General features: G+C 48.7%; 8 protein-coding genes across 11 annotated transcripts in view; 1 reads left to right on the plus strand and 7 right to left on the minus strand.

Annotated features, from left to right (window-relative positions):
- Positions 1–12,318: 12,318 nt before the first annotated feature.
- Positions 12,319–52,677, minus strand: TRIM33 (tripartite motif containing 33). 3 transcript variants are annotated; one of them, XM_066204115.1, is made up of 20 exons: positions 52,235–52,677; positions 41,430–41,548; positions 40,204–40,351; positions 37,922–38,054; positions 34,940–35,056; positions 32,585–32,699; positions 31,580–31,726; positions 30,386–30,503; positions 28,867–29,111; positions 28,455–28,619; positions 27,402–27,602; positions 24,351–24,483; positions 23,324–23,387; positions 22,854–23,013; positions 21,790–22,136; positions 21,202–21,325; positions 20,143–20,217; positions 19,116–19,268; positions 17,372–17,422; positions 12,319–17,289 (listed from the first exon to the last, which is right to left on the minus strand). In XM_066204115.1, the coding sequence occupies exons 1-20, from the start codon at positions 52,665–52,667 to the stop codon at positions 17,077–17,079; spliced, it is 3,261 nt and encodes a 1,086-aa protein (XP_066060212.1). In that variant the 5' UTR covers positions 52,668–52,677; the 3' UTR covers positions 12,319–17,076. The 3 variants fall into 3 exon arrangements, with proteins under 3 accessions (XP_066060212.1, XP_066060214.1, XP_066060213.1); XM_066204117.1 differs by lacking the exons at positions 28,455–28,619; positions 52,235–52,677 and having other exon boundaries at positions 41,430–41,843; XM_066204116.1 differs by lacking the exons at positions 17,372–17,422; positions 52,235–52,677 and having other exon boundaries at positions 41,430–41,842.
- A 1,278-nt stretch (positions 52,678–53,955) lies between these two features.
- On the minus strand, positions 53,956–57,178 carry BCAS2 (BCAS2 pre-mRNA processing factor). Its single transcript, XM_066204045.1, has 7 exons — positions 57,035–57,178; positions 56,863–56,955; positions 56,478–56,548; positions 56,230–56,391; positions 55,550–55,600; positions 54,947–55,027; positions 53,956–54,413 (listed from the first exon to the last, which is right to left on the minus strand). The coding sequence occupies exons 1-7, from the start codon at positions 57,125–57,127 to the stop codon at positions 54,284–54,286; spliced, it is 681 nt and encodes a 226-aa protein (XP_066060142.1). The 5' UTR covers positions 57,128–57,178; the 3' UTR covers positions 53,956–54,283.
- Positions 57,179–57,397: 219 nt separating this feature from the next.
- Positions 57,398–82,154, minus strand: DENND2C (DENN domain containing 2C). The gene is given in 20 exon segments (XM_066203963.1): positions 57,398–57,704; positions 58,269–58,355; positions 59,167–59,406; positions 60,151–60,256; positions 61,187–61,228; positions 61,555–61,732; positions 62,114–62,262; positions 62,900–63,040; positions 63,780–63,857; positions 64,186–64,255; positions 64,729–64,838; positions 66,829–67,010; positions 68,616–68,660; positions 69,332–69,428; positions 72,067–72,234; positions 72,586–72,698; positions 73,231–73,379; positions 74,874–75,748; positions 75,750–75,797; positions 82,058–82,154. Coding segments are annotated over 20 exon segments (2,979 nt in total). The 5' UTR covers positions 82,127–82,154; the 3' UTR covers positions 57,398–57,672.
- Positions 82,155–82,452: 298 nt separating this feature from the next.
- Positions 82,453–92,803, minus strand: AMPD1 (adenosine monophosphate deaminase 1). Its single transcript, XM_066203747.1, has 15 exons — positions 92,674–92,803; positions 89,675–89,849; positions 88,961–89,126; positions 87,467–87,629; positions 87,047–87,266; positions 86,618–86,747; positions 86,137–86,331; positions 85,796–85,927; positions 85,551–85,714; positions 85,303–85,429; positions 84,715–84,878; positions 84,246–84,366; positions 83,633–83,806; positions 83,125–83,235; positions 82,453–82,692 (listed from the first exon to the last, which is right to left on the minus strand). The coding sequence occupies exons 1-15, from the start codon at positions 92,693–92,695 to the stop codon at positions 82,537–82,539; spliced, it is 2,220 nt and encodes a 739-aa protein (XP_066059844.1). The 5' UTR covers positions 92,696–92,803; the 3' UTR covers positions 82,453–82,536.
- Positions 92,804–95,892: 3,089 nt separating this feature from the next.
- On the minus strand, positions 95,893–104,104 carry NRAS (NRAS proto-oncogene, GTPase). Its single transcript, XM_066204014.1, has 5 exons — positions 103,938–104,104; positions 103,022–103,200; positions 101,721–101,880; positions 100,318–100,441; positions 95,893–99,629 (listed from the first exon to the last, which is right to left on the minus strand). The coding sequence occupies exons 1-4, from the start codon at positions 104,046–104,048 to the stop codon at positions 100,322–100,324; spliced, it is 570 nt and encodes a 189-aa protein (XP_066060111.1). The 5' UTR covers positions 104,049–104,104; the 3' UTR covers positions 95,893–99,629; positions 100,318–100,321.
- A 2,770-nt stretch (positions 104,105–106,874) lies between these two features.
- On the minus strand, positions 106,875–126,497 carry CSDE1 (cold shock domain containing E1). 2 transcript variants are annotated; one of them, XM_066204011.1, is made up of 20 exons: positions 126,415–126,496; positions 122,594–123,032; positions 118,753–118,951; positions 117,997–118,106; positions 117,573–117,665; positions 116,957–117,054; positions 116,716–116,797; positions 116,256–116,384; positions 115,961–116,086; positions 115,046–115,258; positions 113,250–113,390; positions 113,004–113,162; positions 112,358–112,465; positions 111,412–111,587; positions 110,899–111,011; positions 110,136–110,255; positions 109,752–109,930; positions 108,653–108,816; positions 107,484–107,616; positions 106,875–106,924 (listed from the first exon to the last, which is right to left on the minus strand). In XM_066204011.1, the coding sequence occupies exons 3-20, from the start codon at positions 118,949–118,951 to the stop codon at positions 106,877–106,879; spliced, it is 2,391 nt and encodes a 796-aa protein (XP_066060108.1). In that variant the 5' UTR covers positions 122,594–123,032; positions 126,415–126,496; the 3' UTR covers positions 106,875–106,876. The 2 variants fall into 2 exon arrangements, with proteins under 2 accessions (XP_066060108.1, XP_066060109.1); XM_066204012.1 differs by lacking the exon at positions 117,573–117,665 and having other exon boundaries at positions 126,415–126,497.
- Positions 126,498–127,783: 1,286 nt separating this feature from the next.
- On the minus strand, positions 127,784–132,595 carry SIKE1 (suppressor of IKBKE 1). Its single transcript, XM_066203958.1, has 5 exons — positions 132,295–132,595; positions 132,071–132,176; positions 131,587–131,729; positions 129,620–129,733; positions 127,784–129,108 (listed from the first exon to the last, which is right to left on the minus strand). The coding sequence occupies exons 1-5, from the start codon at positions 132,451–132,453 to the stop codon at positions 129,028–129,030; spliced, it is 603 nt and encodes a 200-aa protein (XP_066060055.1). The 5' UTR covers positions 132,454–132,595; the 3' UTR covers positions 127,784–129,027.
- LOC136301159 (bile acid receptor-like) overlaps positions 132,488–139,933 on the plus strand; it is a 17,068-nt gene continuing 9,622 nt past the window's right edge. The window contains exon 1 of the mRNA XM_066204028.1: positions 132,488–132,722. Coding sequence (XP_066060125.1) covers positions 132,488–132,722 — 235 coding nt within the window. The remainder of the gene's footprint in view (positions 132,723–139,933) is intronic.

Raw genomic sequence — 139,933 nt, forward strand, 5'->3', positions numbered from 1 at the left:
GCAGGATGAGTTCTTGCAGCTTGTACGAACCTAATGAGCGTTGTGGAGAGGCAGGGCTGAGGCTGCACGGGTCCCTCAGCCCCACAGCACACCGCAGGGTGCGCTCAGATCGTGTTTGTGCTCCCTGTTAATGACCTGCTGCAGCACTGGGAGCTGTCACAGCACGAGGATCCCAGGGGTGACAGCAGCACCCAGCACAGCACAGGCTGCCCAGGGCACAGAACCTGCTCCACACCCATTCCCAGGCTGGATAATTCCTCCAGCTCTTGGGCTGATGTGACGTAAAAAGGGTCTGGGGGGCACCCGAGGAGCACAAAGGCGTTGCCCAACACCCTGGAAAGCTGCCCCGGGGCCCTTTTGGCCACCCTGGTCCCTCCTTGGCCGGACCAAAGCTTTTCGTTCACATCACCACCACATCTCTCCTGTCCCCACGTGGCACCTGTGTCTGGCACAGCGACTTACCCGCCAAGCTCTGCTCCTCCCAAAAACTTCTGTTGCCAGGACAACGCGAGTGAAACCTTTTATTAACCCAGGAAGTGGTCACCAAGAGAGACTTTTGATTAGACAATCCCCCGGCCTGGGCTGTGCTCCCTGAGCTGCTGCTGCTGCAAAGGGGCTGAGGCAGAGCTGCGCACTGAGAGCTCCTCCTGAAGGGGTTTGTCACCTGTCACCTGCGAGCCAACACCAGCAAAGGGCTGCGTTTAATCTCTGGGGGCAGATTCACACCCTGGGAGCCAACCCAGTAACTTACCAGGCAGAGTTTGCATCACATTCAGATGACAAACTCCCTAAACCCACCCACCCAGTTATTTTTTAAAGAAACTTGAGGTTCAAATTATGCCTCAAACCTGAGATTTGGGTCCATACAACACCTACTTGGCTGGGGAGGGAACGGCTCCTCTTCTCTGCTCCTCCTTTCACTGCCTGCCCTGGGGTATTTGAGTCCCAAAACCAAAGGATTTGTACCCAAGGGAATGCAGTGAGCCCAGGGCATCACATCATGTCTCCAGCACAGCAACAGTTTCTGCCCGAGCCACCGAAACTGGCACCAAGGGAGGAGTTCCTGGAACAGATCAGTCAAGTCTTGCGTTTGAGATTTGAATTTAACTTAAAGAGATTTCAACAGATAAAAAAACCACGCCAGCTAAACTCTTTGAAAAAGGTTAATGCCCAATTGGGAGCTTGTAACACAGAAATCAATAATAAAATTCAATTATTTGGGGGAAAAAAGGCTAATTTTATTACAAGGGTAATACCAAGAACTTTTACTTTTAAATTTAAAGTCACCTTGGGTCAGATATTCACCTTGATTTACATATCAGAGGATTCCAGGCTTGCTGGATACCAATAACAGAAGATGCTGCATCCATACTCTCAACAAATATTCCTTCAGAACAAAACCCAGACCTTTTTTACTCCTTGTACCTTTGAATTTGTGTCATACACACCCTTTATGGTCCAGCACAGAAGGCTGGGAGAGAGCCAGGTGGCAACAGAAAGCCCAAACGCTGCTTTTCCCCAGCAGGAACTCTGGTTCCCAATTCTCCTCTCTCACATGCACACGCACACAGAAGTTGGGATACAGATTTCCCCCTGTCATGTCCTGATGAGAAACTCCCACTCTGCCCCATGGAGCAGCCCTGGAGAAGTCAGATCCCATCCCCACACCCTGCAGGGGATGTGCGGACCCTCAGGGCAGCCCAGCACAACTCCTGGGCTGGCCAGAGCCTCCTTTTTCCAGCTGCCTCAGACTGAGCTGGTACTTGGAGGCCAAACTGCTCCATGAGCTGTTTTTCCACCTCCCAGCATGAGAAGGAGAGACAATTCCCCAAATCCCAGGGAGCTGGCAGAGCTGATGATCTCTGCAGGGGCTCAGTGCTGTTGTCTCATCCACATCCATCCACCCTGGCATTCTGGGCTTCCTGTGTCTGGCAGAGCTTTCCCTTGCAGCTGCATTCCCTTGGCATTTAGGGCAGGATTTATCTCCCCCCTGCTCCTGTCCGTGGGCTGGTGTCACACTTGGAGAGGCTGAGCCATCCCACAAGGGCTGGGAGAGGAGCAAACTTCGGGGGAAAGTGGCTCAGCAGACTCAACAAAGGGATGAGTTACAGGCAACACAGCAGCTCTTGAATTACCTCCGAAATCACCCCTGCGGACAAGAGGGACACAAAATGAATGAAAACTGCAAGGAAAGAAGGAAAACTGCAACTTGTGGCAGTTCGAGGCTGTTCACTGAGCAAGGCAGGGAGTGGGAAAATTCCCAGAGTCTGAGAGGGACAGGAGAGGATCATTTTCCCTGCAGTAGAGCAGAAGCCAAGCACCAGAGACAGCATTGCACAAACATTTGAGGAACTGGGAGGTTTCATAGCACGCTGCAATTGGATTAACGAGGGTGGTGTGCTCCAGACATATCCTTTGGAGGGGATTTATTTTGGGGCTGGAGCAACCTGGAAGGTGTCCCTGCCCATGGCAGGGGGTGAGCTCTAAGATCCCATCCAACCCAAACCATTCCGTAATTCCATGAATGTGTGCTACTAAGTTGAAATCACAGATATATTTGTCCAGCTGAGACAGAACATGCTGTTCATTTAATCCGCATTAAGACCTATTTGAAGCTGATATTTTTATTTCTTAATAATAATCGAGTCTGGAGAGGGAGCAGCAGCATTTATTCATGCCAGCTCTATCTAATAGCATGGCATTGTTTACTTTCCCAGTTAATATAATAATTGGAAACAGCTCACAAAGGATCCAGAGCTTCTTGCCAGGAAAAATGACGCGGATCTGGATCCTTTGGCAACGGCGCCGAGTCATCTGTGGATAAACACAACGAGCACTGCAGCCCCTCCACACGCTGCTCCAGGCTGCCTGAAGGTGTGTGAACAGTGAGAAATCCAAAATCTCCACCTCATTCCTGCCTGCACAGAGGAGGGATGTGCCCCTCACCTGCACAGAGGAGGAGAGCACCTTGTCCTATGGAGACAGGGAGGTAGAATGAGTGGAAGTCCAATACGATTCGTTTAAAACCCAATTACTTTGTGCTAAGTATCAAATCTGCTGCGCAGAGCAACGGCAGAAATATAAAGGAGATGCTGGTTCCCTCCTTGTGTGTTCTGAGTCTGTCTTGGCTCTTCACTTCCCTGTGGAAACTTGGGGTTTGGGAGGAGTTGTTTGATTATAGACACTCCACTCCCTGAAAGTGCAGGAAGGAAGGGAGGAAAGGAAGGGAGAAAAGGGAGGAAAAAAAGGGAAGGAGAGAGGAAAGGGAGGAAAGGGAGGAAAGGGAGGAAAGGGAGGAAAGGAAGGGAGAAAAGGGAGGAAAAAAAGGGAAGGAGAGAAGAAAGGGAGGAAAGGGAGGAAAGGGAGGGAGGAAAGGGAGGGAGGGAGGGAGGGAGGGAGGGAGGGAGGGAGGGAGGGAGGGAGGAAGGAAGGAAGGAAGGAAGGAAGGAAGGAAGGAAGGAAGGAAGGAAGGAAGGAAGGAAGGAAGGAAGGAAGGAAGGAAGGAAGGAAGGAAGGAAGGAAGGAAGGAAGGAAGGAAGGAAGGAAGGAAGGAAGGAAGGAAGGAAGGAAGGAAGGAAGGAAGGAAGGAAGGAAGGAAGGAAGGAAGGAAGGAAGGAAGGAAGGAAGGAAGGAAGGAAGGAAGGAAGGAAGGAAGGAAGGAAGGAAGGAAGGAAGGAAGGAAGGAAGGAAGGAAGGAAGGAAGGAAGGATCATGCTGGATTTGTAGCCTAAAATGAGAAGTCCTGGACTGCACCACGAGCACACTCTGAGATGAGGAGTTTAAAGATAAATAACACATTTCCCTCCTGGGCACAGCCTGGGAGGAAACTGCTCAGCCCAAAGGCCACGGTGGTGGGGGGTGGCAGTCCCTGCTGCCAGCTCCTGTCCTGCGGTGCCAGCGAGGCATTCTGGGCAGGGCTGCCTTCGTTGGATTCAGGGCAAGGAAATGTGGCTCTGTGTCCTGAAAAGCTCCGATTCCAAGAGGCATCTTGGAATATGCTGTGTTGCACACTAAGCTGGAGCCAGGTGGCTTTGGAGCTGTGTGCATCCAGGCAGGAAGAGTTCCAGAGGCAGGACTGCCACCAAAAGCTCTTTCCTGGTGGCGAGACTTCTGAAATACATTTTATTGACCTGGGATCTTTGCATATCCTCAAGGTGAAGAGTCAGAGCCTGACTTGGCAGGGCTGGAAGCTCTAAAAAGCCGTTTCTGCTCCAGCAGCATCAGATGGCTGATGGTATCAGCTGAGCTGGGCTCGGGGACGTGGAGGATGAGCTGTGCTCAAAGCCATGGTCCAGAGAGCTCAGGGAGCTCTGACCTTCCACAGCTGCCCTTAACACGAGCCACAGCCTCAATAAAATGAATGCAGTGAGAGCCTGGCCTGGTTCAGGTACCTGCCCAAGGGCCCAGGGAAGGGCTGGGCTGTGCCAGGGGTGGGTATCAGGGAAAGGTTCTTCCCCCAGAGAGTGCTGGGCACTGCCCAGGCTCCCCAGGGAATGGGCACGACCCCGAGGCTGCCAGTGCTCCAGGAGAGTTTGGACAGCGCTGCCAGGGATGCCCAGGGTGGGATTGTTGGGGTGTCTGTGCAGGGCCACGAGCTGGGCTGGATGGTCCTGGTGGATCCTTTCAGCTCAGGGTGTTCCATGATTCCATGACTTGGCATCCTGGTGCCACCCAGGACTGCCAGCCTCTGTCAGCCTGGCAAGCTGGGCTTATTTAGGACATAAATTGCAGGAAGATTATGGCAACAAATCCCTGGAATGAGCATTAGGCTGGGATTAGACCCATTTCAATTCCTGACTCAAACAGTTAATCGCACCTCCCCCAGGTCGGAGTGGCTGCTGTTGGTGCAGGGCTGTCAGAAGGCTCTTGGCCTAAATGTTAATGATCAGTATGAACACATCCTTTCTCTGAGAGCAGATGAAAAGCTGCTGCTTTTAGGGCCTCGTTTCAGCCTTCTGTGCCGTGGACACCTCTACCTGTATCACTGCATGATTTATTTTTAAAAGACTGCGCATTCTCTGAAGGCCAATAAAGTGTCAGAACCCAGAAGAGAGATTAAAATTTGCCCTTGGTAATGAAGTGCTAAAGATTCCTGGGAAGCCTTTGCTCTCACCTCCTCCTCAGCCACTGCAGCTCAGGGAAGCAGGAGGAGCCCTTTGACATTTAATCCCGGCAGGCTCCAGGTGGCATTCAGGGTTTCCAGAGCAGGACAAGGATTTGGCCACTCATCCCCAGCTCCAGCAGCCATGAAATGAGGGATCTTTAGATTTGAAACATCCCCAGGCCACACAGCATATGGCTTTATCTCAGCAGCGTTTCCATCAGGGAAGAAGAGGGGGTTTGATAAAAGGGCCTGGATAAATTCCATGTGTCTGCACAGTCAGAGATTGAACACATCCATCTGCAGCCACCTTCCAGTAACACCTGGCAGAGGGGGCAGGAGGCCCCAAACCCCAACATTCCTTGGAATTAACCCAGCCTTTAAACCACGAGTGTTTTCATGGAAACAAAGAAGCGAAGCAGGATATCCTTAATCTCAACCCTCTGGAAGAACCACTCTGAATTGCTGTCTGTAATAGGAAATAAGGAGTGATAAGCTGGATTTTTTCCCCCACTCCCAGTGTACTAACAAAGTGTTTGCTGTATTCTGGTTATTTTCATCTCTCCCAGTGGAAATAAAAGTAATAAAAATAGCAGCATTTTATAACAGGGAAAACAAAACCTATGGTGCACAATTGTGCCTCGGAGAGAAAATGCTGTAATGTTTTTATTTCAGGAGAATATTAACATGTGAAAAGAAACCGGAGAGCTCTTTGATTAACCTGCTCCAGCAGCCTCTAGAGAGGAGCATGGACGTACAGGAGCTGCTTTTCCTGGGCTGGTGCTTCCCACCCAACACCCTCAAGGAGCCAAGTCTTTGACCAAGTCTCCCTCTCCAGTGTCTGCTCTCTCCTGTCCTCCCAGGCACCTTCCAGCCCTCGGGAATGTGGTGTGGCTCACAGCCATTCCCAGCTCATCCCGTTCACCATCCCAAACCTCTTTCACAGCCAACAATCCAGGTGTTTTTTCCTGGTAAGAGAAGTGTGGAGGAGTTGTTTACACATCCAGCTCACCCTCAGTGCATCCTCCGCAGGGAGCTCCCCTGGGAGCCCACAGCAGCACTTGCAATACTCCTATTAATAAAAAGAAAAGAGAGAAAGTCCTTGTCAATCACTTCGCTACTTAATAATCTCCTTCCACAGGTGACAACAGACAGAATCCTAAACGACAGATGTGCTGGCAATGGTGTCCCCGAGGACCCTCGTGGAGAAATAACCGGGCTCAGCTGAGCCGAGCAGCACGTGGGCCTTTCCCAGCTTTGCTTTCTGCTGCATCTTCTTTCCCAGAGCTCCACATCCCCCAAAAGAGGGGCATCAGTCTGCAATGAGGGGCTCCTCGCAGAGGGCAGATCAGGAGAGCCCACAACAGTGGGAAGTTTTGGGAGGGAAGGGCCCTTAAAGCTCACCCAGGTGCCACCCCTGCCATGGGCAGGAACACCTTCCACCAGCCCAGGTCGCTCCAAGTCCCATCCAGCCTGGCCTTGGGCACTCCCAGAAGAAAATTCACAGGTTGCTTTACCAAACACAAAGGTTCCAGCCCAGGAGGACTCGCCCTGGAGAAAAGGCTGAGGGCAGAGGGATGGTGTCGGGGGACTCTTGGTGGGGCCTTGGCTGCTCCTGCCGGCATCAGATCCCAGGGCCAAAACAGCTCACTGGGACTTGTTTGTTTGTTTTTGGTTTTATTCTTAAGTATCTTTACTTACTGATAACCTTATTTCCCAAGGCTCTAAATGACAAGAGGCAAGGACACCCTGCTGTTAGCCTTGGCAGAAAGTTGTTTGCTGAGTTCATCTGCTGAGGTGACGGTCAGAGATCCTCCCAGCACTGCCCTCTGAACCCAGCACCCAGGGCAGGGCTGCACTGGGATGGACTTTAAGGTCCCTTCACAGCCCAGACCACCCTGTGACTCTGAGGACTCAGGAGCAAACAGGAAAGAACATCTTTTAGTCAAAAGGAAGAAGGAACTCCTCGGGTAACTGAGGGTACAGGTCTTGATTTGGACGAAGCTCTGTCATCTTACAAATGTGCCCCCCATAAATCACCTCTCAGCCATGATTCTGCAGCCAGAAATCCTTCCTGTGAAGCCACTTGCTGTGCCCATCACCCAGGAAAGGCAAGGAGAGAGATCCTTGGAACCACAGTGCAGGACAGAGCCTCCAGACCCACCAGCATAACTGAATTACTTCCCACAGAATTTAGTTTCCAACAGCCAGCAGCAAATGAGATGGCCTGGCACACTGACGTCCTGCTCAGCCACCAGAAGGAACCTGGGTCTGTATCTGCAGGACAATTAGGCTGATATAATTGGGCAGGAGATTAAACTGCTTTGACATGTCCAGAGTCACCCCCTGAGCCAGCAGCACACCGAGCTGCAGATCTCCTGCTGGGAAAGGGACCCGGGAGGTGGAGGAGTTAACAAAGACCGGGCTGAGCTCTGGACACCTCACTGGGAAAGAGAATCCCCGTTCAGCACAGCAGAGGACTGAATGCTGACTGCACACTCCGACTAATCGGGTGTTCCAGAGGGCAGGAGAGCATGGCACAAGGCTGGTAAAACCAGGAGCACGCTGCAGCTCCATCAGGAGACCCAGACCACACACAGGTACCCACAGCCCCATCAGCTCTTCCAGAGAGTAAGGAAAGAAGAGCCAAAATGTCTCAGTATTTCCAATTTTGGCTCTGCCTGTTCCTTAACTCATTCCGGGTGGTTGTGTCCTTCCTTTCTACTCAGTGCAGGGCAGCAGGACAAGAGGTGGACACAGGGAAAGTCCAGCCCACCCCAGAGCTGGTATTAACACCCGGTGTCCTGAGCTCCAAGAAGGATCAACACACCCAACATCCATTGCAGGGCCGGATTTGACCCAAAAATGCAGGGCTGAGACCCCTGGCAGGCGGAGATCTCCCCTTCCCTCAGCTCTGCTCAGCACCAAGGACACATGAGCATCAGATCCAGGCTCTTGGTGGGCTCAGACCTCGCAACAAATCTGTGCAGCAGCAGCAGTGACTGCCCAGGGCACCTGCCCTGCTCATGGAAAGGATCCCAGACCAAAACTTTTAAGAGGCAGAAAGTGGCTGAGGAGCATCTCCTTCCTGGGCAGCTGTCAGCAGTGCAGAGAGCACCCGGGGCTGAACTGCAGGCCTGGCTCAAGTGAGAAGTCCAGGAGATTTCAAATGAGAAGTTCCTTGGTGGTGCTCAGCCTGGAGGAGACTGAGGGGAGACCTCGCTGCAGTTACAGCCTCCTCGTGGGGGAAAAGGACAGGGACAGGACCCGGGGAAGGGCTGGGGCTGTGCCAGGGGAGTTTAGGGTGGAGATCAGGGAAAGGTTCTTCCCCCAGAGGCTGCCGGGCACTGCCCAGGCTGCCCAGGGAATGGGCACTGCCCCGAGGCTGCCAGAGCTCCAGGAGACTTTGGACAGAGCTCCAGGGATGCCCAGGGTGGGATTTTGGGGTGTCGGTGCAGGGTAGGAGTTGGACTGGATGATCTCTGTGGGTCCCTCCCAGCTCAGGATATTCTGTGGTTCTGTAATTCTGTGATTTCGCTCTTTGGCACTAGCTGGTGACATCCCCACACGAGAGGTTTTTCAGAATGGTTCATTTACACCCATCAGAGGCAAGGGGACAAAGCTGTCACCTCCAGAGTGTCACCTCCCCGTGGCCACAGCGACCAGGAGGGGACAGAGGGGCCGTTCCCACATCCCATCCTCTCCCGTCTCAGCATTCCCGGCCCATGGAGCTGCCCGGGGCAGGAGGAGGGAGGGGAGGGATCATTGCTGTGCCCAGCGCCACCACTCCCAGCTCTGCCCGTGCGGGGCTCAGCTCTGCTCACACACCCGGAGCTCTCTGAGGCTGAGACAGGCAGAGAAAGCGATGAGACTGAACCCCCCAGGCTGATCCCATCCCACCCCAGCAGGGCCCTGTGAGGGCTGGCAGAGGCTGCAGGGCAGAGCTCTTCACTCTGAGCAAATCCCTCTTTCCCAAGCTCCTTCGCAGGCGTTCCACGGGGGATGTCCGAGTTGCCACCGCGAGTGTCCCCAGCAGAGCGCAGAGCCGAGAGCTCCTTCGCCAGGAGAAGCCGCTGCTGCCCCCGAGCGCCGTGCCCGCAGCACCACCTGGTGACGCCACCCGCGCAGGAGACCCGGGCCAGTGAGCTAATGAGCGAGTTAATTCGCCGATTCCTGGCTGGACGGTGCGTGGACTCCGCGCCGCGGTCCCTGCCCTCGCGCAGGGGGTGTGAGGGGTTATCCGGAGCTCCCCTCGCTTCCCAGCCCATCCCTGAACTGCCTTCGGCACCTTCCCTGTGCTCTTTGAGCTGGTTAAACCCCGGGCTGGCAGATGTGTCTTCATTTGGGGAGCAGAATTCACCCGGAGCCCGGGCCCTGCTGCCAGCACTGGCTGCTGCAACACCTCCTTCCTCTGGGAACACTCCGTGCAGATAGGGAAGATAAAGGACTTACACTGGGATTGCCTGGAGACACAAACTCCCAGAGGAAACCAGACCTCCGTTTGGGATTTTGCACCTCGTTCTGCAGTCAACAGCAAACTGCCCTGTCAGATCCAGGGCACAGACCTCGCTGTGCCTGCTGGCTGCTGCAGAGCCACACCAAACTCAAGAAAATTCCAGGTGAATGGCGGCTCCAGAAGAAAATTCCAGACGAATGGGGGTTCCAGGCACTTTCAGAGCTCACTCTTTCCTGTCAGGAAGGTGGTCTGAGACAGATCCACGCTGCAATGCAGATCCCATTGTCCACAGCACGGCCCGAAGGTGTACCCCAGCCCCATAGTCCAGTGGTGGAAATCCTCAAAAGATGTGATTTCCAGACACTTCTGAGCAATTCTTCCACCACCACAAAAGGCTTTTGGTTTTGTGTCTGATATACAAAACAAAAAAGTAAGGAGACTGTCACCCAGGTGTGGTTGGGGTGGCTCATCCTGCCCAGCCCCGGAGGTTGTGTCTGGGGCCCCGAGGGAGGGCAGGGGCTGAGCTGCACCAACAGCAGCTACTTCTGCCCCTGGGCAGGGCTGGGGGTGTGAAAAGGGCCGGCCAGCAGATCACAGAATCCACAAATAGTTTGGTTTTTAAGGAACCTTAAAACTCGTCCAAACCCACCCCTTGCCATGAGCAGGGACTCCTTCCACCATCCCAGGCTGCTCCAGCCTGGCCTTGGACACCCGCAGGGCTGGAAGAGGAACATCAGGGCCAGGATGTTCAGCAGATACAGCCCTGCACACTCAGCCTCTGTGCCCTCTGCTCACTGTTCTGTGCTAAACGTGCTCATCTCTGATGTGTTAATGAGAGGAGCAGGAATTTATACCCCTGCTTTTAAACCCTGCTAATTTAGCAAACATTAGCTCGGTCCCTAAGCATTAACCCAGGTGGAGATCAGCCAGCACCGTGCTGCAGCCCATGGGAAGCAGCGGAAGGTGATTTGGCAAAGAGCAGTTTGCTCATCCTTAAGTGCTTTGTTCTGCTCAATCTGCTCCACCCAACACTGAGCAAAGGACACGGGGACAGCCAGGAATGCAGCTGAGCCCCTGTGAGCCTGTTCAGGCACTGCAGTCACCCAGAGCTCACACGGGGAGGGCGATTGGTAAGGGGAAGGGAGGCCAGAGCTCTGGAGAAGATCCAGACTCATCATCTCAACCCTCAGACAGCAGTAACTCCAAAATCATCTGTGTCTCCAGAGACATCCACACCCCTGGAAGTGCCCAAGGCCAGGCTGGACAGGGCTTGAAGCACCCTGGGACAGTGGAAAGTGTCCCTGCCTGGCAGGGGTGGAACTGGATGAGTTTCAAGCCTCTTCCAACCCAAACCATTCTGAGATTCTGTAACAGATGTGAATTCTACTATGGCACCAAGGGGTTGTTTAGCAGCCGTTTCTAATCCTTGGTAGGATTTTGGGATGGGATTTTTCACCCTGGGCTGAAATGAAAATTGGCAACTGAAGTGCAGCACCGAGTGATGGGGTGAACAGCTCGGTGTCACTGGAGCAAGCCAGGAGAATTAATTAAAGCCAGGAGAATTAGACCCAGGGCATTAAAGAGAAAGCAAATCCAAGCAAGCCTGAGCGGAGTCAAACAGAGGAGCTGCAAACACCAGATGCCAGCCCAGGCACAAAGGCCAACACCAAACACCCAAAGAGCTGCAGCAGATGGGCAGGGGGAGCTGGGAGTGCTCACACAGCCAGGCAGCACCTGGCAAAGAGGAACAAAACCCCCTCTGAGACCTCCCCGCTCCTCTGCCAGCTGCAGGGAGGCTGAGCAGGGCACTGAGCCCCACTGGTGCCCAGCAGTGCAGAGCCAGCTCCACGCCGTGCTGCCAGGGTTTGGGCTGAAAGTGCAAAGGTTCAGCTGCAAACCACCTGTAGCTCTGGGCAGGGAGCAGAGCCCAGCAGGTGCAGCAGTGAATGCAGGTGCTCTTTGTTTCAGCGAGAACAGAAGCTTCAGTGAAGCTCACTGAACCTTTTCCTAGCACACAGCTCTCCTCGAGGAGCCTCTGTGATGCTCAGCCACCACAGAATAAACAAAAAGTGAGAGAAAAATTCGGGTTTGTTACGAGCCACAGCCTGAAGGGAGCTACTGGTACGTAACAGACCTGCCTGGACCAGAGCCCTCACCTGGGTTTTGTAGTTCAGACACACGCCCAGGCTGGGAGGCATTCCAGGCTACCAGAGCTCTGCCTCACTGCCTGCAGAGAAATCATTCCAAGGGAATCTTAGCTCAGGTGCAAACTCACTCCCCTCCCTTCTCACAGCTCAGCTGGGGCACTGCAGGAGCTGCAATCATTGCAGGACTCCTGTCCGAACCAGCCAGACACGTCCCTGAGCTGGGCCACAGCCCCAGCTCTGCCAAGCTCACTTCTGCCTTTGGTCCCGAGCAGGAGAGTCAGGACCGTGCTCCAGCAGCAACATCCACACCAAAAATGGGATTTACCAGCGGTGGGCAGCAGCTCAAAGCACATCCACCAAACTGCAGCCCCAGGGGAGGGACACAGCAGAATTCCAGGTGTGCAGCTTTTTCACTGTGTGCAAAAGGTCTAGAGACCTCCAGACCCTTGTGTTTCATGCCCAGGTGCAGATAAATGTGACAAATCGCTTTCTGCAGCCTCACCTGGGCTCCTGCAGCCCAAATTTCCCCCTATTTCCACACCGCAGGTGTTGTCAGGAAAGTATTTTGCCAGGTGTGAATCCGTGTCTGATGATGTGCAAGAAAGAAACTCAAATTGAAAGAATGATTTTTCTAATTTAATAGAAATAAGCAACCAAAATGGGTTCCAAACAATGCTTCAAACTGAGCTAATACAACTTCTACAGCACATTCCAGAGCACTTAACAAGAAATATTTACAGGCAGCTAAAATATTAAATAACCAGGGAAAGAAAATTTCTTGTTTTTTAATTACACACCAGCAAAAGAACACAGGAACAGAACAATTAGAAAATGATAACTTTTAAAAAAAAGTTAAATAGGATGATTCAGATAATACAATATCACAGAAACAGCACTTGTTGTTTTTTTTTTTTGAAGAATCATATTAAAAGATGAGGCAAGTTTATTATGTGCAAAATGAGCCAGCCCCAGTACTGGAAGCAGGAAATAATTGAAGAACCAAAGAATGCCATGATTTAACCCTTCCAGGAGAATGTTTACATGTAAAACAAGCTTTGCACTGCACAAATCTGTATAGGAGTATTTACATGTGTCCTGGTGTTCTGAGCCTTGCAGGTGAGCACAGACGTGCCAGGGGAGCTCACTCCAGACTGAATCCTGCCAAAGTCCAGCTTACAAAATATTCCAGTACCTGTCTTGGTAGAAATCCCATAAATTCTAAAGACAGCAGCCTCGAGCTGTGATTTCACTCCACAGAAAAGGCCCCAACTGCATTTCATACATTTCACAGTCCACTTGTAATAAAGATTCCCAAATTAACTGCGATTTCGGAAAGCTGATTCAATCCTGATACACTAAAAAGCAGAGAAAAAAAGGATCCCCATAAGCCAAGTGGAAGTAGGTGGAAGAGTTACTGCACACACACTTTGAGAAGACAAAATAAATCGCCATACCCAAAGATACAATCCATATGTGCCATCTGTGTAAACTGCGGCATTTACATTTTTATTTTTAAAAAGTGCCTCCATTATTTGCTCAAACAGCTACTTCTTAAAAAAATATGGAACTTTCCCCAATTTTTTTTTTTTAAATAAAATGCCATACTCTATATTGTCAGGAACTGCTGCACACTTTATTTTTAAAAGCTAGGCTTGGTGATTTGCATACAAACTTCCCTATAAAATCGTTATCCAAAGGAAAGGATTCCTGTCATGCTGACAGGCAGCTGACAAAGCAGTTTTATTGCTTTTTTTTCCGAGGAAGAGAGTGAGAAAAACAAGGAAAAGCCAACTGGGAAAAGCCAATTCCCAGCACACTACACACATGGCTTCAAAAATACTGTTGCAACAACCTAAACTTTTCCAGCTCAGCCACAAGCAGGTGATAAAACAGAAATTTGGGCTCATTTTAAGGACTTTTCCATTAGCTTGAAATGTTTGCTCCAGCATAAAGAGTGTCACAGTGAAGTGTCACAGTGACATCCCACACAGAGCAGCAACATCTCTACTCCTAACCAAGCATTTCTGTTTATTGGGGAAAGCCCCTTTTTTTGGATAATAGCTCTGCCTCATTGTGCTCTAGGCCACTTAATTCCAGGGCACAACTAAATAAAACCCCTGAGCCCATTTAACTGTTGAATTCCCACCGGACACCAGGAATTGCAGGGCAGGACAGCTGCTGAGGTCACTGAGCAGCTCACACTGGGCACTTTGCACTCTCATTTCAAAAGCAAATTGACTCTTCCTTCTTTGGATTAACTTAAAACTACAGGGGCATCAAAAATTCTCGGCCAAAATGGATTTTTTTGGGAGTATTTTAAATGAGAGCAGAGTTGCACCAAGTGCCCGATTCCTCCTGCCACGCCGTGGGATCACAGTTTTACAGGATTTCCTGATGGAAACTGTGCTCTGATTCCCCAGGTAAAAGCACTCACACACCGCACACCCAGCAGCTGGCAGGGAGAAGATGCCCAGAGAATTGGCGGCTCATTAATCCCTAACCCACTAATTTGCTGCTGAATGAGTTACAAACGGAGAGGCACCAAAAATCGTTTCCACTGAGCAAAGCCTCCCCAGTTCTGTGATGAACACCCAGACTACAGGATCAGGGAAGGGATTAGCAGATTTTACCTACCCTTCCAAATAATTTCAAATAGAACTTTGCTGCTTTGAAAACAATCACTGAATTGCTGGTTTGGGAGTTCAAAAACGAAGGGGAAGAAGAACAAGAGAACGATTTGTTTCCTTGTATGAAAGAAACACTTGAGATTTCTTGCACACATTCAAAATCCCACATAATCCTACAGAGCACTGGGGAGTGGATGGGAGGAGCAGCTCTGGAGGGTCAGTGGGGTCTGGGCAAGGGCAGAACTCAGGCTCAGCAAGGTCCAGTTCAGCAAGGTCCAGCTCAGCTGCACTCCTGCCGTGCAGAAGATGCTGAGCATGAGCTGGACAAGTTCTCCACCTGAAGAGCTGGAGAGGCCACCTCAAAGGAAAGGCTGTCCCAAAACACTGGGAACTGCTCTGCGGGCTGGGTGGGGAGCAGAGGGTCCTGTTCCTGCAGCAGCCAGGGGACACCAGCCTCCCTGGAGGGTGTGGGGCGAGTCCTTCCCCCTGAGCTCCATCTGGGATTCCCCCACGCCCATCCCGTGCTCTGGCTCATCCCCAGGGTCTCTGCAGGATCCAATCCCCACCTGCTGCCCGGGGAAGAGCTCAAAAGGTACCAGAAGTGCCATCAAAACAGGAGCCCCGAGTGAAGAGAGTTCACAGAATCTTATTTTCATGATAATTTTAATGATATTCCTTTTGCAAAATGAAGCTGAGAAACTAGAAATGCATAAATAGGCAATACACAGAGCCATGAAATGATCCCTTGTCACTACCAGCGTCCTATTCACACGTCAGCCTTTCCACAGGCAAAGTTGTTGCTCTTTGTCAATTTAATAATGTTGAAGTGGAATTCCTTTTCCTTTCACATACAAACTGGTAAAAAATAAATTTAAAACAGCACTGGTAAAGTCTGAGAAATTAAAAAAAACAAAGCCAACCAGTTTGAGTTTGAAGTGTAACACTTGAGTAAAGAAGTGAGCTGGAAGTTAAAAACATCTTCAGTCCCCTCATTTATTGCAAGAGGGAGAATCCCAAGGTACACAGACCTGGTTCTTATAAAAGAAACCAAATCTGCAGTGATTTGCATAAAGACTGCTTAGAGCATCTCTCAATTTGATATTGTGCTAAAATATTTCTCTTTACCATGCTGGTAAAGCGTGTACAATGTCACAGGAATTGCTGAGCACACCAAACCCCCAGGGAACTCCCACAGAGTTGCTGGATCCACACAAATGATGGCAAATGGAGAATCTGCCATCTCGAGCTCACTGGTTACATGAATTCTTCAACTTCCTTGAACAAGATCAATATGAAGGCCAGAAATTGTATTTATTTCTAGTACTGACTGGCGTCAGTAAAGAAAACAACTTCTCGAGCTGTAACTCCTTGTGATTCCATGATTTCTAAGCAGGAATGCTGGGATGGAGGCAGTGCAAGGGAAGGCACTGCAGAGGTGCCTCTGGGGTCACTGAGGGAATTGGGAAATTGTTCTGTTCTCACTCTTTGACCAGAAACCACTCAAGGCCAAACCCTGTGCAAGTGCTTTGTTCAGTGGATGGACAGGCAACCCAAACTCAGACTGATTCCAATCTTCCTGCACTTTTCCCTCACAAGCTGCTTCTGAAGAAAGTTCTGAGAAGTACTCTAAGAAAAATAAGACAGAACCTCAAAATGAATGCAATGTTAGAAATAGCATATATTACAAATCTTTTCTTGATAGGAACAATCAATAAGAATACATATTAGCTTAAAAACAGCTCAGCAAATGTTGCTGACCTGCAAGAAATCTCAATTCACTATTTACAAATAAGACAAAGTGAATACAGGAAATTTTACACATTTGGTAGTTAATAGGTTATTGTTTGCCAAGTGGTCTATTAGAAACTGATATTTAGGAAGACTGGAAAAACACCCCAACCAGTTATTACCTCTTCAGTCTACATTTTAAGTACAGAAAACTAGAGAATGAATACTGGAGAGAACATTCTGCCTCGTCAGGGGGTCAGGGACAGATGACAACACTGAGACTTCTGCCATGGATGCCATTAAAATGTTCTGGGTACAGGACTTTTAATAAATACACCTTGTCCTACTGGAAGGGATTGGAGCCAGCAGCTTAGCCTTTCACCTGCCAAAAACTCACATTCCTGCACTCGTCCATTCAGAACAGTTTAATGATTTTTCTTTCTTGTTCCTTTTGCTATACATGAAATGGAGTAAAGAAAGCAAAATGTCAACGGTTGGATCGACACAGAAGATCAGTTATTCACAATCCTGCTTCAATGAGATGATCAAAGCAATGACCAACACACACTTGAGTGGACACAGAGGGGATTTCAGGAGCTCTGCTCACAGTTTGCACTGCAGTGTAATGCAAGGTACAGTCACTGAGTGGGTCCAGTCCTGCTGATCGTGTCACTACAGTCTGATCTGTACATGGAACTTTTCCTATCAAATCTGCTTCTCTTCAACCTTCCTCCACCTCTGTCTGTGAGACCAGGATGAGTGTGTCCCCTCCATCAGGAAAAGAAAGAATATAGCAAGTAATCAAGGAAAAAAAAAAAAATACAAACCACCAAAAATTTACAATACAGGTTTTTTTCCCCTTTTGATGCGAATGTTTTTCTGTACAAGTGTTTTTTGTTATCTAATACTGTTTAAAAAGCTATCAGCTTCTTCAAGATGGCCACTGTAGGCATGATAATATTCCAGGAACACTTAAATAACAGTTTTTACAATAAATTTTAGGTCCATCTCATTAGATTACTTTATATGCACTGGTCTCTCATCTGATTTTAGGCGTTTTCTACGTGGTTGTATAAAATCTTCATCGGAGTCCTCAGTTATTTCACCATCATCCTCTTCCTGCTCAAATTCAGGCAAAGGCTGGAAGGTCCTGTCTGAGTAGATCTCTGTAAGTTTATCTTCAAAGTACAATGCAACTGCCTTCCCTGCCTGTGCTACTTCTGAATCAGCCTGTGGATGAAAGAAGACAGGAATATTCACCTGTTGGAAATGCACATCCCTTCACCAAGTGTGCATGGTCTGAAACGCTTACCTTCAAATTAATCTCTTGTGTTTCTGCATAAACTTGAACAACTTTCATCATCTAAAAAGGATACCAGAGTCAAAAAAAATGAAATTATAATCCTTTCTAAAGTTACGAGATCGCACAGGATTGGATGACTAAAGTCAGCCATAACAACGACACAGTTTGTTATGGTTTGTTAGCTTTAGTTCCCAAACTTAGGCAGCAGGTTTAAAACAGTCTTAGGTGGTAAATAAACCCTCAACAGAACACACAACTTTTGTACAAGTGGCTCCCAGCCATTTTCTACTCATGACTGCTTTCTTCTGGATAAACTGGAGTTGCCTGGACATGATTGTGGGAAAGTCTCCTTTGGAGGGGAGATTCTTTCCTGGGGATTACCCCACTTGGATTTCTGCTTTGGAAAAGCTTTTGGCTTAGAGGCACTCGACATGATGCTGCTGTGAGAGGTCAGAGTGACTCAACTTTTGCCATGAGCCAGGCAAGCTGAAACACATTTTTTTTTCTTTTTTTAAAAAAGTAAGAAGAAAAAATCACCACATCCCTCAGTCCTTCCTCCCTTGTTGTACTCTGGTCTCTAAGAGCTGCAGCATGTTTTCCTCTACACTGGATGCTTCATTAATTCCCTTGATTGAGAAGTTCACATCATTAATTACCTCATGAACCTCCCCTAATGCAGAGACATAAAGAAATTGGGGCTGTCAAAGTCCCAAATGCTTGTGAGCAGTTCCAGCATCACATCATTGAGCCTGATTTTTCCTAGGCAGGTTTTAATTGTAGCTTTGTGCAGTTCCTTCAGTTTCCTTCTGCATGGGGCCAGAAATGCAGCCCAAACACTGCAAGCTCAGGTTATATTTTACAGACAAATAAGAAATACTGGCTTCTTTCTAAGGTCAGAAGAAAGCCATTCCCTGTGATGCCTTTTGTCATCCTTACTTTAAAGCATCTCAGAGATCAGGAACCCTCTTAGCTCCTACTCTGTTTCAGCACAATATCACCTTTTTTTTTTTTCTTTTTTTTTTTTTTTGATATCCAGATTATTTTTTCCATTGCTCCACTAGCAGTAACACTCAGGCCATTTATCTCCCCAAGCCACATTTCACATATAAGGGGTATTTCATTATCTGATGGGATCATTGCAAAATTAGTAAAAAATACGACCCCATACCCAAGTTATCCACTGAGAACTGGTTTTTGTGAGAGCCCAACTACCAAGGAGTCCAAGCAGGAAGGTTAATAAAAGCCATAATGGCCACAAAGCTTTGCTGGATTCAGCCTGTGTGAGGTACTAAAACCAGAATATCTTCAGAAAGGCAGATTTGTCCTCAGTAGAGGAAGTTTCTCAACAGATTCTACCATGTTTCATGAGTGTAAAACAATTACCTGGGCAGCTTGAGACACTTTCAAGGACTCTTTGGTTGTCTTTACAGCAGTTCCTGAGCATTTCTACAATCAATCTGATGCACAGTAACCAGGTCACCCTGCTCCTCACTCACAGATATCACTGAATGCATTTTAGAAGTTCCCTCAGCTCTCCCAGTTTAGCTAAAAACGAGAAGTTACTCTGCAATTGCCTTGAGTTTTGTTTGGTTTCTAAGTGTCCGATTCAGCATCTGCTCCAAAAGCAGAAGTTACAGCTGGGAGCAGAGCCTTTCACAGGACAAGCTGCACAACCAAGTTGAAAAATTCATCTAAGATTCATCTAAAATTCATCTAAAATCACAAATGGTGCTCAGATTGGAAGTTAACATACTTCATTAAACCTTTCACAGTTCTTGAAGATCAACCGCACATCGGCCACGAAGTCCTCGGGGGTCTGGTAGTGTTGGGAATGTTTCTTCTGCAGTTTCTTCTTCACCGTGGATAAATCCATGGGTTTCTTGATGATTTTGTAGTAGTTTGGTATCTGTAAAAAACCAACAGTGATCTATCACTGAATGGCTCCAGAGCTCACAGCTGAGTTTCTACACTGAAGGTATCAATCCCTTCATCTCATCGCACATTTCAGGCGTGTTCAGCAAAGCAGAACAATCTCCTTTTGTCAAAATGTTTAAAAAGTTCTTTATAAGAGTATGGAGTGACAGGACAAGGGGGAGTGGTTTTAAATTGAAGGAGGGCAGATTGAGATTGGACACTGGGGAGAAATCCCACCCTGTGAGGGTGGTGAGGCCCTGGCACAGGGTGCCCAGAGAAGCTGTGGCTGCCCCTGGATCCCTGGAAGTGTCCAAGGCCAGGATGGACAGGGCTTGGAGCAGCCTGGGATAGTGAAAGGTGTCAGGGTTGAAACTGGATGAGCTTTAAGGTCCCTTCCAACTCAAACCACCCTGGGATTCTCTCTAACCTTCAGTGTCTCTCACAGCACAGCAAAGCTTTCCATTACAGCTACTTCTTTTACGGCTGAAAACACAAGAGTCAAAGCAGCTTCTTCCCTCCTCTCATTCAAAAGTTTGTCCAAAAAGAAACAAAAAGCTCTCTCCTAAAGCATTTTGAGTTTCATGGGTATCCTGAGACATCTTGTTGCAATTCAATAACTGCTAATTGGAAGTATTTTTAAATATCTGTTTTTGAGACTGGGAGTGAAGCATCTGTCTGGAGAAGCTCCAGAATCAGCTGCTCTCCCTCTCAGACCCAGGAAATGCTGGATGACTTCCAGAACTTTTAGACTGATCAAGGGAGACATGCTCCTGGTGGAAGCAGTCAGTTCCTTCCCAAATTCAGCTCCAGACTCTCAGGGCTGTTACACCAAATATAAATCACAGGCTGTTTTTCAGGAGACTCACCGAGGCTGGGACTGGCTCCTGGAACTCAATGCTCAGTTCGTGGCAGTACAGGTAAAGCAGGAGGCGTTCACATTTCTTCCAAAGAAATAAACAGGCTCAGATTAATATTCTTCATTTATCCCTAGTCCAGAGATTCATATCTCCCTACTTTAAACAGGCCTGTACTTTAGCAGCTTAGTACTAGAAAATTAAAATGTAATCCCCTCAACTTAATTAAAAAAGGTGAAGTTCTTAGGAGGGCAGAGTTGAGAGGCAGAACCCCATTTACTGTTCACAAATTTCCTCTTTGTTTTCTCCCTCCTAACCAGAACCCTGGGACTGAAGTCAAGCATGGAGAGACATGCTAATAATACTGCAAAATAAAAAAATAAAATACTAACTACAACCACTTTTACTGCTTTTGTCCAATCACAACCACATGTAACAGAAAAGGACTGAGCTGCAGACTTCTCCCCACAACAAAGTTGAACAATCTGAAAGCAGAGCCAGAGTGTTTCTATAAATTCCCTGTTGAAATATTTTTCCTTGCTTTGCTTGTAATTCCTTTAGAGGAATTTGATTTGATAATACTCTTAGCCCTACGCAATGTTAAAAAAAAAAAAAAAAAAGCTAAGAGTTAAAATAAATTTCTGATTGTCAAGGTCACTAAAATTCCCCAAGAATGCACCTGAATACTCCCAGCGCCTCTCACAGGATGCACTTCAACACACCGAGCTCACAGAACTATTTTATAAGGGTGACACCAACGCTAAATGCAAAGGACTTTTAACTGAGTGCATGTTAAATGATGCATTTAAATCCAGAGTCTGTGTTAATGCTGAACTTTAGCTCCTAAGTGATTCCAGTCCCAATGCACTGGGGCACTCCCACAGTCACCAGCACCTGGAGATGTGGCCAGAGCAGGAAAAGTCTCATTAATCGTTTTGGGTTGCTTTGCAAAGCCATAACCGCATTTGATTTGCTTCAGTCAAAGCCAAACCATCTCCAGTCAGTGGAGGGCAGCTGATGTGATAAAACACTTTTTCCCGGGAAGCAGATTCCTGCAGGTTTGAGACCCACCCTTTGGTCCACAGGACTCAGGCCTTGTGCTGTCTTCCCCTTCTTGCTGTGCTGGGAATTGTCACAATCGTATTCCACTTCGGGTTTGCTCAGGTCTCTGCAGAATGTACATATCCACTCTCCACTAAAGAGAAAACCACAATTATTCCAGACATCCAGGGATAAATTCTCATCAGCGATGACTACGAATAGATTGTGCTCACTCTTACAGATTGACATTCTACTGCAGCAAAGGCTTGGACACCCAAAGCTAAGGAATGACCCCTAATGCTCACAATCATTCTGCCAGTCAAGGCCATTTTTCCTGCCCTCATATGATGCTTTAATACTTTTTAACACTTTCCTCACCTTGCCTTAAAATGAACTTTACACAACGGAATCGCATTGTGAGACTACACAGATAAACAGAACGGGATTCTGTTATCAGATGAACACTGATCAGCTGCACACAAACAACTTAGGCAAGGCCTTGGAAATGTTGTATTTCTGTAGTGTAAGAAACCACCCAGAACAAGCTGCTTTTGGAGGAAACACCAGTTTGGGTTCTGTGCACCATCTCAGCCCACACCGCGACGCCACTGCCGGTACCTGGGGAAGCTGAGGAGTGTGGGGACGTGGCAGGTGAGGTGGAACACCTTGGGACACTTCTCACAGCACAGCAGGTCCCCCCCATTCTGGCACACAGCACACCAGTCCTCGTTGGGGTCATCATCCTTGTTGTTCCCTTCTCCTGCCACTCGGGCCGAGCGGTGCATGAGGCTCCGCACCGGAGACTTCCCGTTCACCAGGCTGTGCCCAGACTGTTTGCAGCTCTCACTCAGATCTGCTGGCTCTGTCTTCACGTGGTTTTCCAGGCTTCCCAAAGCTTCCAGTTCACTCTCCAGGTGTAAGTTAGTGGACAGTGGTGGTGTCAGGCTGCTCTCGGGGCTGCTGAGCTGGAGTGAAAGCAGCACAGGGAAAATCTGAGTTGATTTTACAGCGGCATCTTTCTGCCTGTGGTGGAATTCAAAAGCCTCCCACCATTCAAAGGTACCATGCTCACATCCCAGAAACCATGGGAAATCATGAGGAAGAGCTGAGCTGCACACAGTATTGAAAACTGCTTTTTCAGATGTCCTTCCTTTGAAGAACACACTCATTTCTTCTGATATTTAATATGAGAAATGCAGTAACAAGCCAAACACACTGAGTCATTAAAAGCTGTTAATGACAACTTCATTGTCATTAGGAAAAATCCTCAATTCCACCACCCTGCTCCCTACACACAGTCCTGTTCAATCAAGCATAGTTGGGAAACACTGAAGAATATTCCTTTGCTAATTATTTGATTTATACTTTGGTCTAAGAACTTCTGACTGACTGGAGGTGGTCTGAATGCAATTACCTACGTGGGAATGTTCAATATCAATGGGTGACTCACAGCTTTTATTAATTAGGGATTAAAAGCAGCAAACACTGTACTGCACTTCATTTTAATTATTAAAGATAGAATTTACATGAGAGGGCACCCTGTACCTGGCAGAGCATTACCAGGGAGAAAATACCTCTCAGAATGAAGGTTTAGAGTAAAAATGCTTTTTTTTTCCCCTTTTCCAAATTCTGAAACATGCTGCCAGGAAACCCCCAACACACTGGGCATAAACTAACTTTACCATGCAAGCACTCCTTCTGCCATCCTCTGTTTTTTCCTGCTTTACTGCTCCTGAGAAACTGCAGATCTCTTCCTCTGTGCCTGGCTCTTGCTTTACTTTCACTTGGTCAGCCTTGAAGCCAATGCCAGTTTTGTCAGCAGTCCTGCCCGAGGAGCCACAGCTGCAAACACATCAGCACATCATGAGATAAATAAGAGGATAAATCAACAGGGCAAAGAAATTCAGAAAACTGTTTCCCAAAAGAAAGGCAAAGGGTGTCAGAACATTTACAACAGCCCCAATTTACAAGACACAGGAGAATCATAGTGCAGGGGAAAAAAAAATTAAAAATATAAATCTTGATGTAAGCATTCTTCCATCCCTCGGTCACAGTTATGACAAAACACAATTTGCCAATTGGCAATTCTTTCTTGGAATTCTTCATGCCTGATTTTTTTTTTTTAGCCTGACAGTGTTAATGTGACACTCACCTTCCTCTGCTGCCTGTGCTGGAGGTGCTGGGGGGCCTCACAGGAGTGTGGGAGTTGGATAAACCTGCAAAGAAGCAGCACAGAAATTGATTTGGTACCAGTTTACATTCACTGACTAGTGCTGAGTAACCCCAGAAATGCTGCAGGAATATCCTCATTTACTAAGTCACCTAAGACAGCTGCTCTCTGTCTTTTGATCACAACAAATCTAGCACATCAAATTAAATAAAAAAAGTGACAACACACAGTTGTTAGAGTCCCAGCTATTATTTCACCTAACCCAAACAGCGCTGAAGCCTTCAGCCCATTACATCCTCAAGTTTTATGCACTGAGAGCCACCAATGAAGTCCAAAATGCAGCCTCTGCATGGTTTGCACACAGGTTTTGAGAAACACAGGCAGCCCCACTGCTGCACCCGTTCATTTACAGGATCTTACAAGTCTTGTAGAGAAAACCAAAAGAAACATCAAGTCCCAGAATGGTTTGGGTTGGAAGGGACCTTAAAATCACCCAGTCCCACCCCTGCCATGGCAGGGACACCTTTCACTATCCCAGGCTGCTCCAAGCCCTGTCCAACCTGGCCTTCCAGAGACTGAGGGCCTCCCCACCCTCACAGGGAAGGATTTCTTCTTACTGACAGAAATAATCTTCTTACTCATAGAAACAGACATTTTCAATGTTTAAGTAACTCAGAATTAGGTACTGGTGACTTAATTGGTTCAAGTGCATAAGAAAAGCTCTACCATTAATTAGTTCTGCTCAGAATGACCCTGACAGTGTCTCTGTATGGATCTGGAATACTGCATCCACGTGCTGGCAGTTTGTTCCTACAAAGACATTTCTGAAGGAGGGTAAAATTTAAACTTCCAGAAGAATCTATTTCTGAGCAAAAATTTTAAATAAATTTTAAATTTTAAATAAAACATCACTTCCCTTCTGGAAGGAAGGGAAAGCAATTATTTTCAACTTAAACAGCAGAAATACCCATCACTTTCTGGAATCTCTAGAAAAACCCATCAGATTTACCTGATGACCCTGGAGACAAAGCTGAAGGTCCTGGGGAGGGATTCATGGTGCTTGTAGGCTGTGGGGGAAGGTGGCTGCCTGTGATGTATCTACTTAGCAGATTATCTAAACTACTGGAACCAGCATCTTCCAGCTAAGGAGGAAAAACAAAAATCTCAGTCAGAGAGGTCTAATTCAACTTTCGTACCAGTTCCACACCTTTAAACTGGGATCAGTATCTTTACTGGAATTCCCTCTCTCTTCAAGGATTCAGGACATCAGCAAATATTTTTAATCAGTTTCATGCAGAGATCAGACTTTCAAATCAGAAATTTCAAGTAATGTTTTTCAAAAGCTCCTAAACCTGAGTTTTTCCAGTGTGATCCTGGGCTGCACTTACACAAGGTCACTGCAAACTTTCTGGTTCCCAGCTGCTCAGTGTGCTGGTCACACCCATGGTGCTGCGTTAGTCGTGAACCACCAGATTACTGAGGCTGCACAAGTTATTCCATAATGAAGATATTAAGGAAAGCTGTAATCTTGTCTTTCCTTAACATGATGGGAAATCTCCCACTCACTTTTCAAACAGATTTTAGTACCTGTTAAACCCAAGGAAAGAGGGACCCTGTTGGTGTAACTGCTTAAATGTGTTAAACGCAATAATGTCTTTGAAACACACTGCATTCTAAGTGGGTTTTAATGACTGTGCTTGAAGGACTAACACCTCTTATCCAATAAATCCAACTAAAATCCGTAACAGCTATTACATGAACAGGTATAAAAAGAAGAGTATCTTAGCAGGATTCTGCATTTCCAGTGCACCTGGAAGTTGCATGGTAATGCTTTGGACTATCCCACAATTTCTGATTTGGTGTCTGATGAGCTTCACACACTCAGCTGAATCAGCCACAACCACTTACACTGTGTTCTGCTCTAAAGCCTCAGCACTGCAGATTGCTCACACTGAGCTGGGATTCCTCCTTCCCCACCATTCCCACATCAGCAAATGACCTGCAGCCTCCTGAGAACACTGAACATCCCAGCCCTGAACATTTAAGAGTTGCAAAGTTGCAGCTGATATTCCAACAGAGCATCTTGGATGAAATTTATTTTGGTTTCCTGTATCATGACCAAATCTCCTGGCTTTTACATGGGCATTTCAATGCAAAGGTCCTGTTCTCAGGATGAAGCCACCATCCTCCTCCCCTCCCAAACAATCCTGCACAAAACACATTACTTTTAGTTTCTTTGCTTCCACGTGTACGTTACATTGTGCTTTTCACCTCTCCAAACGAGCTCAACTTCAGAATCTCCCTCAGCTTGTGTCCCCTCTCTGTGGGACAATGAGACATGTCCCCTCTGTGCTTCCTGTTCCTTCTAGGAACACCAAAATGAAACTCCAGGCATCTTTAACCCTCAATAAATCACCATTCAGGGTGAAAATACATCAAAATACATCACCATGAATTATTCTACCGATATCTTCCCACAATACGGTCTTGTGGAAGAAAGGAAACGAACACAGTACTTGAGATTAATTAAAGTCTTAATTTTACTACTACAGGACACATTCAATATTGATTAATTTAAGGGTCACCAGGTGGAGCAGGTCAGCCCTATATGGATAAAACAGTTGCATGCCTAAGGAGAAGGGTGTTGGAACCCCGGGCACTGAGAATTTCAGACCTTCTGTGCTGACAGGCACTGACCCCCAAGCAAACACTGCATTTGACGTGAGGCCGTGGAAAAGGCTTCCAAAATTGAATGATAGAACTGGGATTGTGGGTGTGGAGTTTGAATAGAAGTGTGTGATGTCACAGGGAGGAGAACTTGGAGTTTAAGGTTTTAGAATATAGTCATATAGATATAAAGCAAGATGGAGGTTTCAGGGCATAGGCCAGTCCTTCTTTTTCACCTTCTTCTCCATGGTCTGGGTGGGATTTTGTAATTGGGTAGAAAGATCCGCACTGTGGGCCACGGGTGGTTGGTTACTGGGTTAAAAGTAAAAATAATTTAGGTGTCATCTCTTAATTAGACTGTTTATCCTGAAGGCCTTGTTAAGAAAGAGATAGCAGCCATTTTTTAACTTTGTTAACTGGAACTGTAATAGAACTCACAGTTTGTGAGACTGTAATATAGATAAAAATTAACAAACATCTGAGTCTGAACACAAAATACCGTCTGTTACAATTCTGGTTTCTTTTTCTCTACCGAGGTCAGGATTAAGACATGGGAAATGTAAGTTTTCAAGTTCAGACTTGGATGTTTATTATTTCATATCTATTTACAGACTCAGGAGGCGTGAGCTCTAACTAGCAAGTTAGAGAACAGAGGTAAAATGGAGCGCCTCTAATTCTTTCCAAGGTTATTTAAGTACTAATTACCCAATAACGAGGTGACACCTGTATTATTTGTTTCTGACCCAATAACGACCACCCAAGGCCCTCAATGAGGACCCTTCTCACACAATTATGGAAAACCACACGGAAGAAGAAGGTGAAAAAAAAGAACAACTAACCTCCACCCTTAAAGTCTCCATCTTGCCCCACATATATTACTATACACCAAAATCTTAAAACGTAAGTTTGCAGAATTTCAACACCGTCTCGAGCATTTAATCCCGACTCCAGCAGGAAAGAAGATAAAAAGCAACAGAAGGGCTGAAGATTTTAATTTGACAGCTTGAGATGATAACTACACCATTCCATGGCCAAGCCCTGGTGTGGACTCGATAGCTTCTGAGCTTGAGAAGAGCTAGCTCTTTTCAAGGGCAACTTTTCAACAGTTTTTCTTTTTCCCAAAACAACCTTGTGTAAACAATGTTCCTTTCCCATAACAACAGGTGTTGTTCGCTATTTCTGTTACTGAGCCAGCGGGAGAGGTGTCAGTCCTATGGACCAATAATGTGTCTTCTTAGCGGAGGATGTTATAAAAGAGCTGAATGAATTGTAAATAAACCTTCTGATTCCTCCTGCCTCCTGACTGGAGTCAAGCACCTTTATTTCATGTCCTATCACGACACCCTGGTAGCCGGTGAGCGTAAAAGCAGAGAGGGAGGGGAGCAGCACCGACCTGGATGGGAGGGATGTCCGGCAGCGAGGGCAGGTTCTCCGGGTTGGTGACGGACGGGATGAGCTCGATGGCCGACACGGAGGGGCTGGTGGGGCCGCGGTTGGCGCTGGCCATGGTGGCCGTGGTGGGGCTGGTGGGGTTGATGGTGGTGTTGTGCACGGAGACCACCGGGAAGGGCCCGGCGTGGCCGGGGTTGGAGTGCTGGGGAGACACAGACACCGGGCTGGGTCACGGGGCCACCGCGGCTCTCAGCGCGACACTGCCCCGGGGAGAGACCTCAACCCAACGGGGGCAAAGCTCACACTCACAGCTAGCACAGCACCTGCCAGCACTGAGGGCAGAGCAACTGTTGCTCTTCTTCACTTGGAAAGGAAAAAACACTTCATGTGGCTCGATTTTTAACAGACAGCACTTCTTCTACCAAATTATTTCGTATAGAGTTGTGTTTTCTTAAAGTAATTACTTCCTCAAAGCAATTACTTCCTCCTAAGATAGCTTTTGAGTTTACATGTCTAATTTTTCTTTTTTTTTTTTTTTTTTTTTTTAATAAAAGTAACTGTTTGGAGTAGTATAAAGTCACTTTTGGTATTTCAGTCACGTTAACATTCATTGTCAAGGATTTTTATTCTTAATGGCATGCAGAGCTCTGCATCAATGCTTCAGGTGTGAATTTAAAAACACTTCAGCAGCTGATTTAATCAAAACCCCTCAACTACATCACTTTGAACTTCTCTACTCCTCACTATCCTCTAATAAACCTCTGAATGTTCTTTTCAGCTGAATGCCACTGAAAAGTGCAAAAGGAAACGTTTTGCTTCCCAGAACTAAGCTGCAATACAAACACTGGGTTTCATTTCCACCCCTAAGGTTTGAATTTCCTTACGTTCAGCAAAACTGTCACAGCACAGTAATGCAACATGGAATAGAAGCGTATAAATGTGTGTAGCTGGGAGCTACAGGGGGACAGATAAACACATTTACAGCTGGAGGTACCATCTACTGGAATGAAAGGCTGGCACAATGGCACAAATGAAGCGTGTACACAGGATATACTTGTCTTTGAAGGTGAGGTTGCATCATGGAGTATTGAGGTCCATTGTGGCGTGGGATTCCTGGAATACGAGCAGCATTCTGAGCCATTCTCATCTGATGTGCTTGGAAAGCCCCACAGTTCATGTTACCCCTCTGCATGGTCTGCATGCTGATCAACCTGGGAGGCTGCAAGGGTTTGGGTTTTTTAAAATTTGCGCTTTTAACATGGAGAAAAGAAGCCCATCTCTTTCCACAGCAGTAGTAACATAACATCAAGCAAAGCCAATAGCTGTCACATTAAAGTATCTCAAATCTCCAAAGATTTTAGTTTATAAGTTGCTTTGCAAGTTTAGATTTGACAGGGCAATTTTAAAGCTTAGTGCTACGGTGAAATAAGGTGCAAGAAGGTGAAATAAGAACACAAAGGACTCACCTGCTGCTGCAGGACTTGGGGGCTGCTCTGCCTGGGCACGGATGCAGATGGCTGGGCCATCCTCATCTGCTGCAGCTGCTGGTGTTTTTGGGCATAGACTTGCTGCTGCATGTGCTGCAGTCGAAGCTGGGCCAGATTGATTTGTCCTGGAGCTTTGCTGATGTGGTTTGTTCCTGGAGGAGTTTGCCCAACCACTACATTGGGAGTGTAACTAGGGGCTGGTTTATTTTCAATGACCAGGTTACCTAAAAAAGCCCAAAAGAAGCAATCAACAGTTAGATCTCATCATCCTCCAAACGTTGGCATATGTGAAATATTCAGCTGTTTCTATCGCAGTTTTCTCAGAGCAATTTAAGCTTGAAATTTCCACTTAATGTCTTCAATAACCACACATGATAAAAACAAAAGGAGAACTCAGACTACAAAAACTACAAGAAAAATGAAAAATGTGATCTGTGAGGGAAGAGTGAAAGAACTGGAACTGCAGAGCCTAAAAGCCACGACAAAGAAAAATGACCTCTCTGTGTTCACAAGAAACGGACAGGATGAGAAATGAAACAGAAAACAAACATACTGAGCATAAAGTTTCTATGTCTAAAGAAGCAAAGCCTGGGAAGAAATACGGGAGTGTCCCACCAGTGAGTGACTTTGAACAGGTTCTACAAACTCGACACAAAACACTGCTACAAGCAAGTCCTGTCTTGCTCCAGTGTCACTGACCATGTTGCCCCTCTAGGTAACTCCTGTCCTGTTTTTATATGGAAAAGGCAAAACGTTGATTTTTGACTGTGAATGTGTACTCGGTGGACTCTGCACGACCCTTTTTATTAAGGTTGGCAGTTTCCTGTCTGCCCCAGAGAATAAACATCCTTGAGTGAAGACAGCAACACCCCAACCTGGATGGTGGACTCAGAGCAAGGTGTGAGCACACACAAAAGCTGGTATTTTGGTCAGATTTTCTGTGAGATTTTTATCAACAGAGAAGTTGACAAGCAGGTGCTAACAGGTATCTCTGTCTCACTGTGCTCTGCGCTCTTCTCTCATTCAAGACCTGTACTTTGCAAACTCTAAGTGATTATACTGAATATACTGGGAATGGCCCAGATCCAGTGTCCAATCCAGAGAAGCTGTGGCTGCCCCTGGATCCCTGGCAGTGTCCAAGGCCAGGCTGGATGGGGCTTGGGGCACCCTGGGATAGTGGAAGGTGTCCCTGCTGCTGGAGGGTGAGATGAGATGACTTTTAAGTCCCTTTCAACCCAAAGCACTCCGTGACTGTGTGATTAGGGCCGTTCCTAGAACCTTTCCCACTGGAAAACAACATCCATTCAGAGAAAGCTTTGCTAATAGAAAGAGCAGAGCAGATAAGGAGGATAATCAGGACTGGATGGGTTATGTCAAGAGAGTTTTTGTCTCCTGCATTAAGAGATGTACTGCACTGCACTCATTCCTGTTGGATGAACACCCCCAATTCAACAGAGTCTTCCCAGTATCACAGAATCAACCAACACAGTTTTCTCACCCAAATTGACAACATTCTTGGCCCAGAAGGTGGGGTCACAATGGAAGCGGATGGCTCCGTTGGCAGCAGGGACAGGATCACACCGTGCCTTCAGGATGTGCCGCAGCTGGAATGTGATCTGAGACAAAACAAAAACACTGCTGTGACACAGAAATGAAGAATGAGAAACAACAAATGTGCTTCTGCCCCGAGAGTTTAGGCCACCAAACACCAACAAGAACTGGCAGCAGCAAATTTGGTTCACAGCCTGGAAAATTCTCAATTCATCAGGAAAATCCCATATTGTACAACTTCTTCACTCAGAGGATTGCAGAGCAGCACTGTTACACCACAACATTACTGCAATGACTCCAGTGAAACACTGAGGTGCCTTCACAGAGCTGACCCCATTCCTGCTACACCAACACTCCCTAAACCCTTATGGTACAGAGTGAATTGTTGCACAATTGCTTGGCTCTGTTAAAAGATCTGAAGTCGAAGATACGGTGCCATGAAGGGCCCACATGGCACAACTGGGTGTATTCATGTCAATAAAAGTGAATTACCCTTTGGTTACCAACACCTGACTTTGTGTCTTATCTCACTCCAGGTATATTGGAACTTTCCCCCTCTCTGGACACAGAGACTGGGACAGAACTGCACAGCCAGGTCTGCGCAGCCCCTTGAGGAGTGGCTGAGGGCACTTTGTTCTGCTGGAGAACAGGGGCCTGAGGTCAGACCTCACTGGAGGCTGCAGCTCCCTCCTCAGGAGCAGCAGAGGGACAGCTCTGACCTCTGTGAGCAGGGACAGGACCAAAGGGAGGGGCTGGAGCCGTGCGGTGCTCAGCCTGGAGGAGACTGAGGGGAGACCTCGCTGCAGCTACAGCTTCCTCATGGGGGGAAGAGGAGGAGCAGATGCTGATCTCTGCTCTCTGTGACAGGGACAGGACCCAAGGAAGGGCTGGGGCTGTGCCAGGGGAGTTTAGGGTGGAGATCAGGGAAAGGTTCTTCCCCCAGAGGGTGCTGGGCACTGCCCAGGCTGCCCAGGGAATGGGCACGGCCCCGAGGCTGCCAGAGCTGCAGGAGAGTTTGGACAGTGCTCCAGGGATGCCCAGGGTGGGATCTGGGGCTGTCTGTGCAGGGCAGGGGTTGGAAGACCCCTGTGGGTTAGTCCCTCCCAGCTCAGGACATTCCTGATCCCCAGGGTTCCCTCACCAGGCGTTTGCTGTAGAGCAGGGCAGTGCTGCTGCCGCTGGCGATCGCCCAATTAGTGAAGTTCATCACGTGCTTCACCTGCCGTGACAGCCCAGTGATGTCATTCTGCTGCTGAATCAACTTCATCTGTCTCTCCTTCGTTACATTCTGCAAAGAAACAGAAACTTTATTACAAGTTTATTCCGACTTTCAGACCTAGGAGGAAAATGCAAACTGCTGTCAGGTTTTGCATCAAAAGGAAAACGTCCCAAGAACATTTTAATAAATGCTGGGTAAACAAGAAAAGCCAAACTTCATGTAATTTTATGTTATTTCTTTTACTAATGATCAAGTCACTCTATTCTTCCAGGAATATTCGATTTCCTTGCCAAATAATTGTTCTTTATCTATCGTGATTCATCTGATCTTAAATTTTTCATGGCAGGCTGGCCATGTGCACTGAACCAACGTCTTACGAGGGATTTCCTCTCCTCAGATAAAACAGGTAATAATACGTTAAATTTTCATGGATTTTAATAACAGTCAGAATGCAATTATTCAGAATTTCCCATCTGGAAAGGATGCTTGAACTCATGGTCTCCTTCATGATGCTGTATTATTTAACTTTAAATACCAGCATTACACCTCCATGTACAAATACATGAGACTGCTCTGTCTGTTCTTATATGAACCTTAAAAGGCTATTTGAGGAAATTGTTAAATTATATACACCTTAGAATTATATTATATGTTATAATTCAGAAATATGGCAACCAGAACGTGAAAAGGGGATTTTCAGACACTCTTTACAATGAGCCCAATTCTGAATACGAGGCATAGACACAAAACTGAAGGAGCCACAGGCTCTGATGAGAGGAGAAATGAGATTTAACTCCAGCACACCACTCAGAGGCAGTCTCAGTACCACAACACCTGCAGTCACTCCAAACAAACCATTTTCAAATGGGAGTCCCCAACAGGGGGCTGGAAACTCAACACCACCATTGCTTTTCATTTCAAGTGTACCTCAAGGTGCTGTAGGAGAGATTTTCCCTTTTTATTGATTTCATTGATGAGGGTGAATATAGCCACTTTGATTTCCTGTTCCACTCGTTTGTTGGTTTCATTTACTTCTTTTATCCTAAAAAACAAACAAAAAAATGCAACGCATTTGTTTTCGTCAGTGATTGTCAGTCACTTTCCACTTCACTGCCAAATATAAATTCACAACTTGTTTTACTTCAAATAGTGTGGAAGTCCTCATAGTTTACACACTTTATATAGACAAGTAACCAGCCACAACCACATGTGTCTGTATGTACATTTACATATTTATATCCAAATCAGGTCACTCACTGTGAAAAATTTATATCTGATGCTTTAAACTTTTAAGGTAATTTATATTAAGCAGAAAAAAACCCAACACCTTGAATTCCAAATTAATTCCTCCCTTGTAACAAAAAAGTTATTACAGACCTGTAATTAATACACATTAAAGACATAAACATTTCACTAATGATGTGCCTGATATTAGTCTATTAGTCTCCTGTGCTTTACTACTACTAGCTGTCAGATTTTTATATCCTCTTCATCACTGCCATTTTTCCTCAGTTTTAGTGCATTTTCAGCTTCTTCAAACTCAAGCCAATCACCTGGAGCTCTGTGCACAGAATCTGAAACACTGCGTCTCTTAAACTCATGGAGATTCTGGATTTATTGGATCCTATACTGCCTTCATCTAACAAGATCACATTGCAGCAGAATTCTTTGCCATGAGCCAATGTGAAGATTTAAGTTGTCCTTTTTGGAAGAGCTTTTTTGCTGCCGGATCAAGGATCTGATGTCACCCACAGCACCAACACTCCCTGATGATGATGAACACTGCTGGGCTCCTGGGACACACTTGGTTTTTCATGACAGCACAACCTGGTCTCCTACTCCAAAAAACACCCAACCAACCCTTCATTAAGTCCATGACATCCACCCTTGGCTTTGGCACCCAACAATTATTCCAGCAGAGCTGTTCCTTCAACACTTTCATGCCCCACCAGCACAGATGGTGGCCATTTCCTACCATCTGCCAACACTGACAACAAATTGCAATACCTTTATTTTTCCCATTCCCTGAAGCCTTTAGGATGATGGATTTTGTGTCCTACACAGCAGCAGAGCAGTGGAATGAATTGTCTCATCTGCACCAGCCATTTGGCTCAGCAGAAAATTGAGATCTTGACACAACTCAATCCCACACTGCAGAAATTCACTCAATTCACTGAGGCCAGAAACTCTTGGGCAAAAACCCCCCATTATTACAATATGTTACTCATTTGTGCATCACCCATCCCTGGCCTGGAATTCCTACCAGAGAATGTTTTCTGGCATTTCTTGAGCTCTCAGTTTAATTATTGTCTATGTGACTGTGCTTCTGTCTCTCCAAGTGTGTAAAAACTCTATGCTTCACAATGGTGTTGTGTTTTGGGACCTTTCAAAGGCTTCCATGGAAAATCAGCACATAAAAATACCAATCTTCATTGCTTCCCTCTTCACACATTTGCCTCAGTCATGCTGTATTTTCCTCCTCCCTTACACTGCTTTTCTTTTTTCTTTAATGTAGATGACACCACAAGGAGTTAAAAATTTGCATCAGAACTTCTCTTTCTATCTGCTGTGCCCATCCTCCTCCTCCTGCCCTGGTACTTTCCACCCCCAGATGTGTCATTTTGCAAATGACCTAAAAGCTGCAGAAGGCTCACAAAAACCACTGAGAATCAGGGTGGAATTCCCTGAGCTGCAGCACAACCACGTCACCCCAGTGGGTGCAAAGCCAGCAGAGACCACGTGCTCCCTCTGCCTCTATATTGAGTATTAAATGTGACGTTGAATTTCAGATAACCCTGGAAATCTTAAGTGAAGCTACCTAAAAAAAAAAAAAAAACCCCAATCAAAACCCCACAACCAACCACAATTTCCTATGCAAATTCACACCAAGTTTTTGTTAAACAGTTGTCAGAGGCCTTCATAAGAAACATAAAAGTATTGTAACATTTCAACTTTTCTGTTGCCTAGTGCTAACTCAGAAGAAACCATAAGGATGGGTCTTCTTGCCTTTTTTATTCACTTTTTTCTCCCCCATCCCCAAAGTTTAAGAAAAGTGTCAACATCTTTGCTTCTACTCAAAGTCGTCACAAAAGATATAACCTTTAACATCTGTTTCTTGTAACAACTTCCAAGAGATGCAGTGTCTTGTAGGGGGAAAATAAACATTATGAAGAGTAATTAAGGTATAGAATTAACTCCAGTGTGTTATTCTAGTCCCATCATTCATCTTACTGTGATTCATTAAAAAGGCAGTGAACTAGCTGATCATTCTGGGGAACTCACCTATTTTGAACTTGGGCAGCTGCAAAATTTACATAATTCTTCTTCTCAAGAAGTTTGGCCAACAGGTTCTCAATTGCACCCTTCTGGTTCTGAAAAGCTTCTTCCAGGAACTGGTACCTTTTCAGCAGGCAAGAGAAGACACTGATTACCACGGGGCAGTGGGCTGGAACTCAGGGTTCCCAGTTCACGTGCAAAGCCATGAAATTTTGAAAATATATGACAAAACACTGAGAGAAAACAGACTCTGCATACTCCAACCAGTGGGCAAAATGTTGAAGTGCTGATAAAATCCTTTGCTACTGGCCAGGAGACTGAACCTCTGAGAGAAATTATGAAAATTATCAATTCCAACCACACAGGGATGCACTGCCTCATCTCCCAGGCTATGGAACAGGAGCTCAGAGTTTGAGGAGGAAAATGCACCAACAGTTTAAACACACATTGAAGGATGCCAAAACCAACCCCCTAAACTATCCCAAATTCCCCAGGTTTTCAGCTGAGGTGACACTGCTCAAATTTGACTGCATTAGTTTAACCTGAAGAAAATTTCCCTGTTAAAAAACTTCAAGTTTTTTTCCACCTCTGCTACTTCCAAGGGAAGAACATTCCCTTCCAAGCTCTTCAACTAAACAGCTGCTATCAAAGGTACTTTCCATTACCTCATGTGAAAAAATGGGTAAGTACCAACACTGAGGGGAAAAAACCAGGATTAGGTGCTTTTCCCTAACATATTGGAATTATCAATGCAACAGAAACAAAATGCCTCTGAATTAAGCAGCTGCACGTTTCCACCTTTTCTGATCAATTGCTCAAAACAGTCACTTACAAAGTCTTGTCTTTACAATAAATAAACCTCATGCTTCTGAAACATAATTTTTTAACAACAGGGTAAACTCAAGGTCTCAGAACACCTTGGCAATGTTTTCCCAATATTCAAATCGGCAGAAAATTCCTGCAATTAATGAAGCATCCTGTAAGCTGCATTCGAAGCAACTTACATTACCTCCCAAAGAAAATGGAAAAGAAAGTCGTGTTGTCCTCTGCCACAATCCAGAAGATTACAATCCAACAGGAAAAGACTGTCTGGATTGTCATCAAACTCACAGCAAGACAGTTTTTTTTTTTTAATTTACATGATTCACGATCATGATAACAGGGATTCAGACAAAGAACATCATTCACAACAAAAACAACTCCACTCCTGTTAATTCAGTTTGTATTAGCAACAGACAGTCTCTTCAGTCTCAGCGTTGGAATTTTGCTTTGTCTAAGAACAGTCTAAAGTTCTTGCAGCAGCACAAGATTTTAAATACTATAATACAAAAAAAAGTAGCATTCCTAATGCCAAAAGACAACAAAACTTTAAATATTTGGGAGCTGCTGATTTTCTGAAATATTTTCATTAAGTTCAAACTCATATTTCCACTTGAAGGAGAAATGAAAAACCACATTCAGCTTGTACGGCTAAAATTTTGCTGCAGCTCTTGCTACAGCCAAAATACTTTTCTTTTTTCAGTATTGTACTTCCAGCTTCCCAAGCGTGTGGACTGAGAACTACCCAAATTAGAGGAATCACACAGCATCAGGCTGCTAAAAGAATTGTCAGCTTTCTACTGAATCCCCAATAATCCCCACCATGGCAGGGGTGGAATCTTTAAGGTTTCTTCCAACCCAAAACCATTCTGGAATTCTATGACTGAAACTCTGACCACTGGACCATGGAGCTACTGAAATTCCCCCTCCTTTAGTGAGAACTGTTGGGATTTCAGTAAGAAAACAAGGGATTAAAATCAGTTCTTTTTCCACTTGGCATGATTCTCCACAAAATCTCAGCTGTACTTCAGGCAGACAAAGCAGTGCCTTAATCACCTGTAATTCACACCTGCACACAGAACCATATGGGAAGAATATTCTGCAAGAAAAAGGCACATTAATAACAACGAATTCTCCTTCTGGAAGAGCACAGGTAAGTAGGACAAGATCCACCAGTTAATCCATTAGCAACATGCTCAAAACAGATGGAAAGAAACCAACTAGACCAAGTTAGTGAATATGTCCCAGGAGAGCACCCCGTGTGACAAGGGAGTCATCCAGGATATTTATGATCAAGCCTATGAAAGAACACAGCAGGAATATTTGAGGGTGTTAATATTTTAATAATAGTAATAATTTCAAAAGTGAAAGTTCTCCACAGGCTGCTGTAGCAGCCTGAGAATAATCACTGTTCTGAGAAAAACAACAGCAAATTCAGTGTCACACCTTTGCAGAGAAGAGTTAAGGAAAAGCAGTGGTGCAGTGGTTGATAAATATGTGTTAGCCCCAGATTCTCTATCGTACCAGTGAAAAATATTTGTTCACACATTGCAGCAACTACATGACAGAGCTGCTAGAGAGCAGGAGTTTGGAATGTGTCTTAAACTGTCCCAACTCTTTTTCTAGCAGAGGCAAACCCAGCATTTCTTTTTACCTGGAATAAGGCAACTTTTAACCAACTAAACCCAAACCATTTTTCCCCTCTGACCTAGAATATACTAATGTAAGAGGCAAAATTTAGACTTTCCTTTACAAAATTCCCCTGAAGACTGTTGCACAATCAAATATGCCCTTTCAGAAAATTACCTCACCCGTGACTCACTCTATCACTTTTGTTTCTTTTACAGGACCAGGTGTTCAGGGCTGCAGAAATTTCCATTCAAGTCCTGAACACAGTGACAGCACTGGGAAGTGGAGGCAAATGAACACCTGAAGCACACCAAACCTCCTCAGCCCATCTTGGTTTCAATTTGATCTTAAGAGACTTGAAGAAACTCAACCAACTGACCAAGTTTCCATCACTCCACACAGGTTCTCCTTTGCAAGGGATGGTTTCAGTCCAACAAGGAGTAAATGCAGCAGAATTTCCAACACAACTGGTTCACATCAATGTCACTTCATCCTCTGAGACAGCACAGCACAGGAGTTAAGACATGGGAATATTTGTACCTGTGTTCTTTGTGCTCCAGTAACTGACAGTCTCTGCATGTCAACCTGTCACAGGTTTCACAGAAAAGTTTTAACTGCTCTTGTTTGTGGACAGGGCAGAAAACAGGACGTTGACCAGATGCTCCCACGGCCTCTGTTTTTAAAAATAAACCATTTGTGCATTTTAAAATAAAATTTAGACAACCTGAAGAGCAAAACAACCAACTTCCAGTAACAACCAAGAGCTTGCAAAGGCACTTCCAGATCTGTTCTCATGCCACAGTCACTGTGAGCACATCAGGTCAGGGGTTGGACTTGATGATCTCAGAGGTCTTTCCCAACCTTCATGACTCTGTGATTTACGGTGCCACAAGTTAATAGCTGTTTTCACCTCATTCATTCAAGGAGAAGGAGGAATTCCTTTTTTCTCCTCACCCAAAAGGTCCTGTAAAACTGCACACAAACACCAGCACGGTGTGTATGTATTTATAATTTCATTTCATAAGATTTCACCTCTGACACACTGAAGGATGGGTCAAACCTCTCAAACCTTTTCACTTTTTACCCCCTGGGTTTTCTAGGTTATCCCTTCAAACACTTCCACGCCTCATTTAGTCAAACACAACTGAAGTGGGAACTGCAAAGCAAATGTTGCCTGTGTTAAAAGTTACTTAAACCCCCAAATAACAAATAATGGTAAAAAAAAATAGTTTTGGGTTTACTAAACAAGTGCTGCAGTGTTCTGAAGATATTTTGAGCTTAGCAAAGAGGAAAGCAGCCTTTGGAAGGTACAGCAGGTAGGGTTTAAAACATTTCCCTCACTCTCTAACGTTTCTGAAGCTGGTTATATCATGCAAGTTATTGTGAAGAAAGAGCTGATGAACCTACAGCTGCCACTCACTGAGAGAAATTTAAAGTCTCCAGGGCACATCTTTGAGTCTAAGAAGAAAAAAACCAACAATGACCAGCCCTTCCCCACAATCCCAACAAATGAAATTTCTGACAGAAAGTTTATTTTATTGGAACAGTCACTTTTCAGCCCCTTCCCAGCAGGTATCAAAGCTGAGCTGTAATATCACACTCAAAGTCACAATTAAGCATTCCTTGTAAAATCATCAGTAATTCTTTCTTGGTGCCTATAATTAGATTGAATTTAAGGGTTTCTCGTCTATGAGGCTTAATACATTTAATCTTAAATGGATAATATTTCTTATTAGAAATATTCATTAAGACATAAAGAGAAGCCTCTCCAAGATTAGGTTTATTTGATAGGGCAAATGAAATAAGATCCTTGTCTAAAAGAACTAAGCTCAACAGCAAACTTTTTAACTATTACACAATCTTCAGAAAGAAAAGTAGTGTTTGTTCCTTTGAAAGGATACAACAAAACAATTATAAAGATCTTAATTCATTTTAAATGAATTTAAATGAAGAGAGCAAAGTGTCAAGATCGCTCTTCCTCAATATGATCATTCTTCAGACACATCCAGACTGTGGAGAACCTACAAGTCTTTAAATCAGAACTTTTAACCCATTTACAAAAAGAATTTTCTAAGCTAAAATCCAGATACCCTGGACCTGTTTGGAGAATATTTTCCACATTACCTCAACAGGCTACAAATGATAAAATCCAGATAAGCCTGGACCTGCTCTGAGATTATTCCCCACATTACCTCAATAGGCTACAAATGACACACGAACAAACAACAGTTTAAGAATTTACTTCTAATAAGGCTGCACACCTAAACAAACCCTACACACACTTCACATATTAAATTTTGCTGGCTGAGAGATTAAACCTAAAATAGATTCAAATTCTACATCTACTCAGCAATATCAATACAAAGTAACACCATATATTGAAGGTAACTATAAACATACACACACATGTCTACAGGGAGGACTAGAATTGCTTCTTATAACAAAATACAACAAAATGTTTTAGATATTTTTTTAATTTCATTTAAATTCTTTGGGCAATCATCAATATGCCACTGCTCTCCAAATTCCAACCCCGCCATTTAGTTTCTTGTTCTACTAAACAGAAAGAGGATTAAGAATCCTAAACCCTTTCCAAAGGCATTGGACAAAATGCACAAAATATCACTGTTATAAGTTTAGTTTTTCCTCTATTTTTACAGCTACTAATTTTGCACTGGTAACTTTTTACTGTACTTTTCCCAAATCCTGGGAGAAAAACACACAGAGTTGGTTGTTACCCCCACCATCCTCTCCCTCTCTTCTAACTGATAAAGAGAAAAGGCTCTTGGACCAGGCAGGACCAAGTGATTCCCAACACTCACCTGATGACACATCCTCTTTTTTCCTGATCATGTGATCTTTAGTGAACTTTACTCTCTGGTGAGCTTCTATGCAGGTCTTACACAGCCACTCCCCACACTCCACACAGAAACCCACGGCGCTGGCATTGTCCTCACAGCTGGTACACACCTGCAGGGGAAAAGGCACCAGCATCATCCTGGGGAGCACTGACAGCCCCAGAGAGCAGAGCAGGGGTGGGGAAAAGGCATCAGAATCATCCTGGGGAGCACTGACAGCCCCAGAGAGCAGAGCAGGGGTGGGGAAAAGGCATCAGAATCATCCTGGGGAGCACTGACAGCCCCAGAGAGCAGAGCAGGGGTGGGGAAAAGGCATCAGAATCATCCTGGGGAGCACTGACAGCCCCAGAGAGCAGAGCAGGGGTGGGGAAAAGGCACCAGAATCATCCTGGGGAGCACTGACAGCCCCAGAGAGCACAGGAGGGGTGGGGGGAAAGCCACCAGAATTGTTCTGGGGAGCACTGATGTCCCAGAAATCAGAGCAGGGTTGGGGAAAAGGCACCAGAATCATCCTGGGGAGCACTGACAGCCCCAGAGAGCACAGGAGGGGTGGGGAAAAGGCATCACAATCATCCTGGGGAGCACTGACAGCCCCAGAGAGCACAGGAGGGGTGGAGAAAAGGCATCACAATCATCCTGGGGAGCACTGACAGCCCCAGAGAACACAGGAGGGGTGGAGAAAAGGCACCAGAATCATCCTGGGGAGCACTGACAGCCCCAGAGAGCAGAGCAGGGGTGGGGAAAAGGCATCAGAATCATCCTGGGGAGCACTGACAGCCCCAGAGAACACAGGACGGGTGGAGAAAAGGCATCACAATCATCCTGGGGAGCACTGGTAGGTCCAGAGAGCACAGGAGGGGTGGGGGAAAAGCCACCAGAATTGTTCTGGGGAGCACTGATGTCCCAGAAATCAGAGCAGGGTTGGGGAAAAGGCACCAGAATCATCCTGGGGAGAACTGGCAGCCCCAGAGAGCACAGGAGGGGTGGAGAAAAGGCATCACAATCATCCTGGGGAGCACTGACAGCCCCAGAGAACACAGGAGGGGTGGAGAAAAGGCATCACAATCATCCTGGGGAGCACTGACAGCCCCAGAGAGCACAGGAGGGGTGGGGAAAAGGCCCCAGAATTGTTCTGGGGAGCACTGAGAGCCCCAGAAACCAGAGGCTGGGGGAGGCAGGCTGCTCCTTACCTGTTCTGACTTCTCATCTGAGCTGCTGGGGGTCTCTGAGGTGTCCTTCACAAAGTAGTTGTCCACCAGGTCGATCTGCCGGCACTCCTGGCGGCAGATGGGGCACCGGATCACCCCCACTGAAAAACACAACATCCCACAGGCTTTGAGGGCAGCAAAACTCACAGACCAACGAGCCCAGGAGCACAAAACACACGGCACACTCCTCATTTCACCTGGGCAAAGGATTCCACTGTGACATTGCCATTAAAAACCAGCCATTACAGGCGTAGAACAGGTTTCACCCCAAAATACACTCCCTCAACAATCCCAAAAAACCCAACAAACCTCTACCAACCTAGTCGGGATAATTTCTACATCATACTCAGTTTTTCCTACATATTTCTTCCCAAAAAATCCTGTATTTTTAGCGAAGACATTTGTTGTCCCCAAGCAAATATTTAATTTTTTCCCACTGTTCATATAAGATTATGAAACTCAAGACACTTGGGGTTTTTAAATTATTTTTTACAACAGTCTGTGGTCCAGCCTGTCCCAAGACAAGCATTAAGAGGGCTATGCCCAGATAGCTGGGGTGACTTCAGTGATGCTCCTGAAAATGCCAGGGGGTGTCTCAGTGTTCTCCCAGGTAGCCCAGGAAGATTTCTAATATAATCTATTTCCATGCTCTGTTATCCTTTGTAATCACCAAATTAGTTTTAAATCCTCAGCGGAGCTGCAAAGAAGTTACTATGTGAATCAAAGTGACATTTAAAGATCTACAAACAACCCCCATAAAGGTCTGAAAGCCTATTTATAACTTAGGTAGTGGCTCACACTTCACACAAGTGTCATTTGATCTTAAATCAAATTCCTATACAATTTATTGAGAATATAATCTTCAAGAAGCTTTCCAAGCCATTGGGTGCTTTTATATACTAAAACAACTTTGAGAAGTGTAATTAAATGATGCTCAGCTCCTTTGTGGATATTCAATTAGGACAGCAGGACTTATTTCAGAGAGATTAATTACATTAGTAGTAGAGTAGTGTAATTTTTTCAAGTGCTAAAATTAATGATGGCTTCAGAACACAGGAGATTCACAGCAGAGCAACAACAATCCAACTAAAAATCCCCCATCTCACCAAACCAAACACATCTCAAGAGCAGGATATGAAAAATAACCAGCACTGCAGCAGCTACACATAAAAGAGCTTTCACACACAGCGAAACCTTCCCCACATGCAGAACTTTGAGGTTTTCTTACAACTGAGAGACAAAATTCTTTAGGGAATACCAGGTGAAAGCCATCCAGCATACTTACAGAACAAAAATTTCAGATATTTACCATTAAAACTACTCCATCCAAACCAAACTAAAGCTAAACTCGATTTTTAGGGCTGCCTTGGGTCAAGCACACAAAATATTTCAGGAAAACAACAAAACAGAAGATGCTCAAGATCTGTAATCACCAGGCAACAGCAAGTCAAATTCACAGATGAAAACCCCTTCCTGTAAGGGAAATTTTGGGTTTTGGCAAAAAAAAAAAAAATAAAGGCAAATACTGGCTACTTTAAAACTAATTGACTGGGTTTAAGGTAGCCAAACCAATAAAAGTGTCGGTAAAATCAAGTCTTTTGATCCAAGTGAGAGCCCCCAGGCTGGATTCTGCCCAGGGGAAATTCCCCCTTGTCCCCTGCCCCTGTCAGAGAGGACACAGGGGACGGGCAGTCCCAGGTCCTGCTCTCACAGCCCAACACCCGATTTCTGCACCTCCACACCGAAATAAAACCTGCACACAAAGATCCCCCAGTGTTCTGCACACACCTCAGGAGATCAAAACCTGAAACGGGGCTTGGCAATTCCCATTTAGCACATTGCACTCCTTTTTCACGTCTCAACACCCTTTATTTCTAACAGCAGCTTTTCAATAATATATGAGCCACTAAACACCTCATATCCTGGTCTTTTAATCTAATAAAAACCAAATTACTGCAGAGCCATTTGTACTAGAAACCGAATGTACTGAAAAGATACAGATGTGGCTAATTTTGTGAGGCAGGAGGGAAAAGTAGAGAAAACCACACTGAAATAGCATTGACATAGAAAAAAGAAAATCCTAGCTGTCAAAACTTGAGATAATCTGTGAGCTAACAAAGTTTATTGCAAACATTTAGTGAGAATGTATTTTAGGACAAACTAAGGTTCAAATGTTTATAGAACCTCTGAGAAAAACAAGTTTTCACTGTCAGTTTCAATTTTAAAAAAACCCCTTATATAAGAAAATAAAAGTAAATATAAAAGTATCATCCCATTTATACTCCAGCAGAACTCACGACGTTGTTTTTCTGCCTCAAACAAATCAAACACATTAGTCCTGGTACCAACGTTCCCACTGTAACTCTGCCTTCCAAAAGCATCAGCACATAGTAAAATCTGCTGTTTAAAGATCAATCTTATCTCTCAAATCCCAGCTGAATTAGAATAAGACACATTCGCACAAATTCTGAAGGTCAGGCTGGTTTATGATCTCCCTCAAGCCTAATTATTACCATTGAGATTTCTTATGTCCTCAGAGACGGCTTCACGTTATTTTGGAGCTGTCAGTCGTTGCTCCAGAGGTCAAGAGCAGCACTGAGGCAAAGGGCTGAGAAAAGGGAAGTTTCTGTCAGGAAGTTCTGACCACACCACGTGAAACTCTGCACTGAGGGGCTGAAACACTTTGTGCAGCAGTTCCTTTGAGCCTTCCACAACGCTGCCACCAAAATCCTGCCCTCAGCATTAGCTACAGGAACACAGTCGTGCTTCAGGGCCTGAAAAAAGAACAACTCAGCACCTGCAAACTTCACCAGGCACCCAGAGATGCTCCTGCGGGTATCAGTACTTCCAGAAGAAACTCAGGGAGAATCATCCTTTGGAGCTGAAAGGCCACAAGAAATGATGAACTATTTTACAAGAGCTGCAGGAAACAGCAGTGAGCTTTCAAACCTCTTTAGTTGTACTTCAGAGGATCCACACCCCCCATTTTTCCACTTGTTTCTACCACACACCTCGAGTGTGTAAGACCTGTAACAACCACGAGCACAAATACTCATTACCCGCCCTCCACAGGCCTCTCTGCACCACATTTCCCTTCCTTTATGTCCCATTCCCAATTAATGATGCAGCTCAGATCAGATCCTGCTTCTGGTCCCGCACTTCTGCAGAGCAGCAGAAATATTTCCAATCTCACACATTCCCTGTCCCCCATCTGCTGCTGCACACAACAAATGGGGTTTGGTTTTTCCTTTCACCCCGCAGGGCTGGCTGAAGGGAGAAGCAGGAATAGTTTCCTATCTGGAAATGTGGATTGTGAGTCTCCAGTGCAGCAGGCAGGACGAGCCTGGCGCTGCCGACCCTGCCCAAAGGGACGTGGGCTTCATCTTCTCACCTGAGCCAGAGCTTCCCAGCTCTGATTCAGGGAGGAAATTTGCTCCCAGATTCCTTGTGCCACACTCCCATGGAGGCTCCTGAGACAGAGAGAGACTTTCAGGAGCAGAGAACCCAACACAAAGCACTGAGAGAAACACAGGAATGTGGCCAGGGATGGATCCCCAGGAGCTACAGGGAGCTGCCCCTGGGAGCAGCTCTCCCCACACACTGATGGGAGCTGGGACAGAGCCCACAGCGATGGAAATGGGAATTCTGGCCCAGCCCAAAATGATCCCTGTCCTGGGAAAAGCTGCTCCTGCCCCAGTGGGAGCCCAGGGAACTGCTGGCTGGAACCAAGGACACAACAAGAACCTTCCCGGAGGCTCCAGCTGTGCTGAGCCAGGAGCTGCCCTCACCACAAACACCCCAGGAGGTTCTGTCCCAGCAGGGAGATGCCAGCACACAGATCCCACTGCCAGTTACACAACTGCAGGCACATCTCCTTCCATGGCACATCAGACCTCCTGATTTGCCAAAGACTTTAAGAACACTAATGAGAGCAGCATCTCTGTAATCCTTTTAACTGCTTAAGGTGTAGATAGAGCACACCGGACTGAGACCACACACATCAAAGCACGTCAGGGAGCGCGACTCAAGTAAACTGAGGAGGAAAGTTGATTTTGTTTTCCTAAAAACAGAAAGGCTGCTAAAAGCCCTGCATCATAATCCAGCAGCAAATCACTATGGAACACTGTAAAAACCTTTCAGACTTCAAGCGCAAGTTGTTTTTAATCTGCCACTCCCAACTCACACCTAAAGCTGCAACACAAGTTTTTTCTTAATTGGAACTCAGAACTCTGTGAATACCTTTTATATATTTAGGTTTAACACTTCCCAAGGGTAACTGTGTTCCTCTGAATGCATCTCAAAACATGTAATTTTTCCAACAGGTTTCATCTTGAACTAGTTTCAACAGACAAATATTAAAAACCTGTGTAGAAATTGCTTTCTCCAGGCTGACATATCAATACCAACGATACTAAAATACTGCCAGATTTCAAGGATGCTTGAGAGCTACAGTGAAGGAAGGGGAAAGGTTGGTTTCTCTGTGTTTCCAGTCTTGTAGGATGAAAACAGAGACACTCCAGTGAAAGTTCATGCCAAGTCTTTGGCTACTGTCCCCACTCCAGCCTGATATTCAGGAATCAGCGTGTGTTCAACTCATACCCATTGCTTTTGCACAAGAAAAAAAAAAAAAAGAGGAAATTTCTGAATCTTCTTTGTTCCCTGCCCACCCTTCTGGGCATTTCCTTCTGGAATTCCCTCAGATGTTTCAGAGACCAGCTCTACAACAACAAGGCTTCCTGAGCCAGGAAGAATCAACCTGTTCCCCCACCAAACCCACCTACAACCATCCTTTCAGTCGGGTTTTTTAGGTTTTGTTTACAAACACCACAGAAATCTCCTGGGAGAGAAGGGGGAGGTGGGGTGAAAGGAAAGGGGAACACACAAGGAGCCACGGAAACTCATCTACTGCCTAAAACCACCACAGGAGCTAAAGGAAAAGAAGGAACTTCTGCAAGAAGCACCACACTGAGGGCTCCACGTTCACTTTTTGGCTTCAAGTCCAAGCTGACTTCAATCACCTTAAAATAAACACATCACAGCCCAACCCCAGTGAAATCTCACAGAGAACAAAAAGCAATAATGGAATAATTAAGAGAGTTATTGATCTGAGCGAGGATGGCATGGGTCTGGTGAGATCATGGACATGAACAAGGGAGGGCAGAGAATGCAAGTGCACATAATGCAAGAGATCCAAAAATCACTTTGCACCTCAGCAGCACCCAATCGATCTTTTCCACCTCTGGGACAACACAGGGAGTCTTTCCAGCAGTTCAAATTTATAAATTCAAAGTTTATTCAAACGCTGACCCCAAACACTTGTGTCCCTAAACACCTCTACTTACATACTAAAATTCCTATTTTCGTAAGCTCCAACTCCTTTAACATCAGCTCTGATGTGTAGCAGAAAAATCTGTATCAGTTTTTCAGCTGCTTCGTAACATGCTGAGTACTGAAACGATAAAAACATGGGGATAAAGGAGTAACTCTGACCTCCCTTAACACGCTCAAATAAACTGTTTAAAGTGTGTTATGGACAACAAGTGGAACAGGAGCCAGCAGCAAGAGAGCGGTGTGTCCCAGGCTGCAGCAGCAGGACGAGGACAGCCATCCCTGCTCCTGCTCTCCAGGACACCACCCTGGGCCAGGACAGGGCTCCCAGTATGGGACACACTCCCAGACTGGGGCACAGCCAGCACTGGTGCCCCAAGAGCTCCAGGACAGAGAACACAGGGTGTGAGGAGAGGGGCAGAGCCAGGGGACAGCAAAGGGACAGCCAGTGCGGGCAGGAATCAAGGAATTTCTATTCCCCACGGCCCCAGGAGGACGGGCCAACCCTGCTCATCCCAGCAGCCACCACACAGCTGGAGCAGGCTCCCAGGAACCTGCTGTCACCTCCTGTCCCCTCCTGTCACCAGACCGGCTCTGGGCCAGGGGCGGGGCCGGGCACACCTGGCCCTGCCACCCCAACCACGTTTGTGCCAAAGGATGGCCTCAAACTCTGCTGATACCTGTGAGACATCAACGAGCACCAGCCTAAACCTCCATCACATCATCCCCTGCCCAGCAACCTCCCAAATCCCATTTCTGTCGAGCAAGCAGCTCCATCTGAGACATCTGGCTCCACACACAGGCTTGGCTTAGGTGGCAACACCAGACTGACTCCCCCCACTGAAATAATGACTGCAAGATAATTAAAGTCCAGGCAGATGTTTACGCTGTTACAAAGACAATGAAAAATGAAACTTCCCAGGTCAGGAAATATTTGCAGGCACTTGTGCAATCCAGTAACTCCGGCTTCCGTCCTGGGCTCGGGCTTGGCAGGGAATTCCTCTCAGGAGTGAATCCCTGCCAGCTCCCATTTATTGCCTGAGAACTCCACTAGCACTTACTCCATGTGCACAATATTTACTTCTCTCAGAGCTGCAAGGGTCCAAGCAGATTTCTGCACAGCCATACATCAAAAGCCTGCTCTAATTTCAGTGATCAGACCTTGAAACAAAGCCTCACAGGTCAAGGGAGCAACACTATCAGATGGTAATCTGTCAGAATAAAAATACATTAAGAAAAAAAAAAAAATTAACAGCTTTCAAGGCTCACTCCTAACTCAGCTTTTTGTTTTTTGAACAGTCCTTGCTTAAATCACAATTATCACACACTGAACTGACAATACATTATATTTAATAAGAAAAAAAAAAATTACAGCTGCCACAGATATTAATTCTCATAAAAATAACACATGCTCTCAGATGGAAATATTTTACAATACACTATTAATTTAGACTGAAAATTAAGTTTCACAGCAAGATTTTTAGTAAGTCCAGGATATGAACTGAACATTTTCCAGGACTCATGCTGGGCTCCAGCATATATTCATGAACCTCACTTATTAACACAGGAGAAAAGTAAAGAATCGAGAGAGTTCAGGTGATGTCTACTCCCATCCAGTTTAATAAAACTTAAGATGCTGCATTTACACAGCTGAAACAGCCTTATTTGATGCAGGAATTTTCATTCTTCTAGACTGAAAGTACAGTAACTGCCGCCAAACTCAGTGTAAGGGACATGTCACATCCTCTTACGCATCAGACCTTTTATGTCCTCCTTTCACAAAGCAAATTAAAAAAACCAAACAAACTTTAGGTGTGATTAATGCAACGCAGCAGCACTGGGCACACGAGCTGAACTCAGCGCATCAAACCAGTTTATGGCAGCACACATCACAGCTCTGGGGGGCAAATGTGCTGCTGTTCCTCAGTTTGCACACACACAACCAACCGTGGAGCTTTTTCAGCTCGTTTGGTTTTCCAGCCTAATCGTGACTGTGACATTCCCAAGGAGCTGGGAGAGCCCCACGCCCTCTCTGCTGAGATAATCTTCTTACAAGAGATTGTAAATATCTCATCCAGGCAGTGAAACCACAAAACAACCTCTCCTACACGAGCAGGAGCAGCAGTGGGTGCAGGAAAATTTGTTCTACAGTATCTGTTACAGTCTGAAATCTCTAACTCAGAAATCAGCTTCTTTTGGTTGTTGTTGTTTTTTCAGGATACTGTGATACCAATGCAGGCATTTTCTTGTAACCTGTTCAACCTGAAAGGTGGAGTCCAGCTGGACAGCTGAAACACCAACACCAAATCATCTATCCACCAAATCAAATGCACGTTCCCATAACTAATTAGGACATTAAACTGACTAGGAGATGCTACTTTTCATGCTAAACAAATTCATATGTTTTAAATATATAAAACGAGAATCTTCTGTTTTTTCCCTACATAAATGTAATCAAACAGCAAACCTTTTCCACCAGCAAAACAGGCATGAACCCACCAAGTGCTTGTCCTTAATACAGCAAACCAAAACTTCAGATAATTCTTCTAAGCTTTAGTCAGGGGCTCTTTAACTTTTAGGAATTGAGATGATTCTTCTGCCTTCTTTAGCAGTGGCTCTGGAGGGAGTGGGAGCCTGGCAGGGGCAGAGACGCTGATCCAGACCCAAACTCTCCCCAGGTGGGCAGAGGGAAAGGTGCTGTCACTCAGGAACTGCTCTGCAGGCACCAAACTCACATTCAGTTTCCACAGCTGTTACCCAATAAATACACGTATCTCCTGCTTTAAGCCCTGACAGCTCTCACTGAGCAAACTCTGAAACTAATTAAGAAAGCAACCAGGAAAGCATCACTTGTACTTCTCTGGTCTATGTGAAGAGATGCTGACAGATAACAGGCACACAATCCAGCAGTGAGAGCTGCAGCAAAGTGTAACTAACCTGCCTCAGGTCCAGCTACAGGTACCACTTCTCCTTAATTCTTCCTTCATGAGAAAGCACCTGCTTGCCATGAAGGAGACTTGAGAATCAGCAGAAGTGGAAGTGACACTTCACACTCTGTGACTACCAAAAGAGGGAAGGAACCTGTGTGACTAAGCACTGCGCTGCTTCTCAGGAGGCTCAGAAGGTCCATTTTCTGTCTCATTTACTGGTAACCATCTCCTGTGCCCCTGATTCCACTCTCAAGGTGCAGAGAGCTGCCCACAAAAATGCCTCTGCTGGTCCATGGGCCATCCTCAGCCGGGCTGCTGCCAGGTCCTGTGCTCATGCAGGCTGAGGTGCCACCACAGCTGGATCCACAGCTGGATCACACAGCCCTACAGGACACTCCCACAACAGCTGGGGCTGGAAGGCACCTCTGGAGATCACCCAGTCCACCCCCCTGCTGAGGCAGGGTCACCTGGAGCAGGTGACACAGGAACGTGTCCAGGTGGGTTCCTCCTCCCTGAGCAGCTGCTCCAGTGCTCTGCCACACTCCACAGAAAGAATTTCTTTCTCATTCACGTGGAACTTCTGGTATTATAATTTTTATGGCCATTGCTCCTTCTCCTGCCCGGGGCACCACTGAAAAGAGGCTGACACCATCCTCTGACCCACCCTGGAAATACTCATAGGGACTGATGGGATCCCCTCCCAGTTTTCCCTTCTCCAGACTAACCAGGCCCAGCCCTGCAGTCTCTCCTCACAAGAAAGATGCTCCAGTCCCCTGCACCTTGTCCTCATCATCTAAAACTTTTTATTGCAACAGTCCAAACATGAACTCTTTCTACACCAAAGCACAACAAGCATTCTTAATATGTGCACAAAGAGAAGTGACATTCCAGTTTGTACACAGTGGTTCTCGCACCTGTATCCTACAGATGCAGCAGGACTCAGATAATCCTGCTAATTGCTAATGAAATAAACCCTGCTTCCCAAGTTCTGTGTGTGCCACTGGTGTATCACTGGTATATCACACAGGTGCCCAGAGAAGCTGTGGCTGCCCCTGGATCTCTGGAAATGTCCAAGGCCAGGCTGGACCGGGCTTGGAGCAGCCTGGGATAGTGGAAGTTGTCCCTGCCCAGGGCAGGGGTGGCACTGGATGAGTTTTAAAGTCCCTTCCAAACCAAATCACACTGTCACTCTGTGATACTACACAAAATGTAGGACCTGGAATTTAAATGATCACTTGAATGCTTTACTGAGTGCACTGTCAAACTGTATTGAAGACATCATCTTTTTAAAACCGATGAGCTTTCGAAGAGCACATCCTAGACGAACTTCTGAACAGCCTGGATGAAGAAATCTCCACCATGCCAGGTTAATTCCTTCACTGGGGAACACAGGGATAGCCTGAGTACAAAGGTGTCACCAAACAAGGTCTCCCTGACCACAGGGCCCATTTAGGACCTGCAAAACCACTTACCAGGGCCCTACTTTGGTCTGCACTCCACAGCTTGTGAGTCACCCCATCCAAAGCTCCAGAAGCTTTCCAATTCCATCCCTGACCATATATTAGAAAAGAAAAACCAAACCCAAGCTGTGATTCTGGTAAGAACACGTGGAAGGAGCAGTGTACCCCTGCTCCCCGGCACAAGTTCTGTCCAGGCAGAGCCCCGGGGCACAGCTGACAAACAGCAGGCAAGGATTAATCTCAGTGCTCAGGAAAGCAGGTGCAGTGCACACAGCGTTCCCACCTGGGCAGGTAACACTGCAACAACACTGAATCTGAATTTAACTGGACACATTTTACCCCAGTGCTATAGAACCGAGCAGCTGCCCACCCCCTTCCCGGCTCGCCTCCGCTGTGTCACCCCCGAGAGCCAAAACAAACCAGACAGAAGAAGAGAATGACAGAATATTTGAGGTTGGAAAGGGCCTTTAAAGGTCATTAATTCAACCCCCCTGCCATGAACAGGGGCGTCTTAGACTCGAGCAGGATGCTCAGAGCCTGGCCCGGCCTGACACTGAACGTTTCCACCACCACCACCCCCCTGAGCAACTTGTTCCAGTGTTCTAACACCCTCACGGTAAACATTTCTTTCTCACGCTTTATCTACACCCATCCTGCTCCAGTTGAAAACCATTATCCCCAATCCTACCGCAACAGGTGCTGCTAAAAAGTCCGATCCCCTTTTTCTTACAGACTCCCTTCGGGCACGGGAAGGGGCTTTAGGGTCTCTCTGGAGCTCCTCTCCTCCAGGCTGAACAATCGCAATCCCCTGAGCCTTCCCCCCCGGATAAGCCGCTCCATCCCTCTGACCCACAGCTCGGTGTCCCTCGTTCCTGCGACGGGACCCACGGGACGCGATCCGCACTCCCAATGCCCACAGCTCCGCCGGCCCCGGCCGGCCCTGCGCTCCCGCGGCCCCGCCGATCGGAGCCCAGAGCCCCGCGCTCCGGGACGGGCCCGGGCGAGGCGGGGAGAGCCCCGCGGGACGTCCCGGTGCCGCCGGGATGTCCCGGACGAGTCCCGCGCTCACCTTGCTGCACGTCGCCGTTGGCGCCGCCGGGCACGGGCACGGTGAGCTGGCGCTCGGGCTCGGGCAGGCAGCGGCGGCAGAAGGAGTGCAGGCAGGGCAGCAGCTTGGGCTCGGCCTCCCGCCGGCTCTGCAGGCTCTGCGCGCACACCGCGCACGTGTCCAGCAGCGAGAACGGCGCCGGCGCCGCGGGCGTCAGCGGCGGCACCGGGCTGGGGCCGGGCCCCGCCGCCGCACCGGGCCCCGCCGCCGCCTCGGCCTCGGCCTCGGCCTCGCCTCCGCCGCGCTCCGCCGCCGCCGCCCCGGGGCTCTCGCGCTCCTCGGGCGGCGCGGCGGCGGACGGCGAGCCGGCGGGAGGCTCCAGGCCGCCGCCGCCGCCCGGCGCGGCCTCGGCGGCCGCGTCCCCACCGCCGCCGCCTCCTTTGTTTTCCGCCATGTTTCCTCCTTTGAACCCGACCCCGCTCCGCGCACGCTCCGCGTCACCGCGTCACCGGGCGGGACCGGCGCCGCGCACGCGCGCGCGCTCCCGCGGCGACGGCGCGGCCGGGAGTGCGGGTCGTGACGTCACGGGGAGGCGGGGCTCTGGACGATCACCGGGCGCAGGGGTGAGAGTCTATTGGGTGACGGTGGCGGCCGTCCAGCCAATGGGCGGTAGCGGTGGGGGCATGGCCACGCCCCCTGAGAACGCCCCCGGGAACGGGAATGGGGAACGGAGTACCGGGAATGGGGAATGACGCACCGAGAATAGCGCACGGGGCTGGGGAATACCCCGTCGGGCGGGGGAATAACGCATCGGGAATAACGCACCGGGCTGGGGAATAACGCACCGGGCTGGGGAATACCCCATCGGGCGGGGGAATAACGCACCGGGAATAACGCACCGGGCTGGGGAATAACGCACAGGGCGGGGGAATAACGCACTGGGCGGGGGAATACCCCATCGGGCGGGGGAATACCGTACCGGGCTGGGGAATAACGCACCGGGCTGGGGAATAGCGCACTGGGCTGGGGAATACCCCATCGGGCGGGGAAATAACGTGGGGAATAACCCTTCCGGACGGGAAATGACCCATGGGAGAGGGGGAATAACGCACCAGCAAGGGGAAAACCCCACCGGGACGGGGAATAACGCGTGAAGAGGGGGAATAGCCATCGGGATAGGGAATACCCATTGGCAAGGGGAATAATGCACGGGGGTGGGGGAACGGGGCACTGGGATAAGGAATAACCCACTGGAATAGGGAACAAAGCACTGGGCTGGGGAATACCCATGCGGGAGGGGAATAGGGCACCAGGATGGGCAATAATGCACAGGGATGGGGATAAGGCACTGGATGGAGAAAGGGCACCAGGACAGGAAATAGCAGTGCTGGATTGGGAATAACACACTGGGATGGTGAACAGAGCAGTGGGATGGGGAATGGCACACAGTCATGGGGAAAAGGGCACCAGGATACACAGCAGTGCATTGGGATGGAGTCAGTGCATGGGGGCACAGAACAGGACAGAGGGAAGAGGAAGATCAGGGATAATGCCCTGGGATGAGGAACAGTGCAGGAGGTGGCACCAGAGCCCCCTCGGTGGGCACTGCACGGCCCCAGTGCTACAGAGAGATTTCCCCACCCCAAATTCCTGTTCCCCCACTGCCCCTGCAGGGGATTCTGGGGGTCCCCCTGGCCCAGCCCCCTCCTCCACAGCTCCCAGACCTTGGACATGAAGCAGAATCCAGATAAATAGCAAAACAGGATTTATTAAAGACATAGGGGAAAACACAACACAAGCTCCTGCTTTCAGTGTAAGAGCTCCTGCTTTAAGTATATAAAAAGTGAAACAATTCACAGTACATTTAATGGTGTCTGTAATACATTTAAACAGGATGTTTTGAGTCCACCCTACCTCCTCCTAGAATTTAAAACAAGGAGAAGAAACGATGGGAATACCCTTTTACCACCTCACACAGCAGCAGCTAGAGGTGTCTACAGACACAGCATCTCCAAAGTGTCTGGCTTGTAGTTTTTAACACACGCTGCACTAAGACAAGTCAGGATTAAGTCACTGGAAGTCTTGCTGGATGTTCTCCTTGTTTGCTTCCCCGTGCTGCTGCTTGATTTGTGAAATTTCATTTTCCAGCTGCACAATAGTTCGTTCAATCTCGTAGTTTTTACTGACAAGAGAGACCCACCTGGAAGGGAAAAGAAATAAAAAGAGCCTTTAAGTGTTATGTAACAGTCCTCTGGTTTAAAATCAAAGACAACCGTTGCTCCAAGGCAAGCAGAAACACCAAATAAAGCAGTATTTCTTAAAAAACATGATAATCCTCAGTTGACATCAATAGTGATTTGAACAACCAAAGTGACAATGAGTAACCTTCAACCCTGTTAAACCTGAAAACACAAAATTATAATGACTAGACTCATCCACTAACTGCCAATACTGAGATAAAGAAGATTTTAAAACAATATAGGAAATTTGAAGCAGCTAATAAATGCACCCTGTTCCCATCTGTTGATTCACTCAACCTCAGCAAATATAATGTAAATAAACATAAAAATATGGAACCAAACTACAAATACTTCAAAACACTTCCTGCAAAGCAACGGTATCCTACAGCAGCACCAAAGGATCACTGAATTTCAAGTGGAAGAAGAATTTCAAGTAAATTTCAAGCAATGGAGAAACCTGTGGAAGGGTTAACAGAGAAATGTCAACACTCACGTGGATTCCATCTCTCGAAGCTTAGCCCCAGCCGTGAGCTGCATGTTCTTCCTCTGCCAGTTCAGGTCTTGAATGTTTTTCCTGGGGAGAAAAAGATGTAGTTTTATTTCCTCATTTCTTTAGCATCTGCAGTAGCTGTTGCTAATTTCCAAGTACACTCAATCCCTAGAAGTACTGCTAGAAAATATCTGTGTAGCCAGGACTGTAATGAAAACATCCTGATGGACAAATCCCTGTACAGGGCTCACAGAGAACCCTCAGTTAAATAAAAGGCCAAACCAAACATCAGGGACGATGCCCTTACAGGACAACTGCACATTAAATTATCAGTAGTGAAAATAAAGCATCACTGCGTTTCAGGGAGGATTCCATAAATCCAGAGCAGAGGTTCATGCAAACCAAACACAGAATTTTGAGTAAAACAGACATGATGAATGTACTGCTTGGGGAAGGCAGGGTCACATTTCTTAATTATTGTTTTTACTGAGTCTTTTTCCCTGTGACCATGGGAGAAGCCAGCATATACATCTTTGCATAGCTTGGGGGGAGAGAGAAAGGTTCACTTCCAATCTCAGTACAAAAATATGAGTAAGAATGACCCACCTCAATTTCTGAAGCTCTTTCTGGGCTTGTTCTATCATATGAACCAGGTGCCTGATGATGGAATGCAAGCAAAGCATTAAAAACACACAAGTGCTATATTAGCCCCATTTCACCTGACATTTAACTTCTCAGAGTTAAGGATTCAACAAGCCCCTGCAACCCAAACACCTTGTCCCAGCCAGCAGATCCTTTACCTGCTTCCCTTCTCCTGAGCTCAGGAACCCTCTGCCTTCTCTCTGAGCTAAGTCTGGCATTCCTTTGGCCCACTCTTTTATCTAAGGCTCAGCCAACCCTTCTCAAAAGCGAACATTAACATTCTCTGTCTGAATTAGCCTCGGTGCTTCCTGCAGCCACACTCTACAACCTTTTCTTGGCTTTTGCAGCAACTTCATTAAGCTTTAGTACAGCTCCAGCTAAGCCCAGGATCTGCAGTAACTCATCTTCATTTCCACTACTGAGTTATTCTTCCACAGGCTATCACTAGCCTTAAGTAACACCCACTATCATCAACAACAACCCACAACACTCAAGACTGGGATGTATTAAAACACTCACAGCTCCTTCACAGGGGTTCATCTCTTCCAAGCTACGTTCTAGAGACCCCCAGTGGATTTACACACAATAAATATAAAGAAATTCAACACAGAAGCCGGTGTTGAGCAGAGCAGCTGAGGCCTTACTCGTTGTACACCTTCCAGGCATTGCAGCCGTGCTGGGACATGAGCTCCAGGTTCTCGATGCGCACGGCCTGGTGCTCCAGCTGTGCCATGGAGTTGTTCACGCACTCCTGCCACGCCGTGATGTCGTTCTTCTGTCCAGAGGACGGGGCTGGCAGCTCGTACCTGCAAAGGGCACAGATCACCTGGGGCACCGGGCACGGCTCGCCCGGGGCACCGGGCACGGCTCGCCCGGGGCCGGCCCCACTCACCTCTTCATGCTGAGCAGCTCCAGGGGCTGCCGGGCCGCCAGGCGCTCGAACTCGTTCCGCATGATCTCGGTCTGCGGGGAAGGCAGCGGTGAGGGCGGGCAGGCCCGGGACACAAGCGGGCTCTGGTGGGGAGGATGGGGACAGGACACAAACGGGTAACGGGGGAGAGACAGCCGGGGCAGGGGCGGAGAGACACAGGAGGGGTACGGGATGGGGAGGGCTGGGCACACCAGGGCGGTATGCGGGGAACGACGGGGACAGGCAGGGTCTGTCACAGCCGGGTTATCGAGCGGGGACAGGTGCGGTATGGGGGTGTGAGAGCCCGGTCGGGGAACGGCGAGGCGCTGGGCTGGGCTCTGGGAGCTGCCAGGCCGCCCCAGCTCACCTCGAAGGCGCTATAGTCGTGCGCGGGCAGGTAGCTGAGGTAGTTCTTGGTCGGCCGATACCGCCGCGTCTCCTCCTCCACCAGCGCCGCGGCCTAACGCACACGGGGCGTCAGGCAGGCAGCCTGCCCGCCGCCCCGCCCCTCCCCGCCACCGCCCCGGCCCCGCACGCACCGCCTCCCGTACGCCCGGCGCCTCATAGCCCTGGTCGAAGTAGGGCAGCGCATCCACCACCACGTCCCCGGCCACCAGCCCCGGGCCCGACATCTTGGCCGCGGCCGCGCGCACTGCGCGTGCGCAATAACGTCACTCCCGGTCGGACCTCACACGGCTCCGGGACAAACCCCGCCCCCTCCCGACACAAACCCCGCCCCTCCTCTCATCGACTCCGCCCCGCCCCTCACGGACACCGCCGAGGCCCCGCCCCTCCCGGTTTGACTTCAGCCCCGGTCCCGCCCCTCCCGGTGCGACTCCGGTCCTGGCCCTGCCCCTCCCGGCCCCGCCCCTCTCTTCGCGGCCACGCCCCCTTAAGGAACGGAGACACGTGAAGGGTTGGCTCGATGAGCTGTAATTATCCATGGAGCTGGCTATGGATCCATGAGCTGTAATTGATCCATGAGCTGTCATCGATCCACGGAACTGGTTATTGATCCACGGGCTGTTATCGGTCCAGGAGCTGTTATCGATCCCCGCGCTGGTTGGTACCGCAGCACACGCGGAGCCCCCGGCCCGGCCCGGCTCTCCCGGGGCACAGCTCAGTCCGGCCCCGGTGCTTCCCCCCCCTCCCGCCGCCGTCCCGCAGCAGCGCCCGGTCACTTCTTCTGGAGGAATTTCATTTTACTGCCTGCGGAGAAAAAACAGCATTAGGAGCTTTAGGCGAGGGAGGGGAGGCCCTGGCACAGGGTGCCCAGAGCAGCTGTGGCTACCCCTGGATCCCTGGAAGTGTCCAAGGCCAGGTTGGACGTTGGGGTTTGGAGCACCCCGGGATAACGGAAGGTGTCCTTGCCCAGGGCAGAACTGGTCCCTTCCCACCCAAATCATTGTGGGATGAGCTGGAGACACTCATTAAGCTAAGGAACTTAAGGTGGAAAGCCACCCATGGCCACCTCTGCCAGCAGACACAACTTTTGTGCCCTGGGCATGTCCTCAGCCAGGACCAAAGTTAAGGAACAAGTGCTCAGAGCAGCAACTCCCACAAACTTTATCTAAAGACACAAAAGCTTGAAAAGAAAAGAAAAATCTCACACAGTGTTCAGTGTTCTCTGAAGCAGTAAATGTAAACAAGGGAGCACAGGTGCAGAAGGCAAAGAAGGAGCCTTCCTCTTCTTTGTAACAAATTAATTATTCAATAGCTACAATTAATTAAAAAAAATTTAACAAGGAACAAAAGCAAGGGGTGTTCCTTTACCAAGACTGCGAAGGATTTTGTTCATTCCAGTTCGCTCCGTCTCAGGAATGCGCTCCAAATGCTCCAAGGCACGGACCTCAAAAAGGCCTAAAGAGAAAAGAAAAATTAAAAATCACTCACCAAATGAGTTACTCCATCTTCTAGCATGTGGCATCAGGATTAACAAGGCCACAAAAGGAAATCCTGCATGTAGTGTGTGCAAGCTGCAGGATCAAGGAGAGAGAGATGCAGAAATTCTTTGTGATGGAATCTTACGTGGGGTCAGATGTGATAAACCCCATGAAGGTCTGTCACCTCTGAGGGCCCAGCCCTCGCAGAGAAATGGCTTAAAATAATAGCAAGACAAACTTCTCCGGACATGCTTTATAAAAGAAAAGGTTTTAATAATGACAATGATAACAGTATCACACAAAAGAAATAAAAGCCGAACACAGTGCAGAGAGAACTCTTGCACTGGCTAAGGCAGTCCAAAAAAGCCCCAGGAAGTTCTGTGCAGTCTTTTAAGTGCCTAATAGTCCAGGGGGGCTTTTTGGCACCTTGCCCAATGAAATTGGCAACAGGTTCTGAGGTACAGGTCCAGGTGTGCAACCAGTATCTCTGCTTGGCACCTGCCCAATTACAGGGAGAAGAGCATCGAAGTTTCTGGCTCTTTTAACTTATTAGCATGGCAAGAGGTGAAACTTAAGCCTTTCCCTATATGGAAAGGTGTGGGGGTGCATTCCTACATCTTTGCTTTATAAACTGGATTCTTTTGAGTAATTAGAAGGGCACGTGGCTGTTCCGTGTGACAGAATTCCAACAGCAGAGGCAGGTGGCATCACACTTGGCAAGGGAGCCTGTGAAGCAGACTTGAACCAAGAAGGTAATGCCAGAACAAGAAACAAGATGCCACAGCTACCTTTGACCAGGTTCTTGCTGAGCTCCCGGTCCTGGATGAAGCCTGCAAACATCTGTGTCTCCATGAAGCAGTGCAGGAAGTGGCGCACGGTGCGCGAGCCGTGGGATTTGCGGAAGGGCTCCCGCTGGAAGACGCGCTCCCCCTTCTCTGTCACGCTCATGTGCAGGGAGTAGTGCCCCACGATCTCCACGAAGAACTGCACAAAAGCCTCCGAGACCAGGGAGTTCAGGGTCGTGTCACCTGTGGGGAGGACGTTTGTCACTTTGGTGAGTGGCTTTTTTAGAGGGCTCGGTCACTTTTTGTATCTCAGACTAGGAGATTCTGGGTGACTGATGTCAAAGAAGTCTCAGCTCAAATATTCAATTTCCCAAGGTCAACTTCCTGTTGCAGCTGGGAAAGGTTGGGTTCTAAAGCTTTTCCAGAATTTAAAACATCCATAATTTCATTTTCCCGGTCAAATATCCGGTGGGTAATGAGCTGTCAGCTCACAATACGCTTAGTTTAATTAAACTACAGAAGACAAACTCTCTGGAAAACAAACTTTGTTTTTATGGAATTATATAATTAGCTGGTGCCATTCTTCAAGTCACTCAAAGCTTTTAAAGTTTCTCTTCCTTATGTGATGAATCATGTATAAAGCAGTTCAACTTTGAAAATGATTACCCAGATTGCCCTCCAAAATACAGAAATTTGCTACATTCTCTGAGAAAAACATTGTCTCTGCCACTTAGAAAAATAGAATAAAATTCAAAGCACAGGAACTGATGCTGTTGACCCAAAGGAAACTACAGTTCTGCACACACTAGTTGTGAAAAGAGGAACTGTCAGCACACCAAACTTCTCACACATTCACAAGATCACAGGGAAACAGCTAAAATGTTGCTTCTTAGCATTTATTTCAATTTGCTCGTTTTTATCAACTCCATGGTAGAGATCTGCTAACGGGAAAACACTTTTCCATAGAAACTTTTCCACAGAAAGTACCTTGTGTGTCACTCTGCCCATGTGACAGGATTTCACTCCGTTCTTCCAGGATTTGTACAAGTGCAGCCTGGAGTTTATGTGGCAGGATCTCGTCCTCATCTGATACCTACAGACAGAAACGGCCAAGGAAGGACTTTTGTGTTATTCCCATCAGCAGGAGAACCAGGAGGTAGATTAGAAATATTCATAACATGCCTGAAGCAGTTAGAGGGCAGTTACTCTGTGATTTTTCTTAAGGGAGACAATATATTTATCTTGCAGCCAAAGAAATTAAACACATTTGCTCAGCATGCCCCAAGTACATTTTATTAGAGTCACACACACAACTGGCCACCACACAGACTCAGGCTTATTTCACCAGTAAAACACACAAACACAAGAAAAGTCTGTTTGAGAAAGTACAACAGGTCTCAATAATATGGTTTAAAAAATCCCCCAATCCTTTAATACCTTTCTCCAGCTGCAGGCTGCAATGCAAAATAGAACAGTGAGGCAAGGAAAAGGAGAAGAAAATATCTTGAACTACTAATTAAATGCCCAGTATTTTTATAGCTACTTGTCTGGGGATGCAGAAGCACTTTTGGGGAAGTTGAGCAGAGAACCCCAAGTGAACTGTGATCATTTGTTCCCTAGAATGTCACTCCTGGGAAAAACAACCCAAACTAAGAAATAACCCCCAGCTGGATGAGAGAGAAGAAAGTGCTGTACAGAACAGGGAGAGACAGACAGACAGCAGCAGAGAATCTTTGGGATCTCCTTCCCATAAGAAACCAAGGAACAGTTTTTAAACTCAGCTCACACAAGCAGCATCTTTGGCTTTGCAGAGCTCTCCACCTCACACAACCTCAACCTTGCAACAAGGATTTGTAAGCCTGTTCCCTTCTCTGTCAGTTCAAAAGGATTACAAGGCATTTCTTCAGCCACTGAGGTCTCCATATGAACACCAGCTTCTCCTGATTTCTTTTTATTATTTTCTGTCATCGATGTCTTCTCCTGGCACAAACCCGTGAGTTACTGGTACTGTTATTTCACTCACCTCTTGCAAGAACTTGTCAGCACAAAGATCAACAATCAGAACCTGGGGAGACATAGAAAACACACTGACTCATAACCAGGTATGTTGCTGTATAGAAAAAAACAGGTTTTTAATTTGTTTTTTAAATGTGGGATGTTTTTTAAATAGGGCTGTCACACACAAAACACAAGTTTTGCATAATGCACCCTGTCCCTGAGAACAGGGAGTATTATTTACTTTTGAAAACACTGGAACATTCTGACATTCATCTGGCAAATTCACCAAGTGGCTCAGAGAAGTTTGAGAGTTTATACTCAGACAGAACCCAGAGATTATTCCAGAGGTCAACCTGATCCCGCTGACATTGCCTGTGTCTCACATATCCTCACCTCTTCTATGGGCAGGTCCTGGAGCTGTGGCAGGGAGCAGGAGAGGATGCCAATGAGGAATGGGGTCGGAGAGCACACGATGTCAATCATGGAAGCTGGCAGGACAGGGATGTAGGTGTGCTGCCAGGTGAAGGGGTAAAGTGTTGCCACTGCAGCGTGCCCACATTTAGACAGAGTGCTGGAGAGGTGGGAGAAGCACAGGGAGGGTGGTCAGAGTCTCCCTCAGGACAGGCTGGAAAGGCTCAGGGCAGGTGCCACTCGTGTACAGTCTGTGCATCAGCAGAGGCTCCATGCAGCCACTTTTGAACTCAGTTATGGGGAGCTAAAACCACCATCAACCCAGGCTAAAGAGGCAAAAAGAAAACATTCCCTTATCTCCTCTTGTGTAAACAGCATACTCCAAATTCTAGGCATGCACATGCTGCGTGGAGAGTGCAGAAGGTTTTCAAACGGAACTACCGGCAAAACTCGACAAGCTTGGACATGGGACAGGTCCAAAAGCAGAAGAAACAACAATATCCAGTGACAGCCTCCCTCAGAAAGAGCTACTCAGACTTACCTTAAGTTGTCAGCCACAAAGATGACCCTCCTTTCCAGCAGGAGAGAGGCAAAGACCCGGATGGTGTGGGAGACACTCAGGCACTGGAGGAGGCACTCAAAGTCAACGTGCTCCAGCCGCGAGTCCGAGGGGCGGCACAGCTCCATCACCTGAGGGGACACAGGGACAGCTGGGGACAGCCCAGAGCAGAGACCTTCAGCCTGCAGCTATGGTCAGAGCTCACTGCAGGCTGCAGCTCCTCCTGAGGGGCAGGAGAGGGACAGGACCCAGGGAAGGGCTGGAGCTGTGCCAGGGGAGTTTAGGGTGGAGATCAGGGAAAGGTTCTTCCCCCAGAGGGTGCTGGGCACTGCCCAGGCTGCCCAGGGAATGGGCACGGCCCCGAGGCTGCCAGAGCTCCAGGAGAGTTTGGACAGTGCTCTCAGCGATGCCCAGGGTGGGATTTTGGGGTGCCTGTGCAGGGACAGGAATTGAACTCAATGATCTTTGTGGGTCCCTTCCAGCTCAGGATATTCTCTGAATCCATGATTCTACACAGAATCCCAAGATCCATACAGCTGGCATGGGGCAGCACAGGAGAGTGCTCCAGAAGCTCTTCATTAAGAAGCAGGGAATCACTTCCAGGGCAGATGATTCCACACCAAACAGGTTTCTGGAACAGCCTCCCTTCCAACTTCAGGACATTTTCTTCACGCTCATGATTTCCAGGCACCAGTGTGCAGCTTGCAAAGAACCTCTGTGCCCCAGAGAACCCCCAGAGAGGAGGCAGCTCCCCCTGACCCCCGTTACCTCATCTCCTGCTCCTGGCAGGAAGCTCCTGACGGTGATGGTGCGTCCCGGGGCGGGGAACGGCGCCTCCATCACGCTGCGCATGAAGGGATGCACCAGGGCTGGGGACATCTCCCGCCTCTTCTCCACCTCATCCAGGATCTGCAGGGAGACACACGGGGCCTTGGGGCACTGCTGCTGCTGACCAGAGGGGAGAATCCATCACAGCATTTCCCTGGAGAAGGCTCCAGCACAGACCTACAGCCCTCTCCCACCTCGCTTGGGTGAAATTCATCTCAAACGTCTGAACAATCAAACAGGAACAGCTTCCTGTGAGCACAACTCTCCAGTCTCCTGCTACTGGAAGGAAATGTCTTGTATGTAGTAATCAAATACTCAATATTTAGAGGAATTAAGAGCAGCAACACCCCACCCCCCTTGCCAAGAAACCTCCCTGAAACTCTGTACTCCAACAATCAAAACCATCTTTCATCAAGGCTTGTCCCTGTACTCCTCTGCAATAGCTGCCCTTTATCTGCAGCAGCTTTCCCCAGTCTTCACCTCTTTATCTCCCCTCCTCACGCTGCTACAAAAAACCAGGGGAGATCCAACCCCGTCCCAAACTGATTTTCCATTTCCAAGTCACAGAGGAAGAGGATGAAGGGGCACCCTCAGTAACACCAGGTATTAGAAGGCCATTCCTGGCAGTAATTCCTGAAGGATTTGTGTATTGGCTGACAAGGCTCAGCACCAGGATTTAATTTCCTGCTCAAAGCAAAGACAGGGAGGAAGCAGCACTCTCCTGGGATGAGCTGCAATCACTAAGCCTGGCAGAAGCATCCAGTTACTCTGTGGAGCCTGCAGGCTGTCAGGGCTCAGGGAACAGGCTGTGCCAGCTCACCTTGGAGAAGAGGTTGAAGCAGCCCAGGCGGCTCACGATGCAGTACACCTCGGGCAGGCGCTTCCCTTTCCCTTCTGGCTGAAAGGCAACAGCAACAGCTCTGCTGAGAACAGGGGGGCAAGGAACAACCCAGCACCCACACTGCAGCTGATCTGCAGAATTCCTTCTGCTGCAGCCTCCCCTACACTTATGACTACGAAGGTTCTCAAGGAACACCCAGTTCCAGGAGCTGCCTCATGCCCAGAGCCCGTTTCGCTATTTCTGGGCACCATCGTGACCCTTCCCTCTGCATCCCAAGGGTTGGCACCACCACAGCAGCACAGGATGGGTAACCCCGGTGGGAAAGCAGTCTTGGCAGTGCCCAGACAGTGCTCTCTGTAGCCCCAGCCCTCCCAGAGATGCTCACCAGGAGCTTCCTGCAGTACCCGAACCACCGGCTGCCGTCCTCCCCCGTCAGCACGAAGGAAAAGGTTTCACTGGGGAACCAAAGCAGAGTCGGGGTTAAATTCACCACACAGCTCAGGGGAGAGACTGACAAAACACACAAACTCCTTCTGGTCATGCTGACAAGGGCCAAGGTATGACTGCAAGGATTTTGGGATGTGTTCAGGATAAAAACTTGCACCCCATGAGCTTTTCCATCTCTCCCCCTTCCCAGCTGCTCTCACTGAGCTTTTCTCTCTCTCCTCCTTCCCAGCTGCTTCCCCATTAAGCCAAGGAGCAGCAGAAGCACTTCCAGCCGCAGGAGCTGGCCTTGGACAAATTCCTCCTTACAGGAAAGGCAGCAGCAGCCTTCCAGCCCAGCTCCATCCCTCATCTCCCCTCCTAACACAGGGATTTCCTGGATCCTTTCCCCTTTCCCCCTGCTCTGGCTGCAGCCCCTCTGGCACACTCCAAAGCTTTCAGCATTGCCTGTCTCAGTCACAAGTATTCAAAACCAAGTCTTTACCTTTTAAGGTCTGATGAAGGGAACCAGTCTTTGGGATCTGGAAAGCAGAATTTGGGAATGACCTTTAGCCTCTCTTCAGTATCCTTTGATGGTCTGAAGGGATGTTCAGGCTGGAGGGGTAACAGATGCATTTGAAGTCACTGAAGTTGGTGCACAGCTGCAGCATTTAAAATACAGAAGGCATCTTCCTGACACTTCCAAAGGCTGATCCATCACACAGCTAATGCACAGGTACAGGAGAGCATCTTCTGACTATTAGCAGATTCCCAGTTCCCTCTTGCCTTTTTCCTGCTGACTGGACCTTTGAAAAATGAGCCAGCTTGGTAAGGACGGAGTAAGGATCTACAAGCATGGCTAAGTTTATTGGAAAATAAACGTAGAAATGAGCCCCCAAATGATGGCTGGGTCAGCCTGCCTTGGTTCTACCCCTGAGAGATTTGAAAACACTAATAGGAACATGAATGTGTTCAGCTTTTGATGTGCAGATCACTCATAACTGAAGGGCAAAAACTGTCCCTGAATCACATGTTCCACCCACAGCACATGTAGGTTCAAATCAAATCCCTCAAGGACTCCAGGACATGTTCCATGCTCAAAACTGCCCAGAAAGGGCAAAAAAGAAAAGTGTTCAGACAAGAGGCTCTGCAAGAAATGTAAGGAAATTTTACACATTTAAGTAGGAAATGCCCCCAAGAAGTGGAAAGTTTATTGCATCAAGCTGATTTTAGGCACTCAACACATCCAGGCTATTCCAGTGTCCCAAGCTGTGACAGCACAAAGTGTTAGGAAAACAGAACAGCATTTTCACAGAGTAACAGTTGTACAAAAGCTTAGATGTCCTTGGGCTCACAGCCCAAAGCAGAGGGTGACAGCAGATTACTTGGAAGCGGAGCTAATATTAGAAGGGAGACACCCAATCTGACACAATGTGCCATCTAGAGTCACTCACCAAAACACTTCCATTTGAGCAGAGGATAAATAAATACTGAGAGAATAATTTTTTTGTGTCAATGCCTTTATAGAAGTCAGTAAAGAGCAGGAGGGGAACCCTGCAGTGCCCTTCCCAAAGGCAATGGACAGACTGAGAGGCTGTGCCAGGGAAAAGCCAAATCTGCTGCACTCCTTTCTTCCTCCCAACACCCTAAAGTTTGCACTTTTAGCAGGTATTATTTGGGTGGGTTCAATTTTACCCACTAAATGAACACTGTGCACTCCTTCTGCCTGTAGTTCCTTATTCATCTTGTGAACCCAAGGCATTTACACACTTATGACACTGGAGCTATTGGCACATACATCCTTTAGGCAGCACGAACTGGGACACTGTGGGACCTGCTGGGGTCCCACACAACCTCTCTGAGTGGATCTGACATCTCCTCCATGTGGATGACGTGCAGATTGCTCAATAATCCCTGGCTTCCTCCTGATGGCACAGCCAGAATTCCTGGCTCTGTTCTGTTTTCAGTGGAAGGCAGCAGGTATGAGCCCAGACAGTGACAACTGAATATTCATCACAATCTGGTACCACAGAAACACCAAGGCTCCATCTCGGCTTCCCAACTTAGGACACTGCGCTATAATTCAGTCACACTCTGGTTTTGTCACCCATTTGGGCTGAACAGCTTATTTCAAAGGGCTTGGTTTAGCCAGAGCACTTCAACTTCCACAGCTCTCCTGGTTTTGGGGGCTTGTACAAACAGCTTGGCCATTTTATTATTATTCTTTCTCAAAACAGTATAAATAAGCATTAAAGCCCTGGGATTCCTGTGCACCATCAGTGCTTCACTCCTTGTTCATAAAGGACAGACGGCCAGGATGAGGTTCCTGTCAGGTTTGGGACAGCTCTGCACTCCGTCCTTTCCTTCAGCTGGTATCAAACACCCCCTGGCTTCATGAAATTTGAATTAAGTAAGAGCCTTCCTAGTTCAAAAAAGACAACAAACTCGTGATCAAGACACATATTCAACAACCTCCTGGCACCACCCATCAGATGTGTAACAGAGCAAGGGGCTTCACGTTCCAAGCCCAGATCCTGACCAGTGTAGTTTAGGAGGGGAAACAGGGCTGAGCAGTTCCCTGGGCAGATTTACACACAGCTCCTACCTTGCTGGGGAACTGCTGGATGATGTGTGGTGTGTAGGTGACCTCAGATGCCTTCTTGTGCAGGGACACCACCACGAAGAGCTCAAACAGCCGCTGCTCCTGGAGCTCGATGAGATCCCTCTCTAAGGTCTGGTAGTGAGGGTTCCTCTTGGAGGTCGAGTGCCTCAGGCACCCGTGGTGACCTAGGGAGAGGAATAAATCCCAATAAACCCCAATAAATCCCTGTGGCTGGCACTGCCACACACCTACAGGGCACAGGAGGGGACTCAGCATTGCCATCAGGGGGGGAAAAGGGATGGGTGGATTTGCCCCACATCCAAATGCTCTCCATGGGATATGGGGAGCCTATGCCAGCTCCTCATGCACAGAGCTGCTCCTCCCCCAGGGAACAAGGGACAGGAGGAGAGGAAATAACCTCAGATTCCACTGGAGGAGGTTTACATTGGATATTAGAGACAATTTCTTCACTGGAACAGGGAGTGGAGTCACCATCCCTGGAGGTGTTTTAAAAATGTGTGGATGTGGCACTTGAGGATGTGGTTGAGTGGTGAGCATGGTGGTGGTGCTGGGTTGATGATTGAACTTGATGACCTCAGAGGTCTTTCCCAACCTTAACAATTCCAGGATTCTGTGATTCAGACAGGGAGCACTGGCCTGGCAGCAGCTCTGCAAATCGACCCTGCCAGATACTGAAATTTCTCCTGCTGTCCTGATGTTCTTACACATCTCAGAGTGACACAATGGGGCACCAGGGAGTGAAGCCCAGCTGCACCAGCTCAGGAGCTGCCAGCACTCAGGGAGGCACTCAGCAGAGGCAGCTCCCTGGCCAGGACACCCCCAGGCTGGGCTGTCCTGACAGGCAGCACAGGCTCACAAGCACAGGCACAGCCCTCTGATGTCAGGAATTCCTGTGGCCCAGGCACTGTGACACATTCTGGACACCCTCAAACAACTCTTCCATCAGGCAGTGACTCAATCACTGTATTTCTGCTGAGATTCTTCACTCTCCACCACTCTCCTTAACATAAAGAAAGGGAACTTCACTTTCCATTCCAAGGTAAAGCCTTTTGAATGATTCCCTCCAAGTAAATGAAACACCTAAAATAGTTCATAGAATCCTTGAATAGTTTGGGTTAGAAGGGACCTTAAAGCTCATCCAGTGCCAGCCCCTGCCATAGCAGGGACACCTTCCACTATCTCAGGGTGCTCCAAGCCCTGTCCAACCTGGTCTTGGACACTTCCAGGGATTCAGGGGCAGCCACAGCTTCTCTGGGCACCCTGTGACAGATCCTTCTGTTTAATCTGTGCTCACATGGAAGCTAAAACCTGTTTTAAAAGGTGTTTCATGTCTGGAGTTTGGGTCTATGATCAAACTCAAGACACTGGAACAAGACAAATATCCAGCTGAATTCTCCCCAGAGGAAAGGGCATCTCACAGAATTACATAAAACAGAACCAAGGGAAGGAATCAGGAGTGAAATAACCTCAAGCAGGGGCAGCAAAGGTGATCAGGAACAACCTCCCACAAGCCACACGACCAACCTAAAAATGAAACTGCTTCTGGTGACTGGCAGATGAATGGCATTAAACCTCAAGGGCTCAGGGGAAAGAGCAGAACACAGAGGTTGGCTTGTCACAGTAACAGCTCCCAGGCTTGGCCATGTGGCCTCTGAGAGCTCCCAGTCCCTGTCTCAGCAGATCCCCACACGTCAGCGTGCTCACCCCACCAGGGATGAGCCAAGGGTGCAGTGCTGTGGGGACAGGACCAGCCCCTGTGATTCACTCACTTTTGGGCTGATTTTCCGTATCGCTTTCATTCCCGCTGGTTTCACCTGAAACAAACATAGTTTTCACTTATTAGCCACGCAGAAGGAAGATGGGCAACACCCAGGGTTGGGAAAGAGACAGAACCTGAGACTCATCAGATCAGCATCCCTCGGGGCTGCCCACCTATCCTGCCCAAAGCATCAGCCAAGGGCAGCTGCAGAGTGTGTTACAACAGCAAATTTCAGAAAGCAGAGCTGATATCGAGCCAGTGCTGTCAGTGAATGACCTGCAGGTCAGCTGAACACGGGCAAAGAACACAAACCAGCTGCTTGGTTGAGGCTGCTATAAAACTTAACAGAGCTGCTGAACAGAGTAACTATAAATACACTATCAATGGTGTATTTCAATCAGAACAAGGCACACAGACAATGAGTGCAGTAGTCAGTGGTAGTCCTCATGCCAAGTGGTTTTCTGAGGATTTTTTGCCTTAATCTGCTTTTTTGAAAAAGCACTTTTAAGCAGCAGCCCAGCTCTCCAGGCTCAGAATCCTCCCCTTGTGACAGTGTTAAATTTGGGTTAGGCAAGTGCTCCTTGGGCTGAAAGCTCAATTCCAGCCACGAGTCTGTGGTTTGCACTGTGGCGTCAGCATGAGGTGATGGTGCCAGGCCAGGGGGCAGAGGAATTGTGCCACCCCAGGTGTTCAGAGCACAGACAGTGGTGCTGGAGACCCCAATACCTTTCACTGGAGCTGCTTCTTTCCCGGCAGGACTGAGCAGCTTCACCTTCTTCTTTCCACGCTTGGAATCAAAGATCTCCTGTATTTTCAGTACCAGCTGAAATCCAAAGCAGAAGCAGAGGTTAATGTGGGAATTCAGAGAAGGGTCCAGGCAACCCCACAGCCACCATCCAGGACTTGGCGAAAGCTGCCCAGATCCTGCAGGAACCCTGGCTCAGAGGCTGGAGTCCTCCTAGCCCAGCTCACTGGATAAAGAATGAGCACAGATTTCTGCTGCAAGACAGGGATCCCTGTCAGCACAGCTCAAAGCTGACACCAGACTGTACAAGCATTCTGGAAATTGTCACACTTGCCTTCCCAAATAGAAGTGACAAACTGTCTGGCATCAGATCTCCACTTTCTATGCAAAGGCACTTGCAAGAACATCTCACAAACCCTCCAGCACAGAGGACTCAGAACATGCTCCCCAGCCTCCCAACTCCTTCCAAGCCCAGAAAAAGCAGAGCTCTCTCACTGTAACTTGGGGGTTGGGGTTTGGGTTGGTTTTTGGGTTTGCTGCTGTAGTTGGGTGTCAGCTCAAGTCTCCTAAAACACAAGCGAGGCTGCTCCAAGCACAGGCCCTGTCCCAGGTGTTTGCTGGAATGAAAGGATGATGTACTCAGAGTAACCTGCCCTAGTGGAAGGTGTTCCATGGCAGGGGGTGGAATGAGGTGGAATTTAAGGGCCTTTCCACCCAAACCATTCTGTGATTTAGCACAAACGAAGACAGAGCAGTGGGTCTGTGCTGCAGGACCACACACCTGGTCCACTGGAAGAAAAAAGCAGGGGAAAAGCACAGCCCAGTGCAGACTAAGCACAGACATGAAAGAAGGGTCAGCATTTTGACACACTGTGTTGGTAATCTTCCTTTCACTGGTCACAACAGCCTTAAAGTCAAAGTCCTGATACTTTCTGTGTCCCTGCTCTGTGCCTTCCCCTCACCTGCCAGTGCCCCAGGGGCTCCTGACTCCCCACATCAAAGGCGGCTTTCACTTCATGTGAAGAGGGATCTACCCTAAATGCAGGGAGCAGGTCAAGTTCATTCCTGCCTCAAGAATTCAATAAACTGAACACAGGAGGGTGGGGCCCAGCCATTTGTCATCACAAATACAGCATAAAAAGAAATATACTAAAGGGAACCTGTTTGTTCAGCTCAAGCATTTTATCCCCAGATCAGCAAGCCAGGCTTAGGCTCTCCTTTTCTAATCGAGTTCTCCCCATTTTCTGTCTCAGCCAGCCGGCCCAGCAGGAGGAGGCTGCAGGGAACAAACAGCCCACTGCAGAGCGCAGTGCTTCTCCTGCCAAATCTGCCTTCTTTCCCTTTTTATCCAGCCTTACCTAGGAGATCTTCATTTCTGTCCTGATTTTTGTGCAGCTGAGTCACCACCCTGGGTGTGTTTAAGGCAGCCGTGTGTTTCTTAGGCAAAAGGTTTTGTCTTTTTAGACCCCAGCCCTTTTCTCAACCTCTCAAGCAACCTTGGCTCAATTCCTCCTGAGCAAAGGGAGTAAAGTGCTCTTCCTGCATGTAAATTGTTACCAGATTTTTGGAATAGGTTTCCTTTTGGAGAACATTTTATTTTCCCTCTCCAAATGAGAGATACTCTCCATCACAGCATTTATATAATCTTGCCATCTCCTTCCTGATTTTCCAGACCTAGGGTTTGTTTAAAAACACAGACAGAAGTTACTTGATACTCCAAAGCACTTTAAAGGTTTGAAAAGTCCTTTGCAGCTGTCCAACTCTACCTCACAGTCTTGTGCAATCTGGGCAAATACACGTGATTTTCAGATGAAATGAAGATCTGCTGAAGTGAAATGATTTTACCACAGCAAAAATGAGCCCTCGCCACTACCACAACTGGAATTTGAGTCCCATGCACCAAGGGTCACCACAGTGGCAGCTGCAGCTGCCCTAATACAGCACGTGGTGCCTTTTACCACTGAGGGATGTGAGCTGGTAACCAACATGAGGATCTAGAAACCTTCCCAAGGCACCAAAGGAGAGTCAGAAGAGTCCCCTGTGTGAAGGTGGATAGGAAAAAAGCCTTCCTCACCCCTCTGGCCTCAGCAGCATAATTGTCTTTGCAGCCAGGCAGGAGGGGGAGGCCACAAGGGACAGCTGTAGGAAGGCTTTGTGAAATGCTCTTATCCCTGAGAGTTCCTCTGCACCTTTAAACTGTGGAACAGCTGCTCCTGATGCCAGCCCACAACTCCAGGCCAACATTCCAAGTAACCAAGGGCCCCACAAGTATCCCACAGCTCAGGGCCTGCAGTGGAACACCAGGATCAGTCTGGGAAGTCACTGGGAGCAGGGGACACATCCACACAGCGTTACAGAGCTGCCCCTGGAGCTCTCCAAAAGCACAAACCCAGCACCACGACACTCCATGGAAACCCTGGGAACAAGGCTTAGGGGACAAAGCACGAGGAAGGGCTCGTGTTCACACACAGCCCTGACCTCCAGGTCAACACTGAGCACTTTGTCTGCCCATTCTTGGCCAACAAAAACACCACTGTCCCAGCTAGAACTGGCACTCAGATCCCCAAGCACCAGCCCTGCCACTTGGAGAGGGAATGGCTGGAGCAGCAGTGCCAAGCAGCAATCACCTGCCTGGACCACAGCTCTATGGCCACTTACAAAGCAGCAAGAGCTTGAAATGCCAGGCAAGAAGTGAAGTTTCACACTTGAATCTCACCCAGGGCAGGTTCTTTCTCCTGCTGGCAGCCTCCACTGCTCGGAACAGCTTCCACTCAGACAGGGTGACAGGCAGGGAGGTCTCCTTCCCCACCTTCCCTTGGAAAATTGTCTGGGAGGGCTTCAGCTCCAGAGACTTACGGCTGAGGAAGGGAGGTTTGGGGGGAGGCTGGAAAACAGAAGCAGAAGAGAAAGTTAAGTGGGAGATGGAGCTTTGGTGCGAGGTCACAGGCAGAGGAGTCAGATTACAGCTGGTAAATCTGCTCTGCCAAGCTCTCCATCCCACCTCCCCACTCAAGCATCTCACCAGATCTCTCTTGTTCCTGTTCTTCTGCTCCTTAGCAGCTTAATCAGCTGCCATGGTTGTTCATTATTTACATCATATATTATTTACATTAATAACAAGCAATAAAACAATAAAGCTTGCAACGTGGAATGTGAGGCTGGGGGTGAGCACAAACGAGGGCCCCTTGTGAGAATGATTCTGCAAACACCTGACCCTTGAATCCCCCCAGCCTACCTTGGGAGCCCTGCTGATGCTCCGGGGAGGGGGCAGCTTCCAGACAGATGGGACCTTCCACAGGGGCAAGGGCAGGGCTCTGATATCTTCATAAGGGTTTTCTTTTGTAGGACCTGGAAAAAGTATTGGATGGGGGTTTATGAAAGGAGATGAAGCCCTGTAATTTTTGCCAGGGATATAACTGGGGGGAGTGTGTAGTTGTCTGCCAAGCTTTAACAGGGTCTGAGAGACCTGTTTAAAGCTGGATGAGATTCCCACATCCTTCTAACCCACTGCCATCAACTTGGCAGACTGCACATGGACTCAGCAGAACAAAACACTTTTTCCCCTGCAGAGCAAGCAGCTCTATTGCAAAGCAGCTCATTTTGGCAGCGCTCACGCTGATCTCTGTGCAACACTCAAGCAAAGCATTCCAAGAGCTAATAAAGAAATCAGTTTAGCACGGGCCAACTCCAGTGACCTCCCATGACATCTGAAATCAGGCTGTTAATGTGCAGATGTCACCAACACCAACAGAGAACCCCAGATGGGGATGACCTTAAAAGTCCCAGAGCTGGAAAGGGCCTCAACCTTCACTCCTCCCTCCCCAGCACAACTGCCACCCTTGAACATAGCAAGGGGGCCCCCAAAAGCACAGGCACATACAGATAATGTCCTCGTAGATGTTGTCTTCAGACTGAGTGTAGACCAGCCTGGGTCCTGCAGTGCCGTTTGTCTCTTCCCGAGGTCTGTGGGAGCCGCTGGCTGCCGGCCGCTTGCGGAAGCCCTGGATGTCCTCAAACTCAAAGGATTTCCTAGAGGAAAACCAGGGTGACTTCTTCTAAAGGCACCTGCTTGAGCTGCTGTCTGCAGTCCACACACAAGCGTGGCCCCTCTTGGGACCATGCAGCACACGGATGCTCCACTCTGGACTCGCATTGCCAAGGGTTGAGGTCGAAGCCCAGGCAGCAGCTCAGCCCCTCACTCCTGCCCCGTGGGATGGGGGAGGCAGTCAGAGGGTAAAAGGGAGAAAACACGTGCATGGCTCGAGATAAAGACAGTTTGGAAGGTAAAGCAAAAGCTGCACAAGCAAGGAAAGCAAACCGAGGGATTCATTCCCCATTTCCCTCGGCAGGCAGGTGTTCGGCCTTGCCCAGGGGCTCCATCATGGATAATGGTGACTTGGGAACACAAACTCCAGATGTTCCCCCCTTCCTGCTCCTTCCCCAGTTTTTACGGCTGAGCAGAACACCACAGGGTCTGGAACAGCCCTGGGGTCAGCTGTCCCCTCCCAGCTGTGTGTGAGCTCAGCCACACACTGCTGTGTTACCAATATTTTCATCACAACCCCAAAACACAGCACCACGCAAGATGCCAAGAAGAAAAATACCCCAGTCAAAGCCAGCCCACCGAGTCCTGCTCACTTACTCTGGGGGATTTGTTAAGTAAGAAAGGGAGCTGGAGGCTCCATGGCCAAGCACACTCCAAGCAGGCATGGCCAAACCCATCCTGTCAGAGGCAAGAACTCAAACCATGTTTTGCAGACTTTAGCAGCTCAGAACCAGGGCACTGTTTCCTACTGGCCTCTCCTACTCATGTTCAGGGAGTTCACGCATTTGGGGGTTGGCATTTCCATCCACTAAGCCACTATTTTGAAATGAGAGCACTGAGGTCACAGAGGAGCTGGCAGGGATTTAGCCTGTCATCATCATCATCATCAAATTTGGGTTGTTGCTGTACACTTTGCCACAGTGGAAGGTTTCAGAACCTCAAGCCACATCTCTGCTGGTACTGTGCACACCAGTCTAGCACAGGCAGCTCACCTGTGTGCAGGATTTGCATCAAGACACCTCAGAAGGGTATGGGAAAGAGGGAGAACCAGCCCAACCTACTGCAACAGCAGAACCCACAGCCTCCAGCCTTAAGCAGTGAGAGAATCCTCCTCTCCCAGGAAAGCCAAACACTCAGCAGCCACAGTGCCCCAAGAGAAAACTACTCTGCCATCCACAAACTGCAGCTGAGGGCAAGCAGCAGGCAGGGAGCAGGCAGGTCTCTCCCTGGGGCCAGCATATTGTCACTGTGCTCTGTTCTAAGGTGTGGGCTGACTTGTGTTTGGAACCTGGAGCCTTTTCTGCAAGATTACCAGCAGCAAAAGCAGGATGCTTGCACGCAAGAACATCCTTTCCCCATGAAAAGAGGCATCGTCACTAGCAGCACCACCACAAGGACATCATGCCAAGCAAGCTGCTTAAACCCATCTAGAAAGTGATTTAAGGAAATGTTTCAGACACGAGAGATGAATTACGTACCTCTGGGCTCTCCCTCTGATCCTCCTGCTGGCTATTTTCTTCTCAGGGCTGTTGGAGGATGACACCAAGTCCCTTCCACACTGCTTTTGCAAGGGAGCTCCCCTGGTGGCACCGGCATCTCTACGGCCACCAGCACCCTTCTCTGCCAGGTACCGGAAAGTCCTGCGGGGTTTGGGGGGTGGGTCAGGAGCTGCCTCCTCCTCTTGCCCCTCAACCTCAGAGTAAATGTTTCCCAAGCTCCTCTCTGCCCTGCAGAGAGTGTCCACTCCTTTGGTTTGCAGTTCTCTTTCCGTGGAGCCAGAGCTGCCTCGCGTCCTCTGGGGGTCCAAGGCAGCAGGAGGGGCTCTGCCAGGCAGGAGGGGATCTGCTCTCCTCCACGGGGCTTGTGAGGTATAGAAGTTCCCTGGGGGCAGTGCCAGCCCCGGGGCCTGGAAGCCTGTTTGCTCCTCTCCTTTTTGCTTGGCTCGGGAAGCTGGGCCACCACAGTCCCCAGTCTGCCAGCAGCTCCGTGCATCTTCCCTGAAATCCAAGCCCAGGCTCTTTGGATCTTTGGACCCAGCCTTTCTGCCGTTCTCTGTACATCCTGCCCTCACTTTGGGTAGTGCATTGCAGCTGGGGTCATACTTTACTCCAAAGTCCTTTGGCTGCTGCCTCTCCTTGCCGGGGCAGCCCCGTGTCCTGCCCTCCCACTGGGAGATCTTCTGCTTGATGTTGCGGCAGTGGCTGCGGGACAGCGTCTGCACGGTCGTGCGGGAGAAGCTGCTGTCCCCAGCCCCCGTGGGGTGCATGGCAGGGGCCAGAGTGCTCACACACAGCCCATGTCCAGCCCTGGCCACGTCCTCCCGTGTCCTGCACACATCAAAGCCGGCACCACAGCTCCAAAGCGCCCAGCGGTGCCACGGAGTCCGGCCTGGCTGCTCCGACCTGCGGGCAAAGAACAAGAGCCATCAGCTGCACCCCTGCCATGCTCCCCACCCAAACTCCCAGCAACTGCTCCCTGGCAACTGCTGCAGAACATTCCTCCCCAAATCACATCCATCACGTGCTCAGGACAGGCCTCCAGAGTCACTGCCCACAGGAGCTGTTTGCGCACACATCTGGGAGGGCGAGCAAAAGGGACCTGAGGCTTCACCAGCTTCAGAAACAAATGCAGCAGGCACGACACATCCCGAGGGATCCCAAGCATCCAGACTCAAGGAAATTATTTAATGGCAGAGGAACACAGCAGTGTGGATCTCAGCCAGCCTTTCTGCAGGAGTGCAGCTCCTCCTGATGCTCAGGCAGCAGAGACAAATCCCTGTGGCACCTGAGCTCCTCACTCAGCACAGACAGAGCAGGACACGAGGCACCAGGGCAGCTGGTGAGAAAAGGAACCACATCTGCTTCTCCAGAGAGGAGCTGCTGCTTCACACAGGATGGGGAGAGCTGTGGTGGCTGGGGAAGAGCCTGACTCTGGCAGGGCATCCTCCTCCCAGAAGTGCTCTCTTGCTCCACAACACAAGTGAAAACCTGCCTGGTGTTCTGTTTGTCAACACCTGACCTAAATTTGCCATCCAAGAGACTGGAGGGCAGTGGTGCCCAGCCTGTGGCTTGCAGCCAGGGCAGTTTCAAAAGGCAGAAGAAACAGGTGAGTTCTCATCTTCAAGTGAAAAATCACCCCACGTTTAAATCAGCAGAGAAGGAATGCTAAAGAAACACTCTGGCTTCTCCTACCCAAGCAGAGTCTGCACAAACAGGAGCTGTGCTCTTTGAGACTTCCCACACACATAATCCAGAGGATAGAGCACACATCCTCCCGATAATCCAGCAGGGAATGCAGGTGAAATCACCAGGGAGAACTGGGGTGGCTGTACAGACCCAGCACCTGCAGGTCCAGCATGGGCTCAGTACAGACATTTCATGTATGGAATCCTCAGCCTTGGAGCCCTTTGGCTCTACCTGTAGCTCATAAGGCATCCCCAATATACCCAGATATGCCAGCACAGGTGAAAACTCATCCTGCAGCAGCTCACAGGCTATAACAATCCCCGTTCCTCCCCTTCTCTGGGCAATGATCCCATTTCAGAAATTCCAACCCTCCAGCTGTATTTAACAACCTCTGTTTGCAGCAGGAGACAAGTGCTCAGCTGAGGCCAGGGGCTCTGGGAACATTCCCCTGGCACCAAGAAGTCTCCCTGCAAAAGGCAGGGAAACAGCAGAAACCCACACATGCACAAAGGCAGAGGATCCCTGCAGAAAGCAGCCAGACCTGCTCCAGGTGGGACCAGGGGCCAGAGTCACACCAAGCCTGTGCTCAGGCTGCAGCTGCCACCGCCACCCTGGGCACGTGTCCTCCTCCCCAGTCAGTGCCACCACGCCCGGCCAGCACTGAGTCACCAGAGCCTGGCAGAGCGGGCAGAGCCGGGGATGGGCAGCAAACCAAGCTGGGACACAGAGGAGCTGAAACCTGCCTGGCAAGGGCTCATGTCCCACTCTCCAGGCTGGGTGTGGAGAGCCCCCAGCGCAGCAGACCCACACCTTGCCCACTGCTGGTACCACACCTCAAACTCCAGGGCTCGGGGCTATATCCCTGGAGCTGCTGATGTGATCTGCTTGGCAGAGGACTCTGCAGAGCAATTAAAAGCAAAGCACTGGCCTTGGAGATCTACTTGATAGCACTAGTGAGAAAGCTCACTGGTCAAGGACATCCCAGGGCTCCCGGGCACTTCTGGGATGGTTTGGGCACACATGGCACAAGCCTTGGCTCTGCTCCACTCTCCCCCTCTGCCAAAGCAGCACTGTTGCTGTGGGAAGCAGCTCCCTGTCTCCACAGTGGGTTCCTGCAGGCTGGAATTGCTCAGCCCATTGTCCCAGACAGCTGCTGGGAACTCTCCCACTCAGCAGTGCACGGGATAAACTTGGACAATCTGGGTAAGCCCCGAGCCGGGGATATTTGCTCCATCATCAGCCCTCTGTCCCTCATCAGCACTCCAGCCTGTCCTCAGTGTCCCCCGTAGCCACTGGAGACCCTCTTCCCGCACCAGCGAGGGCCCCTGCCCTCTCCTATAAATAGGCATTGCTGCCAAAACATCCTGAGCCAGAGCAGAGCCATCCTTCCTCCATCCATGTCTGCAGAGCCCTGATTAGCAGACAGGAAAGCAGCTTTCCCTCCGCTGCAGCACCAGCGCCCCAGGACCCGGCTGGGGACAGGGGACAGCCACTGCTGGGGACAGCCAGGGGAGGACAGGGCTCCAACAGCCTCCTCAGCAGCCCAGCTCCACACCAGCATCCTCCAGCGCCTGCCAGCCCCTCAAACACAGCACTGCTGTGGCAGGACTGGCACAGGGACAGGAGCCCAAGGGACCCTGCAGGGCGGAGCAAGGGTTTACTCACAGCACTGAACAAGTGCAGCACATGCACTCACGCAGCACATGCACTCACGCAGCACATGCACTCATGCCCACAGCTGCTTTGACTCCCAACAGCACTGGCTGCTTTCTCCTCCAAATACTCCAGCTGCGAGCTCCTCTGGGAGCAGCCTGCTGAAACATCCACAGACAATCAGGGAATATGCTTGGAAGGGACCCACAAGGACCATCTGGTCCAACTCCTGGCCCTGCACAGGACACTCCTGGAGCTCTGGCAGCCTTGGGGCCATGCACATTCCCTGGGGAGCCTGTTCAGTGCCCCAGCACCCTCTGGGGGAAGAGCCTTTTCCTGACATCCAGCCCCATCCATGAGGACAAATGACTGCACAGGGGAGGCTGAGTAGCCCTGCACAGCTTTCCAGGTGGGTCCATCCTTGCTGTGCCCCGGCTCTGCTGGCTGCCAGCCCGCCCCACATCCTTCCTGCCATGGCTCATGTTGGGAAGGCTGCAGCAAAAACTGCCTGTGCTGCAGCTTCCTCAGCCAGCCAGATCCATTTCTGCTTCCTCATCTCAAGCCGTGGCCAAAGTCAAGGCCTAACACTCCTGCCCTCTCCCACTGCCCAGCTCCCTGCTCCCATGAGCTGAGAAACCAGCTCCCTGCACAACCAGGAGCTGAGAAACGTGGAGGAGAAGCTCAGCCTTGGCCAGCACATGGAATTCCAGAATTCCAGAATGCGTTGGGTTGGATTGGAAGGGACCTTAAAACTCATCTCCTTCCACCCCCTGCCATGGACAGGGACACCTTCCACCGTCCCATGCTGCTCCAAGCCCTGTCCAACCTGGCCTTGGACATGCAGGAATGGGATCCACAGACAGCCAAGCACAAGCAGAAAGCTCTCCCTGCTCAGTGCTGCTCCCTGTCCCTGGACTGTCTCTTCCAAAATATCCATCCAAGGAGGAGAGGAATGCAGCTTTTCACCTGCCCAGGCTTGCTATCAAGAACCAGGCATTTAATCTCAGCTCATCACGTGAGCCCAGGCAAGGGTAGGGACTGATCTTTGGTGAAGAAAGAGCACACCGGGGTGGTGTGATCCAAGTTAAGTAACCCTTAAATGCAGTCCAGGACAGGCTAAAACACAGTTCAGGGACACAGAGCTGGCAGAGACCACCTGGGTCAGGCAGCCAGCACTTGTATCAAGCACCACACAAATCATTCCCGTCACAGAATAACCAGACTTGTGACTGCTCCCATCCTGACCTCCCCTTCCAAACGCTTTCAGCGGCCCCAGTGTGCTTCCCAGCATTTCCAGAGAAGCCAAATTTATCATCCTTACTGCACCAGGACTTGGAGGAGATTGGTGTAGTTAAGAATACTAAATTATTTCACTGGTAGCGGCAGTTTGGAGGAAAATAACATAATTTCTAGACAAAACATCGCCGTTTCTGCCAAAAGACTGCTTCTCCCATCCACGCTGTTTGGAAGCTCCCAAAGCAGAAGAATAAGGCACGTTCACAGCACATGACAGGTAGCCCTGACTCTTTTTCCAGCCCTGAAAGCCAGAGACAACACTACACATTTTCCATGCAAAGCCTCGAGACAATCCCGTTTCCTGAAACCACATTCCCAAGGAGAGAAAGCTGCCAGTGCTGCTCTAGGATAAATCCCTGTCTAGTGCTGAGCTCAGGCCCCCCCAGCAGCCCGAGCACCCTGCAGCAGAGGCACAGAGAGAAGAGAGGCTCTGACACAGCACCTTACCTTGTCCTCCTCCTGGGAGCACTGCCTGGACCAGCCCGTGCAGCTCTGAGGCAACCTCAGTCCTTTTGTGAAAGCTGTGCAGTCCTAACCCACCCCAGAGTCCTTGTCGCCAAGCCTCCTGTGTTAGTAGCCAAATAAAAGGTAACCTGTGGTCTTCTGCAGCTTAGGGAAGCTGGCAGCTCATTCCTGGAGGGAAAGGACCCTTTCCAGAGCTCTCAGCTGCTCCCATTCAGTTCCTCTCCAGAACAACCCTGAAGCTCCTCTGAACAATTCTGCCATGCTGATGCCTCAAAGACATGGGCAGTACCAAACAAGCAGATTTTATATCAAAATAAGTAACTCTTCAGGAATGCAGCGTGCTTAGTCATTTCCATCTCGATACAAAGCTACTCTAACCACGAGGTATTAACTCCTTCCATGCTGCTGCATGTCCTGCTGAGGAGCAGTTCTGCCTCATTAGATCCATGGCCGCAGTCCCTGGACACAGAAAATGTGCTGCTAATCCCAATTACACAGCAAAAGGAGGTTAAGTCTGGCCTCTGCCATGGGTTCTAAGACTTTTCTACCGACTGTCTTTTTCTAAAGTGATGAAATTCAACTTCTTGAAAGCATGTTTTTTCCTCAAGATGTAAAAAAAACCCCCCAAACCAGAGCACTTCCAACATGTAAGCCCTGAAGGCTGCTACACCAGAGGGCACATGGACAGAACCCACAACGTCCTATTTTTAAAGTCGTGGGTTTTTAACCTGACTCACAGTATCTGAATGCCCAGGGTAGCAATACTGACAAACAGCAGTTGACTCAGCCCCTACACCCCGGGCTGGCTGCCAGCCCCAGGAATGCTGCAGCTGCACACCGAGACACAAGCTGGGCACGGAGTTAAAAATCAAACACGACTTATCCTGGAGCAGTTCCTTGGTGCCACCATCAGAGGTGAGATTCCTAAGAAAAGTCACAAAGCCTGTGTGGATTTACATGGGCCACCCCAGACAGGCCGTGTGAGGCCACAATCAACCATTCATTCCTTTGGGAATGTCTCAGCAGCACCGAGGCAGCTGCCCCAGGAGGTTCAAAGGGTGCAGAAAACTTCCCAGACACCACTCAGATAATGTGTTCCAGAGCTACCCACTGAGTCATATCCATATTATATTATGACCACTGGAAGACAGATAAAAATTTTGCCAAGCAGCAACGGACAGCACTAGGACTCAAGGTCAGATCCTCCAGGCACCAGCGCTCAAATACACATTTCCAGGGGCTGGATTTCCTGCGACTTCTCTTCTACTTTCCTTCCATCACTCGCTGATGCTAGTCCCAGCTGCCAGGAGGAATTGTTCCACCAGTGCCCGGGCTCTGTCACAGCCAGGTACCCTCCCAGGCAGCCCATGTCCAGCCACGGTCACTGAACAGAGGTGTGCGTGTTTGTGCAGCCAGCTGGGGAAGGCAAGGGCAGGCTGGTCCAGCGTGCCCGAGGAGCTCTGTAACCACTGCGCCCCACGCACCTCAGCGCAACAAATTACAAATACCCAGCGAGACCTAAACCACCACAGCCCAGCAGTGCCTAAAACTCTCTATAGAATCACAGAGCGGTAGGGGTGGGAGAGAACCTCTGGAGGTTCTGCTCTGCCCAGACTGGGGCACCTCCAGCAGGACGGCTTTTGGATACCCCCGCGGGGAGACACTGCAGCAGGCCCGGGCAGCTCCATCGCCCTCTCCGGGAGAAGCGTCCCCCGAGGGCAGCGAGGCCCTCCGGTGTGTCCATCACCGGACAGCCCGGCTGGGTCCGCCCGGCAGCCTCCCTGCAGTGAGTGCGGGAGACGCACCCAACCCCAACCCCGGCTCCCCTGGGAGCTGGGTCTCCTCCCGGGCAGCTGGAGCAGACACCTGCTTCCCCCGGCCCGTCAGACAAGGGGGAGATGCTGCACCGGCCGCTGCCCGCCTGCCCGCGGCCGGGACACGGGCACCCCTCGGGGCCCGCAACCCCGAGCCGCGACTGCGGGAAGCCCCAAACCGCCCGGACTACCCGCTTGCCCTCCCGGCGTCGCCCCCGCCCGGTCCCGCCGCCCCCCGTCCCGTCTCACCGCGGCCTCGGCCCGCTCCCGGCCCCGCTCCCGCAGGACGCTCCGGGCGCGCACGGAACCACTTCCCATTGGCTGCTGTAGCCATCACTCAAGCGGTGATCCCGCCTTCTCCCCGCCCCGGAGCGCCCCGAGCCACTTTCCGTTGGTTGAAGCGGCCGTCACTCGGAAGGACGCCCCGCCCCCGCCGCGCCCCGTCCCGTCTCTCCGCGGCCTCGGCCCGCTCCCGCAGGACGCTCCCGGCGCTCACGGAGCCGCCGTCCATTGGTTGCTGTGGCTGTCACTCAGCTCGAGATCCCACCCTCACCCCGCCCAAGGCGGACAGAGCCATCGCCCATTGGCTGCCGTAGCTGTCACTCAGGCGACGGTCCCACCCCCTTTCCCTCAGGGCGCTCGGATCAGCTTCACAGACGGGGTTTTACTGCGCTGCCCCGGCGCCCTCACAGTCCGGCACGGCCCCGGCCCCGCGGTCCGGCCCCCGCCTATTCGTTCTTCAGCCCCTCGGCGATGAGGTTGAGCTCGTAGCACCAGGTCTCGTAGCGATAGGCCACGCGGATCTGGGCCACGTTCGTCTTCCGTATGTCATTGCCATCGGGCCCGTCTTCCTGGTAGTTTTCACCCAGGAACTTCACTTTCTCCTGCCAGAGGCAAAGACAGCGGTAGCGACCTCAGAACCCCCGCTGGCAGCGCCCGAGGGAAGCCCTGAGCCCACGGGCGGAGCTGGTCGCCAATCTCAGGCCGTGGGCAGGACCACCCCAGAAGGGGACACACCTCGGGGGACACGACACACTGCAGGACACCCCCCTCCGTGGGACAGGACACCCACGTTGTGGGAGAGGACACACCTCATGGGACGGGACATGCTGGAGGACACACCCCTCATGGAACAGGACACACCTCAGAGAATGTGAGACGCGGCGGAATACCCAGTTTGTGGGACTGGACACCCTGCAGGACACCCACCTCGTGGGACAGGACACTACCTCGTGGGACAAGACACACTGCAGGACACACTCCTCATGGGACAGACAACACTGCGGGACACCCAGCTCGTGGGACAGGACACCCACCTCGTGGGACAGGCTGCTCTGCAGGATGCTGTTCCTGGCGATCTCACACATATCACAGGTGCTGAGCTTGAACACCTGGGCAGCGATGGCGTACTCCTCCATGAGGGGCTCCTGCAGCACAGGGTTAGGGCTCAGCAGCCTCTGCCAGCACAGCCCATGCTCTGCTCAGCAGGAGCTGTCCCAGAGCTCACAGAACCGTTGAATCATTGGGGCTGGAAAAGTTCTCCGTGACCAAGTCCAACACCCCCATGCCGCCTAAACCATATCACAAAGTGCCACGTGTTCTAGGTTTTTGAAAACTTCCAGGCACCACTGCCCTGGGCAGCCTGTTCAGATGCTTGACCCCTGTTTCAGTGAAGAAGTTCTTCCTAATATCCCACCTGAACATCTGCTGGTGGATGGGGAGATGGCCCAGCATAAGCTGCAAGTTCCACTGGCTTCCAAAACCCCGACGCCCACACAGTGCCAGCCCCACAGTCCCAGCCCCAGTGCTCGGCTCACACTGTACCTTGGTGTAGTGAAACTGCATGGGGTCATCTGTAGACAGGGACACCATGAGCCCTTTCTGGTGGAAGTCAAGCAGGGGATTCTTGGCGTACTCCAGGAAGAGGCTGTTGTTGCTGAGTGGGGACATGGCAATGGGAATTCGGGCCAGGAAGTACAGATACTGCAGCACTGGGCTCTGCAAAGATGAGCAGAGGTACCACGTTAGGGATAAAGTTGCTGCACCTTCCACCTCTCCAGGGTCACTCCTCAGATCAGGCCAGGTCCCAGCCAGGGAATTGTGTGCAAGGAGAGAGATAGGCCAGCCAGCAATTAATGCTTCAAGCTAAGGAGCACAAAAGGCCAAGGTGCTTTCTGATACCAAACTCAGCTGGCTCCAGTAATTACAAACGTATTCTTTAATAGGTCTGTGAAGCTAAACCCCCAAAATCTAATACATTGCTCGGCCACATCCCCAGACATGCCTGGAGAAGCCCAGAGAACCATTTAACATCTTCCTGAAGCCAGGCTGTGTCAGTGTACAACAGAGACACAGGTAACTGCCAGCTACATGAGGCAGCTGTGAGCACTTCTGCTCTGCTGTGCCTGGGCTGCTCCTGGCAGCCTTCTCCACGTACCTTCTTGAGGTTGAGGCCGTGGGAGATGTTATCAGCTGTCATGAAGGCTGCCAGCAGGTGTGTGAGGGCCCCAGCCTCGCCGCAGTGCGGCCGGAACAGGAACGTGTTCATCCCACGCTGCCTGGCACAGGGAAGGAGCACTCAGAGCAGGCAAAGCACCCCAGCAGGGTTGGGTGGCTGGACCCGACTTGAGGCCCAGCTCTGCCCCTACCAAGAGTCCTCAGGAATCCAGCTTGACCCAGGAGCACATTGCTCCTTCTCTTTTCTCCTCTGTGTGTCCAATGGATTCATCTCTGCAATCCCTAAACTTTCTCCCCAGTCCATCACACCTCCTGCTGAGGGGTGTCTGGATTGCTCTGGCACGTGGTGCTCCAAATACAGAGCGAGGAGAGCCCCACTTCTGCCATACCAACAATCAAAGAGCTGAGGTAAGTCATGAGGCAGCCCCTTGGCAGATCCCAGGGCTCACCTGCGCAGGTTGTTCAGCACCAGGATGTTGGCATACATGTAGTAGATGTAGTAGGTGTAGGATGGGTTCTTCTGGGAAGTCCACTCCTCTGGCTTTGGGCTTTTAGTGCTGAACATGTGTCCGCTGTGCTTGGATTCATCATCCACGCTGTCAAAGCCCGTGATCTGCGTGGCAAGGGAACAGAAAAGGTGCATCTCACACTCCCCACCTCGTCATGCCCAGGTGGGCTCACTCTGCCCCACCACAGCTCACCAGAGCCCAGCTCTACCCCTGTGCTCCCCAAGGGCAGGGTGGGGCAGGGCTGCAGATCTCGCTCCTCTCGCCCCCCCAAGCACTGTCCAGGACTGGGAATAAAGCTCACACCTGCCCAGGAGATGAGTGGACAGCGATTCACAGCCCCACAGCAGCCAGCCCAAGGAGTCTGACCCCTCCCTGCACTTCTGGCCACAACCCCCTTCCCCAGAATGAGGCAGAGCCCACTGGCCCACTGGTGCCATTCTCCATGTCAGGGCCAATACCCCATTTCTTGTGCACAAACAGGAATGGGAGTTCTCCCCACACCTGACAACATCACCAGGTGACACTCACGTGGCGTAGGAAGACACTCAGCTCTTTGTTGGCTTGGGGATTGACAGTTGCCTCAAACACAGGAACAAAGATATATTCCAGCATTTTCCCAAAGTGGGGGAGGAAATTCTTGGACCTGAACACATCGCTGTGGACAGAGACAGGGATTAATTTCTACCAGAGGGACAACACGGCCCACTGTCCCCACAACCCTTTCAGGGATGAGGGATCTATAAGGCACAGTGCTCCCTCAGCCCCACAGCACGTACTAAATCCTGGGAACTTGGATCATCCACTTCATGTTGGGGGAATAGACCCGGTGGGTGTTGAACCACTTGGCCAGCTTGGCCCACTCGTCAGGCGACCGGCCGTAGATGGAGAGCCGGGGCTCCGTGTGCTGGTACTTGGCATCCTCCAGGTCAGAGCCAACCTCCTGCAAACCAGAGCACACCGTGGCAAGGGGAGCCACAGCAGCAGCACAGCTTCCCCCTGTTTTCCTCCCCTCTCTCCACACCTTGATGATGGTAGCAAAATACTCGCCGCTGATGGCGTTCTCTGTCTTGAGGTAGAGGTCCCGCAGCTCGCTGGCCCCCACGGGGTTGTACTTGTCATTGAACTTGTCAAAGCGCTGGAACGTCTGCCGGCCCTGGAGCAGCAAGACCAGGCTCAAACACTGCCCTCACAGCTTGGCAGGGTGCAGGGGCTCAGCCAAACCACCCAGAATGGCAAAACCAGGAGCTGCTGCACCCTGACACAAATATTAATGCACACAAGTGTGGGTGCACAGGGAAGGGACAGGTCATGGGGGCAAGAGTGGCCCAAGAGTGATCTTACAGTAAATGTCCTACCACTTACAGCATGGACATCCAGGGAATCCACTGTCAGGTCATAGGGGTGCAGTTTGAGCTGCTGGAAAAGCTGTTTCAGGGTGAGCTGTTTGCCCTTGGCGTCATAGACCACGCGGTCGGCATCCACGCAGTAGGATTTCTTGATGAAACGCAGAAGGTGCTTCTGGTTCATGCAGGCTGCGGCGTGGATGTGTGTGTCCACCTGGGAAAACAGAGGGGCTGCTTCAAGCTGGGATCCTTGGGTACCATCCCAGGGAGGTGAACAAACCCCTCAGGTGAGCACGCTGTGTGGGGAGCAGGGCTCAGCTCAGTGGGTGAACAAGCCAGAGGGCACAACTTTGCCAAGAGCATGGAAGGCAGCACGTTCCCATTCACAGGAGCAATGCTGCTGCTACAGACACGGACTCTAACATCCAGTTCCCAGGGAGGGACAGGCACCATGACAGCTCCTCTCCAGGGCCCCTGGGGCTCTAAGCCTTGCCCTTTACCTTCCTGCAGTTGTAGAAGTCACGGTGGGGGTTGTTCTTCAGCTCCTTCATCTCCTCCATCTCATTGAGCATTTCGTGCACTTGGAACTTGGACGAGAGGAACTTGAGGCGTCGGTGAGCGTAGGTCTTCCTGGTGAGAGCAGAGGGCAGGACAGTCACTGGGGTCCTCGCCCCTCAGCATGGGGACACAGATTCCACCTGGGGTGGAGGACCTAAGACTGGCCAGCTGGGAGCCTACCTGCAGGTCCTGTCTCCAGCCCCTGAGCACTGCTTTGCTTAGGACCCAAGTCAAGAGGGCTGACAGGGGCTGGGGACACTTGGGCAGCCAGGTGTGTCACCAGAAGGCTCCTCCCTCTTCCCAAGAAGGGGAGAGGGCTGCCCTGACTCCCTCTGCCCACTGAGGCAGGAGCTGGTGTGTGGTGCACTTACACAGGCCCCTGTGCAATCAGGACCAAGAGGAAGTTCATGTCATCGACGAAGTGCTCGAGGCTGGGGTAGGGCAGATCCTTTGGCTCATTTCTCTCAGCCGCTGCCTGGTCTGCGTAGACATAAACTACCCCATCCTTCATCTGCACGTGGTACCCCAGGTCCTCAGGGAGGTTCCCAGTGTCAAAGGGATCCTGTCCACCCTTCACTGGTGGGGTGAACACTGCAACAAAAGGAGAATTCCATAAGGCTGCCAGCCCAAAGCCCCCAGGCTTGCCTTGCTCTCCCACCCCACACAGCAGCCAGGGACACCCCACCACTGTGACACCAAGGAGGGGGCCTGGGCAAGTGCCTTGCACATCCCTTTCCTGAGCCCTGCCCCATGCTGAAGCTACAGGAAACCTCTGGGGTGCCTGGATGTACCTGGGCCAATGTCACTTGGTTTCCAGGGCTCGCCCTCGATGGCACGCAGGTACTGCAAGGGCGTCTTGGGGAACCTCTGCAGCGACTGCTGCATGTTCTTCTCTCGGATGCACAGCGCCCTGTACAGCCCTCTGCACACCACTTCAAAGTCTTCCACTGTCACCTGCAAGGGGGGTGATGCTGAAGGGAACCACGCAGCTGGGACACAGGTGTGTACAAGAGACACCCTGGTGCACCCAGGTGGAGGGAGATTTTGGTCACAGCAAGATAAATGTCAAAAAATGGTTTGGGCTGGAAGGGATCCTAAATCTCATCTTGTTCCAGCCCCTGCTGTGGGCAGCGACACATTTCACTATCCCAGAGTGCTCCTAGCCCATCCAACCTGGCCTTGGACTCTTCCAGGGATGGGGCAGCCACAGCTTCTCTGGGCACCCTGTGCCAGGGCCAACCCACCCTCACAGGGAACAATTCCTACCCAATATCCCATCTAACCCTGCCCTCTGGCAGTGGGAAGTCATTCCCCTTGTCCTGTCACTACATGGTATTGTAAAAAATCCCTCTCCAACTTTTTTGTCATATCATATAAGCATATCTCATGTATCTCATCATATATATCTCGTCATATCATATCAGCGTCCCACCGCTCTGCCTGAGCAGGATGAGGAAGGGATGATAGGCAGAGACCCAGATATGACAAAAGGAAGCTCCTGGTTCCAGAACCGGGGAATTCTGATGTCACCCCCTCTTATATTCCTCACTGCAATCAGTAATTGGCCCTGAAATGGAAGCCAGGCCTGGGCAAAACATTAAAGCTATTTTTGGAGCCCGGGCTGAAACTGAAGCAGGAACAACAACATGCACTAACCCTGTTTGTCAACGATTTTTGATTTACTGTACAGACAAGTGTTTTGGGCAGCCAGAAGAGGCTGGAGTGGAGTAGGCTGAGAAACCAGCACTTCCAGCTAGGGCAGTCATGGCAGGGGGAATGTGCTCAGTGTCTGAGCAGAGAGGGATTTCCAGATCCCCTCTGCTATGCAGCTCCAGGCTGAGCAACCCTCCAGGAGGTTCTTAGAAGCAGCACAAATGTAATAGGAGGCTGAGGAGGAGAAGGAGGCAGGATTAGCACGGGATGTGATAACAGTCCTGGTCAACTGGCTCTGGGTGACCCTGTACCAGGGGCTTGGTGACTTCCCTCAGCTATTCTGGGATCCTTGGATGTGCACAGACCTCAGACAGACAGAGCTGTGTGCAAGCAGAGAGGATGTGACAGAGTGAGCACAGCCTGCCCTGCCAGGCCCTGCCTGGACAATCCCATGGGGATGTGCAGCACCCCACAGCTCCTGCTAAGGAATTCAGCTCTGGTGAGGCACAGACTGAGCTGGGGGACACCCTCCTCACTTGTGCAGACTCCTGTGTCACTGGGCACTGCTGAGGGCCAGGCAGGGACCAGAGGGGTGGCCAGTATGGAAAAGGAGCAGCCATGGAAGTACGTACCCCAGAGGCATAGTCCCCAGTGATCTGCACCCGCTGGAAGTCGGGCCCGGTCTGGTACTGGGGGCAGGTGGAGTTGGCCTCCTCAATGACAGCCGGGCTGGGTCCAGACCCCGGAGCCGTGGGCGGTGCCAGCACAGTCGTCTTCATGCGGATCAGCTTCTTCCTGCTACAGAAAGGCTCAGGCAAACAGCCCCATTCCAGCAAACAGCCCCATTCCATGGTCACACACAGCTGCAGGGCCCGGGGCACTTCCCACAGACATGTTCCAGCTGGACACAACATGATCCAGCTCACTGGTGTTCTCTGAGCCCAGCACAAACCAGCTCACAGTGGTTTCTGAGCCCAGCACAAACCAGCTCTGAACACCTCGAACAGGTGTCTCTGGACACCTTAAACAGGCACTGCCAGAAGCACAGGGCACAGCACACAAAGTAGCAACAGGCTTTGGAAGTTGCATCTTTCCAGAGTCCCCAAGTCTCCCTCCCAAGCAGTTCTGTGGCCATTGCTGTGCTGACACGCAGGGAACAGGCCAAGGGTGTCTTTCTGTTGGAGAGAAAATCCTGGAGTACCTGACAGATGCCATGGGATTATCAAGGATTTATTCCACAGGTGTGTGAGCTGTGCCCAAGGGCCTTGATTTACATCCCCCCCATTTGCTCTGGCCGGGAGGTGCAGGCTGTGCTCTTCTCCTTGCCCAGGCTCCTGGGAACTCACCGCTTTTCCACTGTGGCACTGGACTCCTGGAGCATCATGTGCAGTGTCATTTCCTGGCGGGAGATGGGGCAGATCTCTTCCACATCAAAATGAGAGATTTCCCCCCTGACCTCCTCATCCTTCACCTCGGAGGCGAATATCTTCTCGGCGAAGGAGCGCAGGGACTCATCCATCTCTGCAAAGAGGAATTTCAGTGTCCCACAGGGAGGTGATCCCCAGCCACCAGGCAGGTGTCCCTTGCACCTCAGCTGCCATTTCCTCGTGGCACTCACACCCTAGAGAAGACTCTGAGCCACCTCCCAAATTTGCAGCAAAGCTGGGCCACACCTGGTGGGCTGGAGACAAACCTTGATGCCCCCACTAGAGCAGGAAAAGTATACGCAGTCCAAGAGTGCTGCCAAAAGGCCCAGAGAGAAGCAGGTCCTTGGGAAGGGCAGTTATGGGAGCATGCACTGGGTGGAAGAGGGGAAAGTGGGCAGAGCCCTTACAGCTCCAGGGAGCCCCACATCCACTTGCTGCAGCAGTCAGGGGGGACACAGAGGTATGGATGGGGGCAGAGCTGGCAGCCTCAGCACTCAGCTCAGCATCCCAGGGCAGCCCCAGCTGGGCACTCCCAGCCACCACGTGCATGGTGCTGCAAAGGTGCCAGAGCCACCGCTGACACTGGGCTGGCTGGAGCTTTATGGAGGAGGACAAGGAAGGTTAAAAGCCCTTCCACTGCCAAAAAAACACCATAAAACAAGAACCCAAGGGTTTCCCAGAAGCAGATGTTTGCATGGCAGCACAGGGGCGCTGACAGCAGGTTTTGGCAGCTTGACACAAAGCAAAGTGAGGATGGACCTCGCCACTGAGTGTCACACAGGTGAGGATCAAAGCAGAACAGACAGAGGATTCTCAACAGCATCCAGGGTGCCAGAATGATATTTAACGAATTGCATATTTTGGTGCTGTATCAAAGGACCAAAAGTTGGGACCATTCCGTGTAATGCCAATGGGCAGAGCTGGCACTGCCAGGAAATAGCATTTCCCCAGCTGCTGAAGGATCACCATGATCATGATCTACATGATCTACATGATCTACATGATCTACATGATCTACATGATCTACATGATCATGTAACTGCTGCTTGGTTCCAGTGATCATGTCTAGGAAGTAACACAGCAGAGCATAGAGAGACCCAGCAATACTCACGTTTGTGTTCTGCTGTTGGAGATAAAACAGAGACAAAATAAAAGCTGTTGTGATCAGCCCCTCAAAATCTGAGCCTTTTTGCCTAATCACCTCATCAGTCTTTAAAAAGGGATTAGCAAAGTACAAGTTTAGCCAAAGCCTTCCATGGCTTCCACTTTATAAAAGAGTCATAGAATCCTAGAATTTGGATTGTGTGAAGGGACCTTAAAGCTCATCTGATGGGCAGGGACACCTTCCACTGTCCCAGGCTGCCCCTACTCCCATCCAACCTGGCCTTGGACACTTCCAGGGATCCAGGGGCAGGCACAGCTTCTCTTGACACCCTGTTCCAGGGCCTCCCCATCCTCACAGTGAGGAATTCCTCCCCAATATCCCATTTAAACCCACCCTCCTTTGGCTTAAAACCATTCTCCCTTGCCCTGTCATCCCCTGCCCTTGTGAGAAGCCCCTTCAGCCCTCTTGTAGCCCCTTTAGGTACTGGAAGGAAAAGGCAGAGAAGAAGTTGTCGTTTTGAGGAACACAAAGAGGGAAGTTCTGCATTGCCTGTCCCACAACAGAGCCCCGGTGATGCCTCAGTGTGGAACCAAACCCCACTGCAGGTCCATCCCACCCATCCACCCCAGTGTGGCTCTGGCACAGCTTCTGCCTGGCACAGTCCCTGCTTTCCCTGCAGTGCCCAAGGTGGAGCTTTCTCTAGACCCCAGATCCTTCACTGCACGCCTCCAGAGCCTGACAGGTACCAGTCCTGCACTGAGCTGGCCTCGAAGGGCTCTCCCTGCACCTGCAGGGATGCGGCAGGGGCACAGGGAGGGCAGCACAGCCTTCTCCTGCTGACCAGGCAAGCAGATATCCCAGAGACTTAGAGCACCAGGCTTTGCTATTTTTTGCCCTTGACTCTCCCTCCTTGGTGGCCCTCAGGATGGGTGGTCATTTCAGAGATGCCGAGTTCCATCCCCCTGTGGTCACAGTTCCCCTTATTCCCCGAGAGGATCAGACAGCTGAGACACTGCACCCCCCAGATCCTCCCTGCTGCTCAGACAGGGTGGCAGCAGCGTTCTGAGGGTGCAGCCCTTGTCCTTCCCCTCTGAGCCAGCAGTTCAGGCTGCAGCTCTGGCATCACAGCTGCTGACTTCCCAAAGCCCAGCCTGCGGAACACACGCTCCGGAATCCTGGTTCCACAGATTCATTTGACAGCAAAGCATCCCAGAAATGTTTCATTTGACCTTTCATCTCTTTAGTGGATGGAAATTACACTCGGGAAGGTTCACGACCTCCCACTGATGGTGCAGGGCCAGGCTTTAACACCAAGTTCATGTGCTGGGAGAACGCCTCTCACACCGCAGCCCTGCAATTCCAAACACGCTCCTATCGGGGCTGTTTGGTGCTGTTATCACTCAGGGCTCTGCAGTCACCTGTCACATGTCCCTGTGCACTGTCCCGCAGAGCCTGGCTGGCCCTGCTCCTGCTGCCATCCCCTCGGGGCTGCAGCTCCCCACATCTGAGCTTCACCAGGTTGACCAGAGATTCCTGAGCTCACTCTGAGCCCTTCCCCAGGGATTTAATGATGCCATTACAGGACACATTACATTGCAGGAGAGACAATATTTTCCTTCAGTACAAGCAGAGCAAGATTTAAACAATAACACAATTTTTTTTACTGCTCTATCCAAAAACATCTCCAAGCAGGAAGAAAAATGCCCAAAGGCCCCAGTGAGGTCCCCTGGACAGCACACATCCAAATCTCCCAGGCTGTGGGCCTGGAACCTGCCCTGTGGCTCCTTGGCTCACACTTGGCTTTCAGACCTACCTGGAATTCTCACCCGGGACATTGTAGCAGCGTTTGCAGAGCCTCAGTAACACCCCAGAGTCCCCAAGCACGAGGGGCCAAGTGACTGCCCGTCAGCCCAACACTAATTTTACTGCTTTCCCTTCCCTGTAATCAGACTCTCCCACTCTAAAAGGAGAGTGGAGATCAACTGTGGGACTATTTAAAGTGCAGCCAAAAGCACTTGAAGTGAAACAGGTGAAAGCAGGGCTCAAATTTAATTAATCTTTTTCTTTACGTTCGATTTGCATTTTACATTTTGTGGAGTGTCACCTGGTGTCTGGCCAGATTTCTACTTTCCTGGGCAGCTGCACCTTTCCAATGTGGTCTGTGGAATTCAATTTTTTAAGAGAGACCAAACCTGATTGCCTTCTGTGCTGAGCCAAAGGTTTAAAGGAAATTCCCGATCAGAACAGGGGCTGTGGATAGGTACAAACCATGTGCTCTCACCTGAGCTGTTCAGAGATTTTTTTCCTGAGGGAGGGATCTGTTTGAAAACCTGGATTTTACCAACAGGGCTGCCCAGACGTCCTCAGTCTTCCCAGCTGAATCCAATAAATAAAAGGGAAGTGCAAGGAGTCCCAGTTTGTTCCTGAGCTTTTCAGGAACTGCCTTTTTCAAGCTTTGTGTCATCATGTTGATCTGATAATCAGTTCTGTACGTGGTGAGGCACAACCAAGCCCTCAGTCAAGCCCAAGGTGGGCCAGGGAACTCCTGCCTTAGGCCTGGCTCTGGCAGAGCAGCTCCCAGGTTGGGAGGCACCTCCTGGCTTCATTTGAAGCAGGTTCTTTCCAGCATATTGGCTTTGAGGGCTGTACCCTCCTTTAGGGTGTCCTCAAACCTTCAGATCTCACCTACAGCTGGAAAACACCTCCTGTGAGAAGAGAAAGGCCAGAGTTTGTTGTGTCCTGGGTGTTGCCAGGATAACTCTGAGCTTCTGGTTCAGGTTCCTGGTGGGAAGTGGTGAAACCGAATGGGTCAGGAGGATGAAATAGTTTTGACGTAAAACAGAGTCTTTCCCTGTTTGTTTGTGCTTGGATCCTTGATGGGTTGAAAAACTGCCCTGGAATAGGACAAAACATTTGGGCACAGTCTGGCTGTGGTTTAAAGGGTGGCTTTGGTCAGAGCATTGAGGGGAACAGAAGAACCACCTGGACCAGACACCATCACTTGGAATTATATGTACATCCAAGGGAGTCCTGTGCCATGTTTTGCAGGAACAGCTATGGAAAGACCGTGCCCAAGAGGAAGGCTGGAATAGGTGAGAGAGTCACCTGCACAAATAAAATAAAATACAGAGCTGGAAATAACAAGCCATGGATTCTGTCCTTAGGAGCACAGGAATCCTGTGGCACAGCCAGTGAAGTGAGGTGAGCTGAGACCTGGCAGAGCTTCTCCAGCTGGGATAATTTCCACAGCATCCAGGACCGCTCTGGAGATGTGCCCACTATTTGATGGGCACAACTTTGAAACAAGCTGGGTGACAATTGACAAATTCTCCAGAATTTAGGGAATTTTACCTCCACTTCCCTGTTGTTCCCTAAGAATATAAATTTCCCTCCCTCCAACCTGCAGAGGTGCAGCACCAGGGCAAAGCTGGGATGCTGGTAGAGCTTTGGTCTTTCTCTCATGCTGATAAAATCTTCAGGTTCTGAATTCTTTTTACCCTCACCCATCCCCAAGTTTGAGAGTCTCCACACCACATTATTGTTTAACTGTTTCACTCAAGGTCCATAAAATCTGTCTCCAGGTTGTTTGCTCCCCCACAAGGATTATATCTGCCCTTTACCCTCCTTGGGATCTAGGGATTCACATCTGAAACCAAAAATAACCTTTAGGATACAGAGGTCATCTTCCTCAAGAGAAGACTCTTGATCGTCTCTTGATCCCTCAGCTTTTTTAATCACAGGGTCAGCTTGGGTGGGCTCATGGTGGAAATCTGAGTCAAGCCTGGGCACGCTGAGCTAAAGTTAGACCCGGGGCCTGTGCAAACTCAAGGACTGACACAAACAGCCTGCCTTCCCACTCTTTTTTCAGCTGGAAAGTGAGTGATTCACACCCAGAGGCTTTGGAGTGCCTCTAAACCCTCACACTTTTACCCCTGAGCTGCCCTCCTTCCACCCAGGTCCAGCCAAGGGAAAATGGTTGGATGTGACAGAAATTTGGCACCTTGGGCCACTGAGCGGGGTCTTCCTCCAGCTTGCCATCCACAGCACAGGGGCAGCTCCCAGACAGAGGCCACAGGACAAGCTTTGCTAGAAAATGGTTTAAATTCCTGAAGAGAAGGAGCATGAACAGAGAGGGGATAAGAATCTCAGCGGGGCACTCCTGGCTGTGCTGGGCCCTGGATCAACTCAGGCAGCACTGGGGAAACCCTCAGCAAGTTCTCCTCTCCCCACCTTGCCCTCCGTCATCCCCTGCACGGATCCCCCAGGGCTGCTGCAATCAGCCTCTGTTCCACCACCAAAGCCTGCTCCTCAGCAGGGAGCTGGTTGGTAGGACCAGGCTGGTGCAGGGAACAAACCCAGAGCAGGGAAACCTTCCCAGCAAGCCAAGAAACCCCAACCCGACCTCAGGGTGGGAATCCTCTGGGGACAGGCTGCGGCTGCAGGGGCAGGAGCTGTGTGCCCCTGTTCCTGGGGGGCTGTTTTTAAATTCCTGGCACAAAACCCACGCTGGACTCCAGGTTTCAGATGCCTGGAACCCTGTCTGAGGAGGAACACCCTTGAGGCAAATTTAGTGACTGTGTGGTCTGACACAATTTGCCTTCTCGCAGGAGGGAAGGCAACAGGGAAGTATTTTAGAAGACTGAATCAAGCAATTTAAAAGCATAATAGAGCATGGTTTGGGCACAGCAGTAACTTAATAGCTGGTTTTGCCATTGGAGTATCAAACAAAGAAGCTTCTCCTCTCTTTTTTTATATAAGTCAGCACAAGGGACCCCACTGCAAACAGAGATTCAGCAGCAGCAAGATGCAGATTGGTGAAGTCATTAAAACTGGACTCTGGGCCAAGCCTGAGGCACGTCTCAAGGCCACTCTCACTGCTCCGTGATGCTCTAGGGCACATCTGTGATAGAGCTGACCCTGCCCCAGGACAGGATGGAGCAAATCCCACCCCACAGACACCCCAGAGGCACTGGGAGAAACCTCCTGTAACCCACTCGTGGATCCCATGCCCAGAACCCAAAGAAAACAACCAAAGAATTCAAAGTTTATTCTTTAAAAAAGTTATTTAAGAAGCAAAATAATTTACTTCAATTCAAACCAAAAGAGATGCATTATTGAAAGCAAATAATTAAACAAAGTAACACCAAATTAGCCCTTGGGTTAAAAGTCCAGATCCCAACATTTCCCGACCATCCTGACGGTCACACACTCAAGGTTTGGGGGTTTTGAGGAGCACAGACAGGTCAGAAAGTGATTCAAACTTCCAGGACTCTCCTTCCCCCACAGGCCTGAGGCTGCTTGAAATCCAATTCGAAGTCTGAGCTGTACTAAAAGTGAGGGCAGCTTAAACATCCTGGTTAAAATCCAAAGTCCTGGCAAGGGCAAGGACAGGATCTGAGCAGCTGTTTGAACCAGCCCAAGGAGTGGGGCACAGAGGGGAAGATCCACAGAGTTCCAGTGGCTCCTTGCAGAGCTGTGCTCAGCCACAGCAACAGAAACATCTGCTGCAGTCATTGGCACTTGGAAGTTCTGAGCAAGAGCGTTACCCCTTTTTTAATATTTCACCTCAAAAGTTGTTCATGTCTGTCCTGCCCAGTCAGGGCAGTGAAATCAGCTTGGCACTAGTGCAGAGTTGTGCTGTTCTAAATAACAATATTTGGACCAAATCTGCTAAACCACCTTTTCCAGGGACCTGTCTTGTGCAAAACCTTCTGTGCTTATCTTCTAAATCACTTTCCCAAAAGTTCACAGGGTTTTGTCCTTCCAGTTCTTGGCTGCCACCAAACCCAGAGCTCTCTGTGAGACAGCTGGAAACTAATCACAACCATTCAGTTCACACTCCTGACTAGTACAACACCCTGACTTTGTATTTTTTGCTGGATTTGGAACTACACTGATGGAGTTGGGAGTATCACCTGTGCAGGTTAGCTCTGCAGCATCCTAAAAACTGAAAAAAAATTCCTAAAAACCCTTCTAAAGGTTCCAAAGGTGATACTAATACAGACCTATCCTCACCAGGGCTTTTTCCCTTTTCAGGTTTTATAGAGCCCAAGAGAAAGGGAACAGCAAAGGGAAGCAGATGAATTTTCCAGTCAGTTCCCACACATTTCTGAGAATTCCCGGCTTTTGGAGCTCCAGCTGGTCCATTTTAACACCAACCAGAGCATGCTGAGCAGCGTGCAGCCTTGCTATGACGAACCTCCCTCCAAATAATTCTCCAGGTTGACCACACAGCCTTCAAACATCAAATGCCAGAGGTTTCCCATGGCCACAGGCAGCCGAGCTCTGAGCAATCCTGCTGGCCAGGAAACCAATTCCTGCCTTTCCCAAGACACCAAACCCCATCCACGGACCTGGATGACAGAAAGTCACTGTTCAGTGTCCTCACAAACTCCCCACTGCCCCTTCCTGCTGGCCCCACGTGACCACATGTGCATCCCAAGAGCTTTTTCTCATTCCCCAGGGGTGTTTTTGTTAACTGGGTGCCCACAGGGAAGCCTTTCACACAAAACTCCTCCTGACAAAGCTTTCCCAGCCCTGGCTGTGCAGTGCTGGCAGCTCTGGCACGTTTAACCTGCAGCATTAGATCAGTCATGGAATGGTTTGGGCTGGGAGGGGCCCTAAAACTCATCCCACGGGCAGGGACACTTTCCACTGTCCCAGGCTGCTCCATCCTGGCCTCAAACACTTCCAGGGATGGGGCAGCCACAGCTGCTCTGGGCTGAGCAATCAAACAAACTGAACTCGAGCCACAGCCAGTGGTCCCCACAATTCTGCCCAACCATCGTGTGCATGCTGCTGGAAAGGAATATTTTGTGTTAAATTTTTTGTGGGTTTCATTCTTATCAGTCACGTCAGTCAAAGTTAAAATGAATTGAAAAAAGCATTTTATAAGGATTATCACAGATAAAGAAAAGGTGATGCAGATTGATCCTCTTCATTCCCAGAAGAGAATTAAGACTGTAAGTAGTGAAGGAAGCAATCTTAAAAGGAAAGAATTCTTCTCTCTCTGTTTACTGATTTCTAATGCCCATTTGAAACTGAGCACTCCAAATTAAGATGTGTGACTGACACCAACAACCTGAAACGGAGCCTCCTGCAGTTCCCTGCTCTGCTGGCCTGGCACTGACCAAACGCTCCCTCTGTTGGCTGAGGGCTCCCTCCTCCTCCCCCAGAGGAGCTGGAATTCCGCTCTCCTGCCCCAGCACAGCAGCAGAACCAGCCCCAGCAGCACAAGGGCCAGGGCAGGACACGGCACTGCAGGGAGGATTTGCAGCAGTGACCACTCCCGTGCCCCCAGGGAACGAGGGGAGGGTGTTTTGTTCTGGAAGAACCCACTCAGCTCACAATTCCCTCAGCTGGAGGCTGCCAGAGCCCACAATTCCCACCAGTCTGTCCCACACCTTCTGTGCAGCCATCCCTGAACTCATCTCCTCCCTCATTTTGCAAGGCTGCTGCAATCAGAAGCTGGCACAGGCGTCTGTGGCAGCTCTGCCCTTCATCACAGAATCCCAGAATGGTCTGGGTTGGAAAGGACCTCAAAACTCATCTCATCCCACCAGGGATGGGCAGGGACACCTCCCGCTATCCCAGGCTGCTCCAACCTGGCCTTGGGCACTTCCAGGGATGCAGCAGCCACTTTCTGCAGCCCTGACAGAGTCAACCCCAGCCCCCCACACTCCTCCCCTGACAAGGAAACCCCAACTACATTTTACAGTCTGCAGACATTTTGAAGAGACTCTTTACAGTCTGTGGTAAGAAAATTAATTCAGAAAAAAGAAAATAAATTTGCAAGTTCCAGAGAGAGCTGAATAGCAGCTGTCCAAAGCAACCTCCAGTTACCAGACTAATTAGTGAGAAGCTGCCCAGAAATGTTGGCAGTTCATGTTAAAAATGAACAGCTGACAGGTTTGGTCCAACTTGGAAGAGATCTGAATGCTGCAGGAAAACAACACAGAATATAAACTGTTGCACCCACAAAGAAAGTAAAACACAGATGCAGCGCGTCCCCTCCCTTGTCCAAGAGTCTCACAAGCGCCTGCTGGACCTTCCAGCCTCCAAATTCCTGCTGGAGGATCCTGTCAGGCACAGATCACCCACACCACACTTGCCTGCTTGAGACAACGAGCTCCCAAGAAATTCCAGTCCTTGGGGTTTTCCTCAACCCAAGGGACAACTTCAAATCTTCTTAGCAAACAGGCACTTAGTTGGGAAAGGTTTTCCTTTTTATTACAGACATGGAGGATCAGGTAGGTGGCACTCCTGGCACTGGAGATGTTGCACTTTTGCTGTACAGGTGCACAGAGAGCAGACACCCAGCTGAGAGGGGACAGGGGCACTCCTGGTGGCACCACCGCGTGTGACATTACTCTGTGCCACTCCTCTGACAGCACTGCACGGAATCCAACAGACAGGGGACACACAGCACTTCTAGCTTTTACTCTAGAGGTAAAGTGTCATCTTTTTCACAGCATTTAGTCTCTATAGTTCACTTTTGTGACTGGTTTTTCTTCTTGAACAAACCCAGGTGACACAGTGAGGAAAGAATCCCAGCACATCCACAGGTGCTGCTGCTCCGTGAGCTGAGCAGGGAGGTAGATGCCATGGATGTTCTCTTCAGATGGAGCACGGAGAAGGACCTTGTGCTAATTAACTCTGGTGCCCAGAGTCTGTCACTGGCACCAAAACACTGCAGGGATCAGCAGGAGAGGCAGCACAGGAGATCGAGGCTCGTCCAGCAGCTGCACCTGAACCACATTTTCTTGGCATCTGGAACAGAAAGGCGCCTCCAATTAGCACTAATTAGCTCAGCCCTGCTCTGGGGTGGGTGTGCAGTGCAGCAGGGCAAGTCCTGAGCTGGCCTGTCTGCTTTCATAGTTGTGAGCAACATCTTTCAGGGACTTGTTGAAAGGAATTGCCCTCAGTTGGGAACTCAGATTTCATTATTTGCACCATTTTATTTGGTTAATCCTGGAATCGGCACGTTCCAGAGGAACCCAGCTCGAGGGAGGCAGTGCAGGAGTCAATCACTCAGGAGCACAGCTGTGCACACCCCTCTTTCAAGGTGTTTCTTCAGAAATTACACGTTCTCCAAACAGTCCAAATGGTTTCCCAAAGGAAGGGGACAGAAAGGAATGACACAGAAAGTCACAGCACTGAAATCAGTGGACATCACGGAATGTTTCAGGTTGGAAGCAGCCTTAGATATCGCCTTGTTCCATCCACCCATCAGCCAAAAGGGTGACGTGGATCAAAGTTCCTTTCTTTAAGCTCTGCCACCAACTTGAGAGGGGAATTTTTCATTTCTGAGCATTAAAACATTGTAGGATCCAAATCTCTGGGAACCAACAGGTTCTATGAAAGGGGAAAACCCCACCTACAGCAACCAGCATTCCTAAGCCACACTTATCAGCTGCTGGGAGGCAAAGAGGCAAGAAGTGGAGGAGCCCCAGCTCACCTTCTCACATGACAAGGCAGGACAATCCCATGCAGCCCTGGTTCCCATCCTCGCTGCTGTTGAGCTTCTTCATCCGGTACTGCCGGATCTCTCTCACCAGGGTGTAAAAAGCATCTTCCACACCCTGAAGGCAAACACAAGCTCAGGTGTTTTCTCCCCTGGAGCTTTTGAAATCACTGATTTGCCCATCCCAGAGCCCCTTAATGGATTTGAAAGACACAATTCTATAGGAAGAGCAGCACCCAGCTTATCCCGTGGTTCCTAAGAGGAAGAAACCCACATGGATGTCCCAAACCCTCTCCTTACACTCCTGACTCCTCCTGGGGTAACAACCACTAAAATAAACATGGAAACCTCAGGGAGGTTCCATGCAGGAAACAAGCTTCTCCTTGCCTAATTTCAGAATTGTTAGAATTCAACTCTTTGGGATTTTCTGGCTGCTGCTCAGTAATGAATTGCACCTTCCCTGCCCCGTCCCCTGCTGCAGGCAGAGCAGGGCTGGCTGCACAGGCCCCCGTGGCCAAGGAGGCTTTGGAGAAGCCCATTAGTCCAGTCTGGGGAATTCTGTCTGCAATCATAATCCGCTAATTGGCTTCCATTAACGAGCCAAGAGAACCCAGCAGGTCTGGGGTGAGCGAGCTCAGCCTCTGACACTCCCCAGGGAGAGCAGCTGAAACTCTGCTGCTCCTCCTGCCAACACTGAACGGGGCTGGAACTGGCTGCAATCAAATTTTTTTAACATAATTTGAAGCACTAGAAAGTAGCTGGGCTTTTTTTTCTTCTGTGTGTTCTGTGAGACTTTATAAAAAGGCATTTATTTATTATAATTAAAATGTGGGCTTTATTTAAGACATAAGAATTATTTTTTTAGGAATTATTTTGCAAGCATTTGTTCCTTATTGGGAGTTTTTTTTATGGTTTTGGAGGTTTATTAAGAGGGGGTTTTGGTGGTTGTATTTACTGAATGTTTTGATAGTAAAGGTGAATTTTTTCAACTTTTTTTTTGGGCTTGTGTTATTTTTTCTTGTTTTGTAATTTTCCACAAAACCTCTGCAGGTCTCTTTATCTCTGAATTTATTGGTTTTAGTTACATTTATTATTTTGAGTTTATTTTTTCCCTAGTTATTTTTAAGTTTTATTTAGTAGCCTCAGGGCAAATTTTTTTATTCTCTGTATTAGTTATCAGCATGACCCACTTGAAAGGAAGTCAGGACGTGTCTGAGGTGATTCCTGCACTGGTCCAGCCCAAAACTCTGTCAAGCTAAGAGTGAGTGGGGAAATAAAAGCTAAAAACTGTAAAGGGATTGAAAAAATGCTTCTCCTGTAAATAAGGCAAAAGCACATGGGAAAATGTCATTCCTGCATTTCCCAGGAAGAAGTCAACTCCTGGGGGAGCCCCTCACCTGTCTCGTTTTTGCAGAGGTCTCTATGAAGGGGATTCCGTAGCTTTTCGCCAGTTCTTGGGCCTGTTTTGTGTCCACTGTTCTCGTGGGCAGATCACACTTGTTCCCCACCAGCACCATGGGCACGTCATCCGAGTCCTTCACCCTCTTGATCTGCTCTCTTTAGGAAGATAAATTAAAAAAAAAAAATAAAATTAGGAACCATTTTCTAAACAAAAAAGAAAGGTTTAGTTCAGAATTCAAACAACCTCGTGCCACAAAAACACATTAAGGGTGAGCAGGGCCTCAGGGGTCAGCAGGATGGCCGAGCACTTCGTACACTCCATCTTCTGTCCATGGGTAACTCCACTCCGGATTTCTCACCCATTTCCTTAGACATGACATTCTGGAGCTGTAAAGGGCATCTGATTCACAGAATCCCAGAGCAGCTGGGGCTGGAAGAGCCCTCTGGAGATCACCCAGTCCAACCCCTCTGCCAGGGCAGGGTCACCTGGAGCAGGTAACCACACCCTGGTGCGTTTTGGATGTGTCCGGACAGGGAAACTCCACAGCTCCCTGGGCAGGACACAGTTCCAGGGCTCTGCCACCCTCATAGAAAGAAATCTTTCCTCGTGTTGAGGTGGAACTTCTTGTGGTTTAGTTTATGGCCATTGCTCCTTGTCCTGTCCCTGGGCACCACAGAATGGAGTCTGACACTGTTCTCTTGGCACCCCTTGGAGATATTTATACGGATTGATGATATGATTAACACAAAAAAACCCCTAAAATCCATCCCAGTCTTAACTGACCAAAGGTGGGGGTGAGGCCCTGGCACAGGGTGCCCAGAGCAGCTGTGGCTGCCCCTGGATCCCTGGAAGTGTTCAAGGCCAGGCTGGACATCGAGGCTCGGAGCAGCCTGGGACAGTGTCAGTGTCCCTGCCCAGGGCAGGGGTGGGACCAGGTGATTTTCAAGGTCCCTTCCAACTCCCCCCGCCTGTGATTCTGTGCATTTTCTATGTTATTTATCAACATGACTTGAAAGAAAGTCAGGATGAGTCCGAAACGATTCCTGTACTGGCCCAGCCCAGAACTCTTTGAAGCTAAAAGTGAGTGGGGAAATACAAGCTAAAAACTGTAAAGGGATTGCAAAAACGCTTCTCCTGTAACCAAGGCAAAAGCACAGTGACAAAACTTTCCGAAAGAAGCGGGAGATTTAGTATTTGTCCATTACTGAGCCTTCACTGAGGCACCTCAGCGCTTCACTCTGCACTGTCCCCGCCCTGTCCCCGTGTCCCCTGCAGGCGGGGCAGCCCCAGCTGTACCTGTAGAGGTTGATGTCGGCGAAGGATTTGCTGTTGTTGATGGCGAAGACGCAGAGGAATCCCTCCCCCGTCCTCATGTACTGGTCCCTCATGGCGCTGTACTCCTCCTGCCCCGCCGTGTCCAGGATGTCCAGCAGACACGTCTCGCCATCGATCACCACCTGCTTGCGGTACGAGTCCTGCAACACACCCGGGGGTCAGCTCCGCCCTGCTCCCGCCCACCCCAGCGTGCACGGAGCGGAAAGGAAAAATAAGAATGATAAAAAACACAGAGAGGAGCTCTTCCAGCTGTTCGACAGAGGATGGGGCTGGCCCTGGATCCCTGCAAGTGTCCAAGGCCAGGCTGGACGGGGCTGGGAGCAGCCTGGGGCAGTGGGAGGTGTCCCTGCCCATGGTAGGGAGTGGAACGAGATGAAATTTAAGGTCTCTTCCAATCCGAACCAGGCTGGATTTTGTGATTCTCATCCGTCTCTGATGAAAAACTACCAATATGTAAAACTACAGTATTTTATATATTACGCGAAATACGACGTTTTACACCACAGCCAAAATATCCCATTTTAAATGAGACTCTAAGCCCTCTCATCCTTTGTTACAAAACACAGAACTGTTGCTTTCAAAGAAATTCCTCAACAGGAGAACAACAACAAAAAAAGAGAAAGCAGTACCATAACCCCCTCCCTGGAGCAGAACCCACGCCCTGCACGGACCCGCGGGGGCCTTTCTGGTTGCCCGCGGCCGCTTTAGGAAGCCCGGGGCAGAACGGGGCAGGAGCCGCTCCCAGAGCCGCGGGCCGGGCCGGGCCGGGCTGCCGGGGCCCGGCGGCGGATCCGCTCCGCCCGGGGCTCGGGGAGCTTCCCCCGCGCTCCTCACCCCGCGGCTCGGAGCCCGCCCCGGCTCCCGCCGCCCCGCGCACCTCGATGGTGGGGTCGTACTCGTCCACGAAGTGGTTCTGGATGAGCTGGATGGTCAGCGCGCTCTTGCCCACGCCGCCGGCGCCCACCACCACCAGCTTGTACTCGGTCATGGCCCCGCGGCCTCGCCGGGCCCGGCCCGGCCCCGCCGCCGCCGCCGCCGCCCCGCGATCGCCCCGCGCCGCTTCCGCCTCCCGCCCGCGCGTCACCGCCCGCGCCGCTTCCGCACACGCGACACGGGCGCGACACGGCGGGACACGGGGGGACACGAGACACGGGGGGACACAGCGGGACACGGCGGGACACGGGAGGACACGACGGGACACGGGAGGACACGGGACACGGCGGGACACGGGGAGACACGGCGGGACACGGGACACGGGGGGACACGGGACACGGGGGGACACGGGGGGACACGGGACACGGCGGGACACGGGGGGACACGGCGGGATACGGGACACGGCGGGACACGGCGGGACACGGGGGGACACGGGACACGGCGAGACACGGCGGGACACGGGGGGACACGGCGGGACACGGGAGGACACGGCGGGACACGGGACACGGGGGGACACGGCGGGACACGGCGGGACACGGGACACGGCGGGACACGGCGGGACACGGGAGGACACGGCGGGACACGGGAGGACACGGGGGGACACGGCGGGACACGGGAGGACACGGGGGGACACGGCGGGACACGGGACACGACGGGACACGGGGGTCACGGGCGCGACACGGCGGGACACGGGACACGGCGGGACACAGGACACGGCGGGGACACGGGGACCCGGGACGGACACGGGACACAGGGGACACGGGCGCCACAGGGGAGGGACACGGCTGCACCGGCTCCGAACCGAACCACGGCGCTTTGCACGGGGGAAGGACACCGAACCCAGAGCCTGTGGTTTCTGCATCAGGAATGACACCGAACCTCTCGGGATTTGATAAGGGGTTTAAGTCAGATTTGGTGCTTTTTAAAAAGCTGTTAATGAGTAGCTGTAGCTGGGCAGTTCCGAACTGCGGCTGAGTGAGCATCGTGCACTTGGCTCATGTTTTGTTTTAAGGGTAAGAGACCAGAATCCCAAAGGGAAGAGGCTGTGGCTCAGAGGCCCAGGAGGGAGCAGGAACTGGGGAAAGGGAATTAATTCCAGCACTGGGGATCACAAGCACCGACCACTGAGCCCTGCTGCAAACAGACCCCGCCTCAAATGAAGAGAACTGATGAGCAGGGGAAGGGAGACACAGAACTCAGGAAGAGGGGGTTGGCTGCTAATTAGCAGTGATGGAATGTGTGACCAATGAACGCTGCTGTTATCATGTATAAATATAGTGCAGTGTTGCTGGGGCCTTTCACGGGAGGCTCTCTGCTTTGTGCAAACCGGAATAAAACACAGAAATCCCTCGGGGTGGTGTGAAAATTGGAGGCACCAGGACTGAGCCTGTGATGGGGACAACACAGGTCTAACACAGCCCCTGCTGAGAAAAGGAGAGGCTGAGCACAGTGAGGCTTTTTTCAAAATCAGTAAAACTTTATTCTATTTCCATTCTTTGCCATTAACAGAAAAAAAAATTGGAGAAAGCAATGTTTTGTTTTACAAAGATAATGCATCTCCCAGAGAAGAAAACCCTAAATTGAGAATAGAGGTAACATGAAAAAAAAAAAGGGGGGGAAAAATTAACCAAAAAAAAAAAAAAAAACCAAACAAAAAAACCCCCAAACAAACTAAAAAAACAACAAAAAAAAAACAAACCCCAAACAAAAAAAAACCAGAACGAAACAAAAAAACCAAAACCCAAACCAAACCACAATACTGCCCTCTATTCCAAAAAGTAACTCCTGATCTTTTTTTGGTTAAAGTAATACTTAGACCAATCATTCCGTTTTCTTGCTTGATAAAGTGTGACTGGGGAAATGGAGGGAGGGGGGCAGAGGGGAAAAAAAAACAACCCAAAAACAAAACAAAAAAAACCCCAAACAACCAAAACAAAAGAAAAAAAAACAAAAGAAAAAAAAAAAAGCACACAGACATCAACTATTCACCTTGATGAAAGTCTCAATACAGCTATGGAAAGCCTAAGTATTTATTCTCTTACAGTACACTGGGTGCCGGCTGCAAAAAGAACAAAAAAAATGTATCCACTTCAGGCACAACTTCTTTCTTTTTTAAATTTAAATCAGTAAAAGAAACTGGGTTTAGAAGCTGCAGTGTTCTAAGCAGCAGCAGATTTGTGCATTGTTTTAAATATATTTAAATTACCACACTGATGGCACACCTCAGCCTTATGAAATTCTGCACTGTGTTCCAGAACACTACAAAATCCACCGACCCTGGGAGAGACTTGCACTGAGTTCTAAGGACTGGCTAAAGGAGTCAAGTTAAATGAACTAGGAAAACACTGTAACATTTGGCCATCAACTCCAGGTATCTGAATGTTGGTGGAGATCTGATAGAAACTGAACTTATTCCACCCTCACATGGTCCTCAGAATTTGAGCAGAGTGAGCTTAAGTGAGTCTTTCCTTCCACTCGGGAAGGAAGATAATGCAACTGAGCACTAAGGCATAACAAACCTTGGCCAAAAACAAGGATAAAGCATAATAACTGTAGTGCAGAATTCCACAAGGTCTGCCCGAGCAGAGCTGTCTATGTTTACTCACAGAGGCAATGGAGATTGCAGTTACCAGTTGCGTTAAATGCACCATTCAAAACAAGCTTCTAAAATGTGATACTATAAGGCGCCACCTTAAAGTTCTCCAGAATGCAACTGTGCAGAAATTTAAAATGGTTTCGTAAATTTAATTTTAAACATAACATGAGAAGGTGTTAAAACTGGTGGAATAGCTTCTGAGAATTTGGAGGAAGGGGTGAACAGGGAGATATTCAGTACCCTTCGCCAGCCCCACCGCGCGGCCCAACGTCGCCGTGGGGTTGGGATCAGTCTATAACACCAGCCTGGCGGATCTTTCTCTCTGCACCAAATCCCTGCAAGGAAAACAGAACAAACTTTGAGCTCCAGCATCACACAGTCATGAAATCATTTAGACTGGAGAAGGGCTTTAAGATCATCAAGTCCAACTGTGAACCTGGCACTGCCACTGGGCTTTGAGGCAGAGCCCGGTCTGTTCCACCCAAGCAGCACCTTTCTAATTAGTCATGTTTGTTTTCAGAAACAGAAGCAGCAACAGAACAGGTTCCGTGGGGTGTTCTTTGTAGTCCAAAACACCACAGAGATTCCAGACACTTTTCTCCTGCTTATCAAGAAGTGGCCGAATGTTGTGTGAAAGCCACGTCCAGGTAAATGGACTTCACTTGCTACCTCTGAGGTTTATAAAAGAACAGGCTCCATCACAGGCAGCAGCGGGTTGCTTCTCTCCTGCGTGCTCCTCTGAAAGCACAGCATGACACGGGGCACAGCACTGTGCACAAACACAACCCACCCTCCCACAGCAGAGCTCACTGCACAAGAGCAGCAGACACCAAGGTGCCGACAGAGGCAGCAGGGCTGTGCTCGCAGGCCAGCAGCCCTGCCCCGTGTCAGTACCTTTGAGTTGTCGGGGCCGCGGGGCTGGCGGAGCACCGTGAGCCGCGGGGCGTTGGCGTCGTCCAGGTTGATGCTCTTTAGGCGGTTCACGAGTCTATCGGGACGCGGAGCAGCCACGGCCTTGGCGCCTTCGCTGCAACAGAGCACACACAGGGCAGGGTGACCCCCCGAGCTGGGCAAGGCACCCTAGGCTCTCACAGGCCTTGGGCACAGTCACTGAGAGCAGTCACAGGCTGCAGAAGTGATGCTGTGTGATGGCAGACCCACGATGGCCTGGCCCTGACCCAAACCTTGCTGTCCACACCGGACTCTGCACTAAGGAGCTCAGCGCTCTCCAAAGGGTGTTCTTTATGGAGCAGAGGTCTTGTATTTACTCTCATGCACACCTAACCAGTGTTTCCCACATTTCTACTGCCCAGAGAAGCTGTGGCTGCCCCTGGATCCCTGGAAGTGTCCAAGGCCAGGCTGGATGGGGCTTGGGTCAAGCGGGGATAGTGGCAGGTGTCCCTCTTTGAGATGGTTTTTTAAGTTCCCTTCCAAACCAACCCATTCAGTGACTCTGTAATTTAACTGCAATAATAAACGTTTGCAAGTTGCCTGCATATCATAGCAGAGCATTAACATCTCTGAAGACGATGGGAACACAGAATTTTGAGACAAAAACATTAGCTTGCTGTTACTGCTGAAGTGCTATCTCAAGCTCAAACAAAATACAAATGATACACTTTTCTTCAAGTGTATATAGTTAAAAAAGCCCCAAACCCATCTCTTGTAAAAAATACCATGCCAAAAAGAAGAGTCTCTAAAACACGAGTTTTCTATTTAAAAATTAAAGCTGCTCTTCAAGAAAGAGGTGGCAGCACTGTGGAGTCTGCTGGCCAGAGGCCAGCACCTACACAGCAAAGCCATCAGTTTCCTTATCATTAACTTCTACTGGCAAGGCTGTATCCAAATTCCTGCTAGAGGGGGAGTGTAAGAATAGGTTAAAAAGAACAAGCCATCTGTAATTAGGAAGAGCTGGGAGCTTTCAGGTGCGGCTCCCCCTGCAGCCAGCTAGAACCCAGAGCTCCTGTTCCAGGAACACCCAGCTCAGGCAGGCCCAGCCTGCAGGGCCCTGCTGGGGCGCAGACACCGTGCCAGGGTCAATCCCTTCAGTCCCCAAGCCTCACCAGACACGCCACACGTTACAGGCACTGCATTTTCCTGTGCGCTGGTTCAGGATTACAGAGAACTCCACTTCATCCCCAGCCTGGAGCTCCACACCATCCTGGACTTCTTTGACATGGAAGAAGAGCTTTTTGCTGTCACCAACTTCATAGTTAATGAAACCAAACTGAAAAGCAACACATCACAAGGTTATTGATTTGCTCTGCAGCCAGACAGATGAAGTAAAACTTACTCATCACTGTAGTTTAACTACTTTTAAATAAAACTTCAAAACTGTGGTGCCTAATAGAAGTGGAAATCCAATTTCTGAAGTGATCAGAACATTCTGTCTGGAAACAACACTTCTGGAAATCCAGGCACTCCTCCTGGCATTGTAAATTTAAATCCTAAAGTCTATAGAATGAGTTCTGAAAACTGCCCCCAAATCCTGGCAGCTGTATTAAACGGAGAAGAGCAGTGCCCCAAGCTCTGAGACTCCACCCTGAAGTTACACATCAGCAACCACTCCATTTTTCAGCCTGTCACTGGGATTAGAAGCCATTTATTTCTATTTTTCATTCTACTCATGTATAAGCCAGGAATACTCATCCAGCCTCTCCATAAATGACTGGAGATTAGTGCTGCACAGTATCTGTGAAAACAGAAAGCATTTGCAGCATTTAACTTTTTAATCATTCCAAGATGCAACAAGGGCAAAGATCAGGTGAGCTGTAATCACTGACTGCTTCATGCTGTGAAGAAGCTCCTTCCAGAAGCAAGTATGTGCATGTTTAGTTTTTCTGAACATTTTTTTAGATACTCTGGTGCAGCAGAAACCAGTTAGAGCAATTTCTAGGATATCTCAAACCCAAATCTTCAGAATTATCTGCTGCCCAGCAGTTCTGATGGTTCAGCACCAAACCAGGCTCTTAGCTCACCTTAAATCACACCAGAGTCTGGCATAACCTGGGTTACCACACCTGCTCCCTAGAGCTGGAGTCCAGAGCAATCTGTTGGGGCACAACTGCCAGAATTCCAGTGCTGATGTAGTTCTCAGCTGCTCTGTGGCAGCTGGAGCAGCTCTTCCCCATCCCCATGGCCCTGGTGCTCAGTGCCCCTCACCTGGTCCTTGACGCACTCCACGGTGGCCCTGCGGAACGGGGTGATGTTCACAGCCATGGTCTGCCCGTTCTGACCCAGCACACACAGCTGGAACTTTACTGTCTCCCCCTTCTGCAGACAGTCACCTTTGTTTGCCATGCCAACAATTCCAAAGGGATAGACCTCTCCTTTCATCTCACCTAAGGGGGAAAGTATGAGACAGAACTGAGAGGCCTCTGCCACCTGATTTCAGAGCTCCAATGTTACAAATGCTGCTTTTACAGTCAGCTTAGCAGTGTGGATACAGTTTGTAGTGTCAGTAAAATCTTCAAGAGCTCTATTTACAGTGCATTCCACTTGTGCACTTGGGAAAAAAACCACTTAATTACAGAGAAGCAATCTTACCATCCTCCATGACTTCAATCATGCCCTGGTACTCTGTCTGTGTGGGATCTACACTCCTCAAGGGACGAATTACTTTACCAGAGTAAACAGTTGGATCAGCTTCTTCAGTGATACCATTCACTGAAAAGAGACAGAGAATAGAAGAATAGGATGTTTTAATCACAGTTTATTTTAAAACTGATTTAAATAAGTGATTCAGATTGACCAGGACTCAACATTTTGCACTGCACGACACTTTATCAAAATCACACTGACATATCATACACAGAAGTAAAAAAATTTTCCTCAAGAAACTTAAGGTCATGAAGCTTGAAAAGCAAATCAAAGTGTTTCACTTCTTTCACTGCATTCCCTACTCATATTAATCATCCAACAATCCTAAAGTATGCATTCCCTCCACCACCAAGTCCTTAATACCCTCTCCCATCTGCCCTGCTCCTGCCACCTTTCCCCTGTGAGGTACAGCACAGTGAGTGCAGGTACTGATCTGGCCAGTTCCGCCACTCAGACTCTCCTTATAACCCCCAAGTGAGGAGGGCTGAGGACACTAAAGCTCCACAGAGCTGCTGCTGTGCCCACAACTGCTGGCCTGTGCTTGCCTGCTCTCTGCAAACACAGGCAGCAGCTTTCAGGGAACCAGCGACCACCCCACACTGAGCATCTTCTTGCTCTCAGCTCCAACTGTAAATGGATCATGAACAAACTTCACCCCTCAGCACATGCCAAGACCCCTGCAGGCAGAAAGCACCAGGTACAGCCTTACCTGCATGTGTTTTGTTTACTTTCTCTGCACTAACTTTGTTTCCTTTGCCTTTTGACAAGCTGTATTCCACAGTGTCTCCAAGTTCCAGGCTATCGATATCACCACAATATTCACTACAGGAACAGAATGATAAACAGTTCTCTTTTATTTACATGGCAATAGTGATGCTCACCCAACATCCACATCAGTTATTGGAAATTATTTAAATCCCTCCTCACTTCACAAGGAATCTCCATTGAGGAAAGTGAGCATTTCAAATACGTAACAAAACTGGATTTCTTGGCCTGGGAATTAGAGGCACAGAACACCAGCACAGCTGACTAACAGAAAAGCCTGAACCAGTCCAGCAGAGATGATAAATAAAACTGTAGATACCTACTTATATATATAAATATATATATATTCTGTGTGTGTGTAAAGTGCAAATGGATTTAACATTCAAACCAACAAAACTCTGAGCCCTCCCACTCCCCCCAAACAGACACGCAATCAAATAATAAAACTGCCATTCACCTGTAGTGGAAGAAGATCTCCTTATCATGATTGGCTGTTTCAATAAACCCAAAGTTATCTTTCAGGGCTGCCACATATCCCAAGAGCCTCTTGGAGCTGTAGTTGCGTCCCAGCATCCTGACAGAAACAGCCGTCTGCAGCCCGGTTCTCTTCACTTCACACACACAGAACTCAACCTGAGGGAGACACGGGGGTCAATACCAGATAGAAACATGCAAAGAAAACCACAACCATCAACAAAAATAAAACAAATTAATTTTGAAGCCGTGCAGCTCTGCAGCAACACCTGGGCTGTGCAGGAAAGTCATTTTCTAGTCACTACTTTCCCATGACCACGTCAGTCACTGACATTTCCTACATTTCAGGGAGCTGCACCACACCTGGGGTACCTGCAAGGCAAGCCAGCCTTCAGCACTCAGCTTTTCACCCCTGAAACATGAGAGCCTTTCTCTCCCTGGGGATCACCTCCTTTCCCTACACTGCTCACACTGGGATGTGCCTCGCTTCACTCATTTCGGTTTTTAGAGACAATAACCAGTAACTAGAATGGCTCCTGAGGATTTTGTTGCTCTTCTCAATCTCCAAGTTTTTTCCCTTTCCACTGTCTCTCAGGCTAATATCTTCATGAGGGAATATTCGCCCTTTTCAATATCCAATCTCAGTCTCTCTGCTAATTAACTACCTCTCGACAAGCAGTGTCCACTTAGTGATAAAAATTCTTTGTTTAAAAAGCATCATTTACACTGTAAGACACTATTTCCATCTATATCCCACCAGGTTGGAGGATATTTTTTACTTACAGAAGATTGACTCATTTAAACACAACATTGCAGGTGATAAGACACACATGCCTTGTCCTCCATTTGTTCCAAGTAGAGGCAAAGAGGAGCTTACACCCCACAGTGCCCAGAACAGCATTTCCCAATAGAACACTTAATTCTCTTACCTTATCTCCTAGCTGGGGATTAGTAGATCCTTCCACATCCTTGGCCTGGTAAGGAATGGTCAGTTTTACTCCACAGTCATCATACACAATTATTCCATCCTCAGCTTCCTGAAAACAAGAGGTCAGAATTCAGCAATCAGTGTCTCTTTATGAAGAGTTTCCTACACACAGTTCAAGCACAGCTCATTAGACTCTCAGTGCTCAAAACCACAACCAAACTCTGAGAAAGGAGCTTTAAATGATACCAGTCTGTATTTTAAAAGGCAATGAAAGTATTGCCACCTGTTCCAGGAAGTATTTATTGGAACTTTTAAGTATTCTTGCATTGTTTAAAACAGCAGAACAAAACAGTAAGAGATTCCCTCCATGAAACTTAATCTTAAATAATTCTATCTAGAATCTTATGTAGTGGGAGGTAGAAAAACTCCCCATCAAGTTCCTGGAAATTATCCTCAACAAAATACAATCATTAATGACTATTAACAATACTTTTATTATCTTGTTCAGAGCAGTTGGTTTTTACTGACTCTAGTTCACATCTATACAGAATGAAGAGTGCTCCAAACGCAGCTGAATTAGAGATTTTAAGGAAGCAGCCTCCGTCTGCAATGGCAGAAGATATTCACAAGCAGAAGAGCAGCATTACCTTCTCTTTGCCTTTATTTGGGCTAGTGGCTTTGGCTGGAGTGGCTTCTTTGTCTATAGTGCCCACAAAGCGATGTTCTGACTGGGTGTGGAAGGAAACTGTGCCCTTGGGAAGCTTTTTAATCCTTATGGCATGGTTCCTTTGGGCAGACAGCATATCCTGGGGAAGAAATCCATCAGGTTACAGACAGACTGTGCATCATTTCTTTAAACGCTGAGATTTTATAGGAGTTTTAATCCCACTTACAGGAACGACGGTGAACTCTACTTCATCAGAAATATGGAGCTGATTTCCATCCATGATCTCACTGAAGTGGAAGAACATCCGAGCATCCCTGTCCACACACTTAATGAAGCCAAAGCCATCCCTCATTGCTGCAATCACACCCTGCAACAGCCAAATCAACAATTACAGTTCAATCCCTGGTATGTGGCATCCATCTGCAGCTGCTCCACGTGTCGGGAGCTGGCAGGAGGGCCTGAATCCTGGGAAAACACTTGGTTCAAGCAATGTCCTTCCTTGCAAACCCCGGTGCTCATGGCCCTGCTCAACCTGAAATGCAGGCAAGTTCTTCCCACCTCATTCCTGAAGTTAACTCATGATGAAGAGGGAAGTGGAGAATATTCACTTAAGCCACTACCAAGGACTGAAGTTAAAGACCCTGCCAGTACCACAACACAGGGAACAGAGGGGGCAGCTCAACAAACACCGTAACTCCTATAGGAGCATGTAAAACATACAAACACACACTAAATGTACAACCATCTAAAAAACAGGAAATAAAATCAGTGTTCAGAGGAAAGTTTAAGAGACAAACCATCAGATTTCCAGTCACAAATGAAGGAATTAGAGAAGCTGTTAAACAAGACTCCCATACCCGTGGGTGTGTTATGGGAATGCACTCCCACGTGGCACAGGAGTTTAGTGGCCTTCCTGATAACCACTAGAAATGGAATGCTGAGTGATAAACACAACATACTGACAAAAACCCAAAGCCTAGTACCAGATCCTGTCAGAATTAAGGTAGAATTCATTAACATATTGCCTTCAACCCTGTTAATACAGAGTTTAGCAAGTCTCAGGACAAGCTTAGAGGATCTTAGAGACAGTACAATGGTACCTTCCAGCTTTAGGAACATTCTTCTCCTAAAACAGCTTTCACAAACCCCAGCAATCCAATCAACCTTCCTGGAAGCTGCCAGCACTTATCACCCCCATGACAGCTCAACTCAGGCAGGTGTATGCAGCCAGAGCACAAATACAAGAAGTCTATAGGATAGAAATCCCACATCTCAAAGGATGAAATCGAAACTCAGGGTTTTTTTAAAGCCAAGGGACAATAATTCACAGCACACTCATGTGACAACACTGTAACCGAACTCCAAATTGCAAAGCAAAGCAAAGCTACAGTCTAGTTGGAACAGAACCAACATTCCAAGTTACAGGAATGAAAGATATTCTGTAATACTCATTAGCACATCCATCTTAGTCCCTGTAATCCACAAAGAGTTTCTTGTACTGGGAGAACTCTGCTCTTTACCATCCTTCTGCCCGACCCTCAGATAGAGATTGGCCAAAGAACTCGAAATACAAAAGCTGCTCACAGTCCCTCCTCCAATTATTCATACTTTTCACTACCTGAACCAGGGTAGCCCCAGGGTGTTCCAGTTTCCCTAAGGAAGATGAGTAGTTACCTCTTTAGACACAAGTATGTGAATTTTAAGCTGCCAGTTCAAGACTACATTACTTCTGTCTGCTACAACTAGCCAGCAATCCCATCCAAGAGGGCCAGTTAAGGTGTAATTTCCTAATATAATTTCATTTAAATGTTAAAAAATAGTTAAGATTCCATTCTTTTAAGGCAAAGATGCAGAGCATTAATTCTGAATTTTCTACTTTCTCGCTGCAGGTGCGAGAGCTGGATTTCAGAGCAGGCAACGGAAGACACGAGTGATTTTTGTATTTATTGCAGACAGCCCCCAACTCATGTTTTACTTCCACCTTCCCTCAAGAACTGGAAATATTTAGAGATGGATACTTGCCATTTCTCTGGTTTCATTAGTAAACTGGAAAGTGTTGGGGAGAACCTCAATGTTGGTGGCGCGTTCCAGCTTGTCGCGCCTGTCCGTGGAAATGTTGAACCGAACGTGGTCGCTCTCCAGCAGGGTCACCTTGGATTTTGTGTCCTTGTCTCCAAAGGGAAGCTCCTTAGGAATCACAAAGTCCACTTTGATGCGGCCGGGTAATGGATCACTCTGGGGACAGAAAAGCCAAGGGAAAGCTGAGTTCAGCTGCCAACAGTACAAGGGCTCCTGCCAAATCCTGCTGGACTCAGGCCCTGCTCCACTTCCACCACTCCTCATCTGGAACTTGCCCAATGCAAGGTGGCTTTTGGAGCTCTTGGTTGGCTTGAAGGTTTTTTAAGTCCCAGCCATGTCCTGCTGAAGGAATTCTCTCTATTTCAAGAATGAAGTTTATAACCATACTCACAACACTTCTAAAAGGCAAGTTCTTCCTTATTAAGTCTTCAAAACACCCCAAACCTTCCCACACTAACAGAGACTCACCTAGAACCTTGGTGGAAGCGTTCATGAACACTCCTCCAAGTCAAACAAACATTACAGCCCAAAAGCCTCATTAACTGCTAATGCTCACAAGAATCCAGAGATCTGGCTTATCCCAGAAATTTTTCTCATGTTTTTTGCTTTAAGGATACATCCTAACCCAATAAAAATTTATAGCAAGTATTTGAAGCATTAAAGAAAACACACACTCCATCATGTACCACCACCCTAACTCTTCCTCTTTGGATGTGAAATTAAGAAAAGGAGTAAATCTTTACTCTGACATGATGCTCATGCAGCAAACAGGTACTGGGAAAGGGGAACAACTGTTTGACTGGAATTCAATACAATCAAACCAGGAATACACAAATTTATTTAACTACTGAAACTCACCTGGTTTTTGCTGGGTACTTTTGGAATTACTTTGGTTACAGTTCCTTCAAAATGTTCAATGCTGATATCTTCAAAAATGACAGTTCCTTGAGGCAGCAGTCTAACATCTGTTGCAACTTCTTTACCCTAAGAGCACAAAATCAGTCAAACACACAAAGAAAAGAGAGAAAGTAACAGACATTTCCCAGTGAACCTCAAAGAACCTCCTCCCCCCTTTTTTAAAGCTGGGGAAAGCAGAGAGCTGTGCGGTTATTCCCCAGGACCTTGGCTTCCGTTTTACTGGATTTCGTCTTACATTTCTGTCTTTGATTGTAAACTCCACATCATCACCAGGCTGTAAGGTTTCTAGGTCACCTTTAAATTCACTATAATGAAAGAATATCTCCTTCACGACATCACCTCTCTCAATAAATCCAAAGGCTTCCTGTGAACAGAAAAAAAAAAAAAAAAAGTGCTTAATTGTCCATTATTGGAACACACCAATAAATCATTTGACAGGTTCTGTTAAACACAAAACAGACTGAATCCCAGCACAGCACTCACAGGTGTACACAGCTGACTGCCACAAGAAATATATAAAAAGAAATAAATGGAATTTTCTTTGTTAAGAAGAGCAACAGCATCAAAGATGAGCTGTTTAAACCAGTTCGCACAATTTACACCCACAGCCCAAGCTGTTAACAACTTAAATATTACTTTGAACAGCACTCTTCAAAACAGCATTTCATTTTCAAATGAAACTTAAAATCACTTACTTTCATGGCACAGACTACTCCTTGACAGCGGGCTTGTTTCTTTTTTAATAGCATAATGTTACGAGCACTTACAGCACCAGTACTAGAGAAAAAAACAAAACAAAACAAAACAAACAACCTGTAAATTCAATACTGAAACAATAATTAAGATTGTATTTCATGTAATAGTTCTTGGAATAGGTATAAATTCTGACTGATTACTAAAACAAAACACGAAGCCAGAAAAGCAATACCAACTTACTGTTTATTTGTATCAATTATAAAGTTTATTTTATCTCCTGTTTCCAGCTGTACATTTCCTTCAACATCTTCCGGGGTGTAAGTCAGGTAAAATACTTCCTGTAAATTAACATTAACTAAAATTACTCTATTTGCAGAATAGTTGTTTCAAAGAAAGATTACCACAATTTTAATAACAACATCTGCTTAATTTAGTGAGAAAATCGACAATAATAAACACGGCATGCAAAACATTCTTTTTCCATCGTGCTGTTTTGGTGAGTACGTAACAAGCAGCTTAACTTGAAAGGTTTTATACATGACCATCTTTAAAGGCCAATTTCTAAACGTTAAAATTCAAGATAAGGATACATGAACTTCATCAAGTTTAAAAGAGAACATCTATTTGGCTCTAGGAAGTTCTCCACAGACATAAGCAAGCAAACTGTCTAAATAACATTTTTTGTAGCAATTACCAAAGCATGCTTTTTTTTTTTTTTTTGGCCAAAACCTGCACAGTTCAGTGCAGTGTCAATTGCCTACATTAAACTGCTTTTTTTGTTGTTGTTTTTTTTTTTTTTCTCATAGACCACAGTGATGGATCAGTGAAGAGTTCAAGTAAAATACGCAAGCTTTACCCCATTACGTTCGTAGCAAACACTCCCTGTTGGACTTTGACCCGGGGCAGCAGGAGATTTACTCTCTAAATTGTGAGGAACAGCACACACAACCTACCAGTCAAAAAAAAAAAAAAAAAAATCCATTGCTAGTCATTTCAGGAGTGGCATTGTTGTACATAAAATGAATCTCAGTATCCTCTACTACATACTCAGCAGGGAATGCCACACTGCAACTTTTCAATCTCACAGAACCCCTCTTGGCTCTAAGAAGTGTTTGGAGCCAAGTAAGAGGCTGAACTGAGTCAGAGGAAAGTGAACCTCTGAATTTTTACCAGAGCACACTGAAATATATTTCAGTGTAACTGTACTGAAGGTAGTTAATATCCATGCTAAATTAACCTAAAGGATGGAAATGATGCAGGTATAGAAAATAGGCACTAACTTGTCCATTTATTCGTTCTTCAGGTAATATTTCTGGCTTTATCTTCACCAGTTTAATAGCAATGGGTTTTCCAGTTCGGCGATCAGAAGACACTTCAAACTCAACATCATCTGCAAGACAATCAAACATTGCAATGCTGTCAGAGCTCTGTCTGGGATTGGGGATTTTTACAAAAATCACCGAATGACTGAATTTAATTCACTGCTTGTAGCCAAACACAATCAAGTAGAACTCAGGTCCTTTTGTAACCAAGTAAGGACACATGATCTGCAAAAATTTTCTGGTTATTCTGCTTATTATCTCCTGTTGCCAATGAACTATTCTGGTGCAATTCCACAGCAATTCCCTCCCCCTGCCTTGCTTGCTGCACAGCAGACTCCACACTGAAGTTCAGACAACACAACAAAGGCCACGAAGCAGCTTAGAAACTTCACTCTCACGGAAATTTATTAGCATGAAGCTGCAGCCTCCTCATGCTGAAAAACACTTGGCCATCCTCAAACTAATTCAAAACAAAGAAATAGGGAGCACAAGAGGTAAATTCTCCTGCAGTCTGAGCACTTGCCTCCATCTCAGCTAGACAAGTCTGACCTAACACTGCACCTTTTCCTTTTCCACAGCAGTTTGTACCACAAAGCGCTGCGAAGGGCTCCCGCCAGGAGCAGCGAATTGCTCACTGGGGTTTAGCCCCAGAAGCAGCAGAGGGCAATTTCTGACAAGTGACAGAGGCTGGTGCTGGTGGCAAAGCTCAGGTACCTCCTACTTTGAGCTCCTGCAGGTTGCCGTTGTACTGGGAGCAGTGGAAGAAGAGCCGGGCCTGCCGCTCGGAGCACTGGATGAAGCCGTACGAGGTCAGCAGCTTCTCGATGACGCCGGTCTCGCGCAGCGCAGCCGAAGTACCGTTGGGGTACCCGTTGTGTCCATTGTTGTGGAGCAGGTTTGGATCAAAGCTCATCTGGGCCACACAAAGCACAGGCAGAGAACAACACTGAGCATCAGCTTCCTCCCTTCACATCCTCACAACACGGTAACAGTGATGCCTGAAGTTTGAGCTTTGATGTATTTCAGATTCTGGCTGCCCAGGGGTGCAGTTCTGAGCCTCACAATCAGTGTCACTCTGCTCTGCACAGAGCAGGGACACAAAACAAATCCTTTTCCTGCTGGAGACCAAGGACAACTTTCAGCCCAAAAAGCACAAACAAGGGTGGACTGAAGGGAGGAACAAGAAGGATGGGACCTCACAACCTGAAGCTGTAGTTGGACAATTAAACCCCAATACGCAAATGGACCAAAACTTGTAAAAAATGTAAGATATCATGACTGTTTGTCCATTTTGTGACCACTCTTAGTCCACCTTGGGTGGAGCCCTGGTCAGGCCCTGTCCTCCCAAGATGCATCCTAAAGGCTTTTCAATAGACACCTGCTTTATTCTCTAGCTCTGTCCAGTATGTGTTTCAGGTCAGCCTTCCCAAGGCATCAACACAAACAGCTTGTGTAAGTTACTGACACAGTCCTAAAATTTAAGTTTTACTCTGTTCTTAAAACAGAGTAAAACCACCAAAAGAGCTGAGCTTTTTTAACGTGGTAATCCTTAAAATTTATACAGGCAACACATTTATAAAACAAGCCAGGATTGTAACACCAAAACAAAGCTTGCTTAGAACAAAACAGATTTCTGGCATTTTTTAAGTATTACACCTCAAAGTACTCCCACATTCACTGCCTCACACCAGAGCCTGAAAATATCTGAAGTATCTGCTCTTCCAAATTAAACAGGTGATTAGGGAAATGCAACAGTTCTGAATCAACACAATTAGGTTCAAATCCCTGCATAGTTTCTCCCTAGTTCATGTGTTCAGTCTTTCATACTAAAAAGTGGTATTAAGTAATTAAACAGTTTTGCACAGTTATGGAATTAATAATCAGAATTTAACATTCCTGTGGCATAGAAGCTCAAGTGCTAGAAAGACTGAAAATTGGAAAATAGCACTAAAGGTGTAATGAACTGCTAAATTAACTGACATCTATTAAAACATTTTATGCTATGGGGTGTTTTTTTCTTTTTAAGTCACAGATTCACCCTTGAAACATTCCCAATTCCTTTACCAACTCATTGGCTTTTTTGATGTACAAGTCTCCTTTTTAAGCAGGGCCCTTGGACTTACAGGTTAGTAATTAAATCAGATGAAATATATTACACCTCACTAAACACTACAATTCAAGAGAGACAACTGAAGCAACCCTCTTCCCTCCAAACAGTCAATATACATTTTAAAATACACAGGATTATTTGTTAGTTTCCAGAGGTTTTAATTTGGAAACAGAGTGAGATCTTATCCGTTCTCTGCTTTCTTGTTGCAACAAGCAGAGAGATTAAAAATTACTCAGCAATGTGTTTAGTGGAGATAAAAGACACCTGAGCAACTTGTAAAAGGGTCATGTTTCTCACTCTAACACAGCCAGTGAGTTACTCAATGCATTAGAAGGCACAGCATTCTTATTCTGCTGTTTGGAAATCAGTTTAAAAATGATCAAAGAGCACAAAAAAGCACCTGCTGTGAAGTTCTAGGGCAGAAATCTTTGGTCTTGGAGACTGACATTAAAAAATAAATTGGAAACAAGCACACAAAGTAAAGATTGACAGCATTTTACCTCCAAGAGGAGGAGGTCTTCTCCCCCCTTCTGGTTCAGACCCACATGGGGTAGATGTAGAAAAACACAAATGACAGAAGGTGGGTGAGTAATTTGAGGGGGCCAAAGGATCCCAGGACACTGTGTAAGGGTCTCCATCCCACAGCACTTCCACAGCCCAGTGTTACCACCCAAGGTTCTCTAAGAATTCACTGAACTGCTAAATCTGCTGTGATATCATTTCTTTAACATGCACTGCTTATTTCCGTGCTCTACATCTCACTTTTCTTTCCCTTAAAAATTAGTACCAATCTCTTTATGTTCAATCAATGCTGCCCTCTTATCCTCACCCAAACAACCTGCAGTAAGTGGCATAGATCAATACCCTTAACATGTTCAAGTCATGAAATATTCAATTTCTGCCATGCCAGAAAATAATGAAACACAAACAAGACCCTGTTAGAGACACACAGAGAACTCCAGCCCATCCCTCCTCAAAGGCCTCCTGCCAACAAAACAGCCACGGCTTGGTTCAGCTGAGTCCTGGACACCTCCAAGGACAGAGGTTCCACCACCTCTCTGGAGTACCTGTTGCCTCAGGAAAGATCTCCTTCCCCTCCTGTCCAGCCTAAGCTGCTCAAAGGACAGAAGCCACAAGTCACACATTTTTTATGCACTGGATTATAGTTTGAAGAACATAATTTCTCTGAGCATTTAACAAAAAAGCACTTGATAAAGCTGCTAAGATTTACTGACTAGTTCCTGTCAGCACCATCCCAAGATAATAATCCTCATCTTTTGAGGAAGGCAACCCCAGGACACTCCACACAAGAAAACGTCCTAGTGGGAACACAACAGCTGAAGTGTTTTAAGCTACCCTAAAGTTTGAAATACTTTTCAAAAATAAACTGGTCCTGCAAGTAGGGTGGCTGGGGGAAGAGAAAATGATATGTTATTATAACTTCTCCCAGGAGAATTACAGGCCAGAGCATTAACCCATTCTGGGAGCTGGAATGAGCCTGCCAAAGGCTTCTGTGAGTCACCAAATGGTCACTTCACCTGCGATACAAGGGAAGCCACAAACAGACACCCTGCCTCAAACATGAACTAAAGGTACACCAGGGAGAGAAAATGACAAGAATCCAGCTTAAAATTCAGCTCAGAATAGCCTCTCTTAGGGTTAGAAAGCCACAGTGCTTCACCTGCTGCTCAGACTACCACTGCATGACATGGTTTGAACAGTCTGAGATTAAAGGAGCATTAGCAGCACAACACAAAGAACTCCTCATCAGTCCTCTAGAGCCTGACAACCTCAGTACAAACAAAGATTCCTCAGGTGGCATTAAATTTGCTGTACAAAAACACTATAAAGTACCAGCAGCCTTTCCAGATAATTGTCAAATTCCTACAACTTAAAACTGGAATATGAAGTATTAACCCTACCAAAAGAAATATTCAGAGAAAGAGAAAAAAATACCTGTGCTGTAAGATTAACAGACTAAAGATAAATTATTTGAGAAAAGGGATTGGAACCACAAGCCTACTGTTACTAGGAGAGAAACACCAATAATCAGCTCTCAAGGGTTATAAGTATTGTTAAATACATTGCAGGTACTATGAACTCACCACACTAAATGAACATAGCAGCAAAGAGTCATGGAACCCCTGAACGGTTTGGGTGGGAAGGGGCCTTAAAGATCAGCCTGTTCCACCTCCTGCCATGGGCAGGGACACCTTCCACCAGCCCAGGTTGCTCCAAGCCCTTTCCAGCCTGGCCTTGGGCACTTCCAGGGCTGGGGCAGCCACAGCTTCTCTGGGCACCCCGTGCCAGGGCCTCACTATTGAATGAATTTATTATTAAGAACTATTAAAAAAAACCAAAACAAACATAACCAACCCCCCCCCTAAAAACTTAGTGAGAATCAAGTTCAAAACCACAGATATAACTTTCTCCATGTGCACCAACCTCGCAGTGATATTCAAATATTGCACTTTCAGTAGTATTTGCCGATTCTTCTGTTTCAGCACAAGTTTCTAAGGATGAAGACTGCTATTCTTTTATAAAAGGGAACAAAAGGAAGAGAGACAAAAAAAGAGAAAGAAAAAGATAGCAAAAGAAGGTGATCTATCAAGCTCTAGAGAATACAAGTGCTGCTGCCCTGGGCAGTTTCACTACAGCACTGGAGAAAACAAAGACTACTATAGCAGCGTCGGGACGTGCTCTTTTGAAGCTGTTGAGTAGGCACAAACTTCTTGTTTCAGATCAAGCCTTGTATCTTCTTCAGTGTTAAGTTGCCTCTTCTTTGGTCTTGAGTTGTTACAATGTGGTATACTTGGATTCTTTTCCTGATCTGAACTTGAAGCAGCAGTTTCAGGTGGTAAATTCTGTTCTGTTCCACTTCATACTGGAGAAAGGAGAAAGACACACACACTAAGCATCACTTGGAAGGAAATTCTCATCAAATCACAGAATGGATTGGTTTGCAAAGGACCTTAAAGACCATCTACTTCCAAACCCCCTCACACATCACTTCTAGGTCTCACTAACAACAAGTGCATTTCCTCTACCTTAATACAGTAGGTTTAATCCACGTTAGCAAAAGCTGTTTTACAGACGTATTTGGCATTCCCACTTCCAGTTTTGTTTTATAAAAGACTGGTAGACTCCAAGCCAGTGTATTTCCAATCCTGAACTCTTCAGATACACTTGGGCATCTCAGGGAAGGTCCCAGTGTGTACCATTAAAACACAACTTCATTTTGATCATTAGGATTTGACCCATTAGCAAGCCTTAATCCTCCTATCAATGACTTTATATGGATGCTTATTAAATTATGCCATCATTTATATAACTGCTCACAAAGATCCTCAGAGGAGCAACAGGATGTATTTATACATGGAATTAAAATTTCCTGATTACTTCTGTTCCAAAGATTAAGGACTACTGATACCTGAAGCACATTTAGGATTGTATAAAAATTAACAAACTTCTCAATTACGTGTACAGACACTGCATGGAAGATAACACAGAGCCATTCTCTGGACTTTCTGAAACAGTTTTTGCAAACTGTTGATGACACGTGATGATATTTGTGCAGCTAACACCAGGGAGAAGCCTTTCTGCACCAGTAATTAGTTAGCAGTTAATTCCCTCTTAAAGTTTTCCAGTGCCACTTTGTCTTTTCATGAGAAAAGCAATTCCAGCAAACTGCCACCTACCACACAAAACATAACCTTACAAAAACAGAAGCCTTCCTTGAGAAGAAATCAAGTTTGGAGTTTATTGCTTACTCAGTAGATAGGGGGAAAAAAAGGGAGGATGTTTTTGTGGACAAAAGCAGGTGAGAAGCAACACAGCTCTGACCTCACAGATCACTGGAAGCTCTGCAGAAATATAAAGGTATGAAGCATCAGAGCACAACTCTTCCCCAAACCATTCCACAAGTCCCACACCAAAAAGGGAAGAAATATGGACAAAGCCTATTGGTGAATTTCACAACTTACACTGAGCTTTGAATTCTCTCTGGTGATTTGAAAGAGTCAGTGTAAGTGACTGAAACCTGAATGCAAAGAGACTTCCAACTCTCACCCCAGCAAAAATGCTGAGTGAAGGCGGCTATTGCAGGAACCCCAAACGTGCAAACTCCTCTCCACTTTTACAGGAGTTTGTATTTCAGTGATTTCCCCCAGCTGACGCATTTCCTTCAGCCTCCACTGAAAATTTGCAGCTGAAATGAGTTTTCCTGTCAGACCATCAAATACACGTGAAATAGACTGAATAAACTGGGTGAAGGCTGTTCAAACCTGGTGTGAAAGGTTTGCACTATGAGATTTTAAAACACCATAAATCAGAAGATGCAAAGCTATTGCAAAGATAACAATATCACTGCTTTTCCCTCACCTCAGCATTACACTGGGGCAACTGTTACCACAATCTCTTTCAGGCCAGTGTTATTTTGGGGCAGCATTTCAGCTCTCAAATGAGCACACTGCATCCCAGGAACTGCAGACACTTGGAATCTTCTCACGTACTTGTCTCCCATTTAATTAGACCGATATTATTAGAGCTCTCCTAGAGATGTAACTCATATCATATTACATTTATCATTTTTCTGGCCGTGAAATGTATCACTTTTTCATTTAAAAATCAAAATGCTTCATCTGATCAAATAAGACTAAAGCCAATTTTATCAGTCGTGAAGCAAAGGCATAAACCTTTCCATTAAAGCCCAGTCTGATCTGATAACAAGACGGGTTTACTACACTTAAGTTATCAATTAAAAAAAAAAAAGCTCATCAAGCAAACATAACTCAAGCAAAAAGAAATCTCACTGTGCCCATCTGCCTCAAATTCTTTACTTTTTAATTCAGCTACTATAAATACTCCTCCAAATGGTAAACACCCTGAGCAGCTGCCCAGCCCCCAAGTCTCAGTGCCTCCTGCATTTGTGCATTTCCAGCTGAAAGGCTGAACGCAAAGACAGGGCAGAGCCGGGCCCAGCTCTTGAGGTCTTTCATGTGCAGATCCTGCTAAATGACAGCAGGTCACATGAAGCTGTTCCCAGGCAGAGAGCACCTAGAGAGCCTCCCATGGAACCTGCCCGATGACAGCATTGTTCTGCTTCCCGTTTTCTTCACAAAAACAAGCAACTGCAAGGACGTGCATTCTGTGCATCAGAGCACGTGTTTCCAGAAACAGCCCTCTGTGAGGTGACCGAGGTACAATTTAACGAAGATAAAACTTCGTCTTTTCAGCGTGCACATACAACACAGATCCGTGGAGATCAGGCTCCTCCATCTCTTTTCAGATGGATATTGGAAAGCAGCGCTGAGCACCGGCTCTCGGGCACCCTAGCCAGTACGTGACAGCTGTGAGACCAGCCACCACCACAGCAGTGAAGTCCTTTACATGCCAGGAAAAAAATACATATATGGGGGGAAAAAGAATTAAAGAACCACCAAGGACATCCGTAAAGAACGCGTGGAGAAAAACCCCAGAAAAGTCGTCAAAAGAGATACCCGGATTTTTTCAGGGGTGTGTGGTGCGGAGACGAGCCCCGCGCCGGGTCTCGGTGCGGACAGCGGAGCGGCGGCCCCGGACCGCCGGAGCCGCCCAGGCCCGGTCCCTCCGCGGCCCCGCTGGCTGCGCTGCACCAAGATGGAGGCGGCGGAGCGAGGGGCGGCCGCGCCGAGGGGCGGCGCCGGGGCCGCGGCCAGCGGGGCCGCCGTGCGCGGGGGCGGGCGCCTCGGGCCGGTGACAGCGCCGGGGCCGTGCGGGCGGGACGGGCCGGGGGCAGCGCCCGCCGCGCACACAAAGGGGGGCGATGGCGGCCGCTCCCCGCACACAAAGGGCCGCGGCCGCGCTGCGCCGGGCGGGGCCGCGCGCGGCACGCCGGGAGCCGCCGCCGCCCCTCCGCCCGCACGGCCCCGCCGCCCGCCGGGGCCCGGAGCCCCCGCGGCGCCGCCCCCTCCCGCCGCGGCCCGCAAGCCCCGGCGGCTCCCCGGACGGCCGGTCCCAGCGCGGCCTCGGCGCCTTGGCCCCCGGAGCCCCGCGGAGCGCAGCGCGCACCCCGCGCCCCGCGGCCGCCGCTCCATCCCCGCACCGCCGGCCTAGTAGGCCGCACCCCCCAACCACCCCCCCCCCCCCACACACACACCGCGCGCAACCCCGGCGGGGCTCCCGGAGCGGTGCCCCGGTGCGGGCGGAGATGCGCGGGCGAGGGTCCCGCGGCGCGCGGAGCCCGCCGGGGCGGGCGGAGGTGGCGGCGGCGCCCGGCCCGCACTCACCCCAACAGCTCAGCGCCCCCGCTCCAGCGCCGCCATGAGCAGCACGGCACGGCACGTAGGAGAGAAATCACGGCGCTCTCGCGAGAGCCGCCCGCGAACGGGGAGGGGGGAAGGGGCGGGGCCGCGCGTGCGCGCTCGGAGCCCGGCGGGTGGCGCTCGCGGGCACGCGCCAGAGGGGATGGGGGGGGCACAGTGAGGGGACAGCGCGCGCGCGCCCGGGGGACAGCGCCCCCTTGCGGCCTGAGGAGAGAGAACCGGCTGAGGGGAGACGGAAAACCCAGCAGAGGAGAGGGAGCACCTCGAGGAAGGGGAGAGAAAGCCGGTGAGGGGAAAGAGAGCCCCGGCTGAGGGGAGAGAGAGAGAAAATCCCGGCTGAGCGGAGACATGGCACCCGGCTGCGGACAGAGGGAGAGCCCCGGCTGAGGGAAGAGCAAAACCCCAGCTGAGAGGGCACAGAGCTGAGGGGTAGAGAGAGAACCCCGAGTGAGGGAGGGAGAGCTCGGCCCGGGCCAGGGCAGCGGGCACTTCAGGCCCTGAGGAACCCGCAGCCTGTGGGGGGACGCCTTGGTGCTGGGCAGGCAGAGCTCGAGGGATAGACACGAGCCGTGCTCTCTCAAGCTCCCATCGAGCTGAAGCATCGAGGGATGCGGGGAGATGCTTTGCCGACAGGGCAGAGCATTTCCAGTCCTGAAGCTCCGGCCCAGTGTCCAACACAAGTGGAGCAAGTTCCGAAAGTGCCCAGCAGCCCTCAGGAGCCGTGTACAAGTGGCCACTTACAGTCACAGATTCCAGTTACAGATCCAGAATGGGACAGGAGCAAAGGGAACGTGGAGCTGTGCCAGGGGAGTTGAGGTTGGAGATGAGGGAAAGGTTCTTCCCTAGAGGGTGCTGGGCACTGCCCAGGCTCCCCATGGAATGGGCACGGCCCCGAGGCTGCCAGAGCTCCAGGAGGGTTTGGACAGTGCTCTCAGCGATGCCCAGGGTGGGAGTTTGGGGTGTCTGTGCAGAGCAGGGGTTGGACTCTGTCCTTGTGGGTCCCTTCCAATTTGTGATATTCTGAGAACATATCTGAACTTCCCTTGCCAATTTTTGTCTGCTACTAATAAACAATAAACTCAATCAAAGCAACTGTTATTTAGTTTCTGCTTTTTTTTCTGGCTGCACAGCAAAGACCTAATTGGAGGGATGTTTCACTGCGAGAGTGAAGATAAAAATGTCTCACAGGCATTCCGGATGATGTTAATTTAAAAAAAAAGAAAATTCAACATTTTGGTCATTGTAGTATTTCACTCAGGTGCAAAAGGCTTGGGAATATGCAGAATACATTGATTTCCTCCAGGACTCACAAAACAGAAAACACCTGAGAAAGTATTTCCCATTGGGTTTTTTTATTCCCTCCTGAACAATTTCTAATAGAAAAGGATTGTATACAAGAGCACTCCTGTACAGAAATCCCTTGTATCTACCAGTCTTGCTGGGTATTCCAAATGTTCACAATGTCTCCAGTGTTCACTGTTTCTCAGTAAGCACAGGAACGAGTCACCTTCTGCATCTATCAAAAGTCTCACTTGGGAAAAAGTAGCATTAAAAATTTAAGCCAATAGTGGAAATGAGATGTTTACCGTTCTTGGGAGATTATTCTTCAATCACACGTAGGACAGAAATCTTTTATATAAAAGTGTCATTAAAAATACCACCCTACTGAGAAACTCCTACAACACTGCACCTCTAAATCCACTCAATACAGGACCTGCAGTAACTATGGAACACGTGTCACCAGACTCACCTGTGATGTGACATTAAAACTCTGTGTAGGGGGCTGGTTTGGTTTGGTTTGGTTTTGAGGCAGACCTGAACTCCCTCTGCCCAAACCCAAACTTGTGGGAGGCCAAAGAGCTTTGATCTGCAGGCTCTGAGCACACCAACAGAGCAGGGCTGGCTGAGAACTGGGAGCACTGGGAAGGCTGGGACTGCTCTATCTATCAAAAGAGATTAATCCTTCAAAAATGTGTGTGGCAGGAAGGGTCGTTAACCCCAATCTTCACCCCTAAAACAAGGTAAAGTTTGCTCTGAATAGGAGTGACTCCTTCAAGTGCTCTGTTGTTCTCTCAGCAGTGGCCAGGTGACAAAGTCAGGCCAGCCACTCTGTCATTTACTCTGCAGAGCCCAGCTGCCCTCTGCAGCCAAAACAAGCCACATCCCTGCCCCTCACACTGTGGTTTCTCAATCATTTCCTATTCCTTCTATCAAGCACAATAATCACAACCTGCATTATGTTCTCTAGCTACAGACAAGGCGGATTTAAGAGCCATCTGCACAGCTGGAATTATTAACTAAAGCTCATAAAAAATAACAAAAGGGAAAGGAAATGAACCATCACAAGGGAGGACACATCAAACACTTCAGTGTTAAGCATCCGAGTGCTGCAGGTACTAAGACAGGGGAGGGTGCAAGTTTTTGCCATCAACACTTCAGAAAAACGCAAAGAAAACAGCCCACACACTTTAAAGATAAAACATATATACAAGGAAACACCTGAAACAACAAATCCTTGTCAGGTAGTTTCGTAACAGTCTCTGAAGGCTTGGAGATGAGGTTTTTGTGGCCTAGGCTTCAGTCTGGCAGATCTTCTCTCCCCACCTCGAAGGACTCTTTGCTGATCGACAGCAGCTCACGCAGCTCCTTGTTTTCAAGCTGCAAAATCAACATTTTTGCTGAAATAGAAATGACCTAATTCACAACTAAAGGACTATCACAGAAAGGTGCTAATTTGTAGTTAAAAGATGCTGATCTTTAAACAGTCCCACTTCTTCATGGGTACATAAAGTTTGTGCATTGCAGTTTGTAATGCAAGCATTATACACATTGGAACCACATAATTTAAAGCTTATGTTCTTCTGGCTTTATTTATTTTTATATATAGATATATAAATATAATTTATTATTATTTATAAATATAATATAAATATAAATAAATATAAATAATATAATTATATTTTTATAAATATGAATAATATAACGTTCTATTTATATATAAATATATACATAGAATATGAACATCAATGTCTTGAAAATAAACAATCATGTTTCTCACCCCATCCCCAAATTTTGAGTGTTGTAAGTCCTTGACACAAACATAGAAAATCCAGAGAAAGTCGAGACCCCCAAAGCTCGATTTATCTTCAGCAACTGGCTCTGTTCTTACCTCCAACTGAGCCAGTTTCTCCTGAACTTTAAAGAATTGCTCGTCATCCACTTGAACAGCTTTTCTCATCACTGCTCCCATCTCACATATTCTGTCTATTTGACTTTCAATTTCCTGAAAGACAGAAAATTAATACAATTAGTAAGACCAGGCAAAAGCAACAGTTGTAACTTATCCCTTCTAAATCACTTACTTGCATTTTCCTGATTTTGGATTCTCTTTCTGCTTTGAATTTTAATCCTTTCCTCCCAAGCACTTGCAAGCCTTTCTACCTTGTATACTTAAGGATAAGAACTTGTACTTTATTGTCCTTTATCAGCAGTCCTTTATCAGTGAAAACTGTGAATAGAGACACAGCAGCCAGCAAGATAAGGCACCCTGACTTAAAGGGAAATAATTTCAAGTGTGCCAAGGTCTGAGACAGCAGATTCAGGTTCATGTGAACATGATTAGTAGGCACCAAATTTTATATTGCTTTATTAGAAAAGCCTGACTGAATTTATAAAGACACCAAAAATAAAAGCAAAGATTTCAAGTGTGGAGTAAACAGCCTTATCTCAGAAGGACATCAAGCAATAAAAATAAAGCAAGTAAGATCAGAGCCTCCTGAGGCAGATTTTACAGAATCTGTCTAGATACAGTAATAATTCTCTGGAAGATGCATTTTGCTGAAGCTCAGAAATGCACACGGAACAAACACTGACAAATTCCAATATGGAGCAACAGCTCCTGCTTGAAGAGCAATACAGCGCATAATGAACAGGGTGGAGTCTCTTCAAGTGCCCGTTCTCCCTCTGGAAGATAAATGTATCAGAGAGCAGGGAATTCAGTTTGGAACTCCATTATTCAGAAAGTATGTAAACAAATCAGAGCATCCAGAAGAGAGCTGGAGAACATGGAAGACTTCTGGGAAGAAAGATTATTATTTTTCTAAACTATTATTTTTCTAAACAGGAAGAGGGTTATACTAAGAATATAGTTCTTTTAAAGACATTAAAAGTTTGTTACTGTTCTCCAAATGGTGGGAAAGAAAAAAACTCAAGGACTTAATCTGAAGTACAGAAGACTTTGCCTAGACATTGAACAGACAAGAGAGATCCCTCAAAGGGCTCCTTCAGAGCCTTTTCAGCTCTGCACTGTCAAGTTTTGTTCAAATGTAAAACCTTGATAAACGGCAATTTCTGCTCTCAGGGAGACACTGGAAACTAAACACCACTTACCTTCAGAGGAGTTAAGCTACTCAGAAAAGAGAAACACTGAGCTGCCACATACCAGTGCAAAAAAACACATGAGAAGAGCTAGGCTGGCTCCAGTTCCAATGCAAAAACTACAAGATACGTCACTGGGTTGAACCAACCTGCTGTTCTCTACTCAGATATAAATGCATTTTTTAAAATGCCTAACACAATTCCGAGGTTTTAAATGGAAATTTAACGTTGCTCTGTTGCTAACATACAAGAATCAGGCAGCAGTTATCAGCAGCCACATCTCAGAGTTCTGTAGCCACTGAGCCCAATGTGTACAAAGGGACACTTGGAGCCACTGCACAGTGTGTGGATTTAAAAACTTTAGGGGATGAAATCTCTGAAGAACTAAACATACACAGCTCACAGTTTAGGAGGACTTTTTCCCTTTTGTTACAGCTACTGAACAGGAATAATAACAACTTGGACATCTTTGACGCTCCTAAAGAGGATCAGGTACATTAAGCTTAACCCAGGGAAGTCACCACCTGGCTGAAAGAAAAAGCCTCCACCTGGACTGTGATGGGGTTGTGTCCTCTGGGACAGCTGTTACAACCTTCATGCTCGGAATGGAATAGAAGGAAAAATACCACCAAAGAGAGTCAGGATTTTGAGAAAATGTATTCTGGAGCACAGACATTACAGGAATGTAAACAAAGATTGCATGACAGTGAGCAAGGGACAGGCGGTCTTGAGCACTCTCCTGTCCCCATCCCACCTTACCCCAGAATTAGCCTGATGGACTTTCAAGACTGGTTCTGCATCTTCACGTTTTCTCCCTTCCAACAGCTGTAACATCTGCTTCCTGTACTTGCTCATGATGAGTTCTAGCGCGTCCTGGTGCTCCTCCAGTGAGACCCACAGCTCTGCAGGGCACAGCACGTCACGGCCGCAGCAGGAGCCCCGGGGCGCCCGCTGGGTCCCCGCCGCGGGCGGGACAGGCGCTGCCCCATCGCTCCCCGGCCCTGCCACCGCGGTGGGGCTGCCCGGACCCCCTCGGCCGAGGAGACTCCCTGACCCGGGACCCACCGGAGCATCCAGCGATTCTGCCACAGGCGACACAGCCGCACCTCTGCTCTCCCCGACAAGACCCTCCCGCCGGGACCACCGAGCGCGCATCCCCGCCGGGACAGCCGCCACATCCCCCGGGCTGGGCACAGCGCCCAACGTCCCCCGGTCCCCTCTGTACATCGCCGGCCCCTCTCACCCCGGTTCTCCTGCTGCAGGTCGCGGATCTGCGTGTTCTCCTGCGCCAGCAGCACGTGCGGCCGCAGCCGGGACGGGTCGGGTGGCTCCGCCGCGGGGCCCGGGCCCTGCCGAGGAGACGCGGGGGTGGGTCCGGCCCCCTGGGGCCTACCGAGACGCGGGGGTGGGTCCGGCCGCCCCGCCCGGGCCGTGCCGAGGCGCGGGGGTCGCCCCGGCCGCGCTCACCTGGTCGGCGCAGCCCGCGCCCGCCTCCCGCATGGCGGCCACGCGCCGGTGCAGCACGGCCGACTGGTCGATGAGCGACTCGGCCGCCGTGTCGTGCTCCTTCAGCCGCTCCAGCAGCGTCCGCGCGTCCGTCAGGATCTTATCGATGGTGCAGCTCATGGCGGGCGGCGCTGCTCACCGCCGCGGCGGGCCCATGTCCCTCGCGGCCCCGCCGCCGCCGCCGTCCCCTCTCGGCCCCGCTCCGGCCCCGCCGCCGGGCGCGGGCGGACGCGAACCCGCGGGGCCGGGACGCCGCTTCCGCCCGCGGCCACAGCGCCGCCAGTGCGCAGGCGCGAGCCCCGCCGGTCCGCCGAGCGCCCGCTGGGCGGCGCCAGAGCGCCGCGGGCGGGCCGGGGGGGGCGTGGTCCGGGGGCGGGGCCAGCGGGCAGGTGGGTCGGTTTGGGGCGGGGTCAACAGTCGGGGGCGGGGCTAGGGGCGCGCCTGCCGCTCCCGGGGGACGCTCGGGGCGCCGGTTTCGGGGGGTTTCGGGGGGTTTTGGGGGGTTTTGGGCGAGGGGACACCGCGCTCCCCCGCCACACGGCGTCCCAAGGCCGCCTGTCCCAGGTGGATGTGCCCCTCTCCCACGAGCCGCCCACGCCGCGGTCCCGCGTGTCCGAGTCCCCCGTGCCCCGAGAGCCCCGGGCGCGGCCGCAGCGGCCCGGCCCCGCACGGCCGGGGGAGCCCGGGACAAGGCCGGCTCCGAGCGGGCGCTGCTCGGCACGGGCTGTTTGCGGAGGGCCGGCGGCCCTGACCCCGGGTCCCGCTTATCTGTGCGGCTGCTCCCTCCCAGCGCGATCAATCCCGGCTCGGATCTGCGGGGCTCCCATCTTATCTGATCGTGCTGTTTGTCCCTTCCAACAGTAAACATCCGCCACTCAAAATAACAAGCTGTGCAATGCTGACTCGCTGCTTTGATTCTTATTTGCTAACTGAAGCTCCTGTTGGCGATCCGGGCTGTCCTTGAGGCTTTGTGCCACGAAGCTTTGTTCAATACCAACGACTTTATTAACAATGTTTTCAACAATAGTGTTTTAACAGGACTGCCTTTGATTTGAATCATTTTTTTGAGTTTAAATCCCTATTCACACAAACACATGAGAAAAATCCAGGATGCTTTATCAGATGAAGGTTCTTTATGATCCCAGAGATAATCAAGCCTGGTGCAGAAGTGCTGAACGAGATAATCTTATAAAAGCAACAATCTCAAAACATGCATACAATGCAAAAGAGAACAGGATAAGCAGCTGCAGTTGGAATATTTCATCAGAATCAGATTAATTAGTAAAGCATGAGAGCTATTCTGCAAATTCGGGAAATGTAATCTTTCCACTAGTTTGGAAATAAAAGTCCAGACCATGGTTATAGCATATTTCACCTTTTGGTCTTTCCCTATTTTTCATCTTATTAGAGAATACTAGAAAGTTAAGACAGTTTATCAGAATTCCTCTTTCCTAATAGGCAGGTCATGAATACTTGGAAAACTGACAAATATTGCTGTGTGGACCATCCTTGTTGTGGAACAAATTGGGTAAGGATTGTCCTGTGCCAAAATGAACACATCATCCCTAAGCCATGGCCCGTGTTGGTCCCACTGTCACATCCTCACATGAGCCCTCGTGTGCAGCTCAGCACCTGCTGCTGCCTCCCTCTGCTCCTGTTCCCAGCTCTGTGCCTGCTCCAAAGCCTCTCCCAGAGCACCCATTTCCACTGAGCCTCGGGGCAGGCTCACCGAGCAGGCCTGACACAGCTCCATGCACGAGCTCCGTGTGCCAGAGACATCTTTCCCTTTTTCACTTTATCCACAACAGGCATTTCTGTGAAACCAAACTTGCCGTCCCTGAGGTTCCACTGAATTCAGGCACTCAGTGAGTCATTTAGAGATGTGGCACTGGGAATTCCAGTTCACATCCATAGGAAATCAGCTGAAGGAACCCACGGTCTGGGTGGGGTGAGGAATCATTTCACCAGGAAATGATGAGCAGCACCGGCATGAGTCTGAACTGCTGCTGGCCTGTTCTGCTCTTGTGTTTATAACTCTGATTGAACAGTCACTTCTCCCTGGTGTCAGAGGTGCCATCCTGGCCTTCCCTGCCAATAGGGACAAGCAGGGGGAGGTGAGGGCCAGCACTGCTGTACCAGACTGTCATTTCAGGATCAGTTTATTTCCTCTGCGGCGTTCTGGCTTCTAGGAATAAAATTACAGGATGAGGGAAATGAGGGTCTACACCACCATTGCCACACTGCACTGAGCCTGTGCGCCCACTTGGGCCTGGGCCTCAGCTCCTCTCCAGCAGATCTGGACACGGAATCATTTGTCCAGCTCCAAGGGACAGCAGAGTGAGCTCCTGTGGCGCCAGGACACAGCGGATCCCAGTAGGACAAAGCTCCTTGATTTAAATGCTGGGAATGCTTTTCACCAAAACTTCGAGTGTGTAGCAACAGAGCTTAAACAAATCAACAGATGAGCATTTCTGAGTAGGGGTGCCTTGTAATTCCTTTGGCTTATCACATCAATTCTGTGTAAACTAAATAGAATGTATAAATTTGGCCTCTCAAAGTTTTTAGTGTTTAACTTCGATTTGATTAAACACTTATGTGTGTGTACAAAGTGAAAAATGGGGTTACAAGAGGTTAATGTTTTAATGCTTTTAATAACTCTTAACCACATGGCTGTATTTTGTCAAACAGAACACGGGGTTGTTGTAGCAGGAGAAGTGAAGGCTGGATAGCAGAGTACTGGGACACTCAGAGCAACAACGCTGCTGCAGAGCCCAAACTGCTTCCAGGCCATCTTTGGAAAATCAGAAATGGTATTTCTGTGGTGGGATAAATACATAACAGTTCTGAGTACAGCTGAGGAGGCTCTTGCTAACAGTAGGAAAATCACAAAGAAAAGAAATCTAGATGGACCAAAAGTGAACAAAATTGCTCAGGGGACTGGAGCACCTCCCCTATGGAGACAGGCTGAGAGAGCTGGGGCTGTTCAGCCAGGAGAAGACAAAGTTGTGTGGAGACCTCCCAGCCCTTCCCAGGGTCTGAAGGGGCTACAGGGAAACTGGAGAGGGACCCCTCATCAGGACATGACAAGGGGAAATGGGTTCAAGCTGAAAGAGCGGAAATTCAAGTTATATATATCTGTGGAAGAAATTTTGCCCTGTGAGGGTGCCCAGAGCAGCTGTGGCTGCCCCTGGATCCCTGGAGATGTCCAAGACGAGGTTGGAGCACCCTGGGATAGTGGAAGGTGTCCCTGCCCACGGCAGGGTTTGAACAAGATGGGGTTTAAGGTCTGTTCACACCCAAACCATTCTGGGATTCTATGAACAGACGGGTATCAAATGGCAACCTCTGTGACAGATGCAGTGACATCTAGATATTGGAAGGAGAGAAAAGAATAGAGGGCACATTTCTAGGATACTTCCTGGATTTTCAGTAAAATGATATTAATTGTAAGTGTGGTCAGTGCAGGTAGAAACATTGTGCCTAAGTGTCTGAAAGCACAAGTCTCCCATGGTGATGCAGCAGGGCACAAGCTTTTTTAAAACAGAATGCAACAATTCTCACTTCCATTACAAGTCCTTCCTTCAAAACCCAACTATTTCAGCAGCTACAGCTGTTTGAAAGGCAAACCAGCCCCTTCTCACACCACACCCCCAACACCTTCTGACTGCTTGCTTTTAAAATTAAGTGGTAGTGTTCAGACAGCTCTCAGCTACTGTCACAATTTCACTGCTAAGGCCTTCAACAAAAGTGTAGCTCAGAGACTCACGAGCCAGGAGCCCAAAGGAATCCTCCTCTTGCACTTCCCAGCCCATACTTCGAGGTACATTAACGTGGCATAATGCAGAGTTGTCCTGTGACAAAAGTTATTACCAAGAAACTCAGTCTTATTGTTCATCCTAATTATCTTGCTTTGATAAATCTTGAGGAGTCACCCACTGCACCGCAGCACTCACATTTATGAGTCTAATATTCTTTCTACTGTTAAAACAAATGTCCTCAAGATGGAATCCAGGCTGGAGAAAAGGAAAAACATTATCATTGATAAATGAATACATCCAGTTAGTTCAGTCTCTCAGCAGCAAGACCACTGGTGATAAAATGCTGAGCAAGGGATTCCACAATAATTATTTTGTAATGCTTAATACAGAGTGTTGAGATCTGCTTTATGGAAATCAGGTCTTGGCTTCCCTTTGCTGTATCTACAAAGTACAGTCACTGCAGTGCCTGTAGTTAAGAGTATTCTCTAGGAACTACCAACTCTTGAGATTGTAATCAAACTTAATTGATAACTTTGCTTTCTTTTACATTGTCCCTTGCTGGAGCACATTATTAAAAAATTTTGGTCCTCCAGCCAAGGGGAAACAGATTTGGCAGAGGGAGAGGTGTCAGGGTACCCAGGAGCTCTGTGAAGGTTGAATGGATGAGCTTCTTGTACCTACTCTGCCTTCAGGCACTGCAGATTAAGTTTAAGAGAATAAACAGGAGAAGCAGTAACATTTTGTGGGCCATCCTGAGATTTTCAGGTGAGTTCAAGGCAGTCAGGCTCTTGGACTGAAATTTGACGTACTGGTCACTGTGCAGGGTAACACCAACAGGAAAAATTGATACTCACAAGGCTTTGTGCTGCTTCTCACCCAGGACTGAGAGGTTCATCCACACCCATGAAGATCAATCCCAACCGTGTCAGCATTCCCAAACCTTTGGAAGATCTATAAATAGTAGAAGAGAGGGGGAGCAGAAAACTGGCAGTTTTTAAATGAGTTCCTCAACAAATTGGAAAGGAAATCCAAGGTCTCGGATCACAAAACTTATGGCATGGATGAGTCTGCCAGTGTATTTTATGCTTCTGAACCATTTTATTTCTTTGACATAAAAATAGGTAAAGATTAGGTTAGATCATTTTGATGCGTGATCTGCATTGTTAATATTCAGCTTTCTTTAATATTGCTCAGAACAGTTTACCAACAGGAGAGATTAAATCCTGTAATGAAATAATCATTATTTTAATATAACCTTTAACTCACATAGAGCAACAATTACTGTAATTAGCAATTAGTTTTCTGGGGGCTTTAGTCGTTTACTATTTGACTCTCGCTTTCATCATTTAATGATTTACAGTAATGAGCTGGAACATCAGTATTTTGTACTGAAATGGCCAAAATAGTTCTGCAGGCATCCTTGCCCTCATGTGACAGATCTCAGATGGCTTGGGGAGAAGTTAGCCAAGAGCAATAGACAATGCCATCACTTCTGCTTCAGTTCCACTGAAAAACAACAACAAAGTGACTGCTGTGCCTTGCAGTCAGGGCTCAGTAGCTCTTGGAGGGCTGTTACTTTGCTGAGATTCTGCCCTTTGTTTGAGTTTTGTTTGACAAATGCTTTATAAATGAGCAGAAGAGGTGGTTTATGTTTCATTAATGAGGCTGATAGTGGTTAATTACTGAAGTTACGTAAACAATCCAATACCAGATCAAGCCAAACGGGTCATTTATGTAGAGAAGATCCAGCTGGAGTAGATGCGATTTCCTTTAACTGTTCGGATACCAAATGAGTCACGGACATCAGGAATCTCCAGTCCAGACGAACAAAGAATTGCGCTGACCTCGAAAACAGATTCTCTCGGCAGCTATGGATCCAGGGAAGCTCTTCCTTCAGCTCCCTCACTCATCAGACCCCATCAGAGGAGAGTGGGCTGCCCAGAGCTCCCAGTCTGCAGTGGTGGCAGTGAGGCTGCACAAGTGCTGCAGCAGGGTCCAGGTCAGGCTGCTGTCGTCAGGTCTGCTTGGTTGCTGTGGAAAACGTGGGTGTCCCTTATTCCCCACTTCAGTGCCACTTGTGGATGTTGGCTCCTGGCATGAACTCGTGCAGCTCCTATTTTCAGGCCGTATCTATGAGTGACACTTTGTTTACTCGCTGCTAGGAAAGCAAGCTCGGAGTCTGGTACTATTTCCTTTGCCACTGAAGTGGCTCTGGGCATGTTACTGACCAGAGACTTCAGCAGTGTTTTACAGAGTTGATGTATGTATAGAAAAATAACAGAAAACAGAGCTGGAAGAGAACTTAAAAGTCCTTTACAAAAAGTCCTCTCTACAGATCAAAACAACTCTGAGAAAACAATTCTTGAGTTCAACCTGGTTGCCCAAACTGATCTTTAAAACAGCCAGTGGAGAAGATTGTACAAGGAACTCACTCCAGTGCTATTTTTACCACAGTAATTGCTTTCTCTAGTTTGTAATTTAAATCGGCCTTACTCCTAAATAACCTTTCTGGTTTTTGATTATTTACAAGCATGGAAAAGGGTTTATTTTCCTCTTCTTTGCAGCAGTATTTTAGGTGACTCAAGTGTGCCCTCAAGTCTCCCATTTTTGTTATGCTAAGCTTTGAATAGGAACAGTGATTTGTTAAAATAATGTAAATATTTGTATTTACATAAATATATGTATTTAGCCAGTCACCTGGTCTGAATCACTTCATGATTATGCAAAATTGTTCCATTACTACAGCGTGGGAGTTAATTAACCTTGGGCTAATACTTAATTACTGCAATTCATTTCTACTACGATTAAGTTTTATGTAGTTATTTTATAAACTTATTTATACACTGATTTTAGAAACTGAATTTACCCTGAATCCAGCAGGCTTTATAAAAGGAGTAGAATGGGGATCTTATGCCTTTTAAAAACCTGGGCTATAGGCTTAAGTCCCCTGGAGTCAACAGGCTCTAAATACCCACATCCTACAGCTAATTTGAACAGCTTATCAGTAAGGTTCCTTCTATCAGAAAAAATGCTAAAAATAAAAGTCAGTAGCATTTGAAAGCTAACCACAATATTTCACAGACCTCTGCTTGTTTTTCCAACTTTCACGAGACAGGCTGGATGAAAAAGTCAATGGGATATTGTGAAAGAGATACTTCTGGGAAAAAAATAAAAATATTTGTTTTATCAATTGTAAAACCTTCAGTTTTAGTATTGAAGTTTTTTTTTTACAATTTGGCAAGTTTCTGTATGAGGCTGCTTTTACCAGAAAGGCAAGTGCTGATGATAATTAGGCTTAGAACATCATTATTTTAATCTCTGCGGCATAATCACTGTGTTCCAGTGCCCCATCACCACACATGATCAATGCAGGACATCTGAAAACTTAGAAAACCCCATTATATGCTCAAAAACATTTATCAGTCAATGCTGTTTGGTCTTGAAAGACTAAACCATTCCACTCCACAGACAGATTCCTAAATGGCACATGGAAATCAGCAGCCTTAGGGCAGCTCCTCTCTTGAGGCCACGCAATGTAAATGTGTCCCTCCTTTGAAGGGTGATGGCAGTCTATCCATGAAAACCTACTGTCCTAAAAGGGTATTTTGAGTGACTTTGCTCTAAGTTACCCAACAGGAAATCATATTTTTCTTTCCCCATCTAATTCCATGCAGTATCCAACAGAAGCAGTTTTTCCTGAGGTGATTGGAGAACCAGTCCTACACAGAAGGCAGGTGAGCTCCTCCTGGAGTGAGGAGATTTACAACCTGCTGGGAGCAGTGAAACAGCATGATGCCGAACAAGAAAATTCCCTATCCAAAAGGTCGCATTTACCTAGGAAA

Source organism: Chamaea fasciata, unplaced genomic scaffold (assembly GCF_029207755.1).
Source record: "Chamaea fasciata isolate MVZ Bird 193981 ecotype frontalis unplaced genomic scaffold, bChaFas1.0.hap1 SCAF_25, whole genome shotgun sequence".
Taxonomy (NCBI): domain Eukaryota; kingdom Metazoa; phylum Chordata; class Aves; order Passeriformes; family Sylviidae; genus Chamaea; species Chamaea fasciata.

What these genes read in the sequence shown, in the direction of transcription:
- TRIM33 (XM_066204115.1), bottom strand. Translation starts at nt 52,667, where the DNA reads ATGGCGGAAAACAAAGGAGGCGGCGGCGGTGGGGACGCGGCCGCCGAG. An exon ending in CAACGGCGACGTGCAGCAAG is followed by an intron (nt 41,549 to 52,234) that starts GTGAGCGCGGGA and finishes TGTGTTTTTCAG; the next exon opens with TGGGGGTGATCCGGTGCCCC. An exon ending in AACCTCACCTTCAAAGACAA is followed by an intron (nt 27,603 to 28,454) that starts GTATATCCTGTG and finishes GTGTCTCCCCAG; the next exon opens with CACTCCAACCCCGGCCACGC.
- BCAS2 (XM_066204045.1), bottom strand. Translation starts at nt 57,127, where the DNA reads ATGTCGGGCCCGGGGCTGGTGGCCGGGGACGTGGTGGTGGATGCGCTG. An exon ending in GAGCTGCTCAGCATGAAGAG is followed by an intron (nt 56,392 to 56,477) that starts GTGAGTGGGGCC and finishes TGCCCTTTGCAG; the next exon opens with GTACGAGCTGCCAGCCCCGT. An exon ending in AAAGAGCTTCAGAAATTGAG is followed by an intron (nt 55,028 to 55,549) that starts GTGGGTCATTCT and finishes TTTTCTCCCCAG; the next exon opens with GAAAAACATTCAAGACCTGA.
- AMPD1 (XM_066203747.1), bottom strand. Translation starts at nt 92,695, where the DNA reads ATGTCCCGGGTGAGAATTCCAG. An exon ending in AGTGCCACAGTGGAAAAGCG is followed by an intron (nt 89,127 to 89,674) that starts GTGAGTTCCCAG and finishes GCCTTTCTGTAG; the next exon opens with CAGGAAGAAGCTGATCCGCA. An exon ending in TGAGTGTCTTCCTACGCCAC is followed by an intron (nt 84,879 to 85,302) that starts GTGAGTGTCACC and finishes CTTGCCACGCAG; the next exon opens with ATCACGGGCTTTGACAGCGT.
- NRAS (XM_066204014.1), bottom strand. Translation starts at nt 104,048, where the DNA reads ATGACCGAGTACAAGCTGGTGGTGGTGGGCGCCGGCGGCGTGGGCAAG. An exon ending in GCCGACATCAACCTCTACAG is followed by an intron (nt 101,881 to 103,021) that starts GTACAGCTGGGG and finishes ATCTTCCTAAAG; the next exon opens with AGAGCAGATCAAGAGGGTGA. An exon ending in CCTCTGCAAAAACGAGACAG is followed by an intron (nt 100,442 to 101,720) that starts GTGAGGGGCTCC and finishes GTTTGCCTTCAG; the next exon opens with GGTGTGGAAGATGCTTTTTA.
- CSDE1 (XM_066204011.1), bottom strand. Translation starts at nt 118,951, where the DNA reads ATGAGCTTTGATCCAAACCTGCTCCACAACAATGGACACAACGGGTAC. An exon ending in GCAGGAGCTCAAAGTAGGAG is followed by an intron (nt 118,107 to 118,752) that starts GTACCTGAGCTT and finishes ATTGTCTTGCAG; the next exon opens with ATGATGTTGAGTTTGAAGTG. An exon ending in TGGAGTGCGTCAAGGACCAG is followed by an intron (nt 108,817 to 109,751) that starts GTGAGGGGCACT and finishes GTTGCTTTTCAG; the next exon opens with TTTGGTTTCATTAACTATGA.
- SIKE1 (XM_066203958.1), bottom strand. Translation starts at nt 132,453, where the DNA reads ATGAGCTGCACCATCGATAAGATCCTGACGGACGCGCGGACGCTGCTG. An exon ending in TCCATCAGGCTAATTCTGGG is followed by an intron (nt 129,734 to 131,586) that starts GTAAGGTGGGAT and finishes TCTGTCTTTCAG; the next exon opens with GAAATTGAAAGTCAAATAGA. An exon ending in AGAAACTGGCTCAGTTGGAG is followed by an intron (nt 129,109 to 129,619) that starts GTAAGAACAGAG and finishes TTGATTTTGCAG; the next exon opens with CTTGAAAACAAGGAGCTGCG.